The sequence below is a fragment of the Pseudophryne corroboree genome, chromosome 5, assembly GCF_028390025.1.
Source record: "Pseudophryne corroboree isolate aPseCor3 chromosome 5, aPseCor3.hap2, whole genome shotgun sequence".
Taxonomy (NCBI): Eukaryota; Metazoa; Chordata; class Amphibia; order Anura; family Myobatrachidae; genus Pseudophryne; species Pseudophryne corroboree.
The window spans coordinates 616,409,189-616,553,367 of NC_086448.1; the positions used below are offsets into that span (position 1 = coordinate 616,409,189).

At 43.3% G+C, this 144,179-nt stretch overlaps 1 long non-coding RNA gene across 1 annotated transcript; it reads left to right on the forward strand.

Annotated features, from left to right (window-relative positions):
- Positions 1-6,688: 6,688 nt before the first annotated feature.
- LOC134929263 (uncharacterized) lies at positions 6,689-115,459 on the forward strand. Its single transcript, XR_010178428.1, has 4 exons — positions 6,689-6,813; positions 12,892-13,081; positions 111,682-111,758; positions 115,390-115,459. It is a non-coding gene; the product is annotated as an uncharacterized LOC134929263 (long non-coding RNA).
- The last annotated feature ends 28,720 nt before the right edge of the window (positions 115,460-144,179 follow it).

Sequence of the window (144,179 nt, forward strand, 5' to 3'; positions counted from 1 at the left end):
CACCTCGTGCTGAAGCTGCTGCCACTAGTCATGGCCGAGACGATGAAATGCCATCAACGTCGTCTGCCAAGGCCGATGCCCAATGTCATAGTAGAGAGCATGTAAAATCCAAAAAACAAAAGTTCAGTAAAATGACCCAAAAATCAAAATTAAAATCGTCTGAGAAGAAGCGTAAACTTGCCAATAAGCCATTTACGACACGGAGTGGCAAGGAACGGCTGAGGCCCTGGCCTATGTTCATGGCTAGTGGTTCAGCTTCACATGAGGATGGAAGCACTCATCCTCTCGCTAGAAAAATGAAAAGACTTAAGCTGGCAAAAGCACAGCAAAGAACTGTGCGTTCTACTAAATCACAAATACCCAAGGAGAGTCCAATTGTGTCGGTTGCGATGCCTGACCTTCCCAACACTGGACGGGAAGAGCTTGCGCCTTCCACCATTTGCACGCCGCCTGCAAGTGCTGGAAGGAGCACCCACAGTCCAGTTCCTGATAGTCAAATTGAAGATGTCACTGTTGAAGTACACCAGGATGAGGATATGGGTGTTGCTGGCGCTGGGGAGGAAATTGACAAGGAGGATTCTGATGGTGAGGTGGTTTGTTTAAGTCAGGCACCCGGGGAGACACCTGTTGTCCGTGGGACGAATATGGCCATTGACATGCATGGTCAAAATACAAAAAAAAATCACCTCTTCGGTGTGGAATTATTTCAACACAAATGCGGACAACAGGTGTCAAGCCGTGTGTTGCCTTTGTCAAGCTGTAATAAGTAGGGGTAAGAACGTTAACCACCTCGGAACATCCTCCCTTATACGTCACCTGCAGCGCATTCATCATAAGTCAGTGACAAGTTCAAAAACTTTGGGTGACAGCGGAAGCAGTCCACTGACCACTAAATCCCTTCCTCTTGTAACCAAGCTCCTGCAAACCACACCACTAACTCCCTCAGTGTCAATTTCCTCCTTACCCAGGAAAGCCAATAGTCCTGCAGGCCATGTCACTGTCAAGTCTAACGAGTCCTCTCCTGCCTGGGATTCCTCCGATGCATCCTTGAGTGTAACGCCTACTGCTGCTGGCGCTGCTGTTGTTGCTGCTGGGAGTCGATCGTCATCCCAGAGGGGAAGACGGAAGACCACTTGTACTACTTCCAGTAAGCAATTGACTGTCCAACAGTCCTTTGCGAGGAAGATGAAATATCACAGCAGTGATCCTGCTGCAAAGCAGATAACTCAGGCCTTGGCAGCCTGGGCGGTGAGAAACGTGGTTCCGGTATCCATCGTTAATTCAGAGGCAACTATAGACTTGATTGAGGTACTGTGTCCCCGGTACCAAATACCATCTAGGTTCCATTTCTCTAGGCAGGCGATACCGAAAATGTACACAGACCTCAGAAAAAGACTCACCAGTGTCCTAAAAAATTCAGTTGTACCCAATGTCCACTTAACCACGGACATGTGGACAAGTGGAGCAGGGCAGACTCAGGACTATATGACTGTGACAGCCCACTAGGTAGATGTATTGCCTCCCGCAGCAAGAACAGCAGCGGCGGCACCAGTAGCAGCATCTCGCAAACGCCAACTCGTTCCTAGGCAGGCTACGCTTTGTATCACCGCTTTGTATCACCGCTTTCCATAAGAGGCACACAGCTGACAACCTCTTACGGGAACTGAGGAAGATCATCGCAGAATGGCTTACCCCAATTGGACTCTCCTGGGCATTTGTGACATCGGACAATGCCAGCAATATTGTGCGTGCATTACATCTGGGCAAATTCCAGCACGTCCCATGTTTTGCACATACATTGAATTTGGTGGTGCAGAATTATTTAAAAAACGACAGGGGTGTGCAAGAGATGCTGTCGGTGGCCCGAAGAATTGCGGGCCACTTTCGGCATTCAGGCACCGCGTACAGAAGACTGGAGCACCACCAAACATTCCTGAACCTGCCCTGCCATCATCTGAAGCAAGAGGTGGTAACGAGGTGGAATTCAACCCTCTATATGCTTCAGAGGATGGAGGAGCAGCAAAAGGCCATTCAAGCCTATACATCTGCCCACGATATAGGCAAAGGAGGGGGAATGCACCTGACTCAAGCGCAGTGGAGAATGATTTCAACGTTGTGCAAGGTTCTGCAACCCTTTGAACTTGCCACACGTGAAGTCAGTTCAGACACTGCCAGCCTGAGTCAGGTCATTCCCCTCATAAGGCTTTTGCAGAAGAAGCTGGAGACATTGAAGGAGGAGCTAAAACAGAGCGATTCCACTAGGCATGTGGGACTTGTGGATGGAGCCCTTAATTCGCTTAACCAGGATTCACGGTTGGTCAATCTGTTGAAATCAGAGCACTACATTTTGGCCACCGTGCTCGATCCTAGATTTAAAACCTACGTTGTATCTCTCTTTCCGGCAGACACAAGTCTGCAGAGGTTCAAAGACATGCTGGTGAGAAAATTGTCAAGTCAAGCGGAACGTGACCCGTCAACAGCTCCTCCTTCACATTCTCCCACAACTGGGGGTGCGAGGAAAAGGCTAAGAATTCCGAGCCCACCCGCTGGCGGTGATGCAGGGCAGTCTGGAGCGAGTGCTGACATCTGGTCCGGATTGAAGGACCTGCCAACGATTGCTGACATGTCGTCTACTGTCACTGCATATGATTCTCTCACCATTGAAAGAATGGTGAAGGATTATATGAGTGACCGCATCCAAGTAGGCACGTATACTGGCAGGAAAAAGAGGCAATTTGGAGGCCCTTGCACAAACTGGCTTTATTCTACCTAAGTTGCCCTCCCTCCAGTGTGTACTCCGAAAGAGTGTTTAGTGCAGCCGCTCACCTTGTCAGCAATCGGCGTACGAGGTTACTTCCAGAAAATGTGGAGAAGATGATGTTCATCAAAATGAATTATAATCAATTCCTCCGTGGAGACATTCATCAGCAGCAATTGCCTCCAGAAAGTACACGGGGACCTGAGATGGTGGATTCCAGTGGGGACGAATTAATAATCTGTGAGGAGGGGGATGTACACAGTGAAAGGGGTGAGGAATCGGAGGATGATGATGAGGTGGACATCTTGCCTCTGTAGAGCCAGTTTGTGCAAGGAGAGATTGATTGCTTCTTTTTTGGTGGGGGCCCAAACCAACCAGTCATTTCAGTCACAGTCGTGTGGCAGACCCTGTCGCTAAAATGATGGGTTCATTAAAGTGTGCATGTCCTGTTTATACAACATAAGGGTGGGTGGGAGGGCCCAAGGACAATTCCATCTTGCACCTCTTTTTTCTTTCATTTTTCTTTGCATCATGTGCTGTTTGGGGACAATTTTTTTGAAGTGCCATCCTGCCTGACACTGCAGTGCCACTCCTAGATGGGCCAGGTGTTTGTGTCGGCCACTTGTGTCGCTTAGCTTAGTCACACAGCAACCTTGGTGCGCCTCTTTTTTTCTTTGCATCATGTGCTGTTTGGGGACAATTTTTTTGAAGTGCCATCCTGCCTGACACTGCAGTGCCACTCCTAGATGGGCCAGGTGTTTGCGTCGGCCACTTGTGTCGCTTAGCTTAGCCATCCAGCGACCTTGGTGTGCCTCTTTTTTTCTTTGCATCGTGTGCTGTTTGGGGACAATTTTTTTGAAGTGCCATCCTGCCTGACACTGCAGTGCCACTCCTAGATGGGCCAGGTGTTTGTGTCAGCAACTTGTGTCGCTTAGCTTAGTCACACAGCGACCTTGGTGCGCCTCTTTTTTTCTTTGCATCATGTGCTGTTTGGGGACAATTTTTTTGAAGTGCCATCCTGCCTGACACTGCAGTGCCACTCCTAGATGGGCCAGGTGTTTGTGTCGGCCACTTGTGTCGCTTAGCTTAGTCACACAGCGACCTTGGTGCGCCTCTTTTTTTCTTTGCATCATGTGCTGTTTGGGGACAATTTTTTTGAAGTGCCATCCTGCCTGACACTGCAGTGCCACTCCTAGATGGGCCAGGTGTTTGTGTCGGCCACTTGTGTCGCTTAGCTTAGCCATCCAGCGACCTCGGTGCAAATTGTAGGACTAAAAATAATATTGTGAGGTGTGAGGTGTTCAGAATAGACTGGAAATGAGTGGAAATTATGGTAATTGAGGTTAATAATACTATGGGATCAAAATGACCCCCAAATTCTATGATTTAAGCGGTTTTTTAGGGTTTTTTGAAAAAAAACACCCGAATCCAAAACACACCCGAATCCGACAAAAAATGTTCGGTGAGGTTTTGCCAAAACGCGTCCGAATCCAAAACACTGCCGCGGAACCGAATCCAAAACCAAAACACAAAACCCGAAAAAATGTCCGGTGCACATCACTAGTTTTAGGTTGGTTTTGCTAAAACCACCCTTTCGTGTTTTGGTTTTGGTTTTGGATCTGGATGATATTTGAAAAAAACATAAAAACACCTAAAATCACAATTTTTGGGGGGTAATTTTGATCCTACGGTATTATTGACCTCAATAACATTCATTTCCACTCATTTCCAGTCTATTCTGAACACCTCACACCTCACAATATTGTTTTTAGGTTAAAAGGTTGCACCGAGGTGGCTGTATGACTAAGCTAAGCGACACAAGTTTGCGGCACAAACACCTGGCCGACCTAGGAGTGGCACTGCAGTGGCAGACAGGATGGCAGATATAAAAAAAAGGCCCCAAACAGTACATCATGCAAAGATGTAAAAGAGGTGCAATGAGGTAGCTGTATGACTAAGCTAAGTGACACAAACAATTGGCCCATCTAGGAGTGGCACTGCAGTGTCAGACAGGATGGCACTTTAAAAAACTAGTCCCCAAACAGCACATGATGCAAAGAAGAAAAAGAAGTGCACCGAGGTTGCTGTATGACTATGCTAAGCGACACAACCACCTGGCCCATCTAGTAGTGGCATGCAGTGGCTGAATGTCAAAAGTGGCCTGAAATTTTTCAATCCACTGACAGCATCTCCTGCACGCCCCTGTCATTTTTCAAAAATTCTGCAATTGGTGGACTTATACGGCAGTACCCCTGCACTAATACAGCAGTACCCCTGGACTTATATGGCAGTGTCAGACAGGATGGCACTTAAAAAAAAAGGCCCCTACAGCACATGATGCAAAGATGAAAAAGAGGTGCACCAAGGTTGCTGTATGACTATGTATATATATATATATATATATATATATATATACGGCAGTATCACTGGACATATACGGCAGGATCACTGGACTGGACTTATACACCAATACCACTGGAATTATATGGCAGTACCGCTAAAATTATACGGCAGGATCACTGGAATTATGCGGCAGGATCACTGGATTTATACGGCAGTACTGCTGGACATATATGGCAGTATCAATGGACATATGCGGCAGTATCACTGGACTGGAGTTATACGCAAGTACCACTGGAATTATATGGCAGGATCACTGGAATTATATGGCAGGATCACTGGATTTATACTTCAGTACTGCTGGACATATACAGCAGTACCGCTGGACATATACGGCAGTATCAGTGGACATATACGGCAGTATCACTGGACTGGACTTATACGCCAGTACCACTGGAATTATAGGCAGGATCACTGGAATTATACGGCAGGATTACTGGATTTATACGTCAGTATCACTGGACATATACAGCAGCACAGGGACACCACCACTGGACTGATGCAGGACAACACAGCACCACTGCAATGGACTGGATTTATACAGCAGCACTGGACATATGGCAGCAGAGGACACCACCACTGTGACTGGACTGATGCAGCACAACACACCACCACTGGACTGATGCAGCACAACACAGCATCACTGGACTGGACTTATACAGCAGCACTGGACATATGGCAGCAGATGACACCACCACTGTGACTGGACTGATGCAGCACAAGACACCATCACTGGACTGATGCAGCACAACACAGCACCACTGGACTGGACTTATACAGCAGCACTGGACATATGGGAGCAAAGGACACAACCACTGTGACTGGACAGATGCAGCACAAGACACTACCATTCTAACGCGTTTCGCTGTCTGTTTGGCAGCTTTATCAAACGCGTTAGCCTGCCAGTCTTTGACCAGGATAACTTCAGGCCTACCACCGGGACCGTCTGCAGCGGTCCGCAGAACAAGCCATCTGTCCAATATCCATTCTTGTGGACATCAGTGTTTGGGATCACACACAGAGCTTTGACCAATCCAGTATCCATCATTGTGGACGTTTAATAAAAGGGAGAACCACTATTGAACTGGCATAGGACAGAATCACTACTCACCTCACTAGGTGGAATATCCGGCAGTGTACCACTTGGAGTCTGGTAATTATCAACTGGTTTCCCATTTCACTGTTTGGAAAACATTGGAACGTTTATGCACAAGCGACCATCTCTTTTGGCTGGCATTTGATATCAACAGAAAATCTGGTGGTCAAGAGACTGGCATTGAGGCTATTTTCCGATTTTACATTTGTGTATGTGATGTTTATAAAATTATATTAAATATATGTACTCATAGTTTATCACCTGGTTAGCGCTGTTTCTTTCACCATTTTCTGTTTTGCCATACAGGGTGACTGACTATCACCCTTTTAAACAGCTGCTTAGACAACCAGCCCTGTCAAAGCGCCTGATAATATATTCATTTATTAATATATTTTTCACTTCATTTTTGGTCCCCATCTCTTGCCTAGTGACATCAGAGTTCAGGAGAGGTGTGACCAGGAATCATCAGGAAGGCCAAGACAGCTGCCAGTGTCCAGGGGAAACAAGTACGAACCACACACTGACATTTCGCCAGTGGTGTACTACAACAGGATAAAAGGTATTTATTTTACAATACCACATGAAAAAGTCATGCCAGGATAACCAGACAAAATCTGCACAAAAACATTTATTTTTTTATTTAAACACTAACAAAACAAATTAAAAAATCATATAGAGAGGCTCTACATAACCCCACCCAGGGAGAGAGCCATGGGAAGATGGAGTATATATCCTGATAAACGAATGTCCGGATGTTCCTTTTGTATCAGGGTCCCAATGGTCCAAACTCTCTAAAGTGGAGAATATGTTCACAAAAAAAGAAGTAGGCTCCCCTCTGCACACAACGCGTTCGATCTGATTAGATTGTTTATTATTATATATCCTATTTTCCTTTAATTGTAATAAAGCTCCAGTAATATGAGGTTGATATTGAAAAACAGATTAATGTTAATATAAAACAGTGATAATGATTTAGCACTTCATACATCACACTTTAGGACAAGGTTTTTTTTTATTATTTTTACATTAGTTTGACTTTAAATTATGCTTAAATGCATCTTTATGTCACCTTGAGGAAATTAGAGAACATTTGTTTTTGCTTTCAATGTGAATGTGGACAGCAAAATGAATGTTCTCATTACAGTCACATTAAGTGGTCTGTTTTTTTGTGCAATGAATATGTAGAACAGAAGAAAAAGTCATAGCCAAACTTATAACTTTTGGTATAAAACATGGACATTTTTCACACCAAAGTCTGACATACATTGAAGAATATATAGTAAAGTTCTACATGGACCATTTGCTAATATATTGTAAAGTGCAGCGGTTCACAAACTGGGTGCAGTAGAACACTTGCAGGGGTGACACAGGTTAGTGGTTCAGCACCAAATCAAATTATTTATGATTTATGTGGTAGGCAAAACCAGAGGCAGAGGATATCAATCATATAATATGTGAACAAATAAAATCCCAACTAGGGAGGCCAATCCCGGGCCATTTTTTCAATCCCGTGATTTGCTTTTCCCTGTGTGGCCACCCCCTCACCCCTCCCCGCACACATAACTCACCATATCTCACGTGCAGGCGGGCGGGTGGGAAACATCATCTTCTCTCCCCCAGCGGCGGGTGACGGCACAGCATGACCTCTCACTGCACGTCACGCTGCGCTGGGCAGCCGGTTGGAGGGCAGCATCTGAGCATCCTGAGGACGCTCAACGCTGATCTCTCAATCCCAAGGATTGGAGTTTACAATCCCGGGATTGAATCCTGGCCATTTTTGGGCCTAAATCCCGGGATCTCATCGATCCCGATCCCGGGATTGGCCTCCCTAATCCCAACAAAAGGGGAAATTCAAATGTTTGAAAAGTCGGTTGGGTGTCTGTTTTTTCCTATCTATTAGATAGAAAAAAACAGACACCCAACTGACTTTTCAATAATTTGAATTCCCCCCAAAGAATTTTATGGCAGATAAGAACCACTCAGCCCATCTAGCCTACCCCTTTTTTAACCATATTGTTACCTCAAACCTTATTTGATACATCATTATTTGTAGGATATACTTATGTCTGTACCAAGCATGTTTAAATTGCTGTAATGTCATAGTCTCTACCACCTCTGATGGGAGACTATTTCACTTGTCCACTACCCTTTATGTGAAGTAATTTTTCCTCATATTTCCCCTGAACTTACCTCCCTCCAGTTTCAGTTCATGTCTTCATGTTCTAATACTTCTCTTCCTTTGAAGAAAATTTCCCTCCTGTATCTTGTTAAAACCCTTGATACAGATGTAGTCATGCTAATCGTGGCTACATCTGCGCTGATCGAGCACTCTCGTGGGTGAGGTGCGTGCATGTCTAAGACACGAGTGCACCTCAGACATGCACAAGGTCGCTCCTAACAAAATAAGGCGCGATCATGGCAATATGTAGCCACGATGAGTGTGGCTACATCTGTATATTTAAAAGTTTCTATCATGTCCCCCTTTTTCCTTCTCTGCTCCAAACTATACATATTAAGATCTTTTAAACTCTGTTTCATTTTTTTGTGCCAAACAATTGGTTATGGATCAATGGGTTGACCCGCATAAGGTCAACAGCCAATTGGTTAACCACTATCGGTCGACATGGAAAAGGTCGACATGGGAAAAAGGTCGACGTAGTAAAAAATGTTGACATGGGAAAGGTCGATACATGAAAAGGTCAACGATTTTAATGTTTTTAGTGTCATTTTCGCTGTAACATAATCAGGAACCCCAATTAGTGCACCACTTCTCTCGCCATGCTGTGGGCAAGGAGCCTCACAACGCTACCGCTGTGCTCGGCACAGGTTACTATTCCTGATCATAGTCCACATGGATGGTAAACTATGAAAAAGTTGAAAATTATTTTTTTTTAAACTCATGTTGACATTTTCCCATGTCGACCATTTCCACGTTGACCATTTAACAATGTCGACAATGTGTCCATGTCGACCTAACATCTGGATGCCCAAACAATCTTGATGTGTTCTCAGCACGCACAAGTCTTGTCTTGTCTGATCTGGTAGAAGGTCTTTCAGTTCCTTGCCAGAGCCAGTTTAGATGTTGCTTCATGCCCAGCAAATGTCCAACCAGCAGATGGATGCTTGGAATCACATTCCACATTGCTTTCCAGAGATATACTGTATCTCAATTAAGATCACTTGCTCTCAATCTTACACCTAGGACAGGACCAAAGTGCCAGCTGCTTAAGAATTAGTGATGTGCACCGGACATTTTTCGGGATTTGTGTTTTGGTTTTGGATTCGGTTCCGCGGCCGTGTTTTGGATTCGGACGCGTTTTGGCAAAACCTCCCTGAAATTTTTTTGTCGGATTCGGGTGTGTTTTGGATTCGTTATTTTTTTTTTACAAAAAACTCTCAAAAAAAGCATAAATCATAGAATTTGGGGGTAATTTTGATCCCATAGTATTATTAACCTCAATAACCATAATTTACACTCATTTTCAGTCTATTCTGAACACCTCACACCTCACAATATTATTTTTAGTCCTAAAATTTGCATCAAGGTCGCTGGATGGCTAAGCTAAGTGACACAAGTGGCCGACACAAACACCTGGCCCATCTAGGAGTGGCACTGCAGTGTGAGACAGGATGGCACTTCAAAAAATTGGCCCCAAACAGCACATGATGCAAAGAAAAGAGAAAAAGAGGTGCCCTGTGGTCACTGGATGGCTAAACTAAGCGACACAAACACCTCAATATCACAGGAATTATTCGTTCTAATCAATGGTATTATTGGTCCAAATCACTGGAAGAAAATGAAAAAATCACAGGAATTATTTGTTCTAATCAATGGTATCATTGGTCCAAATCACTGGAAGAAAATGACAAAATCACTGGCATTAAATGGCAGCAATGCCGGGAATTATATCAAATGGTAGTACCACTGGACATATACGGAAGTGTCAGGCAGGATGGCACTTAAAAAAATAGTCCCCAAACAGCACATGGTGCAAAGAAAAGAGAAAACGAGGTACACTGTGGTCGCTGGATGGCTAAACTAAGCGACACAAACACCTCAATATCACAGGAATTATTTAGTTCTAATCAGTGGTATTATTGGTCCAAATCACTGGAAGAAAATGACAAAATCACTGGAATTATTTGGCAAGATCACTGTAATTAATCATTATAAATCACTGATATTAATTGGTTAAATCTCGCTATCGCCTGCCTAGTGAAGTGGAATCTAGATGGGATTTTGTACCGGGGACACAATAACTTCATCAATTGTCTAAATCCCAATGCACTAATGGCGGAAAATGGGTGCACGTCTAACAGCGCACTGATTATACTGAGAACTGATTATACTGATCACTGATGAAACTACAGAGAACTGACACTGAGCAGCAAGAATAGCACTGGACTATTGTACTGTAGTGTAGTCTGGTGACCACAGTGCAGCATTGACACTGAGCACAGATATTAAGCACTGATCAGGATATTAGAAGTGACATGGTGCAGCAAGATACAGCAATGGCCTACTGTACTGTACTACTATATACTGGTGGTCACCACAATGCAGCACTGTACTACTATATACTGGTCACAACAATGCAGCAGATATTGAGCAGTGATCTGGATACTAGAACTGAGTCTGGCACGGAGCTGCAAGATACAGCAATGGACTACTGTACTGTACTACTATATACTGGTGGTCACCACAATGCAGCACTGTACTACTATATACTGGTCACAACAATGCAGCAGATATTGAGCACTGATCTGGATACTAGAACTGAGTCTGACATGGAGCTGCAAGATACAGCAATGGACTACTGTACTGTACGACTATATACTGGAGGTCACCACAAAGCAGCACTGTACTACTATATACTGGTTACAACAATGCAGCAGATATTGAGCACTGATCTTGATACTAGAACTGAGTCTGACACGGAGCTGCAAGATACAGCAGTGGCCTACTGTACTGTACTACTATATACTGGTGGTCACCACAATGCAGCACTGTACTACTATATACTGGTCACAACAATGCAGCAGATATTGAGCACTGATCTGGATACTAGAACTGAGTCTGACACGGAGCTGCAAGATACTGCAATGGCCTACTGTACTGTACTACTATATACTGGTGGTCACCACAATGCAGCACTGTACTACTATATACTGGTCACAACAATGCAGCAGATATTGAGCACTGATCTGGATACTAGAACTGAGTCTGATACGGAGCTGCAAGATACAGCAATGGCCTACTGTACTGTACTACTATATACTGGTGGTCACCACAATGCAGCACTGTACTACTATATACTGGTCACAACAAAGCAGCAGATATTGAGCACTGATCTGGATACTAGAACTGAGTCTGACACGGAGCTGCAAGATACTGCAATGGCCTACTGTACTGAACTACTATATACTGGTGGTCACCACAATGCAGCACTGTACTACTATATACTGGTCACAACAATGCAGCAGATATTGAGCACTGATCTGGATACTAGAACTGAGTCTGATACGGAGCTGCAAGATACAGCAATGGCCTACTGTACTACTATATACTGGTGGTCACCACAATGCAGCACTGTACTACTATATACTGGTCACAACAATGCAGCAGATATTGAGCACTGATCTGGAAACTAGAACTGAGTCTGACATGGAGCTGCAAGATACAGCAATGGACTACTGTACTATACTACTATATACTGGTGGTCACCACAATGCAGCACTGTACTACTATATACTGGTCACAACAATGCAGCAGATATTGAGCACTGATCTGGAAACTAGAACTGAGTCTGACATGGAGCTGCAAGATACAGCAATGGACTACTGTACTGTACTATTATATACTGGTGGTCACCACAATGCAGCACTCTACTACTATATACTGGTCACAACAATGCAGCAGATATTGAGCACTGATCTGGATACTAGAACTGAGTCTGACACGGAGCTGCAAGATACAGCAATGGCCTACTGTGTTGTACTGTACTACTATATACTGGTGGTCACCACAATGCAGCACACTGAGCACAGATATTGAGCTTTTCAGGCAGAGAACGTAGCCACGTCCTCTCCCCTCAATCGACAATGTACGAGTGAAAATGGTGGCGACGTGCAGCTCTTTACATGGAATCCGAATCTCGCGAGAATCCAACAGCGGGATGATGACGTTATCCCCCGTTCGGGTTTTACGTGTTAGGCGGGAAGAACCAGGCTGCCTCGGACCCGTATAAACCACGTGAAGTTTCGGGGGGGTTCGGATCTCAACGAACCGAACCTGCTCATCTCTAATGCACAGTAACACGGGTGGATAAAACCCAGCAAGGTAAAATAATGCCAGTACTAATTGGTGGCAGAATAAGCAGTGTTACGGCTTGCAGGGACATCTGCTTTTTGGGGCAGCTGTCCCTGCACTGGAGCAATATTGTATTTATTTTAATATCTGCCACCACAATTCACAGTGAGGCAGATTAATAATTAATGGCAGGCTACAGGGGTATAATGATGGATATGCCCCCTTTACTCAGAAACACTAAGGATTAGGTTTCCCTTATATAATGTAACCAGTCCAAGCCTGTTCAGTATGTGTCTGAATTAATATTTTCATCCTTCTATGTTTCAGACCTACAGAAAAGCAAAGAGAATACTGTCTCCAGTGTTGTAAAGCATTGAATTTTAATGATGATTACATCTGAAATCCTTTCTATGCGTCACCAACAATGCTGCAGGACTTTGGAATACAGTCTGTACTATGAATCATATACAGTAGAAAGAAGAAAGCATTCTGTGCACTGGGAGATGATACATTTCAGGTATGTACTAAAGGTAGTGCTCTACTTGTTTTTCTGTTGTCTAATGGAATTAAGCAAGGCAATAGATAGCTATTACATGAGAGAAAGGTGGGTGTATTTAAAATGATCTGAAACATGGAAAGAATAATAAATACAGTGTCCAGTGTTTACAGGGATTCACACACTGGAGTCAGATGAAGATGATAATACTACAAATACAGTACATAATAATACAGTACCTTACTTAGTTGCTAGTGAATAGATATTACTGTATATTTATGATTAATCGCACAAAATGTCTACACTACCTGTAGTGTAGACATTTTGAAAAAGCATTTCAGAGAGATTGTGAAAGTAACATTTATAACTGTGAATCTATACTGCTACATCCGGGAGGCGTGTCATAAAAATTACTTAAGGGGGGTACACACGGAGAGATCCATGTTTAAAATCTAAGCAATCTGACTAGATTGCTTAGATTTTAAGCACGGATCTGCCGTGTGCATGTCCCCCAGCGATAGCGATGCGCGGCCCCGTGCTTCGCTATTGCCGGTGCTAGATTGAGCCTGCATTCAGGCTCAATCTAGCGAGTCGCAAACTTCACCGCTGTGTGAAGTGAGCGCTCCCCCGTCCGTCCCGCCCCTCACTCAGCACATCGCGCTGTGTGCTGAGTGGTGGCAGAGATGTGTGCTGAGCGGTCTGTGATAAGATCGCTGTGCACACATCTCCCCCATCAGTACCCCCCTTTACATTCAAATATAAATGAGCCCCAAGACAGTTAGTGAGATCTGCAGTACTTGCTGGTGAAAAGGCAATGATACTTTTCAGGACCTGCTCATCTATTGTGTTTCACAATTGGTTCCATATAAGAAACCAGGAGAAACCTTATTTAAAAATGCCTGTAGGTATAGGGATCATTGTACCTTATATAAGCAATGCTGAGTAATGCCACCAGGCTTGGACTGGCTCACAGGGGTACAGGGTAAACCCCTGGTGGGCCCCACTGCCAGGGGTACATATACATTATACATATGTTACCTTATACTGCTCAGGAATATTTTCTACAGTGCATTGCTGCTATTAATCTGGTACCTTATCATGCATGCACTTGCAGTATTTACTATATATATATTTATCAAGGGGCCTAGACCATACACCCTCCAGTGATTAGCCAAGCCCCTGTGGTGACTGGCCACACCCTTCTAGAGACCGGCCACACCCATAAGCATGGGCCTCTACCACTGCATTCCCCTGGTGGGCCCATCATGCCCCAGTCCGACACTGAATGGCACTGATGATCCCATTTAAATGTATATAGCTCTGATTTCCTTTTTCCCCAAGAATATAACAGCGACATAAGGGTAAGGTGCAATATGTTAACTGTACACATTCATAACACCCTTACAGGAAAAGATACTACAGTCTATGCCATAAATGTCACCTGTCAGCGTTGGGTGTCTGCTGTGCCTAGGCAGTGCACAGAGCTGCTGCAGCCGGGAAAATTGTCACAGGCTGGAGAGCTAAGAATAGCTGCACACTGGGGGACCAGGTACCCTGCTTCCTGGACAAAGTCTACTGGCTGCAGCAGTATGCAGTTAACTTCTGGGCTGTATTAGCAAAGTCCAGCACTGAGTGCTGACACGGTATACAGAAACAAAGATATAGGGGTAAATTTACTAAGAATCGTATTTTTCCGTTTGAGGTCAAAGTTCAATCACGAATGACATCGAAAGTGTAAATATGCAACTTTTTGAATTGATTACGACTAATTTACTAAGCTGCCGTATTCTGCATTTTCGGTTTTTCCAATGTCGATGTCATTCGTTTTTTTAGGCAGTGTTTTACGTGAGTGACTTGTAAAACACTGCCGACTTTAATACAATGAATCTCGGCCGGATCTGAGAGATCCGTGCAGGGCTTCATTGTGCACCTTGTAATAAAAATAAAATATGTTTAAACTTAAAAAAAAAATTGCGTGGGGTCCCCCCTCCTAAGCCAAACCAGCTTCGGGCTCTTTGAGCCGGCCCTGGTTGCAAAAATATGGGGAAAAAATTGACAGGGGTTCCCCCATATTTAAGCAACCAGCACTGGGCTCTACGCCTGGTCCTGGTTCCAAAAATACGGGGGACAAAAAGCGTAGGGGTCCCCCGTATTTTTGAAACCAGCACCGGGCTCCACTAGCTGGACAGATAATGCCACAGCCGGGGGTCACTTTTATACAGTGCCTTGCGGCCGTGGCATCAAATATCCAACTTGTCACCCCTGGCCGGGGTACCCTGGGGGAGTGGGGACCCCTTCAATCAAGGGGTCCCCAGCCACCCAAGGGCCAGGGGTGAAGCCCGAGGCTGCCCCCCCCCCCCCCCCATCCAATGGGCTGCGGATGGGGGGCTGATAGCCTTTGTTGAAAGTAATGAATATTGTTTTTAGTAGCAGTACTACAAGTCCCAGCAAGCCTCACCCGCAAGCTGGTACTTGGAGGACCACAAGTACCAGCATGCGGCGGAAAACCGGGCCCGCTGGTACCTGTAGTACTACTACTAAAAAAATACCCCAATAAAGACATTACACACACACCTTGAAAGTATAACTTTAATGCATACATACACACCACCATATACACATACTTACCTTATGTTCACACGAGGGTCGGTCCTCTTCTCCAGTAGAATCCATGGTGTACCTGTTGAAAAAATCCTACTTACCAAATCCAGTGTAGAGGGCTCCTCGGATAATCCATTTGTAATCTACGTACTTGTAAAAATAAAAAAACGGGACACCCGACCACGAACTGAAAGGGGACCCATGTTTTCACATGGGACCCCTTTCCCCGAATGCCAGAAACCCCCTCTGACTGATGTCTAAGTGGGTTTCTTCAGCCAATCAGGGAGCGCCACGTTGTGGCACCCTCCTGATCGGCTGTGTGCTCCTGTACTGTCTGACAGGCGGCACACGGCAGTGTTACAATGTAGCGCCTATGCGCTCCATTGTAACCAATGGTGGGAACTTTGTGGTCAGCGGTGAGGTTACTTTCGGTCACCCGCTGACCACAAAGTTCCCACCATTGGTTATAATGGAGCGCATAGGCGCTACATTGTAACACTGCCGTGTGCCGCCTGTCAGACAGTACAGGAGCACACAGCCGATCAGGAGGATGCCACAACGTGGCGTTCCCTGATTGGCTGAAGAAACCCTCTTAGACATAAGTCAGAGGGAGTTTCTGGCATTCGGGGAAAGGGGTCCCATGTGAAAACATGGGGCCCCTTTCAGTGCGAGGTCGGGTGTCCGTTTTTTTATTTTGACAAGTACCTGGATTACAAATGGATTAAAAGAAGAAGAGGCTTCTACACTGGAGTATGTGAGTATAATTTTTTCCACAGGTACACCATGGATTCTACATGGAGAAGTGGACCGACCCTCGTGTGAACATAAGGTAAGTATGTGTATATGGAGGTGTGTATGTATGTATTAAAGTTATACTTTCAAGGTGTGTGTCTTATGTTTTTATTGGGGTATTTTTTTAGTAGTAGTATTACAGGTACCAGCGGGCCCGGTTTTCCTCCGCATGCTGGTACTTGTGGTTCTCCAAGTACCAGCTTGTGGGGGAGGCTTGCTGGGACTTGTAGTACTGCTACTAAAAACAATATTCATTTTTTTACACAATGGCTATCAGCCTCCCATCCGCAGCCCATGGATGCGGGGGACAGCCTCGGGCTTCATCCCTGGCCCTTGGGTGGCTGGAGGGTGGGGACCCCTTGATTGAAGGGGTCCCCACTCCTCCAGGGTACCCCGGCCAGGGGTGACTAGTTGGTTATGTAATGCCAGGGCCGCCGGGAGCTATATAAAAGTGTCCCCCGGCTGTGGCATTATGTATCTGGCTAGTGGAGCCCGGTGCTGGTTTCAGAAATACGGGGGACCCCTACGCTTTTTGTCCCCCGTATTTTTGGAACCAGGACCAGGCGCAGAGCCCGGTGCTGGTTGTTGAAATATGGGGGAACCTCTATCATTTTTTCCCCCATATTTTTGCAACCAGGGCCGGCTCAAAGAGCCCGAGGCTGGTTTTGCTTAGGAGGGGGGACCCCATGCATTTTTTTTTTTTAATTTAACACTGATTTTTTTTAAAAAAAAAGTGCACAATGGAGCCCAGCACGGATCTCTCAGATCCGGCCGAGATTCATTGTATTAAAGTCGGCAGTGTTTTACAAGTCACTCACGTAAAACACTGCCAAAAAAAACGAATGACATCGACATCGGTAAAACGGAAAATGCAGAATACGACAGCTTAGTAAATTAGCCATAATAAATTCAAAAAGTTGCAAATTTACACTTGCGATGTCATTCGTGATTGAACTTTGACCTCAAACGGGAAAATACGAATCTTAGTAAATTTACCCCTGTATGTCTAAAGAAAAATGTACAAATGTGTTTTTAATTGTATGTGCAGCATTGTTCCGGGAAAGCAGATCTCAATATGTGTAAAGCCCGGAGCTGAGCATCAGGTGCAGAGTGTTGCATATTCTAAATGTACAGTATATGTTTAATGTAAAATGTGTATTTAAAAGGTAACATTGTACTTACTTCTTACCTGGTGGTCTAGGGGGATCTAGAGGTCTCTGTGGACTGTAAGTTCCCCCAGTCCCTTCAAAGGATCGGAAATGTCCTCCCTCACAGCCACGAGTGGGATCAGGAGATGCAGAGAGAGATGGCAGCTAATAGTTTTCCTTTAGCTTGAAAGAGCTCCCACTCATTGGCTAGGAGACTGCTGTCTAGGGATCTTGACTCCCAGGCAAAGCCGGCCCTAACCAATATGATGCCCTAGGCAAGATTTTGGCTGGTGCCCCCTAGCACCACCGCTGGTTCCGCCTCTGACCTTGCACCTCTTTCCCAGCACCATCACCCCTCACCCATAGCAATCCTTATTTTGGTGTTTGTACCCCCTATATTTTAAATAGGAACAGTTCACACATTTGGCGCACAGCCTAAAAAGGGGTGTGTTTTTGCTGGCAAGGGGCATGGCCACACAATAGTAACCCCAAATCCAATTACGCAACACAGTACTGCAACTTTATTCACATTTGATCATGTGATAGTGTACATAATTCATATTTCATCCCACAGGAGTATCACTTTACCTTATAAACGTTACTCCTAACAGTAGAGCCTCTTATTCACATTACATCACACTGAATTGCTCCTTATTCACATTACACCACACCCTATTGCTCTTTATTCACATTAGACCACGCAGTAGTGCCCTTTCTATACGCAACGCCACATAGTAGAGCACCTTATACACATAATGCCACACATTAGTAATGCATTTATACACCTAATTCCACACAGTAATGCCCCTTACAGATATGAGACACCTTATTAATGTCCTTATAAACATAATGCGCCTTACACATTATGACGACCTTTATTAATGCCCTTTTACACATAATGTCTCTTACACATATGCTGCACATTATTAATGCCCTTATACACATAATGACACACATCGTGCACCCTACACATTTGCTGCACATTATTAGTTCCCCTATATACATAATGAAACACATACAGTAGTACCCTGTTACACATATGCCGCACATTATTAATGCCCTTATACACATAATGACACACATAGTGCCCCTTACACATATGTTGCACATATTAATGCATTTTTACATGACACACATAATGGGGGTCATTCCGAGTTGTTCGCTCGTTGACGATTTTCGCAAAGGAGCGTTTAAGGCAAAAATGCGCATGCGCATGGTTCGCAGTGCACATGCGGTTAGTATTTTACCACAAAACTTAGTAGATTTACTCACGTCCGAACGAAGATTTTTCATCGTTGAAGTGATCGTAGTGTGATTGACAGGAAGTGGGTGTTTCTGGGTGGAAACTGGCCATTTTCTGGGAGTGTGCGGAAAAACGCAGGCGTGCCAGTAAAAAAACGCGGGAGTGTCTGGAGAAACGGGGGAGTGGCTGGCCGGACGCTGGGCGTGTGTGTGACGTCAAACCAGGAACGAAACGGCCTGAACTGATCGCTGTTTCTGAGTAGGTCTGGAGCTACTCAGAAACTGCTAAGAAATTTATTTTCGCTATTCTGCGAATATTTCGTTCGCTATTCTGCTATGCTAAGATACACTCCCAGAGGGCGGCGGCTTAGCGTGTGCAATGCTGCTAAAAGCAGCTAGCGAGCGAACAACTCGGAATCACCCCCAATGCTCCTTACACATATTCCGAACACTACTGCACAACCAACCCACTCACATGCACACAGCACTCACACTGCCACTAACACTGTGACCTCTGCCTCTGCTTGGATACAGATGTGTCCTCATAAATCTTGCCTCAATGCTAACGTCGTGCATACTTTTTTTATGAAAATTAAAAATCTTATTTGCATTGCTATGTGGCTAGGATGCACAAGCAGCTTCTGCTGATTAAAATGATATGCAGCATGCCTATATACTGTGTGAGACTGTGGCTGTATCTGCATATGAAATGCTACACACAGAATATAGGCATGCCGCATATCATTTTAATCAGCAGAAGCTGCTGATGCCCCTAGGCATATCAAATGCCCTAGGCATTTGCCTAGTTTGCCTATGCCTATGGCCGGCTCTGCTCCCAGGTACTGGAGCCCAAACTCAGCCAGAGAAGGTTATAAGGTCTACCAGCAGAATCCTGGAAGTCTTGTAGGTAAACATTCCCCACTCCAGACTTGGGGTATGGTTACCTGTCCAGGTGATTTTAAACATAGCAGAGTGACCACTGTCCACTAGGAACAAAGTTACATTTATGCATGCATAGCACATGCACTTAGCTTGATTAATTAAGGGACCCAGAATGGGTTGCCCTCTATGGTATTGTGTGCAAGAATTGGATATAAAGGGGGCCTTGACTGTGTATATATCCTGAACATCCAGAGAGTATTGTACATCTCTGGCATCTTGTATGCAGTGATTGGTGCCAAGAACCTTCAGCAAGGGATTAAGGGCCTGGTTTAGACAGAGCTGGATTAAGGCATTGGAGGGTCTGGGGTACTTAAGACAGGGGGGCCCTGAGGTTTAAAATTAAAAAGTATTATATATATATATATATATATATATATAATATATAATATACAGCAAAGGTTGAAATAAATAGAAATGTTGAAAGAAGACAGGTGTGTCGACCTGAGCTTATTCTTTCAAGACCGCGTGGCCAGTATTTACTAAAAAATCCGAGTCTGGACGATTTGTGTTTTTTTTTCTAAGTCCCAATCCGGGAATTCACTAAGCACCAATCTCGGCAGTGTCTGGTCTATTCGTAATGGTTTCAATGACAACGTTCCGAAATACGAATGAATAGACCATCGGTCAAACGCGGCTGTTATTTCATAGAATACGGGAATTCACTATTCATTCGCATTTGGGTGTTAGTCTCTGAGTGCTCCAATGCGGTCGTATTTTTTTGCGATTGTTTAAAAAAGCGGCCAAAAAATAGACCTGCTTTTTTCAGTCGTGTTTACATGTGTTGCAAATAAAAAATCACTCACACCTGAATTAGGATGCCTATAAAAGGATGTTAGGCCCATTTCAATACACCTACACTCAAGAAATGGCAGCAGGCCTGTGGGCCAGTAATCTTTTGTGTGCTGTGGGATTCCTCAGACTCAGACATCAGCCTGTAAGTAACCAGGGCCAAGAAACTGAACATGGTCAGCAGGTTGTACAGGTTCCGCGGAGGCTGCGCAGGCCTCGTTTTTTTAGGGGGCGTTTAAACTTGAACGCATTGTCCGATGATAAGGTCATACAGATGTTCCGTCTAAATCGTAACAACGTTTTCCGTCTGTTTGACCTTGTCAAACTGGGCCTAGACCCTGAGACAGCATGCTCTCGCCCTGTCTCAGGCTTGCACAAACTCCTGGCTGTGTTGCACTTTCTGGCTACTGGCAGCTTTCAGGCTGTGTCTGGGGATGTCATAGGAATCTCACAGCCCTCATTTTCCAGAATCTTAACCCAGGTGATGTATACCTAACGACCTCTTCTGTTTTGTGTTTGTTTTAATTTCTCGGTGGCCAGTTCTGTCCTAAAATCTCATGTTTATTGTTCTTTAAAATGTACACACAGGTGTTGGCTGTTTTGCAGCCCCACATTGAGGCCTCAATCTGCTTCCCTACCCAGGAGTCTCAGTGGCATGCCGTCAGGGTAGATTTCTATGAGCTGGCTGGCATGCCCAATGTGCTTGGAGCCATAGATTGCACACACATTCAGCTGAGACCACCTAGGGGCAGGCAGCACATATATACAAACCACCATTTCGAACACTCCACAAATGTGCAGGTGGTTTGTGATGCAAATCTCAGAATAATGAGTGTTGTTGCTGGTTACCCTGGGGGCTGCCATGACTCCTTCATCCTCAGTCAGTCATCCCTCTTTGACAAGTTTGAGGATGGACAAATGCCAGATGGATGGCTGCTGGGTATGTAATTTGATATGTGTAGGCCTGCGTATACTTTGTCCAAATACAGGTGCAGATGTATTAACCTGTAGAAGGCATAAGGAAGTGTGAAACCAGTGATCTGTGCAAGGTGATAAAGGCACCAGCCAATCACCTCCAATATGTAAATGAACATTTAGGAACAGATTGTCTGCTGCCTTTATTACCTTGCACATATCACTTGTTTTTCACTTCCTTATGCCTTCTTCAGGTTAATACATCTGCCCCACAGTGTGTTACTTATGTGTTGCTGTATCTTAACATGAATCACGTTACTATATCTGTCTTTTAGGTGATGGAGGATATGGCTGTTTCTCTTGGCTTCTAACTCCATTGTCCCGACCTGATACCCCTGCTGAACACAATTACAATCATGCACATAAGTCCACGCGGAATGTGATAGAAAGATGTTTTGGTGTACTGAAATCTAGGTTTCGGTGTCTGGATAAGTCTGGTGGCCTTTTGTTGTATAGTCCCTCCAAGGTGACTCAAATTGTGTTCTGCTGCTGCTTTCTTCATAACATGTGTTTGCAACAACATCTGCCACATGTTGAGGAGGAGGAGGAGGAGGAGGAAGAAAGCAGCCAGCAAGCAGAGGAATTAGAGACATCTGGTGATACTTGGAGTACTGATGTAGGGAGGCAGGTTAGGCAACAGATCATCAATCGCTATTTCTAAGGTAAGCTTGGTTTGCTTATTTCATTTTTTGTGTAATCATAAATAGATGTTTTGTTTTTTCTCTCCAAAACCATTACTCAGAATGTGTCTGTCTCCTTGACACATACAAACATACCCTCGCTATATGAAAAACAAATGTCGCATGTGTATTGTGTGTATTTTAAATCTCAAAACAACAGATTATGAGTGGCATGCATTAAGTCTGGATAAGTGATCGTAAACTTGCAGTGCTAATTTCTTACAAGCCCACATCATCCAATTAGTATTTCACTTTATCATTGTGTGTAACGTCCTAATGCACAGGTTCACAAACTTGGCCCTCAGGACCACACACAGTGCATGTTTTTCACGAAACCCAGTAGAAGCACAGGTGTATGAATTACTCACAGACATATGTTAAAAGGTTCACAGGTGGAGCTAATTATGTCACTTGTGATTCTGTGAGGAGACCTGCAAAACATGCACTGTGTGGGTTCCTGAGGGCCGAGTTTGCGAACCTGTGTTCCCAAAAAACACTCCTCAACATATAATATGTTAGCCTTGAGGAATACATGTGTCCATATGTGTGATGCACCATCATATTTAAGACTCACAAACTTACTGTAATCAGGAATCTTTTATTTCCTAATATTTGATGCTGTAAACTTGATGATGTGTAAGTAAATACACAGTTTGCCACACATATACATTATTATACACAGTTTGTGCTTTTTGTTGTAAAATTACATATTTGTTTGTTTCTGCATCACATGTCAAAACATTCTTAATAATTATAAACACACACAAACATGTCCCAACAATACTGACATTCATTTGGACAATGTTTTTCAAACAAAACAAAGGCAACATATTACAAGCTTTTTACGCAACTCAATTGTGTTCTTCTTGTAATGTTGTATAGATAAGATAGCTAAGATATGTATCACTAACATTGTATTTTGGATTGTCAGCAGGCAAAGAGAATGATTGGAATCTAGAAAGAGTAATGATTAGAAAAAAATCAAGTGGTCAGTTTACTTCCTGCTAAAGATATTCTGCCTGGCTAGCAATTATTGTATCTGCAGGCAAAGTGAATGATTGGAATCTAGAAAGAGTAAAGATTAGAAAAAAATCAAGTGGTCAGTTTACTTCCTGCTAACATGTATGTGTGGCTCCATCAACAATTCCAGCCTCCAATACCAAATAAAAATGGTAATGAATAAATGTGCGTCCTAAATTTTTTAAAATTTTGGGGCCACTTATAATTAATGATGTTGAAAAAAGGGTCAAGGACCTAAGTGTTATATTATTTTAGCAACAAAAACACTTGCTAACTTTTTTGAGTTACTTATCACAAATGTCTAACTTGTTTTTTTTCACTTTTTTTTTGGTGGCTGCTTGTCCTGCCCTTTGCCTTTAGCACTGTCATGTTGTCGTGCTCTGGTGGAGCATCTTGGTGGTGATGTGACTGGCGTGACATTTGGAGTAGTCGTACCAGAACTGCTGCTTGTTTGCATGCATCTGAGTGTTTCATTCAGGTTAGTGAGGGTGGCATTGAGTTCACGTGTAGCAGCATTTTGATTGTCTACTATTCGGAATATACTTTCATTAATCTTTTGATTGTTTTGAAAAATGCTCATATAACTTTGCTGCTGTCTGTGCTGTTCTTCCATTATGCGCTGTAAGTTGCCCATGACCTGTGTAATGTCTGTACGCATGAGTTCCATGGTATTGCTTATTCTGGTTGTTTGCTCATTTTGTCTACTCAGATTTCTTGATATTCTTCTGAGGTGAGATGGTAGGCTTGCAAACATTTGTGTCTGCTTACGTAGGCAATCTTCATTAGTGGCCTGCAGTCTAGCCCAAATGGTCCAAAACACCTGATCAGGGCCTTGTGTTCCTGGTGTTGTTGGGCTGTGTTGTGGTGGTGGTGGTGTGCTTTGCTGTGGTGGTGTACTCACAGGTGCTGGGGGGCTCATTCCTTGCATTAATGGCTGCATTTCTAAGATGTTTGTCTCCTCCATGTCACTGTGTTGCTGTTGTTGCGGAGGGAAGCTGTTCCCAGGACTAGAAGCTGAAATGTTAATTAAATCTCCGTTAGCTATCCATATGTTTGAGAAATGTAAACAAATCACTACACATGGGGGGCAATTTACTAAGATGGGAGTTCTATTTAAGATGGGATGTTGCCCAAAGCAACCAATCAGCTTCTACTTCTCATTTATCTAGCACCTTCTAGAAGATAATACCTGGAATCTGATTGGTTGCTATGGGCAACATCTCATCTTCAATAGAATGGCCATCTTAGTAAATTTACCACATGGAACACATGTGATTCACTGTTGCTTTCAACTATTCTGGCTAGCAACATCATCACTCATAGCTTAAATACATACATATGCCTGTTTGTGGCAAATGTGTCTGGTTACTTAATTGTGAAAGCAAACACTTTCATTTTTTTGTTGCTCACGCATACTACACCATAAAAACACATTGGAATACATAATGTCTTACCTTATAGCTTTGTTCAAACAAACATAGTAATGTTTTTATATGTATTTTGCAATGTTACCTCAAACACACATGTGAAATGTTGGAAAAAAACCTTACTTTTTTCAAAAAAACAAACATGCTTTTTTGTTGCAGCATCTTACACACAATGTCATACTGTATGGCTCAAGTGGACATACATATCTATACTGGATGTGGACAAGGACATTTAGATTGGATTACATTTCTGCTTTTACTTACTGCGGTAAGTATTTACTTTTTTGATGTGTTTTGACTTAATGCGGTTATGAAATATTTAGATTACGTACTGAATTTTAACACATTTTTTTCAGTTTGATACTCACAATCAAGATGAGGGGAGTGTGGATGACACCTTGGAGGTGTGTCCAAAATTTGGAGTGGGGGGACAGAACATACGGACGATAATCTTCGTGGCGGGGTAGCCTACTGTGTTTGGGCCGGGACATACGACCTTGCTTTCTTTTCGGCCACAGGTTTTTTTGTGGTGATGTCTTTCAGAAGTGCCACTTCTGCTGCTCCATACTTCTTTTGATGGACCTTTTAATGAAAGTGCAATTTGGTTATGGCCATTCCTTTACAAGCATACCCTATACTACAATGGAAACTTTACCTGCTTCCGCAGCGTCATCATCATCAGATGTGATAGGAGTTACTGGCCGACGAGGAGTGCTGCTTTTTTCAGACACTGTATAAAATGATTTATAATAAAAAAGCATGCTATTGTGTATACATCCACCCATTATGCTTATAAACATTTATTCTTTTAGTACACAGAGGGCGAATGGCGCTCGTGTATCCGGATATTTTTAGTTGTTTGGGCTGCAACCTATGGTTGAAGTACCTCCAAAAATACTTCACTCAGGTAAGTTTAACAAAAGGTTTTCATAGGTGCGCCTGATGTGTGAAATGTATAACAATTGGTTAAATGCTTTATATAATAAGCAGTCAGAAAACTAGAACTAATAAATAAATAGCAATATAGAGAAATGGGATGAAAAAAGAAGAATATATCTTTATTTATAAAGAAATTTATGAAAAAAATATTAATAATAATAATAGAATATTCATGTAGAAAAAATGGGAGGAAAAAATCCCGGGGGAGGGGTCGGGGGATGAAACAAATGTAGTACTGATTAACTGGTGGTCAAGATATATGTTGTTTCACAGAATGCTGGTCACTCCAGAATGGTGGCGTCCCACCTCTGGGTGAATCATGAAGGTGTGCAAAAAATGAAAGTCCAGAGCTTTAAGTCAATTAATATAGAGTCAATTCTAATACTGAAAATTGTATTAAGATCCTAAAAAGGTGAAAAAAGCGAAAAAAATGAGAAAAATATTTTTGGGGTACCCCTGGATTGCCGCTGGCGATAGGGGTCGGGGTGTGGTGAGTGCTAGGTAATTAGGACTCCTGGACAGGCTGTGCCCCTCTAAGCCCGGTCCACCCCGCTGTCGCTCTAAGAGCGCAGCACGGTGCCCTGGTGAGAGGAGAACAGTCGTGAGTCTTGGAGAGGGAGGTAGGGGCTGCTTCTAGCACAGTTAGTGCTGTCCGCCGCGCCTTCTCTCCTCCTACAGGGTCCCTTACCTTAACGCTCCTGCTCCGTCTCCTCGTTCCCCCGCCAGCGGTCTCTTCCGTCTCGGCCGCGGCCCGGCGATCTCCTGCACTTCCGGGTTGGGTCACGTGACCGGTCTCGGATGCCTGTGGGTCCCGTCTATTTCTCGTCGTTCTTTCGTTCTCTCTTTCCTCCGTCCTTGGATTCACGCTCTGTCAGTTGAAATGATTGAATCAAGTAGTGTAAAAAAGCAGTGTGCGCTCCAACGCGTATCGGCCGGTATTGGCCTTCGTCAGGGAGTCTGTCTTCGCCATCTTTAGTGTGGCTTTTATTTTTATTTTTATTTTTATTTTTATTTTATATTTAGTTTTATATTTATTTTTATTCTATTTTTATTTTATTTTATATTTATTATTATTATTATTTTATATTTATTTTTATATTTATTTTTATTTTTATTTTTATTTTATTATTTTTATGTTTATTTACATTTATTTATTATTATCACTATTATTTTTATTTTTATTTTATTTTATTTTAATTTTGTATTTACTGTATTCATTATTATATATATATATTCTTTCCATTCACTTGTTCCCCGCTTATGGAATTCCTTCTTGACTCATCAGTAATATCCTGCAAGTTTCTTTCTATTCAATCAACTGGCCCCTCCCCCCTTTCCATGTGTACCTATTCAGGAACAATTAATCAAAACCACTCCCGCTGGATGTGGGCATAAAAAGCCCACACTAAAGATGGCGAAGACAGACTCCCTGACGAAGGCCAATACCGGCCGATACGCGTTGGAGCGCACACTGCTTTTTTACACTACTTGATTCAATCATTTCAACTGACAGAGCGTGAATCCAAGGACGGAGGAAAGAGAGAACGAAAGAACGACGAGAAATAGACGGGACCCACAGGCATCCGAGACCGGTCACGTGACCCAACCCGGAAGTGCAGGAGATCGCCGGGCCGCGGCCGAGACGGAAGAGACCGCTGGCGGGGGAACGAGGAGACGGAGCAGGAGCGTTAAGGTAAGGGACCCTGTAGGAGGAGAGAAGGCGCGGCGGACAGCACTAACTGTGCTAGAAGCAGCCCCTACCTCCCTCTCCAAGACTCACGACTGTTCTCCTCTCACCAGGGCACCGTGCTGCGCTCTTAGAGCGACAGCGGGGTGGACCGGGCTTAGAGGGGCACAGCCTGTCCAGGAGTCCTAATTACCTAGCACTCACCACACCCCGACCCCTATCGCCAGCGGCAATCCAGGGGTACCCCAAAAATATTTTTCTCATTTTTTTCGCTTTTTTCACCTTTTTAGGATCTTAATACAATTTTCAGTATTAGAATTGACTCTATATTAATTGACTTAAAGCTCTGGACTTTCATTTTTTGCACACCTTCATGATTCACCCAGAGGTGGGACGCCACCATTCTGGAGTGACCAGCATTCTGTGAAACAACATATATCTTGACCACCAGTTAATCAGTACTACATTTGTTTCATCCCCCGACCCCTCCCCCGGGATTTTTTCCTCCCATTTTTTCTACATGAATATTCTATTATTATTATTAATATTTTTTTCATAAATTTCTTTATAAATAAAGATATATTCTTCTTTTTTCATCCCATTTCTCTATATTGCTATTTATTTATTAGTTCTAGTTTTCTGACTGCTTATTATATAAAGCATTTAACCAATTGTTATACATTTCACACATCAGGCGCACCTATGAAAACCTTTTGTTAAATTTATTCTTTTAGAAATGCTTGGTTTTTATTTTATAAAACAATAAGGACCAGAAAAAAAAAAAACAATGACCAAAACACATATGCACTATGGCAACATCAACACAGGAAAACATGTACAGGACACTGACTTAGGCCACAAGTTCAAGGAAGGGTTTTTAAAAATTTTTAAAAAAACACAACTTCATTTTGTATTGGTAGGAAAAATATTACAGATGCAATATCTAATTTGCTCTGTGATGTGGCACTCCAAAGACACATTACCACTATGTGAGCAAAAACAAAATGCAGCAATTTGTTTAAAAAAAACACTGCAGTGTGGTGTCACGGTACAAATACAAGCAAAAAACAAAATTTAAAAAAAAAAATTATAAAAAAAAAACAAAACATTATCTAAAGATGACATTACACATGTAAGTGGTTCCCAAACCACTTTCCAGTACTCCAGCCTCTAACATCACAAACACTTTTTTTAAACAAAACCACATGGATCACTTAAATATAAAACATAGTCACAATTTTAAATACAAAAAAAAACAACAGGAAAACATTATTGCAGGACAATTCAGAGACACACCAAGTCCAAACTACACATGCAAAAAAACTGTCTGAAAAACACATGACATACAATAAAGTAAGATGTTACATTGACTTTTATATAAAACATTAACCAAAACAATGTATTTGCTGACACACACTTGAAGATGGGAGTAATATGCAACGTCACATGACACACATTCCAAAAAAAAACAAATAATAAAAAAAAAACAAATACACATGCTCACCATTCTTCCTGGGCCTATCTGAATCCCGGAAATGGGTTGCAGAGACAACTTCTGGAGGGATTACACTCCGCATGGGCTCCTCGTACTCCAGATAACTTGCAATATAGGGCTGCCCACCACCGGTTTTCCGAGCCGACTTGGCCTCCTTGGCCATTTTGGACTTGACACGTCGCTTTATGTCATAGTACCATTTGCGGCACGTGTCCTCAGTCCGCTTGACCACCCCCTCACTATTGACAGCAGCAACTACTTTCGCCCACAACACCATCTTCCTCCGTGTTGGCACCTTGGCGGACTCCGGGCCAAATAGCTGCCTCTGATACTTCATCAGCTCACGCACCAATGCCACATTTTCAGCAAAACTAAACTTAACATTCCGCCCAGTCTTAGTAGTGGTGCGTGGCTGCGGAGCACTCTGACTGTCACTATCACTTGAGGCTGCTGCAGCAACCTCACCTACCTCCTCCACTTCACTAACCTCACTAACACTCACCACCTCCACCTGACCAACCGCCTCCCCCTCACTCACACCCTCCACCTCTGAATCACACATAATTGTGTGTGTAAACAGTTAACACAGGGGAAAAAAAAGACAAACAACACACTCCTCCACTACCACTACACAACTCACACACACACACACACACACACACACACACACACACACACACTGACAAGGGACTATAAAGAAAAATAACTTGGACTAAAAATGAGACAAAACCACAAAATACAAGACAACAAGAATGACAAGACGACTTTCAAACACAATACCACACTCAGAAATCGCTACCACCACTCCTCTTCAAACCACAAATTCACCTACCTCCACAGCACAACCTCCCTCCTCCTCACCACTAACTAAACCCACGAGGTGCGGACGGTTTGGGGCGTATTTATATGGTTGCGCACAGACACTCCTACCATCTGAAACACAACCAATCACGAACGGGGATGAAAATCGAAACTGAAAGTGAAAATGCGGCCGCGAGAAAAAAAAAACCCTGCCGTGTTTAACTTAGGAAAAAACCACCAAATACATCAAAAACATGTACGCAAACGACAATGATGGCCGTAAATGTACCAAAAAAACCCGACTGGCATCGACATCGGAAAACACGAAAACAATAAAGTTGACTGCTTCGTAACTTTGCGTATATGGATTCAAAAAGTTGCATGAAAATGCACCCGATACAAAACGAGTTTAAACACTACACAAACCGACTCAAACACGAATATTAGTAAATACTGGCCCGTGAGTGCTGTCAATATTCTATGCTATATTTCGTATTATATATATATATATATATATATATACTGTATGTACACATATATGTGTGTGTGTGTGTATGTATGTATGTATGTATGTATATATATATATATATATATATATATCTGTGTATCAGACTAGCACTCCCCCACAATAATCAATTATGATCCGGTGCCCTCTGTCAGAAATTAGCATAAAGTACTTGAAGAAAGCGGCACTCAGAGACTGAAGAAATCAAAGTGTATTTCACACTAGGTAAACCAACGTTTCGAGGTCTTTACACCCCTTTGTCAAGGTGAACAAGTTTAACTATTCCATATATTGTCCAGCACCCCGTCTCTGACTCTTAGTGCTATCAGCACTAAGAGTCAGAGACGGGGGGCTGGACAATATATGGAATAGTTAAAATATAAAGAACATGGGTGTAATTTCTGGTTAATTTCTGTATATAATATGATATTGTGTAGTATGACAAAATAGATTGATTACAACACATGACCTGACCTCTGTAATATGTAATGAATTGATGAACAAAAGCAATTAATAAGATACTTTAATACAGATTGTCACAGGGATATATTCTGAATTGAGTATAATTTAAATGTGACAACCTTTCTCTTTTTTTCTTCTATCTATAGCAACACAATTTAAAAAGTGAGATAGTTGAATATATTTAGTTCATCAATTTACGCGAATTTAACCAGCAATAGAAAGTAACACTTTGAGGACAGAAGGGATTATATATAATACCACAGCGGTGGGCTATTTAGCCTTTACATAGGGAATTCCCTAGATATTAATCGTAAGTCTCTGTTTTTAAATAATAAAAGATTTGTTTTAAACACTGTTTCTTTTCTATTATCACACTATGTTTTTTTAATATTTCATATTGGCTGATCAATAATTTTTGCATGAGTATATGCTAATAAAAGTTAAATTTTTAATTTAATTGTGAGGTTCTCAGTGCACCCAGAATAGAGCTTTGTGCTTTTTGTGTGTGTTTGTGTCATATTATCTAAGCTTTGGGTAGCACTCCCTAATCGGCTATACTGTTGCCTATTTAAGGCCATAGAATAAGGAATAAGGGAAAGAGAACAATCTGCACAGAAAATAATTACTGGTGCGGGATTACTTTTTGTTGTGTGTAAACAGGGTGAGGGCTTGCTCCTCTGCACCCTGCCAGCACAAATCTCCACGCAGGCAGGGAGGGAACTTCCTTCTTCCAGCCTGCGTGCTCAGCCAGTCACCGAGCCGCAGGCTGCTGTTTGACATCCTGTTGGGTGGCTGAGCTGTCGCTCAGCAAACTGGCCAGCCAGCTCCACACCCTGCAGCGCCGGCGGCTGTGACGAGCGTCACAGCTGCGCTCTCAGTGGGGAGGGGAGCACATCATTCTCAGTGGGGAGGGGAGCACATCGTAGTGCCATGGATCAGATTAGAGATCCGATCTCCGGCGGCTGGCGGGGGGCCCTTTCAGTGAGGGGAGGCCCGGGGTACTTATCCACAGAGCCCCCCCCCCCCTTAATCCGGCTCTGGGTTCAGAGATGGATACTCGTGCAGTCTCTATTGTGATTGCATTAGATTTGTGAAAATATGCTAATACTGCAGTTGCTGTCTTGTGCACAGACACACCCACTGCCAGCAGGACCGGTTCTAGACCTTGTGGCGTCCAGGGCAAAAGTTTCCTGCGGCGCCCCCCCCCAGGCAAAATAGGGGCGTGGCTTCTTCATGGGGAAGGGGCATGGCCACAGTTATCTCCTTGTACTTGTGCCCCCCTGTAGCTGTACCCCCAGTAGATTTGCCCCCCAGTAGTTGTGCCCCCAGCAGCTGTGCCCCCTGTAGCAGAGCCCCCAATAGTTGTAAGCCCAGTAGCTGTGCCCCCAGTAGTTGTGACCCCTGTAGCTGTACCCCCAGTAGCTTTGCCCCCTGTAGCAGTTCCCCCCAGTAGCAGTGCCCCAGTAGTTGTGACCCCTGTAGTTCTGCCCCCAGTAGCTGTGCCCCCAGAATATGTGCCCCCTGTAGCTGTGCCCCTTGTAGCTTTGCCCCAGTAGTTGTGCCCCAGTAGCTTTGTCCCTAGTAGCTGTGTCCCCTAGCTGTGCCCCTTGTAGCTGTGCTCCCAGTAGTTGTGCCCCCTGTAGTTGTGCCCACAGCAGTTGTGACCTCTGTAGTTGTGACCCCTGTAGCTGTGCCAGTGCCCCCAGTAGCTGTGCCCCCTGTAGCTGTGCCCCCTAGCTGTGCCCCTTGTAGCTGTGCCAGTGCCCCCAGTAGTTGTGCCCCCTGTAGCTGTGCCAGTGCCCCCAGTAGTTGTGCCCCAGTAGCACCGCACACACACACACCTTAAAAAAACCCCACACACAATACTTACTGCTGCGCTGCCCTCCGTCTCCGGCCGCCGGCTCCTCTCTATTATGAGAGAGATGTCATGACGTGGCGCTACTCCCATAGTAGCACCGCACAGACACTAGGGGTCACTTATGACTGTAATACCCCAGTATGTATTGTAATACCCCAGTATGAAAACCCCAGTATTAAATTGCCCAAATGCCCAATAGGTAGGGGTGACTAAGTGCCCTTCTAGGATACATTGGTGACAGTGTGAACTAAGCTGACACGTGAGACAATCAAAGACACTAGCTCACGCGCCCGATCTGGCGGATTGTCTCGTGTCTGCAGAGAGAAAAGGACTCGTGGCCAAGGCGGGAAAGATCCGGGTTACAGAGCGGAGAGGATAAGAAGGGGGACGGAGTCGGCGGTTGGGGAGAGCGAGCTGAGGCGACGGTGTGAAGTGACGGACGGCTGCCGGAGCTGCGCACCAGATCTGTGGAAAGAGTGCGTAGACAGAAACTAGACGGGAGTGACCGGAGGAGAGCGGAGGAGTGAAAGAAGCGGCACCGCTGACCCTGAAGAGAGAGGCATCCCGGACACGAAGAGTTAACGGGGCACGTCTGAAGTGACGGTGGGAGTTTGAAAAAATATCCGGTCGTAAAGCTGAGCTGCTGACGGAGAACTCGCTACAGACCCCGTACAGATCGCGGTTAGTGGAGGCTGTAAAGTCTACACCGGGAGGAGCCGGAAAAACGTCCAGAGAGGTATTGTAACTGCCCTCATCACATAACACTGACAAGACCTATTGTCCCGCATCTTAGTTAGCGGGCGCAGAGGACAGAGAGACTGAGAAAGTGAGTCAGGAGAGGTACCATTTTAACATCTAAAGAGTGAAGCCTCTGCCAAGATAGCTCCACAGACACCCGTCAGTGAATAGGTCGTGATGTATGGTTAGATCTAATTGGGCAGAGACAGGAGACAATACTGAGCATCCATAGCTTGTTCGCGCTCACATTGTCTTGCCTTACATAGACTAATACAACCGGACATAAGGGCTGGATTATTCAGTTTTTCACCGCTAGTCAAGTTAGAGAGAAACTCAGAACAGAGACAGCATCACAGTATCTAGATATTGGGTAAAACCGAAGCAAGGCACCACATCCCCATAAGGGATTGCGTCTTAACATATCTTCAGTCCAAGGCACAGGAAGGTAGTCCGCAGCTACACCTTCACTTGGTCATAACTCAGGATAACCTCTCAGCGACATGAGAGTCTGTGTAAAGATCGCAGGATAGCAAATACCGTACTTCAGAGTCTACGTAGCCACTATTTGTGTTCAATAACCCTAAAAGACACCAACAGAGTAAGGTACCCAACGTGCACCACCGTCAAAGTAATCAGCTGAACTGTAGGGAGAGACTATTTAGAAAGAAGATTAGATTATTGGGGCAGAATAGGCAACTGAGTATTCCGAGGAAATGTTTAGCATAATATTATAATATGTAATAACAATGTATTCCTTTGAAGCCCTTAAAAGTTATATTTAAGTTTAGAAAATATATCCACTGTTAAGTTGTGACACATATCAATTATAGAATTAACAATAAAATTGAATAGTATCAATTTAAGGTTATCATAAGGTGGTAATTGAGAAGTTGAGGCTGTACAGGTAAACCGAATACATTAACCTAAGAAGGAGACATTCCAACGTTGTTCCAGTACAATAAAATATTTTTTATTATCTTTGACAACATTCTTAAATTTTGTTAGTGTATTGAGGATATACTAGTGGCGACAGAAAGCATCATCCTTGGTCCCGTTGATTGACTTTCAAACACTGTCCTGTCTTTGGAAAAGTGAAGAGACCTGTGAAACAGAGGTAAATTCCTATTACCCATACCCGTGTATTACATGACCTCTAGTGTCAGTCAGCGACGCCGGCTGCAGGGGGCGCCCACACAGCCCACGGTGCCTGCTGCAGCCGGGGGGGGGGGATTAGTATGCGGCCCTTGCCACGGCGGCGGTGGTGCCCTCGGGGCAGTGACGCCCCGGGCAAAAAGCCTGCTTGCCCGTGGCAAGACCCGCTACTGACTGCCAGTATCCAAGATCCACCACTATCATATAAAAGCTGCAACATTGGAGACATTGCTCGCAACATTGAGGAGTGGTAATGTAAGCCCAATCAGGTTACTCAGGGATGTATAACCACTCTCTATTTCCGGGGTTTCCTGACCAAGATCCTCAAGGCACACTAACAGTCCAGGTTTTAAAGACAGCCATAAATGATCACAGGTACAGATGTAGCCACACTCATCATGGCTACATCCACTCCCGGCATAGCTAGGCGTGCCTGCACCTAGCTGCACCAGGCTGCATCTTTTATGCCCCATATACTTTCAGTGGGGCGCAGGTGTGACTTTTTTGCACGCACAAGGCCGCGTGCACGAGTGTTGAGGCAAACGAGCCCCATATGCGCCTAGATGAAGCCACGATGAGTGCGGCTACATCTGTAACTTAATTAGTACCTCAGTTATTGAATTAACTATATGTGCTCAAGCATGAATATCACTAAAACCCGGACTGGTAACATTCATTGAGAACCGAGGTTGGGAAACACTGCTCTATTTTATCAGTATCAAAAATATCTGTGATCGTCTGGTGGAACAAGGTCATCTGGTCACATCAAACTAATCATTTTATCAATTTAACCTTTAATTCTGAACTCTACTTCCACCAGGTAAATTGAAAAGAGCCCGAGTGCTAATCTGTACAGTGCTGGGGTGGTAGGGAAACAATTTTTTGCCGGCCAGATTCCCCTAGGCAATTCAACTTGGTGCTTAGTAGGTTGGCACTGGCTCACATTATAAAAAGTGCATCCCCCACAGTAAATATCTACTTATTATAGTGTAACCAGCCCAGCCTGGTAGTTTTAATGTAGGATAGTTGTTTTGTAGGGAGAACTCGAATTGATTATGTAGATTATGTAGATGTGGAGTCTCTGCAGAATGACTTATCTAAACTTGAAATCTGGGCGTCTAAATGGAGAATGAAGTTCAATAAAGAAAAATGCAAGGTTATGCATTTCGGGACTAAAAACAAACTTGCATCCTACATATTAAACAGGGAAAGTCTAGGGGTAACAGTTTTGGAAAAGGATTTGGGGGTACTCATTGATAATAAACTTAATAACCGTATACAATGTGAAATCGCAGTAAAGAAGACAAGTAAGGTGTTAGCGTGCATAAAACGGGGAATTGACACACGGGCCGAGGATGTAATTCTGCCGCTGTACAAATCATTGGTACGTCCGCACCTGGAATATTGTGTTCAGTTTTGGTCACCGCGGTATAAAAAAGATATCAGTGAACTCGAAAGCTACTAAATTGATTAAAGGGCTAGAGGGACTGGATTACAAGGAAAGGCTTACTAGGTTGAACACGTATACACTGAAAAAGAGGTGTCTAAGAGGAGACATTATTAATGTCTTCAAATATGTAAAGGGGCACTACAAAGAGTTATCAGATGAATTATTTATTAAAAGAACACTGTTTAGGACACGTGGGCACTCACTGAGGCAGGAGGAGAGAAAATTCTGCACGCAACAGAGGAAAGGGTTCTTCACTGATAGGGCAATAATGATTTGGAATTCCATGCCAGGGAAGGTGGTAATGGTAGACACTGTAAATGCATTTAAAAGGGGATTGGATGAATTTCTGATTGAAAAGGATATCCAAGGTTACAACATTTAAAATATTGAAGTTGTTAATCTGGGTGTAACATGATTTGCAGCTGTTAACTAGTCATAAAACATTCTTCAGCAGGTACATGAAAATCAGCTCAACTTAATACAAAATACGGGTTGAATGTGATGGGCATTTTGCCTCTTTTCAACCTCGAATACTGTGTTACTATGTATTATTCTCCTGCATTAGCAGTAACTAGCACAGGTTCAAGTTATTCATGTATGGGGAGGCACGCTTAGTTTCATTTATTTATTTTCAACAGAGGAGCTGGCTTTTATGAATGAATGACTTTCCCACAATTATTGTGACTGTTCATAGAATATCAGTGCAAAGGCAATTGCTATGCCATCTGGTGGCAAAAAATGGTATAGCATAGAAAACAATTTATTAAGGAAATGACACATTTGCAATACAGTGTAATGTATTTCAATGAAGAGCCAGAGTGAATTACAATAACAATATGACACACTGGCTATTATTCTGACACTTGCTACATCTGTATGCAAAGCCATAAGTTGACAGGCTAACATTGCCAAGAAGGTTAGAGATTGCAAATACATGAAAAAACTAAAAACAGTTGGAAAGAAAAATGAAGGCAAAACTACACTCCCTTAAGAAGGCCTAAAAATGAGGGGTGTCACTGACTTATCTGAAGTACAGGTTAAAGTAGGTTCTGCAGTTACAGAGAGCGGAGGATGGCTTAAATGGCTACACCATACCTAAAACGTATAACTATACATGATTATCCAGAGACCCCAGACTTATTTAATAGGAGACAAGTTCCCTTTTAATAATTAGTTCACATCTCCAGGAGTCATGCTACAGTTGTGTGTACAATACATGCCTTTGCTGCACTGAACTTATTCTATTCTTGCTTGCTATGTTTCACTTCTATGGGTGCAAGGGATCTGGTATATAACATACACTGTGACTGGAATATAAAGAAGTGTGCATTTTGAATGTGAATTTTGTCTCAAATAATCCACAATCAAGGTCAATCTCAATAATGGTTTTTGGACATGTATAAAAACTATAGTTATAGTGTGTGTGTGTGTCGTGTGTGTGTGTGTGTGTGTGTGTGTGTGTGTGTGTGTGTGTGTGTGTGTGTGTGTGTGTGTGTCATTATTTTCCTTTGTATTTCTCTAGAACCCAGACTGATAGTAATTGCTCACTTCACACTAATGAATGTAACTAACAGACTCTAGCCCTGCCCCCACCCCCTCTTATTGTCATCATATTCATTTTATGTACAGAAAAATAGTCTATGTCAAAGACACTCTCCACACTACATTTAATGTGTTCCTAGCATTTAAGGGTATCACTAACTAGTCCCTCCATCGTAGTAGACAGCTGTCCTAGCTCATACCGCTGGTTGTATGGGTGGCTCATCATCACAATCAATCTTTATTATCATCTGTCACTGGTTAAACTGGATTTAGACCTCATGGGGCCCTAGATAAAATACCGGTTTTGGGCCCCCTCCTTCAAACAATCCATAGCACTATTTTTAGTTCCTGATTGTGGGCAGCATCGCACGAGTGCCTTGGCATATGCGCAGTGCAATCTACCGATAATTGCTCAGTTGTTTGAACATCAGCATTGCTTACAAATGCCCTGAGGTGCCGGATTTGTGGGGAGGCTGAGGGGCCCCTGGCTGGTGGCAGAGTTCTGGGTATATGTTTGCTGGCGAAAGAGCATCCTCCTTGTCATCTCCTGCATGACTGATGTCTGCTTATTTGGGGAGGCATCCTCCTCACTATGGTGTGATACCCGAGTGTAACCGCATCTGAGACGCTCTGATCCATCAGCCTGTGTCAGTATGAAGTGTGAATAAGCAGGGCTGGCAGGGGAGACACACAGAGGAGTTTCATGAGGGTTCCCCTAACAGCGAGCAGATTGAGCAGAGCAGCACTATGCACCAACAGCAGCAGCAGCAGCACCAGGGAGCAGAGCTTCTCATTACACCCTACACTGCTGAGCATAGAGGAAGGGCAGATTCAGGAGGAGAACGGCTTCTAACCAAGCAGCGGGGTGCATGGCAATGGCAGCCCCCACGGGATGGCTCTGCATCAACAGAACTTGGAAGTAATCCTTCTACACCTGGATGAGAGAGTTTGCTAGCATTCCCCTACCCCTGTATCTCCATTGCCTCTGCCCATATTCCTGGAATGCGGTTAGCATATCGCTGACCGGCATAACGGAAGTCAAAATACCAGCACCAGAATCTCAACTTATGCCCATAATAACAGTGCCAGAATCTCAACATTAATGGAAATGCTGCCGCCGGAATCCCGGCTGCAACGGCGAAGGGTTAGGTTTAGGCACTAAAGGGGTGGATTCAGTTTAGGCTGCTGGTGGAGGAGAGTTCGGGTTAGGCTGCATGAGAGGAGGGTTAGGGTTATGGGGGTACAGGAGGAGGGAACTATACTTCCTGAGCCACTGTCAGGATTTGGATCATTGGGATGCCGCTTAAGGTCTTCTGACCGCTGCCATCCTTCTGTATTCCATATTACCCTATTAATAAACAAGGAGGCACAAGCAGCATGTGAGATCTGCGCCCTGCAGTGCTCCTGAGGCTGGGGTGCACGTACTGCACAAAATCTCATGCACCTCTTCCTCCTCCTCATCAAACCTGCAGAGCCCCCATGGGCGGGCTATGATTGGCTGGGTCTGAGTGGTGACAGAGGACTTGGGCCAGGCTGGGCAGTGCCTGTGTGTCCTCCCCACTTTGATACTCACTGTGAGGAAGGAGCTGGCTGGGAGTTACCGGTGGGTCCTTCATGCTTAAATACTCACTGTGGGGCTTTTGGTGGGCTGGGGCTAGTTAGGCGGTGCCGGTGGACCCACCCCACTCTGATGCTCAGGGCAGACAGCAGGCAAGTCCTCCGGGTGACGTCATGGTGCAGTGATATGTCCACGGCACGTGCAGCACAGTGCTCATCTGACAACAGAGCCCAGTGGGGTCCAGGGATGAATTTTGTGGGGCCTGTCCATGGGTACCTTGGGATCCACTGGGTGCCTAGGTTGCCTTGGGGGAAGTCTCTACCTACTTCCACTTCTCACTCAGGAGTGCATTTACAGCATACTGACTAATACCAGACATTTATTTAGTAAACATTTATAAACAATAACAAAAGAGAAATATAAATATTTTTTCTGTAAGCTGTTAAACAAAAACAAAAATGTTCAAATGAAAAGTAAATGTAATATTCAAACTAATTAACCTCTTTTAATGCATATATTTATCAGTCATGCACTTCAGATGAGGCATACAGATTAAGAGCCCTTCAGACTGTAAACTGGTTAACTTAAAAAATATCAATTATGCAAGTCTGCTGCAATTATACTCATTCGGTGTCAAAATTAGCAATTTAATTTCCTCAGTGCCCAGTATAATTGCCCTTAAGAGAGTCTTGCTGAGAAAGGAATTACTAAGCATTTTTTTCTCAGCTGCTCATACTGTAGCTCTACAAAGATCACCTGAAAGAGGCTAAGGAAGGGATTGTGCACATTCTCCCAGGACATAAATCTGTGAAAAGATTTGAAAATGTACCGGTATATACATTTTTTTACAAGTACACTAAGGATTCTCCTGGAAAAGTGGACGTGAATGGCGGCGTGGAATGTAGGTAAGTATGTGTTTGTATGTATGTGAGTTAGAGATGAGCGGGTTCAGTTCCTCGGGATCCGAACCCCCCCAAACTTCACCTATTTTACATGGTTCCGAGGCAGCCTCAGATCCTCCCGCCTTGCTCGGTTAACCAGAACGCACCCGAACGTCATCATCCTGCTGTCGGATTCTCGCGAGATTCGTATTCTATATAAGGAGCCGCACGTCACCGCCATTTTCACTCGTGCTTTGGAGATTGAATGGAGAGGACGTGGCTGCATTCTCTCCCTGAAAAGCTCCGTAATCTGTGCTCAGTGTGCTGAAAATATCTGTGCTCAGTGTGCTGCAAATAATCTGTGCTCAGTGTGCTGAAAATATCTACGTTCTCTGCCTGAAAACGCTCCATATCTGTGCTCAGTGTGCTGCAAATATCTGTGCTCAGTGTGCTGCATTGTGGGGACTGGGGACCACCAGTATATAATAATATATACTTTTCTATAGCTTCTATACTGCTTGTCAGGACACGTGTCACAGATACACCGCTCTGTACTGATTTATACAATAATATATATACTTTTCTATAGCTTCTATACTGCTTGTCAGGACACATGTGTCACAGTTACACCGCTCTGTACTGATATATACAATAATATATATACTTTTCTATAGCTTCTATACTGCTTGTCAGGACACGTGTCACAGTTACACTGCTCTGTACTGATATATACAGTAATATATATACTTTTCTACAGCTTCTATACTGCTTGTCAGGACACGTGTCACAGTTACACCGCTCTGTACTGATATATACAGTAATATATATATTTTTCTATAGCTTCTATACTGCTTGTCAGGACACATGGGTCACAGTTACACCGCTCTGTACTGATATATACAATAATATATATACCTTTCTATAGCTTCTATACTGCTTGTCAGGACACATGTGTCACAGTTACACCGCTCTGTACTGATATATACAATAATATATATACTTTTCTATAGCTTCTATACTGCTTGTCAGGACACACATGGGTCACAGTTACACCGCTCTGTACTGATATATACAATAATATATATACTTTTCTATAGCTTCTATACTGCTTGTCAGGACACGTGTCATAGTTACACTGCTCTGTACTGATATATACAGTAATATATATACTTTTCTACAGCTTCTATACTGCTTGTCAGGACACATGGGTCACAGTTACACCACTCTGTACTGATATATACAATAATATATATACTTTTCTATAGCTTCTATACTGCTTGTCAGGACACATGGTCACAGATACACCGCTCTGTACTGATATATACAATAATATACTTACTTTTCTATAGCCTCTATACTGCTTGTCAGGACACATGGTCACAGTTACACTGCTCTGTACTGATATATACAATAATATATATACTTTTCTATAGCTTCTATACTGCTTGTCAGGACACGTGTCACAGTTACACTGCTCTGTACTGATATATACAGTAATATATATACTTTTCTATAGCTTCTATACTGCTTGTCAGGACACATGTGTCACAGTTACACCGCTCTGTACTGAAATATACAGTAATATATACACTTTTCTATAGCTTCTATACTGCTTGTCAGGACACATGGGTCACAGTTACACCACTCTGTACTGATATATACAATAATATATATACTTTTCTATAGCTTCTATACTGCTTGTCAGGACACATGTGTCACAGTTACACCGCTCTGTATTGATATATACAGTAATATATATACTTTTCTATAGCTTCTATACTGCTTTTCAGGACACATGGTCACAGATACACCGCTCTGTACTGATATATACAATAATATAAATACTTTTCTATAGCTTCTATACTGCTTGTCAGGTCACACATTGGTCACAGTTACACCGCTCTGTACTGATATATACAATAATTTATATACTTTTCTATAGCTTCTATACTGCTTGTCAGGTCACACATTGGTCACAGTTACACCGCTCTGTACTGATATATACAATAATTTATATACTTTTCTATAGCTTCTATACTGCTTGTCAGATTACATGGTCACAGTTACACTGCTCTGTACTGATAATATATATACAATAATATAAATACTTTTCTATAGCTTCTATACTGCTTGTCAGGACACATGGTCACAGTTACACCGCTCTGTACTGATATATACAATAATATATATATACTTTTCTATAGCTTCTATACTGCTTGTCAGGACACATGTGTCACAATTACACTGCTCTGTACTGATATATACAATAATATATATACTTTTCTTATTTTATATAGCTTCTATACTGCTTGTCAGGACACATGGGTCATAGTTACACTGCTCTGTACTAATATATACAATAATATATATACTTTTCTATAGCTTCTATACTGCTTGTCAGGACACGTGGGTCACAGTTACACTGCTCTGTACTGATATATACAATAATATATATACTTATCTATAGCTTCTAGTGCTACAGTGCAGCATTTTGGTGACCAACAGTATACATATATAGTACAGTACAGTAGGCCATTGCTATTGATATATTACTGACACATAATTCCACACATTACAAAATGGAGAACAAAAATGTGGAGGGTATAATAGGGAAAGATCAAGATCCACTTCCACCTCGTGCTGAAGCCGCTGCCAATAGTCATGGCCGAGATGATGAAATGCCATCAACGTCGTCTGCCAAGGCCGATGCCCAATGTCATAGTAGAGAGCATGTAAAATCCAAAAAACAAAAGTTCAGTAAAATGACCCAAAAATCTAAATTAAAAGCGTCTGATGAGAAGCGTAAACTTGCCAATATGCCATTTACGACACCGAGTGGCAAGGAACGGCTGAGGCCCTGGCCTATGTTCATGGCTAGTGGTCCAGCTTCACATGAGGATGGAAGCACTCATCCTCCCGCTAGAAAAATGAAAAGACTTAAGCTGGCAAAAGCAAGGCAAAGAACTGTACGTTCATCTAAATCACAAATCCCCAAGGAGACTCCTATTGTGTCGGTTGCGATGCCTGACCTTCCCAACACTGGACGGGAAGAGGTGGCGCCTTCCACCATTTGCACCCCCCCTGCAAGTCAGGACACATGGTCACAGTTACACTGCTCTGTACTGATATATACAATAATATATATACTTTTCTTATTTTATATAGCTTCTATACTGCTTGTCAGGCCACATGTGTCACAGTTACACTGCTCTGTACTGATATATACAATAATATATATACTTTTCTATAGCTTCTATACTGCTTGTCAGGACACATGGGTCACAGTTACACCGCTCTGTACTGATATATAAAATAATATATATACTTATCTATAGCTTCTAGTGTTACAGTGCAGCATTTTGGTGACCAACAGTATACATATATAGTACAGTACAGTAGGCCATTGCTATTGATATATTACTGACATATAATTCCACACATTACAAAATGGAGAACAAAAATGTGGAGGGTATAATAGGGAAAGATCAAGATCCACTTCCACCTAGTGCTGAAGCCGCTGCCAATAGTCATGGCCGAGACGATGAAATGCCATCAACGTCGTCTGCCAAGGCCGATGCCCAATGTCATAGTAGAGAGCATGTAAAATCCAAAAAACAAAAGTTCAGTAAAATGACCCAAAAATCTAAATTAAAAGCGTCTGATGAGAAGCGTAAACTTGCCAATATGCCATTTACGACACGGAATGGCAAGGAACGGCTGAGGCCCTGGCCTATGTTCATGGCTAGTGGTCCAGCTTCACATGAGGATGGAAGCACTCATCCTCCCGCTAGAAAAATGAAAAGACTTAAGCTGGCAAAAGCAAGGCAAAGAACTGTACGTTCTTCTAAATTACAAATCCCCAAGGAGAGTCCAATTGTGTCGGTTGCGATGCCTGACCTTCCCAACACTGGCCGGGAAGAGGTGGCGCCTTCCACCATTTGCACCCCCCCTGCAAGTCAGGACACATGTTCACAGTTACACTGCTCTGTACGGATATATACAATAATATATATACTTTTCTTATTTTCTATAGCTTCTATACTGCTTGTCAGGCCACATGTGTCACAGTTACACTGCTCTGTACTGATATATACAATAATATATATACTTTTCTATAGCTTCTATACTGCTTGTCAGGACACATGGGTCATAGTTACACTGCTCTGTACTAATATATACAATAATATATATACTTTTCTATAGCTTCTAGTATTACAGTGCAGCATTTTGTTGACCAACAGTATACATATATAGTACAGTACAGTAGGCCATTGCTATTGATATATTACTGGCATATAATTCCACACATTAAAAAATGGAGAACAAAAATGGGGAGGGTAAAAAAAGGGAAATATTAAGATCCACTTTCACCTCGTGCTGAAGCTGCTGCCACTAGTCATGGCTGAGACGATGCAATGCCATCGCCGTCGTCTGCCAAGGCCGATGCCCAATGTCATAGTAGAGAGCATGTAAAATCCAAAAAACAAAAGTTCAGTAAAATGACCCAAAAATCAAAATTAAAAGCGTCTGATGAGAAGCGTAAACTTGCCAATATGCCATTTACGACACGGAGTGGCAAGGAACGGCTGAGGCCCTGGCCTATGTTCATGGCTAGTGGTTCAGCTTCACATGAGGATGGAAGCACTCATCCTCCCGCTAGAAAAATGAAAAGATTTAAGCTGGCAAAAGCACAGCAAAGAACTGTACGTTCTTCTAAATCACAAACCCCCGCAGTCCAGTTCATGATAGTCAAATTGAAATTGAAGATGTCACTGTTGAAGTACACCAGGATGAGGATATGTGTGTTGCTGGCGCTGAGAAGGAAATTAACAAGGAGGATTCTGATGGTGAGGTGGTTTGTTTAAGTCAGGCACCCGGGGAGACACCTGTTGTCCGTGGGACGAATATGGCCATTGACATGCCTGGTCAAATTACTAAAAAAAAATCACCTCTTCGGTGTGGAATTATTTTAACAGAAATGCGGACAACAGGTGTCAAGCCATGTGTTGCCTTTGTCAAGCTGTAATAAGTAGGGGTAAGGACGTTAACCACCTAGGAACATCCTCCCTTATACGTCACCTGGAGCGCATTCATCAGAAGTCATTGACAAGTTCAAAAACTTTGGGTGACAGCAGAAGCAGTCCACTGACAACTAAATCCCTTCTTCCTCTTGTAACCAAGCTCCTGCAAACCACACCACCAACTCCCTCAGTGTCAATTTCCTCCTTAGACAGGAAAGCCAATAGTCCTGCAGGCCATGTCACTGGCAAGTCTGACGAGTCCTCTCCTGCCTGGGATTCCTCCGATGCATCCTTGAGTGTAACGCCTACTGCTGCTGGCGCTGCTGTTGTTGCTGCTGGGAGTCGATGGTCATCCCTACTTCCAGTAAGCAATTGACTGTCCAACAGTCCTTTGCGAGGAAGATGAAATATCACAGCAGTCATCCTGCTGCAAAGCGGATAACTCAGGTCTTGGCAGCTGCGGTGGTGTTAAACGTGTGTCTGGTATCCACTGTTAATTCACAGAGAATTAGAGAATTGCTTAAGGTACTGTGTCCCTGGTACCAAATACCATCTAGGTTCTATTTCTTTAGGCAGGCGATACCGAGAAATTACACAGACGTCAGAAAAAGAGTCACCAGTGTCCTAAAAAATGCAGTTGTACCCAATGTCCACTTAACCATGGACATGTGGACAAGTGGAGCAGGGCAGACTCAGGACTATATGACTGTGACAGCCCACTGGGTGGATGTATTGCCTCCCGCAGCAAGAACAGCAGCGGCGGCACCAGTAGCAGCATCTCGCAAACGCCAACTCATTCCTAGGCAGGCTACGCTTTGTATCACCACTTTCCATAAGAGGCACACAGCTGACAACCTCTTATGGAAACTGAGGAACATCATTGCAGAATGGCTTACCCCAATTGGACTCTCCTGGGGATTTGTGACATCGGACAACGCCACCAATATTGTGCGTGCATTACATGTAGGCAAATTCCAGCACGTCCCATGTTTTGCACATACATTGAATTTGGTGGTGCAGAATTTTTTAAAAAATGACAGGGGCGTGCAAGAGATGCTGTCGGTGGCCCGAAGAATTGCGGGCCACTTTCGGCATTCAGCCACCACGTGCCGAAGACTGGAGCACCATCAAACACTCCTGAACCTGCCCTGCCATCAGCTAAAGCAAGAGGTGGTAACGAGGTGGAATTCAACCCCCTATATGCTTCAGAGGATGGAGGAGCAGCAAAAGGCCATTCAAGCCTATACATCTACCTACGATATAGGCAAAGGAGGAGGAATGCACCTGACTCAAGCGCAGTGGAGAATGATTTCAACGTTGTGCAAGGTTCTGCAACCCTTTGAACTTGCCACACGTGAAGTCAGTTCAGACACTGCCAGCCTGAGTCAGGTCATTCCCCTCATCAGGCTTTTGCAGAAGTGATTGAAGGAGGAGCTAAAATGGAGCGATTCCGCTAGGCATGTGGGACTTGTGGATGGAGCCCTTAATTCGCTTAACCAGGATTCACGGGTGGTCAATCTGTTGAAATCAGAGCATACATTTTGGCCACCGTGCTCGATCCTAGGTTTAAAGCCTACGTTGTATCTCTCTTTCTGGCAGACACAAGTCTGCAGATGTTCAAAGACCTGCTGGTGAGACACTAGTCAAGTCAAGCGGAACGTGACCCGCCAACAGCTCCTCCTTCACATTCTCCCGCAACTGGGGCTGCGAGGAAAAGGCTAAGAATTCCGAGCCCACCCACTGACGGTAATGCAGGGCTGTCTGGAGCGAGTGCTGACATCTGGTCCGGACTGAAGGACCTGCCAACGATTACTGACATGTCGTCTACTGTCACTGCATATGATTCTGTCACCATTGAAAGAATGGTGGGGGATTATATGAGTGACCGCATCCAAGTAGGCACGTCAGACAGTCCGTACGTATACTGGTAGGAAAAGAGGCAATTTGGAGACCCTTGCACAAACTGGCTTTATTTTACCTAAGTTGCCCCCCCTCCAGTGTGTACTCCGAAAGAGTGTTTAGTGCAGCCGGTCACCTTGCCTGCAATCGGCGTACGAGGTTACTTCCAGAAAATGTGGAGAAGATGATGTTCATCAAAATGAATTATAATCAATACCTCCGTGGAGACATTCACCAGCAATTGCCTCCAGAAAGTACACAGGGACCTGAGATGGTGGATTCTAGTGGGGACGAATTAATAATCTGTGAGGAGGGGGATGTACACAGTAAAAGGTGTGAGGAATCGGACGATGAGGAGGAGGTGGACATCTTGCCTCTGTAGAGCCAGTTTGTGCAAGGAGAGATTGATTGCTTCTTTTTTGGTGGGGGCCCAAACCAACCAGTCATTTCAGCCACAGTCGTGTGGCAGACCCTGTCACTGAAATGATGGGTTTGTTAAAGTGTGCATGTCCTGTTTATACAACATAAGGGTGGGTGGGAGGACCCAAGGTCAATTCCATCTTGCACCTCTTTTTTTTTATTTATCTCTGCATCATGTGATGTTTGTGGCTAATTTTTTTAAGTTCCATCCTGTCTAACACTGCAGTGCCACTCCTAGATGGGCTAGGTGTTTGTGTCGGCCACTTGGGTCGCTTAGCTTAGTCATCCAATGACCTCGGTGCAAATTTTAGGACTAAAAATAATATTGTGAGGTGTGAGGTGTTCAGAATAGACTGGAAATTAGTGGAAATTACAGTTATTGAGGTTAATAATACTATGGGATCAAAATGACCCCCAAATTCTATGATTTAAGCTGTTTTTGAGGGGTTTTTGAAAAAAAACACCCGAATCCAAAACACACCGCGGCACCAAATCCAAAACCAAAACACAAAACCCGAAAAATGTCCGGTGCACATCTCTAATGTGAGTATGAGTGTGCAAGTGTGATATATTAAAGTTTTACTTTCACAGTGTGTGTGTGTGTGTGTGTGTGTGTGTGTGTGTGTGTGTGTGTGTGTGTGTGTGTGTGTGTGTGTGTGTGTGTGTGTGTATGTGTGTGTATTTTCTTTATTTGAATCTTTCTTTTGTTGTAGGACTACAAGTAGCAATGGGCCCTTTAATGCTCTGCATGCTGGTACTTGTAGATCTCCAAGTACCAGCATGTGGGGGAGGCTTGCTGGGACTTGTAGTTCAACAGCAAAAGACAATATTTCATTTTTTTTCCACAAATGCTATGAAGTCACCACCCAAAGCCCAGGTGTGGCGTCCACATCCCTGGCCCTTGGGTGCCTGGAGGGGGGGACCCCTTTATTGGGGGAGCCACACTCCTCCAGGGAACCCCAACCAGGGGTGACTAGTTTTTAATGCCACGGCCGTAGGGACCAGTATAAACATGTCCCCCACCTGTAGCATTATCTCGTTGACTAGTGGAGCCCGTGATGGTTTAAAAAATACGGGGGACCCCTACATCTTTTCCCTCCCATATTTTTAGAACCAGGACCGGTCAAAGAGCCTGGTGCTGGTTTTTAAAATACTGGTAACCTTTACGCATTTCCCCCCGATATTTTAACAACTAGGACCAACTCGGGGCTGGTTATGCTTAGGAGGGGGGACAATTTTTTAACTACTTAAATACTGTACAGAATGAAGCCCTTCATGGATCCCACTGATCCGGCTGGGCTTCATTGTGTCATGTCCGGCAGTGTTTTACTAAATTACCTGGTAAAATATTACCCGACAATACAAATGACATCGACATCAGAGAACTCGAATTGAAAAAACTTGGTAGTTTAGTAAATTACTGTGTTTTTTTTTTTTTAAAGTTGCAATCTCAAACGGCCGATGTCAGCCGAGATTGAACTCGGCTGAATTTGGCTGTAACAAGAATCTTAGTATATTTTTACCCCAACATATACTAGGGGTATACTTACAAAGCAAAAGCATTTACAAACCACCACTTCTCAGTTTGAGCTCAAAATTGAAAGCACTACTAGTATAAAGTGCAAAGTCTTCTGTGTTTTGCACTTAATATTAGTGCAGCTTTAAATGTTAAGCTGGGTGCACACTGAGCATTGTGTCCCCAGCCTATATGTCGGTCCGACGGTCAGATATATCCGAACCTGGGTACACATCAGTATGATCACTGTTCCATCCTTCATTTGCATACACCATGTGGCCAGCATTATCACCCCGGTTGGTCATGCTGCAGGGTTGACCTGGCAACGTGCATACTACTGCGGGCACCCCCATATAGGGCATACAAACTAAACTATATGCCCTATATGAATCTGATTCGACCAGAAATGACACATCAGGCTGATATCATCTCAGTGTTTACCCAGCTTTAAGCTCAATACTGCCAAGAGCTGCTTGCAAAAGCTGCATCTTCAGAAATATAACTCTAAGGGGTCTATTTACTAAGTCTTGGAAGGAGATAAAGAAGATGGAGATAAAGGCCCTCATTCTGCGTTGTTCGCTCGCTAACTGCTTTTAGCAGCATTGCAGCGATGAGAAAACGCCGCTCGATCTTGTGTAAATCTACTAAGTTTTGTGTGAAAGTACTTAGCGCATGCGCATTTATGCCGTTTTTTCACTTGATCGCTGCACTGCGAAAATCGGCAGCGAGCGAAACAACTCGGAATGACCACCAAAGTCCCAGCCAATCATCCCCTAACTGCCATTTTATAGGCTGTGTTTGAAAAATTACAGTTAGGAGCTGGTTGGCTGGTACTTTATCTCCATCCACTTTATCTCCATCAAAGGTTTAGTAAATAAATCCCTCAGGGGTGTATTTACTAAGCCTTGGATGGAGATAAAGTCGGTGGAGATAAAGTACCAGCCAATCAGCTCCTAACTGCCATGCCACAGGCTGTGTTTGAAAAATGACAGTTAGGAGCCGACTGGCTGGTACTTTATCTCCAGCAACTTTATCTCCATCCAAGGCTTAGTAAATAGTAGTGATGAGCGGGTTCGGTTTCTCGGAAACCGAACCCCCCCGAACTTCAGCCTTTTTACACGGGTCCGAGCCGTGCTCAGATTCTTCCGTGTGGCTCGGGTAAACCGAGCGCGCCCGAACGTCATCATCCCGCTGTCGGATTCTCGCGAGATTCGGATTCTATATAAGCAGCCGCGCGTCGCCGCCATTTTCACACGTGCATTGAGATTGATAGGGAGAGGACGTGGCTGGCGTCCTCTCCGTTATAGTCATAATAGAAAAGACTAAGAGTGACATTGTTATAATTGTGGGGAGGATTGGGGACGGGGAGCAGCTGTTAGGAGTACAGTGCAGGGTTTTGCTGATAGTAGTGAGTGTGACCACCAGTTTAATCCGTTCTCTGCCTGAAAAAAACGCTCCATACCATATCTGTGCTCAGTGTGCTGCATGATATATCTGTGCTGAGTACACTGCTCACACTGCCTAATTGTGGGGACTGGGGAGCAGTTATAGCAGGAGTACAGTGCACAGTTTTGCTGACAGTGACCACCAGTCCAGTATACATTTGTCTGCCTGAAAAACACTCCTGTGGTGGCTTTTTTTCTTTATACTAGTAGTTTAGCAGTCTGCTGACAGTGTCCACCAGGTCCATTTATTATACAGTATATTATATATATAGCAGTATGGTAGGCCACGGCTGTACCTACCTCTGTGTCGTCACTCGTCGTCCATAAGTAATAATAGTATACTATCCATCCATCTACATTGTATACCTGTGGTGGCTTTTTTTTCTTCATACTAGTTTAGCAGTCTGCTGACAGTGTCCACCAGGTCCGTTATTATTATTCTGTATATATTATATATATAGCAGTACGGTAGGCCACGGCTGTACCTACCTCCTGTGTCGTCACTCATCGTCCATAAGTAATAATACTATACTATCCATCCATCTACATTGTATACCTGTGGTGGCTTTTTTTTCTTCATACTAGTTTAGCAGTCTGCTGACAGTGTCCACCAGGTCCGTTATTATTATTCTGTATATATTATATATATAGCAGTACGGTAGGCCACGGCTGTACCTACCTCTGTGTCGTCACTCGTCGTCCATAAGTAATAATACTATACTATCCATCCATCTACATTGTATACCTGTGGTGGCTTTTTTTTCTTCATACTAGTTTAGGAGTCTGCTGACAGTGTCCACCAGGTCCGTTATTATTATTCTGTATATATTATATATATAGCAGTACGGTAGGCCACGGCTGTACCTACCTCTGTGTTGTCACTCGTCGTCCATAAGTAATAATACTATACTATCCATCCATCTACATTGTATACCTGTGGTGGCTTTTTTTTCTTCATACTAGTTTAGCAGTCTGCTGACAGTGTCCACCAGGTCCGTTATTATTATTCTGTATATATTATATATATAGCAGTACGGTAGGCCACGGCTGTACCTACCTCTGTGTCGTCACTCGTCGTCCATAAGTAATAATAGTATACTATCCATCCATCTACATTGTATACCTGTGGTGGCTTATAGTTGTGCGCAAAATATGGAGAACAAAAATGTGGAGGTTAAAAAAATAGGGAAAGATCAAGATCCACTTCCACCTCGTGCTGAAGCTGCTGCCTCTAGTCATGGCCGAGACGATGAAATGCCATCAACGTCGTCTGCCAAGGCCGATGCCCAATGTCATAGTACAGAGCATGTAAAATCCAAAACACAAAAGATCAGTAAAATGACCCAAAAATCAAAATTAAAAGCGTCTGAGGAGAAGTGTAAACTTGCCAATATGCCATTTACGACACGGAGTGGCAAGGAACGGCTGAGGCCCTGGCCTATGTTCATGGTTAGTGGTTCAGCTTCACATGAGGATGGAAGCACTCAGCCTCTCGCTAGAAAAATGAAAAGACTTAAGCTGGCAAAAGCACAGCAAAGAACTGTGCGTTCTTTGAAATCACAAATCCCCAAGGAGAGTCCAATTGTGTCAGTTGTGATGCCTGACCTTCCCAACACTGGACGGGAAGAGCTTGCGCCTTCCACCATTTGCACGCCCCCTGCAAGTGCTGGAAGGAGCACCCGCAGTCCAGTTCCTGATAGTCAAATTGAAGATGTCAGTGTTGAAGTACACCAGGATGAGGATATGGGTGTTGCTGGCGCTGGGGAGGAAATTGACCAGGAGGATTCTGATGGTGAGGTGGTTTGTTTAAGTCAGGCACCCGGGGAGACACCTGTTGTCCGTGGGAGGAATATGGCCATTGACATGCCTGGTCAAAATACAAAAAAAATCAGCTCTTCGGTGTGGAATTATTTCAACACAAATGCGGACAACAGGTGTCAAGCCGTGTGTTGCCTTTGTCAAGCTGTAATAAGTAGGGGTAAGGACGGTAACCACCTCGGAACATCCTCCCTTATACGTCACCTGCAGCGCATTCATCATAAGTCAGTGACAAGTTCAAAAACTTTGGGCGACAGCGGAAGCAGTCCACTGACCAGTAAATCCCTTCCTCTTGTAACCAATCTCCCGCAAACCACACCACCAACTCCCTCAGTGTCAATTTCCTCCTTACCCAGGAAAGCCAATAGTTCTGCAGGCCATGTCACTGGCAAGTCTGACGAGTCCTCTCCTGCCTGGGATTCCTCCGATGCATCCTTGAGTGTAACGCCTACTGCTGCTGGCGCTGCTGTTGTTGCTGCTGGGAGTCGATGGTCATCCCAGAGGGGAAGTCGGAAGACCACTTGTACTACTTCCAGTAAGCAACTGACTGTCCAACAGTCCTTTGCGAGGAAGATGAAATATCACAGCAGTCATCCTGCTGCAAAGCGGATAACTGAGGCCTTGGCAGCCTGGGCGGTGAGAAACGTGGTTCCGGTATCCATCGTTACTTCAGAGCCAACTATAGACTTGATTGAGGTACTGTGTCCCCGGTACCAAATACCATCTAGGTTCCATTTCTCTAGGCAGGCGATACCGAGAATGTACACAGATGTCAGAAAAAGAGTCACCAGTGTCCTAAAAAATGCAGTTGTACCCAATGTCCACTTAACCACGGACATGTGGACAAGTGGAGCAGGGCAGACTCAGGACTACATGACTGTGACAGCCCACTGGGTAGATGTATTGCCTCCCGCTGCAAGAACAGCAGCGGCGGCACCAGTAGCAGCATCTCGCAAATGCCAACTCGTTCCTAGGCAGGCTACGCTTTGTATCACCGCTTTCCAGAATACGCACACAGCTGAAAATCTCTTACGGCAATTGAGGAAGATCATCGCAGAATGGCTTACCCCAATTGGACTCTCCTGGGGATTTGTGGCATCGGACAACGCCAGCAATATTGTGCGTGCATTACATCTGGGCAAATTCCAGCACGTCCCATGTTTTGCACATACCTTGAATTTGGTGGTGCAGAATTATTTAAAAAATGACAGGGGCGTGCAAGAGATGCTGTCGGTGGCCAGAAGAATTGCGGGCCACTTTCGGCGTACAGGCACCGCGTACAGAAGACTGGAGCACCACCAAAAACACCTGAACCTGCCCTGCCATCATCTGAAGCAAGAGGTGGTAACGAGGTGGAATTCAACCCTCTATATGCTTCAGAGGATGGAGGAGCAGCAAAAGGCCATTCAAGCCTATACATCTGCCCACGATATAGGCAAAGGAGGTGGAATGCACCTGTCTCAAGCGCAGTGGAGAATGATTTCAACGTTGTGCAAGGTTCTGCAACCTTTTGAACTTGCCACACGTGAAGTCAGTTCAGACACTGCCAGCCTGAGTCAGGTCATTCCCTCATCAGGCTTTTGCAGAAGAAGCTGGAGGCATTGAAGGAGGAGCTAAAACAGAGCGATTCCGCTAGGCATGTGGGACTTGTGGATGGAGCCCTTCATTCGCTTAACCAGGATTCACGGGTGGTCAATCTGTTGAAATCAGAGCACTACATTTTGGCCACCGTGCTCGATCCTAGATTTAAAACCTACGTTGTATCTCTCTTTCCGGCAGACACAAGTCTGCAGAGGTTCAAAGACCTGCTGGTGAGAAAATTGTCAAGTCAAGCGGAACGCGACCCGTCAACAGCTCCTCCTTCACATTCTCCTGCAACTGGGGGTGCGAGGAAAAGGCTAAGAATTCCGAGCCCACCCGCTGGCGGTGATGCAGGGCAGTCTGGAGCGAGTGCTGACATCTGGTCCGGACTGAAGGACCTGCCAACGATTACTGACATGTCGTCTACTGTCACTGCATATGATTCTGTCACCATTGAAAGAATGGTGGAGGATTATATGAGTGACCGCATCCAAGTAGGCACGTCAGACAGTCCGTACGTATACTGGCAGGAAAAAGAGGCAATTTGGAGGCCCTTGCAGAAACTGGCTTTATTCTACCTAAGTTGCCCTCCCTCCAGTGTGTACTCCGAAAGAGTGTTTAGTGCCGCCGCTCACCTTGTCAGCAATCGGCATACGAGGTTACTTCCAGAAAATGTGGAGAAGATGATGTTCATTAAAATGAATTATAATCAATTCCTCCGTGGAGACATTCACCAGCAGCAATTGCCTCCAGAAAGTACACGGGGACCTGAGATGGTGGATTCCAGTGGGGACGAATTAATAATCTGTGAGGAGGGGGATGTACACAGTGAAAGGGGTGATGAATCGGACGATGATGATGAGGTGGACATCTTGCCTCCGTAGAGCCAGTTTGTGCAAGGAGAGATTGATTGCTTCTTTTTTGGTGGGGGCCCAAACCAACCAGTCATTTCAGTCACAGTCGTGTGGCAGACCCTGTCGCTGAAATGATGGGTTCGTTAAAGTGTGCATGTCCTGTTTATACAACATAAGGGTGGGTGGGAGGGCCCAAGGACAATTCCATCTTGCACCTCTTTTTTCTTTCATTTTTCTTTGCGTCATGTGCTGTTTGGGGAGTATTTTTTTGAAGGGCCATCCTGCGTGACACTGCAGTGCCACTCCTAGATGGGCCAGGTGTTTGTGTCGGCCACTAGGGTCGCTTAGCTTAGTCACACAGCTACCTCATTGCGCCTCTTTTTTTCTTTGCGTCATGTGCTGTTTGGGGAGTATTTTTTTGAAGGGCCATCCTGCGTGACACTGCAGTGCCACTCCTAGATGGGCCAGGTGTTTGTGTCGGCCACTAGGGTCGCTTAGCTTAGTCACACAGCTACCTCATTGCGCCTCTTTTTTTCTTTGCGTCATGTGCTGTTTGGGGAGTATTTTTTTGAAGGGCCATCCTGCGTGACACTGCAGTGCCACTCCTAGATGGGCCAGGTGTTTGTGTCGGCCACTAGGGTCGCTTAGCTTAGTCACACAGCTACCTCATTGCGCCTCTTTTTTTCTTTGCGTCATGTGATGTTTGGGGAGTATTTTTTTGAAGGGCCATCCTGCGTGACACTGCAGTGCCACTCCTAGATGGGCCAGGTGTTTGTGTCGGCCACTAGGATCGCTTAGCTTAGTCACACAGCTACCTCATTGCGCCTCTTTTTTTCTTTGCGTCATGTGCTGTTTGGGGAGTATTTTTTTGAAGGGCCATCCTGCGTGACACTGCAGTGCCACTCCTAGATGGGCCAGGTGTTTGTGTCGGCCACTAGGGTCGCTTAGCTTAGTCACACAGCTACCTCATTGCGCCTCTTTTTTTCTTTGCGTCATGTGATGTTTGGGGAGTATTTTTTTGAAGGGCCATCCTGCGTGACACTGCAGTGCCACTCCTAGATGGGCCAGGTGTTTGTGTCGGCCACTAGGGTCGCTTAGCTTAGTCACACAGCTACCTCATTGCGCCTCTTTTTTTTCTTTGCGTCATGTGCTGTTTGGGGAGTATTTTTTTGAAGGGCCATCCTGCGTGACACTGCAGTGCCACTCCTAGATGGGCCAGGTGTTTGTGTCGGCCACTAGGGTCGCTTAGCTTAGTCACACAGCTACCTCATTGCGCCTCTTTTTTTCTTTGCGTCATGTGATGTTTGGGGAGTATTTTTTTGAAGGGCCATCCTGCGTGACACTGCAGTGCCACTCCTAGATGGGCCAGGTGTTTGTGTCGGCCACTAGGGTCGCTTAGCTTAGTCACACAGCTACCTCATTGCGCCTTTTTTTTCTTTGCGTCATGTGCTGTTTGGGGAGTATTTTTTTGAAGGGCCATCCTGCGTGACACTGCAATGCCACTCCTAGATGGGCCAGGTGTTTGTGTCGCCACTTGGGTCGCTTAGCTTAGTCATCCAGCGACCTCGGTGCAAATTTTAGGACTAAAAATAATATTGTGAGGTGTGAGGTGTTCAGAATAGACTGAAAATGAGTGTAAATTATGGTTATTGAGGTTAATAATACTATGGGATCAAAATGAACCCCAAATTCTATGATTTAAGCTGTTTATTAGGGTTTTTTGAAAAAAAACACCCGAATCCAAAACACACCCGAATCCGACAAAAAAATTTCGGTGAGGTTTTGCCAAAATGCGTTCGAACCCAAAACACGGCCGCGGAACCGAACCCAAAACCAAAACACAAAACCCGAAAAATTGCCGGTGCACATCACTAATAAATAGACCCCTCAGTCTCTTCAAATATTTTGGTCTAGTCAGGGGCGTCTCTAGAGAGGAGGGGACCCGTGTGCAGACTCCGTGTGTTGGCCCCCTCCTCTCTCGTAGTTGTCACCGCTGCTGCTAGTGCCCTGAGCGATGTAGACTCTGTCATAGTCTACAGCACATGTGCAGGACTCCGAAAAATGGCCACCATACCATATTTTCGGAGTCCTGCGCATGCGCTGTAGACTCTGGCACTGTGCCAGAGTCTCTAGTGCTCAGTGCGCTAGCAGCGGCGGTGACGGTTACAGGAGAGGAGGGGACCCACACACAGTCAGCGATGGACTCCAGAAAGGTAAGTATAGGAGAAATGGGTGCAGTGTGTGCGGTGTGGCCCCCCCCCCCCCCCCTGGACTCAGGGGCCCGTGTGCACCGCACACACTGCACCCATTATAGATACGCCACTGGGTCTAGTATTCAAGACAGAGATTTTTTTTTTTAAGTTCACTTTACATAGAAAGTAATATAAATGTAAAATATTGATCTTTAGATGAAAAGAAAATATTCTTGTTCTAAAGTGCACAGTAAAAGAAAATGGAAACATTTCACATGCCTTCAAGGAAATTAATGCCAGGGGAATGGAAATATGGCATGTACACTTTGTATAATATTCTATCTTAATGATGTATTTTAAGCCGTCTACAGGAAATAGACTAAAATTTAGCATAATACAATTTATGTTTTTAAAGCTAATTGCTCAGTAATCTGTTCTGTCTATGTGGACAGCTTATTACAGCTAAAATGAGAGGGCAGATGTTAATGGGTTATAATTGAACACATACTGTATGTATATATATATATATATATATATATATATATATATAATATAGGGCTGCAATACAGTATGTCCTGCCTATTCATTCTAAAATGCTTTTCTTAAATTTAATAAGTTTTAAAGTGATATTAGTCTCTAGAAACTCCATGAATTATATTATTTCAAATTCACTTTTGGCTCACATAAAAGTTAACCACTTTCTCTATTCTACATATACAGCATGCATACAGTAAGCATACTTCTTTGCCTTCATCAATTTTGCTGCAGGAGTCTTTTCTATCCAATACATACATCTTGATAAAGTTGATAAAATCAATTCTGCTGTGAATTATTGGACTTTTTACAGAACCAACCTAACACCCTTTCATAACCACTGGAGCTTTACTTAAGAAAAATTGGAAATCCTTCCCTGCGCGCTTCTACTAACACAGTGCGGGAGAGGTGAGCGAGGCTTTGTCAGACCTGTACAGGAGACTGTTTTGACATCGGGCTGCATTACTTCCAACTAGCAGCTGCTGGATAAATCAGTGATCCACAGCCGTGGCTCCCAGCACATCAGCAAGTGCATCAAAAAGAGGCTGACGGAGAGGCGATACACCGCCGCAACTCCGGGTCCACAACTAAGAGGGTCATTCCGACCGAAAGCTCGCTGCAGTTTATCGCAGCGATCGGGTCGGAATTGCGCATGCCGGACGGCCGAAGGCCGTCGTTCAGTTGCGATCGCCTCTGCCTAATTGACAGGCAGAGGCAGTCGCAGGGTGGGATGGGGCTGGACGGCGGTGTTAAGCTGCCATTTAGGGTCAGGCGCAGGCGTGGCCAGACTGCCGGGGGGGGCGGGCAGCGGTGGCTGCGTGACATCTCACGCATCCGCTGCGGCCAGTGGCAGCGACAAACAACTCCCGGCCAGCCGCAGGAGCTGCGCTGGCCGGGAATTACTCCACAAATACAAAAGCATCGCCGCTGTGCGATGCTTTTGTATTTATGCGGGGGGGGAAGGGCTGGACTGACATGCAGAGCGGACTAGCCCTGTGCTGGGTGTCCCCCCGCATGTCAGGGAAGATGATCGTAGCTGTGCTAAATTTAGCACAGCTACGATCAACTCGGAATGACCCCCTAAGTGCACCAAACAGCAGCAGATGGAGAGAGAGCTCGCTGCTCCAACCACCGGCTCCAAGTCACTCCGATTAAGGGGCGATCAGCCGCAGTGTTGCTGTCAGATACCCATGTGAAGGAGACCAAGCTGCATTTACAGTGCATCCGGAAAGTAATCACAGCGCTCCCAATTACATGTATCTTCTTTCAGTGCCGTAACTAGGCATTTTAGCGCTGTGTGCAAGAAATGGCATTGGCGTCCCCCCCCCCCCCCCCCATGCAAGACAGGGGCATTGCGCGCCGTCGGTGCGTGAAAAATATATAGGGGCGTGGCTTCATGGGGAAGGGACATGGCCACAAAATAATACTAATTCATGCTACGGTGCACAGTAGTCTCCATTATTCAAATTACGCTGCACAGTAGCGCCACTACACCAGGTAGAGCCCCTTTTACACATTACAGCAGACAGACCCCCTTTTTACACATTATGGCGGACAGCATCCCCTTTTTACACATTACGGCAGACAGCGTCCGCTTTTTACACATTTCAGCAGACAGCGTCCCCTTTTTTACACATTAAGGCAGACAGCATCCCCTTTTTCTCTGACGTCCTAGTGGATGCTGGGAACTCCGTAAGGACCATGGGGGATAGCGGCTCCGCAGGAGTCTGGGCACAACTAAAAGAAAGCTTTTAGACTACCTGGTGTGCACTGGCTCCTCCCACTATGACCCTCCTCCAAGCCTCAGTTAGATTTTTGTGCCCGGCCGAGCTGGATGCACACTAGGGGCTCTCCTGAGCTCTTAGAAAGAAAGTATAATTTAGGTTTTTTATTTTACAGTGAGACCTGCTGGCAACAGGCTCACTGCAACGAGGGACTAAGGGGAGAAGAAGCGAACCTACCTGCTTGCAGCTAGCTTGGGTTTCTTAGGCTACTGGACACCGTTAGCTCCAGAGGGATCGACCGCATGGAACTGGCCTTGGTGTTCGGTCCCGGAGCCGCGCCGCCGCCCCCCTTACAGAGCCAGAAGCATGAAGAAGTCCGGAAAATCGGCGGCATGAAGACTTCTGTCTTCACCAAGGTAGCGCACAGCACTGCAGCTGTGCGCCATTGCTCCTCATACACACTTCACACTCCGGTCACTGAGGGTGCAGGGCGCTGGGGGGGGCGCACTGAGCAGCAATAAAAACACCTTGGCTGGCAAAACAATCACAATATATAGCCCCAGAGGCTATATATGTGATAATTACCCCTGCCAGAATCCTTAAAAAAGCGGGAGAAAAGTCCGCCACAAAGGGGCGGAGCTATCTCTCTCAGCACACTGGCGCCATTTCTCCCTCACAGTTCCGCTGGAAGGAAGCTCCCTGGCTCTCCCCTGCAGTCTACACTACAGAAAAGGGTAAAAAAGAGAGGGGGGGCACTAAATTTAGGCGCAGTAAATATTATAGCAGCTATAGGGGACATAATTCAGTTAGTCCCTGCATTTTATAGCGCTCTGGTGTGTGCTGGCATACTCTCTCTCTGTCTCCCCAAAGGGCTTCTGTGGGGTCCTGTCCTCTATTAGAGCATTCCCGGTGTGTGTGCGGTGTGTCGGTACGGCTGTGTCGACATGTTTGATGAGGAAAATTATGTGGAGGCGGAGCAGATGCCCATAGAAGTGATGTCACCCCCTGCGGGGCAGACACCTGAGTTGGATGGTTTTATGGAAGGAATTACGTGCAAGTGTCGACTCCTTACACAAAAAATTTAACGACATGCCAAATGCGGGACAGCCGGCTTCTCAGCTCGTGCCTGCCCAGGTGTCTCAAAGGCCATCAGGGGCTCTAAAACGCCCGCTACCTCAGATGGCAGATGCAGATGTCGACACGGATACTGATACCAGTGTCGACGACGATGAGTCAAATCTAATGTCCACTAGGGCCATTTGTTGCATGATTGAGGCAATGAAGGAGGTATTACACATTTCGGATATAAACCCAGGTACCACTAAAAAGGGTATTATGTTTGGGGAGAAAAAACTACCCGTAGTTTTTCCCCCATCTGAAGAATTAAATGAAGTGTGTGAAGAAGCGTGGGCTTTCCCCGATAAAAGATTGGTAATCCCTAAAAAATTACTAATGGCGTTCCCTTTCCCGCCAGAGGATAGGGCACGTTGGGAAACACCTCCTAGGGTGGATAAAGCGCTCACACGTTTGTCTAAAAAGGTGGCACTTCCGTCTCCGGATACGGCCGCCCTAAAGGAGCCTGCGGATAGAAAGCAGGGGGCGATCCTGAAGTCTGTATATACACACTCAGGCATTATACTTAGACCAGCTATTGCGTCAGCATGGATGTGCAGTGCTGCCGCTGCATAGTCAGATTCCCTGTCAGAAAATATTGACACCCTAGACAGGGACACTGTTCTCCTAACCATAGAGCATATAAAAGACTGAGTCTTATACATGAGAGATGCACAGAGGGAGATCTGCCGGCTGGCATCTAAAATAAGTGCATTGTCCATTTCTGCTAGGAGAGGCTTATGGACTCGGCAGTGGACAGGGGATGCAGATTCCAAAAGGCACATGGAAGTTTTGCCTTATAAGGGTGAGGAGTTATTCGGGGATGGTCTCTCAGACCTAGTTTCCACAGCGACAGCTGGGAAATCAGCATTTTTACCCCAGATTCCCTCACAGCCTAAAAAAGCGCCGTTTTATCAAGTACAGTCCTTTCGGACCCAGAGAAACAGGCGAGGAAAAGGCGGGTCCTTTCTGTCCAGAGGCAGAGGTAGGGGAAAAAGGCTGCAACAAACAGCAGGTTCCCAGGAGCAAAAGTCCTCCCCCGCTTCTTCCAAGTCCACCGCATGACGGTGGGGCTCCACAGGCGGAGCCAGGTACGGTGGGGGGCCGCCTCAAAAATTTCAGCCATCAGTGGGCTCGCTCACAGGTGGATCCCTGGATCTTGCAAGTAGTATCTCAGGGGTACAAACTGGAATTCGAGGCGTCTCCCCCCCGCCGTTTCCTCAAATCTGCCTTGCCAAGGACTCCCTCAGGCAGGGAGGCTGTGCTAGAGGCAATTCACAAGCTGTATTCCCAGCAGGTGATAGTCAAGGTGCCCCTACTTCAACAAGGACGGGGTTACTATTCCACACTGTTTGTGGTACCGAAACCGGACGGTTCGGTGAGACCCATTTTAAATTTGAAATCCTTGAACACATACATAAAAAAGTTCAAGTTCAAGATGGAATCGCTCAGGGCGGTTATTGCAAGCCTGGACGAGGGGGATTACATGGTATCCCTGGACATCAAGGATGCTTACCTGCATGTCCCCATTTATCATCCTCACCAGGAGTACCTCAGATTTGCGGTACAAAATTGCCATTACCAATTCCAGACGCTGCCGTTTGGACTGTCCACGGCACCGAGGGTGTTTACCAAGGTAATGGCGGAAATGATGATACTCCTTCGAAAAAAGGGAGTTTTAATTATCCCGTACTTGGACGATCTCCTAATAAAGGCGAGATCCAGGGAGCAGTTGTTGGTAGGAGTAGCACTATCTCAGGAGGTGCTACACCAGCACGGTTGGATTCTGAATATTCCAAAGTCACAGCTGGTTCCGACGACACGTCTACTGTTCCTGGGAATGATTTTGGACACAGTCCAGAAAAAAGTGTTTCTCCCAGAGGAGAAAGCCAAGGAGCTGTCATCTCTAGTCAGAGACCTCCTGAAACCAAAACAGGTGTCGGTGCATCGCTGCACGCGAGTCCTGGGAAAGATGGTGGCTTCTTACGAAGCAATTCCTTTCGGCAGGTTCCATGCCAGAATCTTTCAGTGGGACCTGTTGGACCAATGGTCCGGATCGCATCTTCAGATGCATCGGCTAATAACCCTGTCTCCAAGAACCAGGGTGTCTCTGCTGTGGTGGCTGCAGAGTGCTCATCTCCTAGAGGGCCGCAGATTCGGCATACAGAACTGGGTCCTGGTGACCACGGATGCCAGCCTTCGAGGCTGGGGGGCAGTCACTCAGGGAAGAAACTTACAAGGACTATGGTCGAGTCAGGAGACTTCCTTGCACATAAATATTCTAGAACTAAGGGCCATTTACAATGCCCTAAGTCAGGCAAAACCCCTGCTTCAAAACCAGCCGGTACTGATCCAGTCAGACAACATCACGACGGTCGCCCATGTAAACCGACAGGGCGGCACAAGAAGCAGGACGGCAATGGCAGAAGCCACAAGGATTCTCCGATGGGCGGAAAATCACGTGCTAGCACTGTCAGCAGTGTTCATTCTGGGAGTGGACAACTGGGAAGCAGACTTCCTCAGCAGGCACGACCTCCACCCGGGAGAGTGGGGACTTCATCCAGAAGTCTTCACACGATTGTAAATCGTTGGGAATGGCCACAGGTGGACATGATGGCGTCCCGCCTAAACAAAAAACTGGAGAGATATTGCGCCAGGTCAAGGGACCCTCAGGCGATAGCGGTGGACGCTCTAGTGACACCGTGGGTGTACCAGTCAGTTTATGTGTTCCCTCCTCTGCCTCTCATACCAAAGGTACTGAGAATAATAAGAAAACGAGGAGTAAGGACAATACTCGTGGTTCCGGATTGGCCAAGAAGAGCTTGGTACCCGGAACTTCAAGAGATGATCTCAAAGGACCCATGGCCTCTGCCGCTCAGACAGGACCTGCTGCAGCAGGGGCCCTGTCTGTTCCAAGACTTACCGCGGCTGCGTTTGACGGCATGGCGGTTGAAAGCCGGATCCTAAAGGAAAAGGGCATTCCGGAGGATGTCATTCCTACGCTGATTAAAGCCAGGAAAGATGTAACGGTTAAACATTATCACCGCATATGGCGAAAATATGTTGCTTGGTGTGAGGCCAATAAGGCCCCAACAGAGGAATTTCAGCTGGGTCGATTTCTGCACTTCCTACAGGCAGGAGTGACTATGGGCCTAAAATTAGGCTCCATTAAGGTACAGATATCGGCTCTGTCGATTTTTTTCCAAAAAGAACTAGCTTCACTACCTGAAGTTCAGACATTTGTAAAAGGAGTGCTGCATATTCAGCCCCCCTTTGTGCCTCCAGTGGCACCCTGGGATCTCAACGTGGTGTTGAATTTCCTAAAATCACATTGGTTTGAGCCACTAAAGACCGTGGATCTAAAATATCTCACGTGGAAAGTGGTCATGTTATTGGCCTTGGCTTCGGTCAGGCGTGTATCAGAATTGGAGGCTTTGTCATTTAAAAGTCCTTATCTGATTTTCCATATGGATAGGGCAGAATTGAGGACTCGTCCCCTGTTTCTCCCTAAGGTGGTATCTGCTTTTCACTTGAACCAACCTATTGTAGTGCCTGCGGCTACTAGCGACTTGGAGGATTCCAAGTTACTGGACGTAGTCAGGGCCTTGAAAATTTATGTTTCCAGGACGGCTGGAGTCAGGAAAACTGACTCGCTATTTATCCTGCATGCACCCAACAAACTGGGTGCTTCTGCTTCTAAGCAGACTATTGCTCGCTGGATTTGTAGCACAATTCAGCTGGCGCATTCTGCGGCTGGACTGCCGCATCCTAAATCAGTAAAAGCCCATTCTACAAGGAAGGTGGGCTCATCTTGGGCGGCTGCCCGAGGGGTCTCGGCTTTACAACTTTGCCGAGCTGCTACTTGGTCAGGGGCAAACACGTTTGCAAAATTCTACAAATTTGATACCCTGGCTGAGGAGGACCTTGAGTTCTCTCATTCGGTGCTGCAGAGTCATCCGCACTCTCCCGCTCGTTTGGGAGCTTTGGTATAATCCCCATGGTCCTTACGGAGTTCCCAGCATCCACTAGGACGTCAGAGAAAATAAGAATTTACTCACCGGTAATTCTATTTCTCGTAGTCCGTAGTGGATGCTGGGCGCCCGTCCCAAGTGCGGATTGTCTGCAATACTTGTACATAGTTGTTGTTCACAAAAGGGTTATTGTTATGAGCCATCTGTTGAGAGGCTCAGTTAAATTTCATACTGTTAACTGGTTATGGTATCACGAGTTATACGGTATGATTGGTGTGGCTGGTATGAGTCTTACCCGGGATTCAAAATCCTTCCTTATTGTGTCAGCTCTTCCGGGCACAGTATCCTAACTGAGGCTTGGAGGAGGGTCATAGTGGGAGGAGCCAGTGCACACCAGGTAGTCTAAAAGCTTTCTTTTAGTTGTGCCCAGACTCCTGCGGAGCCGCTATCCCCCATGGTCCTTACGGAGTTCCCAGCATCCACTACGGACTACGAGAAATAGAATTACCGGTGAGTAAATTCTTATTTTTACACATTGCGGCAGGCAGTGTCCTCTTTTTACACATTGCGGCATTCAGCGTCCCCCTTTTTACACATTACGGCAGACAGCGTCCCCTTTTTTACACATTATGGCAGACAGCGTCCCCTTTTTACAGATTACGGCAGACAGCGTCCCCCTTTTTACACATTATGGCAGACAACGTCCTCCTTTTTACACATTACGGCAGGCAGCATCCCCTTTTTTACACATTACAGCAGCCAGTCCTCCTTTTTACACATTGCGGCAGACAACGTCCCCTTTTTACACATTACAGCAGCCAGCGTCCCCCTTTTTACACATTGCGGCAGACAGGATAGAGAAATAAAGAGAGAGATACAGAGAAAGAGAGATATACTTACCATCTCTCCCTGCTGGCAGTCAGGCTCCTTGTGCTGGCAGGTCCGGATGCAGGGGGGAAGGAGAAGGAGGGAGGGGGACTGGAGCCGCAGCAGCGCTATGTAATTGGTAGTAGCGCCGCTGCAGCAGTCCCCTCTCCTTCTGTATTTGCTGCTCGGCGCTACTGTGAATGCTGGGATGGAGGAACCGCATCCCAGCATTCATAGCAGCGCTGGGCAGCCTATACAGAAGGAGAGAGGACTGCTGCAGCGGCACTACTACCAATTACATAGTTTTCCTGCGGCTCCAGTCCCCTTCCCTCCTCCTCCTTCTCCGCTGTCTCCGGCGGCTGCTCTCTCCTCATCAGCACGGCCGCGGCGCACACAGCAGAGGCGGCATGTAATGAGTCAATTTGACTCATTACATGCTGCTGGCCGTTGCGCCCTCAGGGCAACTGCGCTGTGTGCCAGGCACACCTGGCACACACGTAGTTACGGCCCTTTCTTCTTTCGCACCAGTGGCAGATTTTACCTATCCCCCTCCCCCATGTAAATTCTGCCACCCACAGGGACTGACTAGCAGTGGCAGTGAATTTCCTTAGGAAGCACTCTCTGCTAATCACAGCCAGTCAGTCCTAGGTGGTGTTTTTTTCTCCCTGGGACTGCCACTCTGGACTGTGATAGCAGCAGGAGCGTTTACTATGGGAAATCACTCCCCTGAAAATGGACATGATACGCCTGTGTTTCCCAATCCCCCCCCCCTTCCCCCCCAATGCCGCATCGCCACCCCTGGATGTCCGTTGCCTGTCAAACACCAAGCGATTGCATCCTTCCCAGATGTGATTGCATGCGCACTGTGGCCACAGTGTGTGCGCAGACCCCCTGAATGCAGCCTCTGCATGTGAATACAACAGCTGCATTTAACTCTGGATTAGGACCTCTAGTTTCAGTAGAACACAGCATCCATTCACTGATGCTGTACTATGCAGAACAGCAGTGATCTGAAATACCTTCTCAACAGAGCCCCCAAATCAGCCCATGGAGAAAACACAAACTTCACACAAATGAGCCCTGGTTTAAATTGAATTTAAGATTCCAGCACTGCGAGTCAGCAATGCTATCCACTGTGGGGCTAAAAATAGTGCTATCAAGAGAAAATGTATTATTTTAAACACCCTCCACATTTTAACAATAAATAATGAGTGTCATAAACTGGACCAGATTAAAATTGGGTGGTTGGGTCTACAACTCCAGGACCTGCACATAAAATAGGTCCATGGTCATAATGGCCAGCTGCCTAACTTGCCACACCGTTGGTCATAAATCATAATATTACATTTGATTTCTTTTTTCTTAACAAATGATGCAATATTTCTTTTACATTTTTAGGGAGACACTGTGACTGACAATGTACGGGGTGTGCACATGAGTGGGGTATAAGCAGAGCTTCACCTATGATACTCCAGCACACACCCAAGTATTAACTACAAAAATGTTTAGAATAATACAAAGAAGATATTTATAACTTACATCATCTTTGTATTATTCTAATCATTTTTATAGTCAAAACTTACCACATCATGTGTGTGTAAATCTGGCTCTGATACTAGCCGATGCCTTCCCAGCCATTGTCCTCACCACACGTCACTGTCCCACATAGCTCTGGTCAAACCCACACAGCACTGGTTACAGTCCTCTTCTCACTCCTTGATCATCCAGCTAGCCATCCACCTATCTTTTAGGTTAAAGTAAGCTTACATTACATGGTCATACAGATGTGTCTTCATACCCCTGGCCTCACATACAACACGAGCGGCCTGCTCAGAGAAGTGTAGCTTACTGACTTTTTCTCAAAATTTGACATCTTATATGCATCAAATATGCAGCGAAACACCACTTAGAGTGTACTACAGACACTGAGCTGCAACTTTAGTCACACAGAAACTACTATTAAACTAGAGATGTGCGGCAGGCACTTTTAGTGTTTTGGAGTGGCACTACAGTGGCAGACAGGATGGCAGTTTTAAAAACTAGGCCCCAAAGAGCACATAATGTAAAGTAAAAAAAGAAGTACACCGAGGTAACTGGATGAATAAGACAAGCGACACAAGTGGGAGGCACAAACACCTGGCCCATTTATGGCAGAAAGTGGCTTAAAGGATGGCAGTTTTAAAAACTAGGCTCCAAAGAGCACACAAAGGGAAAAAAAGAGGTGCAATTTGGAATTGTTTTTGGGCTCTCCCACCCACCCTTATGTTGCATAAACAGGACATGCACACTTTAACAAACCAATTATTTTAGCAACAGGGTCTGCCACATGACTGTGGCTGAAATGATTGGTTTCTTTGGAGCCCCACAAAAAAAAAGAAGCAATTAATCCCCCACCAAAAAAAGAAGCAATTAATCTCTCCTTGCACAAATTGGCTCTACAGAGGCAAGATGTTGTCCCCATCCTCATCCTCTGATTCCTCAACCCTTTCAGTTTGTTGAGCCTCCTCCTCACAGAGTATTAATTCATCCCCACTGGAATCCACCATCACAGGTCCCTTTGTACTTTCTGGAAGCAATTGCTGGTAAAGGTCTTCCTGGAGGAATTTATAATTCATTTTATTGAACATCATCTTCTCCACATTTTGTGGGAGTAACCTCCTATGGCGATCGCTGACAAGATTACTGGCTACACTAAACACTCTTTCAGAGTACACACTGGAGGGGGGGCAACTTAGGTAAAATAAAGCCAGGTTGTGCAAGGGCATCAAAATTGCCTCTTTATCCTGCCAGTATACATACGGACTGTCTGACATGCCTACTTGGATGTTGTTACCGATATAATCCTCCACCATTCTTTCAATGGTGACAGCATCATATGCAGTGACAGTAGACATGTCAGTAATCGTTGACAGGTCCTTCAGTCCGGACCAGATGTCAGCACTTGCTCCTGACTGCCCTGCATCACCGCCAGCGGGTGGGCTAGGAAATGTTATCCTTGTCCTCGCAGCCCCAGTTGCGGGAGAAAATGAAGGAGGAGCTGTTGATGGGTCACGTTCCGCTTGACTTGACAATTTTCTCCCCAGCAGGTCTTTGCACCTCTGCAGACTTGTGTCTGCCAGAAAGATAGATGCAACGTAGGCTTTAAACCTAGGATCGAGCACGGTGGCCAAAATGTAGTGCTCTGATTTCAACAGATTGACCACTCTTGAATCCTGGCAAAGCGAATGAAGGGCTCCATTCACTAGTCCCACATACTTAGCGGAATTGCTCCGTCTAAGCTCTACCTTCAATTTCTCCAGCTGCTTCTGCAAAAGCCTGATGAGGGGAATGATCTGACTCAAGCTGGCAGTGTCTGAACTGACTTCACGTGTGGCAAGTTCAAAGGGTTGGAGAACCTTGCACAACACGGAAATCATTCTCCACTGCACTTGAGTCAGGTGCATTCCCCCTCCTTTGCCTATATCATAGGTGGATGTATAGGCTTGAATGGGCTTTAGCTTCTCCTCCATCCTCTGAAGCATATAGAGGGTTGAATTCTGTCTCGTTACCACCTCTTGCTTCAGGTGCTGGCATGGCAGGTTCAGGAGTGTTTGCTGGTGCTCCAGTCTTCGGCACGTGGTGGCTGAATGCCAAAAGTGGCCCGCAATTTTTTGGGCCACCGACAGCATCTCCTGCATGCCCCTGTCGTTTTTAAAAAAATTCTGCACCACCAAATTAATTGTATGTTCAAAACATGGGACATGCTGGAATTTGCCCACATGTAATGCACGCACAATATTGGTGGCGTTGTCCGATATCACAAATCCCCAGGAGAGTCCAATTGGGGTAAGCCATTCTGCGATGATGTTCCTCAGTTTCCGTAAGAGGTTGTCAGCTGTGTGCCTCTTATGGAAAGCGGTGATACAAAGCGTAGCCTGCCTAGGAACGAGTTGGCATTTGCGAGATGCTGCTACTGGTGCCGCCGCTGTTGTTGCTGCGGGAGGCAATACATCTACCCAGTGGGCTGTCACAGTCATATAGTCTTTAGTCTGCCCTGCTCCACTTGTCCACATGTCCGTGGTTAAGTGGACATTGGGTACAACTGCATTTTTTAGAACACTGAGGACAGTTTTTCTGACGTCTGTGTACATTCTCGGTGTCGCCTGCCTAGAGAAGTGGAACCTAGGTTGGATTTGGATCCCGGGGACACACTACCTCAAGCAATTCTCTAAGTCCTTGTGAACTAATGGTGGATACCAGACACACTTCTAACACCAACATAGTTGTCAATGCCTGAGTTACCCGCTTTGCAACAGGATGACTGCTGTGATATTTCATCTTCCTCGCAAAGGACTGTTGGACAGTCAATTGCTTAATGGAAGTAGTACAAGAGGTCTTCCGACTTCCCCTCTGGGATGACGATCGACTCCCAGCAGCAACAACAGCAGTGCCAGCAGCAACAGCATCAGTAGGCATTCCACTCAAGGATCCACCTGAGAAATCCCAGTTAGGAGAGGACTCGTCAGTCTTGACAGTGACATGGCCTGCAGGACTATTGGCATTCCTGCCTAAGGAGGAAATTGACATTGAGGGAGTTGGTGGTGTGGTTTGCAGGAGCTTGGGTACAAGAGGAAAAAGGTATTTAGTTGTCAGTGGACTGCTTCCGCTGTTACCCAAAGTTTTTGAACTTGTCAATGACTTCTGATGAATGCACTCCAGGTGATGTATAAGGGAGGATGTTCCTAGGTGGTTAATGTCCTTACCCCTACTTATTATGGCTTGACAAAGGCAACACACGGCTTGACACCTGTTGTCCTCATTTTCTGTTGAAATAATTCCACACCGAAGAGGTGATTTTTTTGGTATTTTGACCAGGCATGTCAATGGCCTTATTCATCCCACGGACAACAACTGGGTGCCTGATTTAAACATCCTCTGAAGCACATAGAGTGTTGAGTTCCACCTCGTTACCACCTCTTGCTTCAGGTGATGGCAGGGCAGGTTCAGGAGTGTTTGCTGGCGCTCCAGTCTTTGGCATGCAGTGGCTGAATGTTGAAAATGGTGTGCAATTTTTCGGGCCACCGACAGCATCTTCTGCATGCCCCTGTCACTTTTCAAAAAATTCTGCCCCACCAAAATTAATTGTATATGCAAAACATGAGACGTGCTGGAATTTGCCCAGGTGTAATGCACGCACAATATTGGTGGCGTTTTCCAATATCACAAATCCCCCGGAGAGTCTAAGTGGGGTAAGTCATTGTTCGATGATGTCCCTCAGTTTCCATAAGAGGTTGTCAGCAGTGTGCTTCTTACAGAAACCGGTTATACACAGCATAGCCTGCCTAGGAATGAGTTGGTATTTGGGAGATGCTGCTACTGGTGCCGCTGCTGTTGTTGCTGTGGGAGGCAATAAATCTACCCAGTGGGTTGTCACAGTCATGTTTTCCTTAGTTTGCCCTGCTCCACTTGTCCACATGTCCATGGTTAAGTGGACATTGGGTACAACCGCATTTTTTACGACACTGAGGACATTTATTAATGTCCCTGTACAGTCCGGGAATCGCTTTCCTAGTGAAGTGGAATCTAGACGGGATTTGGTACCAGGAATACAGTACGTCCATCAACTGTCTAAATCCCACTGCACTAGTGGCGGATACCGGACACATGTCTAACACCAGCATAGTTGTTATGGCCTCAGTAATCCACTTTGCAACAGGATGACTGCTGTCATATTTCATCTTCCTCGCAAAGGACTGTTGGACAGTCAATTGCTTAGTTGAAGTAGTACAAGTGGTCTTCTGACTTCACCTCTGGGATGACGATCAACTCCCAGCAGCAACAACAGCAGCGGCAGCAGCAGCAGTAGGTGTACCACTCAAGGATCTTCTGGAGGAATCCCTGTTAGAAGAGGACTCGTCAGTCATGCCAGTGACATGGCCTGCAGGACTACTTCAATTCCTGACTGAGGAGGAAATTAACGTTGAGGGAGTTGGTGGTGTGGCTTGCAGGAGTTTGAGTACAAGAGGAAGAAGGGATTTAGGTGTCAGTGGACTGCTTACACTCTTACCCAAAGTTTCTGAACATGACAATGACTTCTGATGAATGCACTGCAGGTGACATATAAGGGAGGATGTTCCTAGGTGGTTAACGTCCTTACCCCTACTTATTACGGATTGACAAAGGCAACACACGGCTTAACACCTGTTGTCTGGATTTGTGGAGAAATAATTCCACACCGAAGAGGTGGATTTTTTGGTATTTTGGCCAGAAATGACAATGGGCTTTCTCATCCCACGGACAACTACTGTCTCCACTGGTGCCTTATACAAACAAACCACACCACCATCAGACTCCTCATCGTCAATTTCCCCCTCAGCGCCAGCTACACCTATATCCTCCTCATCCTGGTGCACGTCTACAGTGACATCCTCAATCTCAATACAGGTTGAGTATCCCATATCCAAATATTCCGAAATACGTAATATTCCGAAATACGGACTTTTTTGAGTGAGAGTGAGATAGTGAAACCTTTGTTTTCTGATGGCTCAATGTACACAAACTTTGTTTAATACACAAAGTTATTAAAAATATTGTATTAAATGACCTTCAGGCTGTGTGTATAAGGTGTATATGAAACATAAATGAATTGTGTGAATGTACACACACTTTGTTTAATGCACAAAGTTATAAAAAATATTGGCTAAAATGACCTTCAGGCTGCCTGTATAAGGTGTATATGTAACATAAACGCATTCTGTGCTTAGATTTAGGTCCCATCACCATGATATCTCATTATGGTATGCAATTATTCCAAAATACGGAAAAATCCCATATCCAAAATACCTCTGGTCCCAAGCATTTTGGATAAGGGAGACTCAACCTGTATCAGCTACTGGACTGTGGGTGCTCTTCCCAGCATTTGCAGGGGACGTACAAATGGAGGTAGGAGCCTCCTCTTTCATTACAGTCTTGGGAAGGTCAGGCCTAGACATTGCAACTGCAAACACACTTGGACTCTCCTTGGGGATCTGTGATAGCTCTGAACACAGGTGTTTTTTTCCTGTGCTTTAAAAAGCTTAATTTTTTCAATATTTTGAGAGGGAGGAGGGCTTCCATCCTAATGAGAAGATGAGTCACCAGTCATGAACATAAGCCAAGGCCTTAGCCTTTCCTTGCCACTTCGTGTCGTGAATGGCATATTGGCAATTTTACGTTTCTCATCAGATATTTTCTTTTTTGTTCTGATTATTAATTTTTGCTTCTTAGATTTTACATGGCCTCTATGACATTGGACATCGGCCTTAGCAGACGACGTTAATGGAATTGCATTGTCAATGTCATGACTGGTGGCAGCAGCAGCTTCAGCACTAATACTAGGAACTGGAAGTGGTTCCTGATTTTCCACTATTTTTTCCTCCAAATTGTTGTTCTCCATTTCACAGGACAGCACACAGAACAGTGCCCTTTTATTTTCACAGCACCCCTGTATTCTTACAGCATACAGGACTAGTGTTATATTATTGGAACAGCAGCACCTCTATATTTGACAGCATACAGGAGCAGTGTGCTTGTAATTTTTAACAACTGCACCCCTGTATTTTTACAACATAAAGGGCCAGTGTAATGTTATTTGAACAGCAGCACCCCTATATTTTGCAGCATACAGGAGCAGTGTGCTTGTAATTTTTAACAACTGCACCCCTACATTTTTACAACATACAGGGACGATGTAATGTTATTTGAACAGCAGCATCCCAATATTTTACAGCATACAGGAGCAGTGTGCTTTTAATTTTTAACAACTGCACCCCTGAATTTTTACAACATACAGGGCCAGCAGCACCCCTATAGTTTACAGCATACAGGAGCAGTGTGCTTTTAATTTTTAACAACTTCACCCCTGAATTTTTACAACATACAGGGCCAGCAGCACCCCTATATTTCACAGCATACAGGAGCAGTGTGCTTTTAATTTTTAACAACTGCACCATGGAATTTTTATAGCATACAGTGCCAGCAGCACCCCTATATTTTACAGCATACAGGAGGACAGTGCCCCTGCACCCTGTACAACACAGTGACAGCCAGGACAGCAACACCCATGTACAGCTGCAGCAACAGACCGTAACAGCACATGAAACACCAGTGACAGCCAGGACAGCACCCCTAACACAGCACAGGTACACCACAGTGACTGCAGCAGCCCATCTATGGAGCACACACTAACCCCACCCGACGCCTCCACCCACAGAGAGAGACAGAGGGCTATAGTTAAAAAAGAGTTGTCAATATTAATATAGTAATATGGCAAATAAAAATTCAAGTAGAAAATGGACATATTGTTACAGTACAGTAGAATATCATACACTCAATTCATATATTCAAAACAAGCTACATACAAATTATCCCACCTTCAGTCCTTAATAAGGAATCTGCTTGTATATTGATTAACAGAAAGTTAGATACAATTTATGCTGATAAAGTTGAAAATTTTAAATTAATGATTGTAAATAAGGTTCTTAATAATACTAAGTGCAATTATTCAATGGGGCAGATTTAACTATGAGTGCTATTCTTGGTATCACTCGTTACGAATGATAAATGGTGCTCAAGCCAATCAGCTCCTGTCATGTATTAGGAGTTAGGAGCTGATTGGCCAGAGCACCATTTATCAATTGGAATGAGTGAAAACAAGAATATCACTCGTAGTTAAATCTGCCCCAATATTCTTAAAGCCACCATTGAATCTGGCTTAAGAGTTAAAACTTGTTCACGGATTCATAGCAGTGTGTGCAGATTCACCAGAGGCAAGATATGTAATAGAAATAATCGTTATGGTAAAACCTACCGTTGATAACGCTATTTCTTCTAAGTCCACAGGATCCACAGGATAACATTGGGATGTGATGATGCAACAATGGATTTGCACCAAACGGTCAAAGCTTTTGGCCTCCCAGCATGCAACGGGCCTGTCCATATATCGCTGCCTCCTGGCTCAGGCAAATCAGTTGTTTTTCCAAAGCTCAAGGCAGGAGCATCATATAGAGCCCTAATCAGGCGAGAAGAACAAACATGCACACCCTTCCATACAAGAAGGAAGAGGTTAGTGAGTGAAAAGGATCCTCAAATCAGGTGCATCAAGGTGGGATCCCTATGGATCCTGTGGACTTAGGAGAAACAGCGTTATCAATGGTACGTTTTACCATAATGATTATTTCTCCAGTGGGGTCCACAGGTTATCCACAAGATAACATTGGGATGTCCCAAAGCAATTTAGTGGTGGGGATGCTCCTGTTTGGACAGGAGAATCCTTTGCCCAAATTCAGCGTCCTGAGAGTCAAAGGTATCAAAGGCATAATACAACAAAGAAAGATAGGATCAGTTCGCTCCTTTGGTGCATAGGGAAAGGGGGGGGGGGAATAGTTCATGGAAACTTCCCTATATCTAAATTACTTTCCTATGTGTACTCAGAAATAGTGGAAGGATTATCTTCGTATCCCCACTCACACTAGTGGGAAGTAGGTGGTGCACATAAAGGTATCTTTTCCCTTATTCAATTGGAAAACAGTATCACATCACTCAGGATCATATACTTCAGATAAATCAGGAAAGCCTGGGTGTCATACCCCAACTCACACAAAGCTGGAGACTGCTGTGTGAGTAGCCTTTAATCTTTTCAACAGAGACTATGGACTTTTTTTCGCATTGCATGTTTAAAAAAAAAAAAAAAAAATATTGTATTTTATCAACTTTGGATGAATTTTTTGTGGAGTCTTTGGATTGTGTCCTATTGCACTTTGCACATGTTTTTTATTGACTGATGTAACCTTTTGAGGAATAAACTAATCAGATAACTTTTGGAGTTCAAGAGTGTTTGAGAATTCGACCTGTGCGTGACCGATAAAGCATGAACTCAGTAAAGAAACCATGATGGGAGTTTCTCTACACACTAAGCTGTGAGTTGGGGTACGCCAATTAAACGTGACTGGCCACTTAAAGATATCATGATAGGAGTCACCCTATTGATCACTGTGTGAGTCAGGGATCACCATATAATGTGGAGATACATCGAGAGCTTAACTGAATAAACGCCTAAAGATACCTTGATAGGAGTCATCATCTCCAGCTTTGTGTGAGTTGGGGTACGACACCCAGGCTTTCCTGATTTATCTGAAGTATATGATCCTGAGTGATGTGATACTGTTTCCAATTGAATAGGGGAAAAGATACCTTTATGTGCACCACCTACTCCCCAATAGTGTGAGTGGGGGTACGCAGATAATCCTTCCACTATTTCTGAGTACACATTGGAAAGTAATTTAGATATAGGGAAGTTTCCATTAACCATTTCCTCCCCTTTCCCTATGCGCCAAAGGAGCGAACTGATCCTATCTTTCTTTGTTGTATATAGTTTATTTTTTGGATAAAAGGTGAAATCCATTTGGATCAGTCTGTTCCATAGGCAGCATTCCTTTTGTGCCATTGTATGTGTTCTACAAATACCTTCTATTTGCATCAAAGGCATAGGGGTATATGCAATTGCGGTCGAATTGCCTCGAAAGTCGAAAAATGGGGCATTTTCCACAAAAAAAACATGTCAAATTGGATTTGACAATGCAATACAGTACTTTTCGTCAAAATACCTGCCGTTTCAGATTCGACTTTTTGTAAATCGACATTTTCAAAATTCGACATGTCTGCAATGGTCAAAATGCGGCTTTTCGACAAGTATATTCAATTGAAGATTGTCGATTCGACAACAGTGCTTTTCGACAGTAATTTCGTCAATTTCATTCCGCCTCACTTTGTGGCGGAATCTAATAAAAAAAATTAAAAACATTTTTTTTGTGTTTTTTTTTATTGCTAATAGCATATCTATTTTTATTAGAAGGGATTATGTACTTGGATTGTCTATCTTTGACTCACAAGTATTTTTTAATAGATTTTTAAAAAGAATATTTTTTTCTTCACTCTGAAGAATGTACCCATGCTTCAACAGTTTTACCCAGGATACACTTCTGCAAAACCACTCCAGTATTGGACCAGTTTACCCCACTCCACCATGGATGTCCTACTTGTGATGTGGACCTGAACCACCGCCATGTTAGAGTCACTCTTTCAGGTGAGATGTATTGGCCAAAACTCCATCTTGTCTGAGTAACCATTGTGTATATGCGCAGTGTTGCTGGGACCTTTTGTTCTTTCCCAGGGTGGAGGAAACACTCTCAAATTACCTCCGTATTCTCTTCCGCAGGTCTTGTGGAGTATCCTTCCCGATTTGCAGGAACCAGCGTGGATGAAGGGACCGGACAGTTCCCCTTCTGTACCATGGGTGACCTACTTGGGATGTGGACCTGAACCTCCGCCATGTTGCAGACACCCCCCCCCCCCTCAGGTGAGATGTATTGCCCAAAACTCCCTCTTGTCTAAAAGTAACCCAGGCATGTCCCAACTGCGGCCCTCTGGCATTTGCAAAACTGCATATCCAATCATGCTCTGACACAGCAATGCTTACGCTGTGTCAGGGCATGCTTGGATGTGTAGTTTCTCAAGTGCCGGAGGGTTGCATTTGGGACAAAGGCCAATGTAACCTGCTTGTGTTCAAGTGTTGCTTGTACCTTGTCTTTGGATGACACCATACTATTCTCTTCCACAGGTCTTGCGGAGTATCCTTCAAGGTGCAGAAACCAGCGTGGATGAAGGAACCGGACAGTTCCCCTGCCGTACCATGGGTGACCTACTTGGGATGTGGACCTGAACCTCCGCCATGTTGCAGACACCCCCCCCCCCCCCCCTCAGGTGAGATGTATTGCCCAAAACACCCTCTTGTCTAAAAGTGACCCAGGCATGTCCCAACAGCGGCCCTCCGGCATTTGCAAAACTGCATATCCAATCATGCTCTGACACAGCAATGCTTACGCTGTGTCAGGGCATGCTTGGATGTGTAGTTTCTCAAGTGCCGGAGGGTTGCATTTGGGACAAAGGCTAATGTAACCTGCTTGTGTTCAAGTGTTGCTTGTACCTTGTCTTTGGATGACACCATACTATTCTCTTCCACAGGTCTTGCCGGTTATCCTTCCCAAGGTTCAGGAACCAGCGTGGATGTCAAGGGACAAGACAATTCCCCTGCTGTACCATGGGCAACCTACCACAATACCACTGCATCTCTGAAATGCCCTATTTTAAATTTTATTAACTAATAATTTAAAGAAAAACCACACAAAACTTCTCATTTTAAAAATTTATTGAAGAATTAAAATTATTATTTTTAATAAAAAAAAATAAAATGTAATAAAAACAAAAAAAGTAGTGTGTGTTCTTCTTTACATTCTTTTCTTGTGTAGAGATCTGTGAAATAAAAAAAAAATCCATATTAAGTAAATACACTATTGATGTCATGTTCATTTCTTTCCCAAGAACATTTGTGGAACCACACAGCCCAGAATGACCCATTGCTGGACTGTGTTGTTCCCCAAGTGCAGGCGGTCCAAAGTGGCAGAAGAGTGGTGTCAGTGGTCAGCACTTTGACACGCCTGCACTTGGGGAACCACACAGCCCAGCATGACCCATTGCTGGACTGTGTTGTTCCCAAGTGCAGGCGGTCCAAAGTGGCAGAAGAGTGGTGTCAGTGGTCAGCACTTTGACACGCCTGCACTTGGGGAACCACACAGCCCAGCATGACCCATTGCTGGACTGTGTTGTTCCCCGAGTGCAGGCGGTCCAAAGTGGCAGAAGCAGAGCCGGCCATAGGCATAGGCAAACTAGGCAATTGCCTAGGTCATTTGATATGCCTAGGGGCATCATCAGCTTCTGCTGATTAAAATGATATGCGACATGCCTATATTCTGTATGTAGCATTTCATATGCAGATACAGCCACAGTCTCACACAGTATATTGGCATGCTGCATATCAATTTAATCAGCAGAAGCTGCTTGTGCATCCTAGTCACATAGCAATGCAAATAAGATGCATTTTCATAAAAAAAGGTGCCCGATGTTAGTATTGATGCAAGATTTGTGAGGACACATCTGTATCCAAGCAGAGGCAGAGGTCACAGTGTTAGTGGAAGTGTGAGTGCTGTGTGCATGTGAGTGGGTTGGTTGTGCAGTAGTGTTCAGAATATGTGTAAGGAGCATTATGTGTGTCATGTAAAAATGCATTAATAATGTGCAACATATGTGTAAAGGGCCACTATGTGTGTCATTATGTGTTTAAGGGCATTAATAATGTGCGGCATATGTGTAACAGAGTACTACTGTTTGTGTGTCATTATGTGTATAGGGGCACTAATAATGTGCAGCAAATGTGTAGGGGGCACTATGTGTGTCATTATGTGTATAAGGGCATTGATAATGTACGGCATATGTGTAAGGGAAATTATGTGTAAAAGGGCATTAATAAAGGTTGTCATAATGTGTAAGGTGCATTATGTTTATAAGGACATTAATGTGTCTCATATGTGTAAGGGGCATTACTGTGTGGAATTGTGTATAAATGCATTACTAATGTGTGGCATTATGTGTATAAGGTGCTCTACTATGTGGCGTTGCAAATAGGAAGGGCACTACTGTGTCGTCTAATGTGAATAAAGAGCAATAAGGTGTGGTGTAATGTGAATAAGGAGCAATTCAGTGTGATGTAATGTGAATAAGGGGCTCTACTGTGAGGAGTAACGTTTATAAGGTAAAGTGATACTACTGTGGGATGTAATATGAATTATGGACACTATCGCAAGATAAAATGTGGATAAAGTTGCAGTACTGTGTGGTGTAATTGGATTTGGGGTTACTATTGTGTGGCCATGTCCCCTCCCAGCAAGAAGATGCCCCTTTTTGGGCTGTGCGTCAAATATGCGAACTGTTCCTATTTAAAATATAGGGGGTACAAGGACTGCTATGGGTGAGGGGTGATGGTGCTGGGAAAGAGGTGCAAGGTCAGAGGCAGAACCAGCGGTGGTGCTAGGGGGCACCAGCCAAAATCTTGCCTAGGGCATCATATTGGTTAGGGCCGGCTCTGGGCAGAAAAGTGGTGCCAGTGGTCAGCACTTTGACACGCCTGCACTTGCGGAACCACACAGCCCAGCATGACCCATTGCTGGACTGTGTTGTTCCCCAAGTGCAGGCGGTCCAAAGTGGCAGAGTGGTGTCAGTGGTCAGCACTTTGACACGCCTGCACTTGGGGAACCACACAGCCCAGCATGACCCATTGCTGGACTGTGTTGTTCCCCAAGTGCAGGCGGTCCAAAGTGGCAGAAGAGTGGTGTCAGTGGTCAGCACTTTGACACGCCTGCACTTGGGGAACCACACAGCCCAGCATGACCCATTGCTGGACTGTATTGTTCCCCAAGTGCAGGCGGTCCAAAGTTTCTTGAATATATACATTGAAACATGGCTTTACTCACCTTGGTACGCACAACACGAACTACGCCGTCCACTTCAATTTTCCACCCAATCCTAGGAAGAAGCCAAAAATAAACACTAGTGAATAGTAAATTCACACAACAGTGAAAGCCTGTTTTACACCAATACAAAAAGGAGTTTAAAAAAAAAAAAAAGTGGTATCAGAATTTGGCCCATCATACATGTAACCACAAGGAGCTTTCATCAGTTACCACACGCGCCTGCATACATGCCCACGCATGTATACCTAGACATAAAGCTCCTTGGTAGTATCCGGTCGGGGGTGGGGGAGCCCAACACACATATAAGACAATATTAAGAAAATAAAAAAAGTAATGGGAGGGGGAGAAAGGAAAACATGAAAAACATGAGTAAATAATAAAACAATACGACCGGACTTATGGTGGTTGTTGGCCATCCGGATCCTCTTCTTCCTCTTGATGTGGCGTCGATGCCCTGGGCAACTGTGGGGTGTGTTGAATTGGCCTCGGTGGCCGTGCTGGTGTAGACGTGGCGGCCGGTGGTGGAGGCATCTAGTAGGGGTGGTACATCCCTGTATATCCTTTGTACAGCTGTGACCGTCCATACCAGGATCGTAGTGGAGCAAGGGCAGGAGGCGTCAGTGTGGCTTGTGGTGGCGGATGTGGTGGTTCACCAGCATGTTGTTGAGCTGGCTCTGGGAGCTTATCATAGATCATCTGTAGCGTTGTTGCGATGATCTGTTGGCTGGATGCGGAATGTCGATGGCTCTCCGACATGTTGTCAACGCTGTGTGCCAGGCATGATGTGTTATCCACCAGCCGGTTGATGGATGTGGCCAGAACGTGAAGGATGTCCATAGTCTCCCTGTGATCTTCTCGTCTGGTCTTTTGCGTTTCTGCCGTGCTGTCGACAAGAGCGTTTTGCATGTCAACCAAACCGTTTGCCATCTTATCCATAGTCTTCTCAATGGCGTCCAGTCTGGTTCCAACGACAACCCAAAAACTATCCTGGCTGACATTCATCTCTGCTGCCAGGCTGTTTACCCCCTGAATATTTGAGGGATCCTGCCCTTGCTGGACGTCTGCCACCAATTGCATTTGTGAAGCTGAAAAGAAAATTAGAAATTAGTATACACATTCATACATTTGTTTGAAGGTTCACAATTTGATAAATACTCACACAGGGATGTAGAAACAGCGGACTGCTGCACTTCCACCTCGTCGTCCGACGAATCCTGTAGGAGATCCGGCCTGAAGAAGGGACCAATCCCCGACGCAACTCCGCTGCTGGTCCGTGGCACCTCTGTTTGCAAAAGAAAAGAAAAAATAAAGTTAATAAACTATACAAAAGTGGCGACCAACCCCCCCCCCCCCAAAAAAAAAAAAAACCTTCTCCATCCGGTGGTGCAGCTTCTCCAGGAGCTTCACTAGTCCTCAATTCTGGAGACTTTTCAAGGGTATAGCTGGATACGTCTGCACGGCTGTCTTCAAACCCAAGAAAAGTCTTGTCCGTTAACCCTGTAGACTCAAACAGTTCGGGTGATGGGTCCACAAGGGTAGTGTCTTGTTGAGGCTCTTCAGTCACAGTCTCAGAGCTCCTGGAGAGATGACGAGCTGGTGATGGCCTGCGCGCAGGAGATTTAGTTTGGCGCCCAGCTGGTGGTGTGGTCGCCGACGGTGTCTGGCGCGCAGGTGACGTTCTGCGCGCTGATGTCTGGCGCGCAGGTGATGGTCTGCGCGCTGACAATGTGTGGTGCGCAGGTGATGATCTGTGCGCTGCTGATGCCTGCTGCGCAGGTGATGGTCCACGCGCTGGCGATGTAATGCGCGCAGGTGATGTCCTCTGGGCAGGCGTGTCTGGGGAAAAAGAACAAACACATTAGCAAATAAAAAAAAATAAAAAAAAAGATTAGTGCAGCTCATCTGAATGTATTCTAACCATCAGGCCTCCTTTTGGACTGCTTGTCTCCCGCCGTCTTCCGTCTTCTGGGCGGTTCTTCCTCCTCAGGAAAGCCAGCAGGATGGCCAGAAACACACCTCCGCGAACTCCTTGGACCATGAAACGGTTCATGCGCCTTTTAATAACGTTCTCCCAGGGTAGCCACTTCAGATTGAGAGCCGGACCACCTCCCATAGCTGTCTCATGTTGGCGCTGAATCCCCATCTTCTTCTTGGTCTGTCTGCGGCAATCACTGTACCGCTTCATGCAGTTTCTGGTGCTCCGGCAGTTTCCAGATACTGCAGTGACTTGTCTCGTGATGGCATCCCAGATGTTTCGCTTGGTCTTAGCTGCTGTGGTCTGTGCCCTTGGTCCATACAGAACGTCGTAGGACCTGTCGACGCCATCGACTAGGGCACAGTTTTCCGCCTCAGTGTATCTGGGTCCACGCGGCTTCTTCTGTCCTGCGTCTTCACCAGAGGCTTCCTCCTCCGACTGATCCTCTGGCTGGCTTCTTGCCTTTAGGGATAAAAAAACATGCATTTAATAAGATCGGTATGTACCTGTGAGTGTGTCAGTATCCCTGGCAGTGCGCAAAGATACCTGTAGGTGTGCATGGCAGTGCGCAAACTAGGTTGTGTCAAGTTGGATGCTATTGTGTCTGCAGGTGTTGTCAGTATTTACCTGTCTAGGCTTTTTCTTTTGCTTCTGTCTTTGGTCCCTTGATGACCGCGGCTGGTCACTGCATGCCTGGTCGGTCGTATCCTCCTCCTGGGTCGGCTTCCACTCCTCATTGCTATGCAGGGAAAGTTCTTCTGAGGGGTGGGGGGAAGGGGGGTCGAGGCCGCTTGTCCCTGGAGATCTCTGTTGTGAAAAGAAAAAAAATATATTTTTACAAATTTCATACACATTACATAATTACATGCAACCACACATCATGCTGCTGGGACACCAGTGCTCAAGCAGGACCAAACACAACCAAAAAAAAATGGAAAATTGAAAAAAACCTAAGCCAAACAAGCCAAAACCCCCGTACAAGCATCCCTGCATATGCTGGAGGTCAACCAGTGCTAAAAAAGGAGCAAAAAAACATGTTTTGGAAACAAACTACAGCACGTCGGCCACATGGCAGATACCAACACAGTCAAAGTAAACCCAAACAAGGCCAAAATTACCTCCAGCATATGCAGGGATGCACCAGTGCTAAAATAGGATCAAAAAAACATGTTTTGGGAACAAACAACGACACATGTCGGCCACATGGCAGAAACCGACACACTCTAAAATCACCCCAAAACAAGCCAAAAAGCATCCCTGCACATGCTGGAGGTCAACCAGTGCTAAAATAGGAGCAAAAAAACATGTTTTGGAAACAAACTACATCACATGTCGACCACATGGCTCATACAAACACGATGAAAATCACCCCAAGCAAGCCAAAAAGTACCTCCAGCATGTTCAGGGATGCACCAGTGCTAAAATAGGATCCAAAAAACATGTTTTGGAAACAAACGACATCACCTGTCGACCACATGGTGGATACCGACACGGTCTAAAATCACCCCAAACAAGCCAAAAATCATTCCTGCACATGCTGGAGGTACACCAATGCAAAAGCATGACCCAAAAAACATTTTATGGAAAAAACTACCCCCAAACACAAAACTCCAAAAAAACAAAAACATGCAGCAATACAAGCAGGAGCTATATACACATACCTGCACACATATACATACCCCAAACACCCCAAAGCAACGCCACATGTACACCTCATGGCACCCCCCACTACACAAACACATACATGCAACGCCAGACCACATGTGGTACTTACCTACAAATGTAGAAATCGCTCCAAAAACGACTCTCCTCCGGGGTAACAGGTCTCCTGTCCGTCCTGGATTAAAGCCTGCTGGGTGTCCAAACGATACCACAGCAAACAACCAATTTGCTAGCTCTGCAGCACCTCCACCTCACTTTGCAGGTTCACAAAATGGCTGCTGAGCACGCAGCAAACAAGCCCATATAAAGGGCTGAAAACGGCGGGAAGTCGAATCCAGGACACCCACTACTCGACGATTGGTCCGTTATTCGACAAGGGGAGTGTCAAATGCGTTTTGTATTGAATATGTCGAATTCATGGTCCCGGGTGGAGGGTTTCGGCTGTCGAGTACAGTCGAATCCTAAAACGGACGACAAAAAGACGCAATTCGGCCAGAATTGCATATACCCCATAATGTCTAATGAATGTGTTAATGGAAGACCATGTGGCTGCCTTACATATCTGTTCTGCTGAAGCACCATGTTGTGCTGCCCATAACGGACCTACCTTACAAGTAGAATGAGCAGAGACATTAGCCGGAACAGGGAGATCAGCTTGAGAGTATGGTTCTGAAATTGTCATCCGAAGCCATCTTGCCAGTGTCTGCTTATCAGCAGGCCATCCTCTCTTGTGAAAATCATAGAGAAAGAAGAGAGTGTCTGTCTTTCCGATGGCACTGGTATGATCCCTGTAGATCCTTAAGGAATGGACTACGTCCAACAATGCATCTCCCGCAGAAAGGTCTGGCCCCTGGAAGGCCGGGACTACAATTTCTTCGTTAAGGTGGAATTTATACACCACCTTAGGAAGATACCCAGATTTGGTACTGAGAACTGCTCTGTCTGGATAAAAAATCAGAAATGGAGGGCGACATAACAATGCCCCTAAATCTGAAACTCTTCTAACTGAAGCAATAGCCAGTAGAAAGAGAATTTCAGCTGTCAACCATTTGAGATCCACTCATTTAAGTGGTTCAAATGGTTTAACTTGAAGGGCCTTTAGGACTAAACTTAAGTCCCAAGGCACTGTAGGAGGAACAAAAGGAGGTTGAATGTGCAGCATTCCCTGGAAAAAAGTGAACACATCCTGTCGGTTAGCAATTTTCTTTTGGAACCATACAGTCAATGCTGACACTTGCACTCTCAAGGAAGCCACCCGTATACCTTTGTCCATTCCTGCCTGAAGGAATGCCAAGACTCTGGAAACTCTGAATGCCCAACGGTCAAATTTCCAATCACTGCACCACTGAATATAGGCTTGCCATATTCGGTGATAAATGCGAGCTGAGGTAGGTTTTCTTGCTCTGAGCAATGTTTTAATTACCTGTTGTGAGGATTCTCTTGCTTTCAGGATGGAAGTCTCAAGTGCCACACCGTCAAAGAATGTCGATCCAGGGGCTTGTGATAGCAAGGACCCTGAGACAGTAGATCTGGACATTGAGGGAGTATGTCTGCAGATCTGTGTACCAATGTCTTCTTGGCCAATCTGGAGCTTTTATTATCATGGCACCCTTTCCTTGTTTTATGTTTCACATTACCCTGGGTAACAGGGTGATTGGTGGAAACACATAGGCCAGACAAAAGTCCTATTTCACTGACAGAGCATCCACAAAGATTGCTCTTGGATCCTTTGTTCTTGACCCGTATGCAGGAACTTTGCTATTCTTGCATGATGCCATGAGATCTCTTTCTGGTAACCCCCATTTGTCTACCAGAATTTGGAATACCTTTGGGTGTAAAGCCCATTCACTTGCATGAATGGCGTGTCGACTGAGAAAATCCGCTTCCCAGTTTAGGACTCCCAGAATGAACACTGCGGACAAGGCTGGAATATGAAGTTCTGCCCACTTTAATGTGAGACTTACTTCATTCATTGCATTCTGGCTGTGAGTTCCTCCCTGATGGTTGAGGTACGATTGAGCCGTTGCACTGTCCGAGCGGATTTGGACTGGTTTCCCCTGAAGGATGTCCTTTGCCTGAATAAGTGCATATATATGGCCCGAAGTTCCAATATAATTATTGGCAGGCAACTTTCTTCCTTGGTCCACTGCCCCTGGAAGCAACTCCTTCCTGACACTGCTCCCCAGCCCTGAAGACTGGCATCCGTTGTCAGAATTTCCAGTTTAATATCCAAAAGGGTCTCCCTTTGTCCAGATGGGATGACTGTAGCCACCAGGCTAATGACCTCCTTACTCCCAGAGGAAGGACTATAGTCTCAGTTTTTATTGTCTGATGAAAACCATTCCATTTGGAAAGGATCAGATGTTGCAGAGGCCTCGAATGGAACTGAGCATACTCCACATGTCGAATGTCAACACCATCAACCCCATCACACGCATTGCGGCATGAATGGATACCCTTTGACTGTGTAGCAGCTCCTGAATCCTTGACTGAATTTTGGATAGTTTGTTCAGAGGTAGTAAAACTCTCTGAAGACCTGAATCCAGCACAGCCCCCAAATGAGTCATCCGTTAGGACGAAACCAGGGATAACTTTGCCCACTTTATGAGCAAACCATGTTTCTGTAAATAAGCTATTGTCTGTTGCAGATGGCACTGAAGCAATTCCTGAGACTGTGCTAGGATTAATAAGTCATCAAGGTATGGAAAAGTCCTTATCCCCTGCTGATGGAGATAAGATGCCATCACCACCATAATTTTGGTGAATACTCTGGGAGCTGAGGCCAGTATGGTAAGGCCTGAAACTATAAATGATGCTGGAGGATAGCAAACCTGAGATAGTGCTGATGGGACAGTGTTATAGGAACATGTAGGTAAGCATCCTAGATATCCAGGGATACCATAAAATCCTCTGGCTCCAAGGCCAAAAAAATGGAACGTAAAGTCTCCATATGAAACCGAGGCACCCAAATGTACTTGTTCAGCTCTTTGAGATTGAGTATGGGCTGGAACGACCCTTTTGGCTCCTGGACTAGAAACAGATTGGAATAAAAACCTTGTCCTCATTGTGCAGGAAGAACTGGAATTATCACTCCTGACTGAAGCAACTTCTGAACTGCCTCTTGCAAAGCCCTGGCTTTCGTTTCTACTGAAGATGGGCTGGTACAAAAAATGTTTTGAGTAGGGTATTTCTTGAAAGCAAATGCATAACCGTAAGATACTGCTTCTTGCACACAGGCATCGGTGGTAGATTGCCAGATTTGTGCAACTGTAGAAGTCGGCCTCCCACCCTGGGGTCACCCAGGTGGAGGCCCGCACCATCAGGCTCATGGCTTATCTTCTGATTTAGAAGCCAGTCCTCTGGTAGCCCAATTCTTTTTAGTCTTACTAGACTTGTCAGATTGAGACTGTTTGCCATAACCCTTTCCTTTTGCTTTACCTTGAGTCTGAAAGGGCTGAAAAGCTGGAAATCTAGGTCTGGATTTGTGTATGGATGGAAACTTTACTTTCTTGGAATCTGCTTCTGACTCCAAAATACTGTCTATTTATTTTCCAAAAATAATATCTCCAGTAAAAGGCAAAGACTCCATAACCTTCTTGGTTTCTGAGTCAGCTTCCCATGTATGTAGCCAGACCACTCTGTGATCTGCTACTGCTGAGGCTGGTGCCTGAGAGGTAATTGTACCCATATCCAAAGCTGCTTCTTCCATAAAAATAGCCACCTGTTTGATATGTGCAATATGGGATTTTTGCTCTCTAGATGCCATTGAAAGATCATCCTCCAATGCATCAGCCCAGGCTGCCATTGCTTTTGCCATCCAGGCTGAAGCCATGGCTGGTCTTATGATAACCTCAGGCAAAGAGAAAATGTTTTTTAGAAAACCATCTATCTTCCTATCCGTGACATCATTTAATGATGTTGAAGGCAGAGGTAACGTAGATTTTCGCACCAATCGAATGACATGTGTATCTACTTTGGTAGCTACCTCTCTTTTTAAACAGTCCCCATCTGGAAGAGGATAATCGGAAATTCCAATTCTTTGGAATCCTAAAATTCTTACTTGGCATAACCCAGGTCTCTTGCATAATTTCCGTCAGCTGATCTGACCCAGGTAACTCAGTTCTAACTGTTTTGGGACATTTAAACACAGGTGCCTTAGATTTTAACAAAGGCTCTGCTGACTCTTCTAAGGATAGAATGGCTTCCATAGCACTAATTAGCTCAGGTATACTGGATAATGTCTGTACAAAAGTTTCAACTGTGCCTGCCTCAGATTATTTAAGAGGCTTCTGTGAAACCTAAAACAATTTGCACATAATCCATTGCAGAACCAGATCCTGAGAGGTTAACCCAGTTTTGCAAAACAAACATGAAATGAGTGTTGGTATTGCTGTGGAAGTGCATTTTCCTCTCCCTTGCCATTCTTAGACATGATCAATAAATCACACACCTGTACAGTATTAACTACACATTTTGTGACTGTAATAACTTTAAAATTGTTAAAGTGACATACAATCCGACCATACCCTGCTTTGCACCAGCATTAAGGATCGGAATACACAGAAAACTGACTGAATTATAGTAAAGTCAGCAATCACACTAGCAATCAGTCACAGATTATACATTGGTATAATAAGCAATATGAGCACATAATCAACTACAAATACATTTCAAGTATGTAGGAGAACATTTTACTACATTACCTTATATAGGAGTTTTAAACATATTCAGTTGCAAAAGAAAGAAAACAGCAACAATAGTTTTCAGACTCATATGCATCAGAGATATATACAAAAATAATGAAGCGCTGTCCAAATCAATATATATTTAAAACATGTAACATTTAATTAACAATTACAAGACAAACATGAATCACACGGCCGGTGTTTGTTCTGATATCACTTAAAACATATATAATATATATGGTAAATACTGTAGCCACTCCGGAATAATTATGCTTAATTGGTGGGCTGAATGTTAGTAGCCATTAGCATGCCATAATGGAAAGCGAAGAAAGTTTAAAAGCATGAAACTTTCAGCTGATAATTTGATTATGGTTCAAAGCTTGAAATTTGTTAGTAGCAAGCGTATTAGTGCAGGAATCTCCTTGCTTAATTGTAACAATTGCAGACAGTTTTTAGTATATTATTGTACTTATCGGTCCAGCGTGGCCACGCTAAACAAACAGCAGCTCGGCTCGGCGTGTCTTCAGACCGTAGTGTGGTTTAGCCGGGGTGACGTCTCACTCCTTGTACTCCAGCCAGGTCCTCACGCTTGCGGTGCTGGTTGTAAGCAACAATTGATCCCAGCCGAGGATAGCACTCCTCTAACGCGTTTCCCCGCCTTTGTGCAACTCGGCGGCTTCTTCAGAGAGAATAGATGAATGAATGGTGCTGTCTTACACCGCTCTGTATTAAACGGAGTCCAGGAACCTCCCTCTCTTTCCTGTTTCCGTAGATCGCGCATGCGCACTCCGTGCGTTCCAATCATGCGTTCCATCAAACGTTTTCATGGTTGTTATGGTATCATTTCCTGTTTATATCAATCTCGTGTTTTGCCCATTGATATATATTACTTATGTGGCATTATTTAAAAAACAAGCATCAGTTTACTGTACACACATCAATCATTAATTATTAGGCTATATATCAATCATCATCGCAATTTTCCACACCACTGATATATTCAATCTATCTCAGTTCAAATTAAAAAAATTTTAAATATATATATATAAATAATAATACTCATAATAATTATAATGATTATAATAACCACCATAGTTATCACATGATTTTCAAACAATCAAAAAAATAATGATATTTTATTAATTCATTATATCACATCAAATGATATATCTGGAGACTATGATAACAATTAAGATAGTATTACATATACATAGACATATATATGTGCATATACATCTAAATATACACGCACATATATATATATAGAAGGAAAGCCAATCATAAGAAACAATTGTTAAAAGGAGGAAGATGTATAAGCATATGATGTAGTATAATATCATATCTCGCAATTGTAAGGGAAGAGTTTTCTACATATACCACTCATATAGATGATCAGATTTAGTGGTATTCTAGCCAATTAATAATCAATTAGCTAATTTTTATATACTCATATATTGTTTAATTCTACAGTATCATTTAATCCTTGCGGTTTTAGTGTGCATAATCTAAAAATCCAGAATGCTTCGCGTCTGCATAGCCTATTGAAGCGATCACCCCCTCTCTGTGTCGCTCCAATTTGCTCAATACCAATTATATTAATATTATCAAGTGAACCCTCTACACAATTTGATACATGACTTGACAGGCAATGAGTTTTCAAATTTTTAATGATGTTTCGTTTATGCTCCATAAATCTCGTGTGTAAGGTCCTTGTGGTACGTCCCACGTATTGTTTACCACAACCACAAGTTAATACATATATCACGTAGTTGGAGCTACAATTAATAAAATCCTTAATATTATAACATTCATTTGTAACAAATGATCTTATAGTAGTGGACTTTTTTTCAGTAAACTTACAGGTCTCGCATCTATCTTTCCCACATCTGTGGAAACCCATAGGTAATTTTACAGATAGCCAATTTTCCCCTTTATTCTCATTGTTTTTATTTATCTTTTTGTAGTGACTTGGGGCTAATATACTTTTAATATTCCCTGCTTTTCGAAACGTTACTCCTTTCTCTGGTACGATGAGATCCCCAATATAATTATCTAACACCAAGAGTTGACTATTCTTTTTTATGATATTTTTAATTTCTACAGCGTGTGAGTTGTATTGAGTTACAAAATTCAGTGACCTATCAGTTTCCCCATCTCCTACTTGTCCTTTGTTTTTATTTTTATTTTTATTTATATTTTTTGATCTCATAAGTATGGACTCTCTTTTCATACCCTGTACTTCCTTATAAGCTTTATCTATCACCTCTCTAGGATAGCCCTGTTCTATAAAGGAAATGTGTAGTCTATGTGCTTGTCTCTCAAAGGCCAGTTCTGATGAACAATTCCGTTTCATACGGATAAATTGTCCTTTTGGGATATTATCCCGCCATTTTTTCAAATGATTACTCTGATAATTTAAAAACCCATGTTGATCTACCTCCTTAACATGGGTTTCTGTAATTATTGTATTATTTTCAATGGAGAGAGCTATATCCAAGTAAGTGATATTCGTAAAATTATAATTACTAGTGAAAGTGAGACCAAAGTGATTATTATTAAGACTATTTAGAAAAGGTGTAAGGGGTGCTTTATTGTGATCCCAAATAAAAAATAAATCATCTATAAAGCGACAATAGAGAACCAGGCCCGTCCCGAGCCCGCTCCCCCACACATGTTGGTCTTCAAAACCACCCATGTATAGGTTCGCGAAGCTCGGGGCGAACCTGGTTCCCATCGCCGTACCACGTGTCTGTAAATAATACCGTGAGTCAAATATAAAATAATTGTGATACAAAATAAATTTGATTGATTTCAATATAAAGTCACGAAGTTCATTGGTCATAGAATCATCCTTTGATAGATATTGATCAATGACCTGTATACCTTGGTCTTGTGGAATGTTGGAATAAAGTGACTCTACGTCACAAGTCACCATACAATATCCGTCCTTCCATCTTAGACCATTAATCAGATTTAAAAATTGTGTGGTATCCACACAAGATACCACACAATTTTTAAATCTGATTAATGGTCTAAGATGGAAGGACGGATATTGTATGGTGACTTGTGACGTAGAGTCACTTTATTCCAACATTCCACAAGACCAAGGTATACAGGTCATTGATCAATATCTATCAAAGGATGATTCTATGACCAATGAACTTCGTGACTTTATATTGAAATCAATCAAATTTATTTTGTATCACAATTATTTTATATTTGACTCACGGTATTATTTACAGACACGTGGTACGGCGATGGGAACCTGGTTCGCCCCGAGCTTCGCGAACCTATACATGGGTGGTTTTGAAGACCAACATGTGTGGGGGAGCGGGCTCGGGACCGGCCTGGTTCTCTATTGTCGCTTTATAGATGATTTATTTTTTATTTGGGATCACAATAAAGCACCCCTTACACCTTTTCTAAATAGTCTTAATAATAATCACTTTGGTCTCACTTTCACTAGTAATTATAATTTTACGAATATCACTTACTTGGATATAGCTCTCTCCATTGAAAATAATACAATAATTACAGAAACCCATGTTAAGGAGGTAGATCAACATGGGTTTTTAAATTATCAGAGTAATCATTTGAAAAAATGGCGGGATAATATCCCAAAAGGACAATTTAGCCGTATGAAACGGAATTGTTCATCAGAACTGGCCTTTGAGAGACAAGCACATAGACTACACATTTCCTTTATAGAACAGGGCTATCCTAGAGAGGTGATAGATAAAGCTTATAAGGAAGTACAGGGTATGAAAAGAGAGTCCATACTTATGAGATCAAAAAATATAAATAAAAATAAAAATAAAAATAAAAACAAAGGACAAGTAGGAGATGGGGAAACTGATAGGTCACTGAATTTTGTAACTCAATACAACTCACACGCTGTAGAAATTAAAAATATCATAAAAAAGAATAGTCAACTCTTGGTGTTAGATAATTATATTGGGGATCTCATCGTACCAGAGAAAGGAGTAACGTTTCGAAAAGCAGGGAATATTAAAAGTATATTAGCCCCAAGTCACTACAAAAAGATAAATAAAAACAATGAGAATAAAGGGGAAAATTGGCTATCTATAAAATTACCTATGGGTTTCCACAGATGTGGGAAAGATAGATGCGAGACCTGTAAGTTTACTGAAAAAAAGTCCACTACTATAAGATCATTTGTTACAAATGAATGTTATAATATTAAGGATTTTATTAATTGTAGCTCCAACTACGTGATATATGTATTAACTTGTGGTTGTGGTAAACAATACGTGGGACGTACCACAAGGACCTTACACACGAGATTTATGGAGCATAAACAAAACATCATTAAAAATTTGAAAACTCATTGCCTGTCAAGTCATGTATCAAATTGTGTAGAGGGTTCACTTGATAATATTAATATAATTGGTATTGAGCAAATTGGAGCGACACAGAGAGGGGGTGATCGCTTCAATAGGCTATGCAGACGCGAAGCATTCTGGATTTTTAGATTATGCACACTAAAACCGCAAGGATTAAATGATACTGTAGAATTAAACAATATATGAGTATATAAAAATTAGCTAATTGATTATTAATTGGCTAGAATACCACTAAATCTGATCATCTATATGAGTGGTATATGTAGAAAACTCTTCCCTTACAATTGCGAGATATGATATTATACTACATCATATGCTTATACATCTTCCTCCTTTTAACAATTGTTTCTTATGATTGGCTTTCCTTCTATATATATATGTGCGTGTATATTTAGATGTATATGCACATATATATGTCTATGTATATGTAATACTATCTTAATTGTTATCATAGTCTCCAGATATATCATTTGATGTGATATAATGAATTAATAAAATATCATTATTTTTTTGATTGTTTGAAAATCATGTGATAACTATGGTGGTTATTATAATCATTATAATTATTATGAGTATTATTATTTATATATATATATTTAAAAAATTTTTAATTTGAACTGAGATAGATTGAATATATCAGTGGTGTGGAAAATTGCGATGATGATTGATATATAGCCTAATAATTAATGATTGATGTGTGTACAGTAAACTGATGCTTGTTTTTTAAATAATGCCACATAAGTAATATATATCAATGGGCAAAACACGAGATTGATATAAACAGGAAATGATACCATAACAACCATGAAAACGTTTGATGGAACGCATGATTGGAACGCACGGAGTGCGCATGCGCGATCTACGGAAACAGGAAAGAGAGGGAGGTTCCTGGACTCCGTTAAATACAGAGCGGTGTAAGACAGCACCATTCATTCATCTATTCTCTCTGAAGAAGCCGCCGAGTTGCACAAAGGCGGGGAAACGCGTTAGAGGAGTGCTATCCTCGGCTGGGATCAATTGTTGCTTACAACCAGCACCGCAAGCGTGAGGACCTGGCTGGAGTACAAGGAGTGAGACGTCACCCCGGCTAAACCACACTACGGTCTGAAGACACGCCGAGCCGAGCTGCTGTTTGTTTAGCGTGGCCACGCTGGACCGATAAGTACAATAATATACTAAAAACTGTCTGCAATTGTTACAATTAAGCAAGGAGATTCCTGCACTAATACGCTTGCTACTAACAAATTTCAAGCTTTGAACCATAATCAAATTATCAGCTGAAAGAGTTTCATGCTTTTAAACTTTCTTCGCTTTCCATTATGGCATGCTAATGGCTACTAACATTCAGCCCACCAATTAAGCATAATTATTCCGGAGTGGCTACAGTATTTACCATATATATTATATATGTTTTAAGTGATATCAGAACAAACACCGGCCGTGTGATTCATGTTTGTCTTGTAATTGTTAATTAAATGTTACATGTTTTAAATATATATTGATTTGGACAGCGCTTCATTATTTTTGTATATATCTTTGTGTATTTGTTTGTGAGGTTGGCAGTGACCTCTGGGTGAAGCAGCAGTCCTAAATCATTGATATTCAACATCATTGTAATTATTATCAGCGCCCAGTATTTGCTATACTGTTTTTTCATATGCATCAGGCACTTATCCAACTATTCGTGCTCAAAGGTAGACTTAGTGCTGTATCACCTGGCTCAGGAGAGTGGGATACAGGGAGACTTCACCCCACTTCCAGGATCGATCAATACATTAGCGAACGCTGAGTGGATCCAGACACTAAAAGTTTACACACTTGCTTCATGAACCTACAGTGAACACAGATGCCCAAGTGTACACTGATACACCAGTCACAAAGCCGCCTATGCTGCAACTGGGTCTCTTTAGATACACAGCATCTCAGACGGAAGCGGGAACTCCGTTCATGGCGTGATACTCGAAGGAAACTGGTCATGAACTGGGTGGAGAGACGACCAAGGGAGCGTCTTACTCCCCACTGCTGACATCAACCCTAGGGATCGCTGCCTCATTCTACCCCCTGGAGCCTATAATCACTGAGGCCTAGCGCTGGTGTACCCGAGGTGGCAGCCGCATCAGCGACTGTTCGTAGTCTCCATCCTGAAACAGTGCGGCTGTGTCCGCGTTCCCCTACTAAGCGGAACTGATGCCTTACTTTCTCCCCATGCTCCGGCCACAGCCTGGTAACATCTGCTAGACTTGCCAGTACATCGTACACAGATGCCCGCTGAAACAGCACTGTACACGTGAATAAGAGTTGTCACAACCTGGCGGGGAGTTGTTGGAGCAACTCTTTCTAAAGTATGTATAAGACGCTTTTCAGAAAGATCACTCAAAAAAATTAGCAAGACTATAAAAATAAGATAAAAAAAGCTTATGGCTGCTAAAAAGCAGCAGCAGCCCATTGACCATGGTCCGGCTCCTGCCACACCAATCAAAAAACTGATTTGCCTGAGCCAGGAGGCGGGGATATATAGACGGGCCCTTTGCATGCTGGGAGGCTGAAAGCTTTGATCATTTGGTGCAAATCCGCTGTCGCGTCATCATATCCCAGTGTTATCCTGTGGATAACCTATGGAGCAGAAGAAAAAGAAAAAAGGACTGTATTTGTCGATGCACAAGGAGAAGGGTGACCTGATTGTCACAACTTTCTGAAAAATTGCTAAGATTTAACTTTTATTTGTGTCAAATTAAAATAGTGTGACAATAACTAACACACAAACTACGAGTATAGACGAAACATAGAGGTTAAAATCAAGACATATACAACATATACCACAAGTGCAATGAAATAATAAATATGATTAAAGATTAAAATATGTATCCGCGTGTCTGTTATTCTATCCAGTTATGTGATATTGCTCACAATTTTTACTCAGTCTGATGATCGTTGTCAGCAATTGGTCTTCATATATTCATATGACTATTTATCAGTATTTATAATGTCTGGAGTGTCCCACTCCTATGTTTATAATTGTAGCTGACACTATGATTCCAATGGTGTCTATAATATTCACACTGTGTACATCTTATATTCTAGGCTTGATGGTCTATCTTATTCCCCACTTCCAATAAAGTGCTTTTAATCACACTTAAGTGGGTCACACTCAGTCTGTATACTTTTATATACTGATATGCAGCTTTGTGAGGATGGACTATCATTTATCATTTATGTATATATCATTTATTCAATATTAAATGCATCTTTCCTGAGCCTTCTCAAGGGCATTCATTAAGAATACAGGTTGACTTCTTCTGCTTAAGAGTTGACACATTCAATATATTAGTTGGTACTTGTGTGTAAATTATTATTATAGGCAGTACAAATAGGTTACAATGTACCAATATCTCTATGTTACGTGCACCCTTAATTTAAGTAAGACTCTCTGCAGTCATGTAGGATAATTATATCAGGAGACATGCCATTCCTATAGTGAGAGTGAATATTTACCTCACACTTCAATATCGATATTATGAATGTGCAGCAGTATACCGTGCTACAATACCCCTCTTAAAGGTGACACCTCCTATATTAACAGACTAAATATATCTGATTTGGATAGGGCTAGTTGTGTCCCCTGTCAGTTATAGAGGGCCAGCTGGTTATTGATAGTAAGTTATATAATGGTGGTTTATATTCCCACCACACAAGATGTATCAATGTTGAATTAGATAGGTTAATTGTTAAATAAACAGTGCGGGCTCTGAGGTATTTGTTATAGTATCAATATACCTACTACATAAATTGATATTGCTGCACTTTATTCATTGGCATTGATTAAATTGTATCGTATGTGTTTCCACATGCCTTTTAAATTATAGATGACCAAACAGTTATAATTGGAACCTTGCTGGCTTAATTATTCCTTCTAAAGACAAAAATATGCTGTATTGTATGTGCTGATAATTTTCAAACAGCACAGATTTGGGGGATGTTTCTTATAATGTTTCTGTATCTGCTGCACAGATTGAAACTGTAGTGTTTATTCTATTGGCATTGGTTAGATTGTATCATACATATCTCCTCCTGACTAACAGTTTCTATATCTGCTGCACAGATTGAAACTGTAACGTTTGTACTATTGGCATTGGTTAAATTGTATCATGCATGTCTCCTCCTGACTCACAGGTGGCTTAAAGAGTCAGCTGTGAAACACTGTAGCCTATTTGTATAAGCCACAACACTGTCAATTACTGCTTTCTCACTGACATCGATAGACTGACTGTGTCTGCTAGCTTAGCACCATTTATCCATCTGCCTGCTATTCAATGCTGTGGATACCATTGGAATCTAACTAATCACATAATCAGAACTGGTTATACATTGAATTGATTTATGAGCAAGGACATAAACTGACACGCGGACACACGCTGCCCACACGCGTGTTCCGCCGTTACTCTGACAGCTTCGTCAGGGCTGAACCAGAATGCCTCTCCTGGCATGATATTTGAGCTATTGCCGTCTGCCAATCAGTGTGATCTGACTGGTCACGTGTGGTAACTGGCCAATCACTGTGCCCCGTTTGCGGTCACATGCTCCATGTAGCCAATCACAGTATACTTTGGTCTCCATGGTGACGGCTGATAGCTGCATCGCGTTCCCGAACACTACTGATTACTCCTGCCCCTTCCTCTGTATAATGATAATTCGGCTGGGGTGTACATATGCTGTATTTTAGTAGAACTGTCCATCTTTTGGTATCATTAATTCTATTTATTAAGTCTAGTTTGGGACACTCAGAATAGATTCGTTTCACATGATGTATATATGCTTTTGCTTAAGGTACTATTACTGCTATCCATGTCCGGCGTCAGTATTACCCTGTACTCTGTATAATAAACGCATTCTCTGGATTCTTACTGCATACTGTATATACTGAATATGGATCATTCCCTATATCAGGTAAGTGAATGTGGGGGAAGTCTATCACATAATTTCATACTGGTCATTTGCTGAATACAGTATATCAAATCAGTATATTGAATAAAGAGTCATCAAGTTAATTGGATATCCTGTTATATGTATTCATCACATATGTCCCATTCATTTTAAAGAATAGAGGCTATTACCTTCTACTTTATATTTTTGGTTATATACATAGGAACCACGTTAATATTATTTATGATGAGTAGATATATAGTTTTAGAGTGCTTCTAAGTGAGATTTTTATAATATGCATTTATTATTAATTATGAATATTCAGTCCAAGAGAATCAGATCAGTGTCTCAATTGTAGTGTCATATAATCTGCAAATATTATAATTAGATTCTGCAAACCTTATAAGTAAAGGTGAAATTATTATGGTGTCAAAAAAAAGGCTTGGAGTGAAAAGAATAAAGGTGATGGGGATACGGAGGGGTGTGAAGTGAATTAGGACCCCTAATGGTAGATTATGAAAGAAAGAGGAGGGGGAGAAAGCAAACAACAAATAGTGTAAGTGTGAGTGAACGTAACTATAACAAAAGGTGTAAGTGCATACGTGTTAGGGACTAATAAGGAAGAGAGGTGGCGGAAAAAGCATTTTTAATAATTCAATCTACACTTTAGGTATCCACTGGGGGTGAATTCTCAGGGTGAGGATGTATTTATTATTTATTATGTTGTGATAAATATTTCTTTGTCTGGCTTTGGACCTACTAAAAGTAGTCATACATGGAGCCAGACATTATAGTGTTGAGATACGTCAAAAGATGAAATAACCTTAAAATTTGGTGTATTGTTTATCCAAGATGTGGGGATCATGTTGCTATTTCACTCTTTCAAGTGATCATGATATCCTATTAGAGCTTAACAAGGTAACGTGGATGATCAGAATCAAATATTAGGATAAAAATGAGGGAAATAGAAGCATACTCACTCATAAATGCCTATCACTGGTGTGGTATATACCGGAAATTGAGAATCATATGCAGTAAATATTTCCAGGGGCAGAGGGTGATACTAATAACAGATAATGAATTGGCTTTAGCATCAATATATGTGTCCTGGTTGGATGCTGTAGACTCGTTATAGAGATAGATCTACTGTAAGGCAGATTAACTACTGTCAGAGAAGTTCTTCAAGCTAAAAAGGGTATATAGCTGTTGGATTCATTGAGTCCATTAGGATATAGACTATCCAGCAGGAAAATCATTTTGGTCTCAAAGCGGAGTAATTCTTGATCCAAGTCTCCACCGCGTATCCCCAGCTGTATATGTCTCAGACCAAAGGCTTTGAGACCATTTGGGTCACTATTGTGGTAACTGAGGAAGTGTCTCGCTACGGGTTGTAGGGTTCTAAAGTTGGAGGTATCTCTTTTGGCGTTACGTATACTTCCAATGTGCTCTAAAATCCTGACCTTTAGAGGTCTAATGGTCTTCCCTATGTACTTTTTGTGACATGGGCATTCTAACCGATAGACGGTTCCTACAGTTGTGCACGTGATCTTTGGGGAGATTGGCCATTTTTTGCCAAATTTGTCGAAAAAGTGATCTGTGAGAACCATATGCACACAGGCTTTGCAGTTACCGCAGGGCATCGAACCCATTGATTTAGATTTTTTATCTGTGACTTTGGTCAGATGACTATGGACAAGTCGGTCTTTTATATTCCTGGACCTTCTCCAACTCGCTTGAGGTTTTATAGGTAAAGCTAGAGATAAATCTCTGTCTGTCTGGAGTATGGGCCAGTGCTTTTGCAAGCTATTCATGATCCCTTTCCACTGAGCGTTAAAGGTGCCCACAAATCTTATGGGTTCTTCTCGGTGGATTTTTTGTTTGGGTTTAAGTAGGGTGTCTCGTTCATACGTACTCACTTCTCTGATCGTTCAATTTAGGAGTCTCTTACTATAACCTCTTGTTTGGAGACGTTCACTGAGTTCATTCTGTCTGACATGGAAAGCTTCATCACTGGAGCAGTTCCTTTTTGTCCTCAGTAGTTCTCCCTTGGGTATTGCTCGAATAGTAGCTGGAAGGTGGGAGCTCTCTGAGTGTAGGACACTGTTTGTCGCTGTCGGTTTCCTATACAGGTCAGTTGAGATATTTCCCTCATCATTGATATGTATAGAAATATCAAGGAAATTAATGGAAGTCTGACTAGCCTCTAGGGTTAGTTTGAGGTTGAGATCATTGACATTCAAGATTTCAATGAATTCTTTCAATGTTCTCAGTGGTCCTTCCCACAGTATCAATATATCGTCGATATATCTAAGGTATATCAGTATATTGTCTGTATATTTTTCAAAAACTTCCTGGAATACTACCTCCCTTTCCCACCACCCCAGGTAGAGGTTGGCATACGTAGGGGCACAGGCTGTCCCCATAGCGGTGCCCCTCACCTGGAGGTAGTGGTATTCGTTACAGATGAAGTAGTTCTTGAGGAGAATAAACTCCAATAATTCAATGATGAAATCACTTAATTCATTGTGGGTCTCCATACTCAAAAAATATCTGGTAGCTGCGATCCCCTTATCATGAATAATGCTGGTGTAGAGACTTTCTACATCGCATGTGGCAAGCCACACTCCCGGATTGACACTAAGATTGTTTAATCGATTTAGAACGTCCATTGTGTCACGGATATAAGAAGGTAGTGCGATAACATGTTTGCGGAGATGATAATCTGCGAAGGTACTCGCTTTTTCGGTTAGGCTAACCGAAAAAGCGAGTACCTTCGCAGATTATCATCTCCGCAAACATGTTATCGCACTACCTTCTTATATCCGTGACACAATGGACGTTCTAAATCGATTAAACAATCTTAGTGTCAATCCGGGAGTGTGGCTTGCCACATGCGATGTAGAAAGTCTCTACACCAGCATTATTCATGATAAGGGGATCGCAGCTACCAGATATTTTTTGAGTATGGAGACCCACAATGAATTAAGTGATTTCATCATTGAATTATTGGAGTTTATTCTCCTCAAGAACTACTTCATCTGTAACGAGTACCACTACCTCCAGGTGAGGGGCACCGCTATGGGGACAGCCTGTGCCCCTACGTATGCCAACTTCTACCTGGGGTGGTGGGAAAGGGAGGTAGTATTCCAGGAAGTTTTTGAAAAATATACAGACAATATACTGATATACCTTAGATATATCGACGATATATTGATACTGTGGGAAGGACCACTGAGAACATTGAAAGAATTCATTGAAATCTTGAATGTCAATGATCTCAACCTCAAACTAACCCTAGAGGCTAGTCAGACTTCCATTAATTTCCTTGATATTTCTATACATATCAATGATGAGGGAAATATCTCAACTGACCTGTATAGGAAACCGACAGCGACAAACAGTGTCCTACACTCAGAGAGCTCCCACCTTCCAGCTACTATTCGAGCAATACCCAAGGGAGAACTACTGAGGACAAAAAGGAACTGCTCCAGTGATGAAGCTTTCAATGTCAGACAGAATGAACTCAGTGAATGTCTCCAAACAAGAGGTTATAGTAAGAGACTCCTAAATCGAACGATCAGAGAAGTGAGTACGTATGAACGAGACACCCTACTTAAACCCAAACAAAAAATCCACCGAGAAGAACCCATAAGATTTGTGGGCACCTTTAACGCTCAGTGGAAAGGGATCATGAATAGCTTGCAAAAGCACTGGCCCATACTCCAGACAGACAGAGATTTATCTCTAGCTTTACCTATAAAACCTCAAGCGAGTTGGAGAAGGTCCAGGAATATAAAAGACCGACTTGTCCATAGTCATCTGACCAAAGTCACAGATAAAAAATCTAAATCAATGGGTTCGATGCCCTGCGGTAACTGCAAAGCCTGTGTGCATATGGTTCCCACAGATCACTTTTTCGACAAATTTGGCAAAAAATGGCCAATCTCCCCAAAGATCACGTGCACAACTGTAGGAACCGTCTATCAGTTAGAATGCCCATGTCACAAAAAGTACATAGGGAAGACCATTAGACCTCTAAAGGTCAGGATTTTAGAGCACATTGGAAGTATACGTAACGCCAAAAGAGATACCTCCAACTTTAGAACCCTACAACCCGTAGCGAGACACTTCCTCAGTTACCACAATAGTGACCCAAATGGTCTCAAAGCCTTTGGTCTGAGACATATACAGCTGGGGATACGCGGTGGAGACTTGGATCAAGAATTACTCCGCTTTGAGACCAAAATGATTTTCCTGCTGGATAGTCTATATCCTAATGGACTCAATGAATCCAACAGCTATATACCCTTTTTAGCTTGAAGAACTTCTCCGACAGTAGTTAATCTGCCTTACAGTAGATCTATCTCTATAACGAGTCTACAGCATCCAACCAGGACACATATATTGATGCTAAAGCCAATTCATTATCTGTTATTAGTATCACCCTCTGCCCCTGGAAATATTTACTGCATATGATTCTCAATTTCCGGTATATACCACACCAGTGATAGGCATTTATGAGTGAGTATGCTTCTATTTCCCTCATTTTTATCCTAATATTTGATTCTGATCATCCACGTTACCTTGTTAAGCTCTAATAGGATATCATGATCACTTGAAAGAGTGAAATAGCAACATGATCCCCACATCTTGGATACACAATACACCAAATTTTAAGGTTATTTCATCTTTTGATGTATCTCAACACTATAATGTCTGGCTCCATGTATGACTACTTTTAGTAGGTCCAAAGCCAGACAAAGAAATATTTATCACAACATAGTAAATAATAAATACATCCTCACCCTGAGAATTCACCCCCAGTGGATACCTAAAGTGTAGATTGAATTATTAAAAATGCTTTTTCCGCCACCTCTCTTCCTTATTAGTCCCTAACACGTATGCACTTACACCTTTTGTTATAGTTACGTTCACTCACACTTACACTATTTGTTGTTTGCTTTCTCCCCCTCCTCTTTCTTTCATAATCTACCATTAGGGGGTCCTAATTCACTTCACACCCCTCCGTATCCCCATCACCTTTATTCTTTTCACTCCAAGCCTTTTTTTTTACACCATAATAATTTCACCTTTACTTATAAGGTTTGCAGAATCTAATTATAATATTTGCAGATTATATGACACTACAATTGAGACACTGATCTGATTCTCTTGGACTGAATATTCATAATTAATAATAAATGCATATTATAAAAATCTCACTTAGAAGCACTCTAAAACTATATATCTACTCATCATAAATAATATTAACGTGGTTCCTATGTATATAACCAAAAATATAAAGTAGAAGGTAATAGCCTCTATTCTTTAAAATGAATGGGACATATGTGATGAATACATATAACAGGATATCCAATGAACTTGATGACTCTTTATTCAATATACTGATTTGATATACTGTATTCAGCAAATGACCAGTATGAAATTATGTGATAGACTTCCCCCACATTCACTTACCTGATATAGGGAATGATCCATATTCAGTATATACAGTATGCAGTAAGAATCCAGAGAATGCGTTTATTATACAGAGTACAGGGTAATACTGACGCCGGACATGGATAGCAGTAATAGTACCTTAAGCAAAAGCATATATACATCATGTGAAACGAATCTATTCTGAGTGTCCCAAACTAGACTTAATAAATAGAATTAATGATACCAAAAGATGGACAGTTCTACTAAAATACAGCATATGTACACCCCAGCCGAATTATCATTATACAGAGGAAGGGGCAGGAGTAATCAGTAGTGTTCGGGAACGCGATGCAGCTATCAGCCGTCACCATGGAGACCAAAGTATACTGTGATTGGCTACATGGAGCATGTGACCGCAAATGGGGCACAGTGATTGGCCAGTTACCACACGTGACCAGTCAGATCACACTGATTGGCAGATGGCAATAGCTCAAATATCATGCCAGGAGAGGCATTCTGGTTCAGCCCTGACGAAGCTGTCAGAGTAACGGCGGAACACGCGTGTGGGCAGCGTGTGTCCGCGTGTCAGTTTATGTCCTTGCTCATAAATCAATTCAATGTATAACCAGTTCTGATTATGTGATTAGTTAGATTCCAATGGTATCCACAGCATTGAATAGCAGGCAGATGGATAAATGGTGCTAAGCTAGCAGACACAGTCAGTCTATCGATGTCAGTGAGAAAGCAGTAATTGACAGTGTTGTGGCTTATACAAATAGAAAGGCTACAGTGTTTCACAGCTGACTCTTTAAGCCACCTGTGAGTCAGGAGGAGACATGCATGATACAATTTAACCAATGCCAATAGTACAAACTACAGTTTCAATCTGTGCAGCAGATATAGAAACTGTTAGTCAGGAGGAGATATGTATGATACAATCTAACCAATGCCAATAGAATAAACACTACAGTTTCAATCTGTGCAGCAGATACAGAAACATTATAAGAAACATCCCCCAAATCTGTGCTGTTTGAAAATTATCAGCACATACAATACAGCATATTTTTGTCTTTAGAAGGAATAATTAAGCCAGCAAGGTTCCAATTATAACTGTTTGGTCATCTATAATTTAAAAGGCATGTGGAAACACATACGATACAATTTAATCAATGCCAATGAATAAAGTGCAGCAATATCAATTTATGTAGTAGGTATATTGATACTATAACAAATACCTCAGAGCCCGCACTGTTTATTTAACAATTAACCTATCTAATTCAACATTGATACATCTTGTGTGGTGGGAATATAAACCACCATTATATAACTTACTATCAATAACCAGCTGGCCCTCTATAACTGACAGGGGACACAACTAGCCCTATCCAAATCAGATATATTTAGTCTGTTAATATAGGAGGTGTCACCTTTAAGAGGGGTATTGTAGCACGGTATACTGCTGCACATTCATAATATCGATATTGAAGTGTGAGGTAAATATTCACTCTCACTATAGGAATGGCATGTCTCCTGATATAATTATCCTACATGACTGCAGAGAGTCTTACTTAAATTAAGGGTGCACGTAACATAACTACATAGAGATATTGGTACATTGTAACCTATTTGTACTGCCTATAATAATAATTTACACACAAGTACCAACTAATATATTGAATGTGTCAACTCTTAAGCAGAAGAAGTCAACCTGTATTCTTAATGAATGCCCTTGAGAAGGCTCAGGAAAGATGCATTTAATATTGAATAAATGATATATACATAAATGATAAATGATAGTCCATCCTCACAAAGCTGCATATCAGTATATAAAAGTATACAGACTGAGTGTGATCCACTTAAGTGTGATTAAAAGCACTTTATTGGAAGTGGGGAATAAGATAGACCATCAAGCCTAGAATATAAGATGTACACAGTGTGAATATTATAGACACCATTGGAATCATAGTGTCAGCTACAATTATAAAAATAGGAGTGGGACACTCCAGACATTATAAATACTGATAAATAGTCATATGAATATATGAAGACCAATTGCTGACAACGATCATCAGACTGAGTAAAAATTGTGAGCAATATCACATAACTGGATAGAATAACAGACACGCGGATACATATTTTAATCTTTAATCACATTTATTATGTCATTGCACTTGTGGTATATGTTGTATATGTCTTGATTTTAACCTCTATGTTTCGTCAATACTCGTAGTTTGTGTGTTAGTTATTGTCACACTATTTTAATTTGACACAAATAAAAGTTAAATCTTAGCAATTTTTCAGAAAGTTGTGACAATCAGGTCACCATTCTCCTTGAGCATCGACAAATACAGTCCTTTTTTCTTTTTCTTCTGCTGACTAACCTTAGCTGTAGTCGATAGCACCCCCACAAACAATAGTGATTACTTGAATATAATAGGGGTTATTTTGGAGCTGTATACAGTTCCAAATTTGATATAATACAATTGTGTGTGTGCAGATACAATCCCACTTTGGATAACCTATGGACCGCGCTGGAGAAATGAGCTATGAAGTAAGGCTAAACTGGTGATTGAACCACCTTTTCAGCAGGACTATGCACTTGGAAGTAATCAATTCCAACGGTCAGTGGCACTATTCGAGTGACATGGAGTATGCCAAATGGAATATGCTGGCTGCCTCCCTCCTGTTTGCACCGATTGTCTGCGCATGGCATGTGGTGGGCTGTAGCAGCTTTAAATATATTCACTCCCACAGTCAGAGCTACAAGAAACTAACAAACATATGACCTGCACACATCCCACCCATAGCCTTGAAGTTTAACTGTCTTCAGTTTTATTCAAACTTCAGTTCCTCTTCTATCAAAGCTGAGTGACTTCACAAAGGTTGTTTATGATGTGCGCCAGTCCCATGATCAGCATATTGTGGTTAAAAAAATTACCATTGCTATCTATTTATAATCTATCATTTAGGTTAAAATATGCTTACATTACATGGTCAGGAGGCATGCAGATGTGTCCTCATACACCTAGCCTCAATACTCCATACAGTGCAAGATGCCCAGTGACTGAACCACTCCAAGACAAGTAGTGTACTATATTTTTCTTTAAACTTTGTGTTTTACTTGAATCTCAGACTCAGCAGAACATCAGTCAATGTGTACTTTCAGATGCTTAGCTGCGACTTTAACTGCATAGTAATTAGTTTTAAACACATATAAAGTCTCAGATGCAGCACAACGAAACATGGCATGAAAAAAAAATATGCTGTATCATAGTGTTTTGTATGCAGATTCAACACACAGATGTACAGTACTGTACCTAGACATTTTGGTGCCCTGTGCCAGAAAAATAATTAGTGCCCCCTCTCCCACCATATTTAAAATAGGGACAGTGAATGTTAAAGGCGTGCACACAAAATATAGGGTGTGGCTTTATGTGGAAGGGGTGTGGCCACAGAAATGCACCAATTCGCACTACATGACATAGTAGTGTCTGTTATTCACATTACACCACACAATATTACCCCTTACAGACATTACACCACAGTAGAGGCCTTATACACCTTACACCACAGTAGATCTCTGATACACATTATGCCAGGTAGAGCTCCTGATACACATTTTGTAAGGTAGAGGCCCTGATACACATTATGCTAGGTAGAGCTCCTGATACACATTTTGTAAGGTAGAGGCCCTGATACACATTATGCTAGGTAGAGATCACATTATGCCAGGTAGAGCACCTGATACACATTATGTAAGGTAGAGGCCATTCACATTATGTCAGGTAGAGCCACTGATACACATGCCAGGTAGAGACCACATTATGCCAGGTAGAGCTCCTGATACACATTATGTCAGGTAGAGGCCCTGATACACATTATGCCAGGTAGAGATCACATTATACCAGGTAGAGCACCTGATACACATTATGCCAGATAGAGCCCAAATTATGCCAGGTAGAGGCCTGTGTGGTGAATCCTCCCCAGAGCAGACAACTTTACCGTATGGCAGATGCTGCAACCACAGAGTGGGAAGTGGGATGTGCACAGTGGGGGTAATTCCAAGTTGATCGCAGCAGGAAATTTTTTAGCAGTTGGGCAAAACCATGTGCACTGCAGGGGAGGCAGATATAACATGTGCAGAGAGAGTTAGATTTGGGTGGGGTGTGTTCAATCTGCAATCTAAATTGCAGTGAAAAAATAAAGCAGCCAGTATTTACCCTGCACAGAAACAAAATAACCCACTCAAATCTAACTCTCTCTGCAAATGTTATATCTGCCCCCCCCTGCAGTGCACATGGTTTTGCCCAACTGCTAAAAAAAATTCCTATAGCGATCAACTTGGAATTACCCCCAGTGTGTGGATGACAAGCTGCAGCGTTACCCAGCTACCCTTTTATGTAACACTACCCTTTTATGTAACACTGTAACAAGTAGCCAGGTGATGCAGCTACTTACCGCAGACACACATTGTGGCTTGGACCTGAGGGTGTTGCCGGCAGTTCTTTGCCCACAGTGCACATACATTGTGTGCCAGGCACTGCTGTCACACATCTAGCTACGGCCCTGTAGATGTACAAATGTCACACATCAAATTTATCTGTGCAATTTAGCAAAGTGGTTTTGTTTCTTCCAGTAGTTTTTTAGTGCAAATAAAATGCCCTTTTTGATCGAAAAAGATACACAGTGGATCCTGGTACGCCGAGGGGGGCTGTTTGGAGCGACTGAAGCCACAGTGTAGGAAGAAACATCTGTATTAACAGATACAGTTGAGAACTGTTCTATAGCAAGTCATCTGATCAGTTTATTGAGGTTATAAATCACATCCTACCTGCAGTTCACGATTGCTATCTATCTCTATAGATATAACATTATTTAAATTTAGGTTAAAATAAATATACCTTACATTATGAGTTTATATTTGACAATTTTCTACAAAGCAGTGGCTTTTTTTTAACCAAATCTTAGTGACATCAAAAAGGCTGTTATGATGTGACCAAGTCACATGATCAGTATGAGGTCCAAAAATCACATTCTGCCTATTTTTTCCATTGCTTTCTATTTATAATTTTTATCTATCTGATCAAATCTAACAAAGCTGCGTAGTCGTTTCTTTAATGGGTGCAGTGTGTGCGGTGCATATGTGCCCCTAGGTCCGTGGGGGTCCACACCGCACCCATATAGTATACTTACCCCTCCGAAGTCCAGCAGCGGTGGCCCTGCAGTGCGGGCACAAATCACTTGGATAATGGCCGGCGCACCCATTTTTGAGTGATTTACGCATACGAGAATAAGGTACGGGCGCCATTTTCCAAGAGACCTTAGCATGCACAATAGACTCTGGCATTATGTCAGAGTCTACTAGCTGCCGAAGAGTTGGGGGCCCGTAATGGAGGCTGCACAATGAGTTCCCTCCTATCTTAAAACGCTCCTGCAAAGCGGTTCACCCAAGTCATGACAGCTATATGGCACTTAATCTGCATCCAATATCTGCAATAAACACAACAGATTTGACCTGACTAGTAGAGGCCATGCTGCAAAATTCCATCTCTATTCTTTTTCTCTTGAAAAGCAGTCCCATAGCTTGGCAGAGAGGTCAAAATAAAAGTCATTACTTGCCTTGAAAAGAACATTGTATAATGTTAAGTGTCATTGGTCAAACAAAAGACTACATGACTGACAGCCCACTGTATAGGTGTATTGAGCTCAGCAGCAGCACCAGTAGTAGAATCAACATCATCATCATTTTGTCAGCACAGCAGTGGTAGCACACAACGTCAACTCGTTCACAGGCAAGTTACTTTATGTATTACTAGCGTCACAAAGACACATACCAATGTAAACATGTTGGATAAAGTTCATAATGCTATAATCGAATGACTCACCACTGAAACTCTCCAATGGATTTCTCATATCTGATAATGGAACCAACATTGGGGGTAATTCCAAGTTGATCGCAGCATGATTACTTTTAGCAGTTGGGCAAAACCATGTGCACTGCAGGGGAGGCAGATATAACATGTGCAGAGAGAGTTAGATTTGGGTGTGGTGTGTTAAATCTGCAATCTAAATTGCAGTGTAAAAATAAAGCAGACAGTATTTACCCTGCACAGAAACAAAATAACCCACCCAAATCTAACTCTCTCTGCACATGTTATATCTGCCCCCCTGCAGTGCACATGGTTTTGCCCAACTGCTAAAAAAAAATCCTGATGCAATCAACTTGGAATTACCCCCATTGTGCATGCAATTAAAATGGGAAATTTGAAAACACATTCCATGCTTTCACCACACAGCAAACTTGGTGGACACGAATTTTATCAAAAAATGACAGGTATGTGCTGGAGAAGCTCTCCATGGCCTGTAAAAATTTTGGGACATGTTCAGAATTCTGCAACAGTCTGTAGGAAATTGCACCGTCTGCACCAAAATATGACCTGCCACATCATCAGCGAAATCAAGAGGTATTAACAAGGTGGAATTCCATGCTTTATAGTCTTAAGTGACTGATGGAAGAGCAGAAAGCCATCAGGAACTACCAGGGCCAGCTCCAGGCACATTCGACCGGAGAGGCCGTGCAGGGCGCTGGGTTTTTAAGGCCGGACATTTCTAATGTGGTGCTGGCCATCAGCCAATCAGAGCTCACTAACCGTCAGTGGCGGCTCCTGATTGGCTGCTGGACTGCGAGCTTTGATTGGATCATGGACCGGGGCCATATTTCAAATGCTCGGTGCTGGAGACGGGAGAACCACGAACCCGACACATTGCGGTGAGTGAGCTGGGGGTGATGAGGGCAGGTTCCCTAACACAGGCTCACCGCTACACTGGGAGCTGGCTATTCCGGTTCCCCAGCGCCAGCTCTACTCTCATGTGTAGCACTGCAGCTCGGAGAACTTGTCCCTGCTGCCATGACTCTCTGCCTTCTGTTAGCACTGAGGTGCTGGGAGCAAAGCTCCGAGACCTCATCATTCCGCACACTGCGCACCCGTCATCCCCACAGCACTGGGATCTGGTTAGCCTGGTCCCCCAGTTTGCAGCACAGTTAGGGCTGCACCTTCTCCGTCCTCCTTCCAGACAGGAAGCCGGCTTGCCCGGTCCCCCTGTGTGTGGCATAGACTGTGTAGCAGCATTTTCCTCCTCCCCAGGTGCACTGGGGTTAACCAGAGCTCTGGGACCCCAGCGATCGTCACTGTGCACTGCAGCCTGGGATGGTTCTCCTGGCTGCAGAGGCTCCTCACATCCCCTCTCCCCCAGCGCAGTTAACACTCATCGCCGTGGCCACCAGAGAGGTCTGCGGCCACAGCATATCAAAGTCAGCAGCACCACTGGGGGCATATGTGTATCTGGCACAGTGGGGGCATATGTGTATCTTGCACCATGGGGGCATATGTGTATCTGGCAATGTGGGAGCATATGTTTATCTGGCACTACTGGGGGCATATGTGTATCTGGCACTACTAAAGCCATATGTGTATCTGGCACTACTGGGGGCATATGTGTATCTGGCACTCTACTGGGATCATTATGCGTATCTGGCACAATACTAGGGACATTATGTTAAAGGAGCGCTACTATGGACGTTATGTGTAAGGCAGCTACTTCTGTGTGTAGAGGTGGTGTTAAAATATATATTTATAGTTTAATATCATAATCTAAAGTTGCAAGACAATGTCCACTTTCCCAGGAGTGCACGTATTGAAAGGGGGGTAGGGGTAGGGTTCAAAATGTCTTGCTCAGGATGCTAGTAGGCCTGGAGCTGACCCTGGGAGCTACACATCTAAAGGTGCCCATACACTAGAGTGATATGGCCCTTTTGGTGCAATTTCAATGCATCAGACTGACATAGCACAAGTAATTTTGTCACATTGTGTGTATTCCACTCATCGGGGTCATAAGTAGGGTTTTCAGATCTTACGTGCTGCCGGTAAAATCTGGCCATGTTGCATGTGATGAGGTGCACATTGTGAGTGTTTTCTGTACATGCAATTCATCACATGATAGATCTTATGTGATTCACTTGACTGGCATTTCCCTGGACACTCCCACCCTCCGCCTAGTGCAGCATCATGACTGGAGAGAAGCAGCAGCACAAGAGCCATCACGCATCCAGGATTTGTTTATTTCGATATGTATTGCTGCCCACCAATGTTTGCACCCTATTGTGTACACTCTGACCACCAATGTTTGAAAACTATTCTGTACACACTGACCACCAATATTTGAAAACTATTCTGTACACCCTGCCCACTAATGTTTGCATCATATTCTGTACACACTGGCCACCAATGTCTGCATACTTCTTATGTACACACTGGCCACCAATGTTTGCACCCTATTATGTACATACTGGCCACCAATGTTTAAACTCTATTATGTACACACTGGCCACCAATGTTTACACCCTATTATGAACACACTGGCCACCAATGTTTACACCCTATTACTGTATGTACACACTGCCCACCAATGTTTGCACCCTATTATGTACACACTGCTCCCCAATAATTACACCCTATTATATACACACTGCCCACCAATGTTTGTACGCTATTATGTACACACTGGCCACCAATGTTTGCACCCTATTCTATACACACTGCCCACTAATGTTTGCACACTATTATGTACACACTGCCCACCAATGTTTGCACCCTATTATGTACATACTGGCCACCAATGTTTGCACCCTATTATGTACACACTGGGTACCAATGTTTGTATACTTTTGTAATGTATTTATTTATATCCTATTTATAATTATACCATGATATTTTGCCTCTGCACTCCAATTGTGTTTTGTTGACTGATGATGTGCAAATGTGTTTGTATGGCTAATGTACCCCAAAATGTGTATCATATGCTACTGATGGTCAAAATTTAGTATTTTCATTAACACAATGGTCATTTTTTTATTGTTTTTGTTATTTTTAAAAAATATTTACTTTTTAAAACTAAAAAAATGACCTTTGTGCAAATGAAATGTGTTTTTTTTTCACATTTTATTGTACCTAAACACCAAAATGAAATTATATACATAGAAAATAAATGATACATGACTAAACCAATCAATCTTTAACAGTATAGTATAAAAGTTTAACTTCAAATAACTGTAAATGACACTAAATATATAAATATATAAACTTTAAAACTATAACTTCAAATACCTTTAAATTAAACTGTAAATGTCTAAAAATATAAACTGTAGAAATATAATTTGAAATAACTGTGATTAAACTGTTGTCTTTGGAAAAGGAAAAATAGTTCATCCAGGGCTTTCTGTAGATCTACCAGCCACATGAGTGCATATGGCTAGACAGAAGCCCTGACTATGCCAACAAGTCCAAAAGGAATATGGCCTAGCAAGAGCTGGTGGAATATAGCAGGCTATGTTATTCGATAGCCTCCTTAGAATGGGTCTGCAAGAAGATCCAAAACCTCTGCACCGTGTTCCTCAAGGAGCACAAGAAGGTGAAAAACTCCAAGAGGTCCAGTGCAGGGGTAGTGGATTTCTTCATGCCCACCCTGTGGTACTACCCACTCCTCCTCTTCATTCTAGTGCAAGAGCCCCAGCGGAGAGGCCTTTCCACCATGGTGAGGGAGCAAGACATGGGTGAAACATCGCAACCATTATCTGTAAGTATATACTGTAAAAAAAATTGTTTTCAATTCAAAATATGTAAAAAATTTTTAACAGGTCCACAATTGTTCACTCCAGTCCACTTTAGCAAATGGAGTCTTTCAGCCAGGAGACTGCACCCACTCCATTAAAATAGGCCAGGTATTCCTCCATGATCTGTTTTACACGTGCAGTCCCCATGTAGTGTTGTGCATGTACTGCCACAGAAGACATCTGCACAACCTCTTCTGGCTGTTCTGGGCAGCAGTCCTATGCTGGGTGGTTTTGCAGCGCAGAAAGTTATGGAGGATATAGGACACAGTAACCACCCAGTCAATTTTTTCCACCCGCATGTTAATGGGAATATAGAATATACAGAAGCGGTTGTTAAAAATGCCAAAGGTGTTCTCTACAATTCAGCGTGCCCTGCAAAGCTGGTAGTTGTAGATCCACTTTTCCTTCATCAGACCCCTTTGTGCAAAATTTAGGCCATTCCTCGTTTCCTCCTGAGATTGCAGGTACAAGGTCTCATAGAATTACGTATTCTTGCGGGATCCGCCATCTGAAGCACGGCCATTCTTGCCAACATCAAGAAATATAAATTCATAGTTGCCATTCACCACCGCCATCAGAATGATTCTAAAGTACCCCTTATAGTTATAGTAAAACAATCCGCCGTTGGCAGGTAGTGTTATGCACACATGTTTCTCATCTGTGGCTCCCCTGCAGTTAGGGAAATTCCAATGGGTTTTAAACTCCTAAGCAATGGCTTGCCACTCTTCCACGATTGCAGGGAACAAAAAAAACATTGTTTTCAATTAAACGCTTTTTCAAAACAGATTCTTACACCAGACCTGGACATCCCCAGCACGCCTGACCTCAGCCTCCTCACCGAAAGCGAGGACTTTACTGTGTCAACCCCACTTGAGAAATGCAGTGCACCACAAGCAATCAACAAAACCACTGCGCCACCACCGAGCCAACCACAAGCCCCAAGTAAAACAATCAAATCGCGACACACCAGGGAAGAGGAAGATCTTTTCCTCAAACAAGCAAAGGAGGCACTAAGCAAGCCCCCAGACCAGTTTGACAATTATGTAAACTATGTTAGCTCCACTCTGCGGGAAAAGCCACCAGACCAACAGTTTCAATTTGAATGCCTGACCAGTGAAATGTTATTTTTGGGTCGGAAAAGCCTCCTAGCCAATGACTTGACCGTGGTTAGGAGTTCACAATTCACCACTTCTCCTCCACTCCATCCCATCCTACTCACCCAGCTAGTGTCACCTCAACTATATAGTCCGCCTTGCTATAGGCAGGGGAGATCGTCGGTTACAATACCAAAATCGTCATCCTGGCAGCAGAATGCATGGGTAGGGGGGGGATTGGGCTAGAGCAACAAAGCCCCTTGCATGCTCACTGCGCTCGCCATGCCATGCTATAGGCTTGGTGGTGAGCTGCACTCACCACAGGTTCTATTCCCCCATGAGTGTGAATAGTCCCTGTTGGTCACCATGCCGACCGTTGGGATAGTGATGGTTTAGGATGTATGTGCCGGTATTGTGACCGGTGGTCTCCTGACCACCAGTCACATAACTACATCTCGGCTGCCGGTGAGGACGGTTAGGGTAAGGATATGTTAAGGGATGGTTAAGCTTAGGCACTAGGGGGACAGATAGGGCACAATTTGGACTAAAATAAAAAATCAAAAACTGTTGATCATTATTGTGGTGACCATTTCCATGTCAACCTTTTGTACCTGTCAACCATTCTTCTGTGGACCTTATGTCACTGTTGACCATATGGTGTCCACCTATTGTCTACTTAGACATTGTTGATCTTTTAATTTAATCCACACCCATGTCAAACATATGATAAAGTTATTACTTAAAGCAAATAACAAGCATTACAGACTTTTTGAAACTATGAGACATTAAAAATGTAAAGCAAAATCTTTAACAAATGAGGGGACGTTTGTTTACAGAAATACAATATTCTGGAAACATGTTGGCAAACTAATCCATAGCAAACACTTAATGGCACAAAATAACACATAACAAAAGAAAAAATGCATTCTCAGTATGCTCATACAATATTTTTAATTGAAGCATAAATATGCTCATACAGTATTTTTAATTGAAGTATTCCCAGCAAATAGGGTATTTGCATATTTTTCCAGCCACCAGTATTAGTCCTTCATTCGATTACTATTTAGTACCCTAAAAAGACAGGGTATAATATCCCGCACAGGACTGGACATGAAAGAACAAGTTAGTAAAAACCAGCCATAAAGAGTGGGTTTCAAGAAAATTCTCTATTATTTTTTCTGTAGGTGCCCCCAGGAATCAAATACAGAGTATTTATCAAGGGTTATAATTGGCACAGGCCTGTATCAGTTATGACCCTTGATAAGTACACTATTTAGTACCCTCTAAATCTACACCTGCTGCTTTTATATTGAGCTGTCAGATCAACTGCTTAGAGGTTGGAAGATTCTTCTTTGCTGGGATTCTAAGCTACACACCATTGCATAAAGGACTTTCAGACATTAAAGTACTGCAAGTTTCTTCTACATGAACAATGTATATCCGTACAACCAAAACCCTTCCCTGATTTATCAACTTATTAGTGACATGCTACAAATAGTTTGCTAAAAAGAACATTTTCAGTTCCCAGGTGACAGCAACATAATATAAAGAGCAAATAAACACCAATATTTCCCTTGTGTTCATATGCAGGAACGTAATCTAGTCTTCAGTCCAAGGAATATCTGTTTAATTTAGTTGCTTTTTTATGATCCCAGTTTTACCAATTTTAGATTTCAGAGGTCTTGATTAAGAAGACTTGCCATCTGGCTGTGTGATACTTCAGGGAGCAACATACGCTGCTCAAATGTTTATCATAGCTGACAATCCACATTTCTCACTGACCTCAGTAATGCATCCCCTGATATTGTCTCATTACCGACCAATGAACTATTAAACTCTGAAAACAATTTCAGCATTACGCTCAATTTCATCTTGGGCTCTACATTCTTAAGCCATGCAGACATTTCTTTGGCAGCGATTTTTTCTCTGTCAGTTTTCCTTTTCAGGTTTATCATATACAGCTGTTGATGCTATTGGTTCTGCTGAGCGCAGATCAGGTTTTGTTTTTCCATATTAGTGTACAAGGCTTCAGGCTGCCCATCCATCTGTTTGATTCCTCTTTCTCTACTTACGGTTACTTCATCAGTAACATCTAAAATAATTGTGTCAACATTGTCTGCTAGGGAAGATACATTGCAGCAGTCTGCGGGAGCCTGCACACCTGTCATAGGTTCATTATTACCTTCCTTATTTTCTTTTATAGACCCCTTCATCCCTTGTGGCCAGACTGTAGATAGAAGTTTAGAGCTCTCACAAGAATATACTACTTATATAGATCACTGCAAATTTTCCTGAGCCCCTAAAATCGAATACAAAATTATTACAAACATAAGCATTATATGTTAATGTTAAACAACTATTATGATTTGTTGAATCAGTCAAATTCAGAGATAAAAAGGAAAGTCTTCTAGCAGACTCCGTTGTAATAAGCATCTCCGAATTTTAATTTAATTAAATGTAACTTTTTACATAATACTCTGTATTTGAATGCGTGTCACAGGAGGACTATCAGATAAGAACTTATGATGTGAAAGAAGCTGCTACAGACTGAATCAAGGAATATATATGGTAAGCAGATCACCAAAGGGAAGGATTCCAATTATTTATAATGTCTAGTGAAGGCCTAGCCAACCTGTGGCTCTCCAGCTGTCATGAAACTACAAGTCCAAGCATGCCCTGCCACAGTTTTGCTATTAGGGAATGTTTAAACTGTTGCATGGCATGCTGGGATGTGTAGTTTCAAAACAGCTGGAGAGCCACAGGTGGGCCAGGCCTATTCTAGAGAATCACGTGTTGCATCTTTCCTCACAGGTTGTCTTTTAGAGGATACTCTTCATTCTTATAGGCTTCTTCCTCTATTCCTTCAACTGCTTCTGCGGACCTACTACAATTTTATTGTTTTTATTGGCACACATGCGGTGATCCTGATAACATACACACTATACTTTATTCACATGATTGTGGAATTATATGAAGGCTATTTTGAAAATCCAGGAGATAAGAAAAACTGAGAAGTAAGGATCATTTCACCCTAATACTGGTGAATAGTTTTGTGGAAGTTTCCTTGTGTGCCTTCTACCTGTATTATGCTTTATTTACAGTTACAGTCAGTGTCGGACTGGAGCATGAAGGGCCCACCGGGGGAATGCAGTGGTAGGGGCCCATGTTTAGAAGCTTGGCCAACTTATAGTGTATGGTCTGGGCCCCTTGATAAATATATAGAATAAATACTAGTCCTGTGCAGTATACGGTAACCTATGTATAGTGTATAATTCAAGTGCTGAGTCTGGAACCTGATTCCTAGAGGAGGATGTGGGCCTCCAGGCAGTGGGGCCCACCAGTGGTTTCCCCTATACCCCTGTGCCGCCCCTGGTTACAGTTAGATTTTAAATAGGATTTAGTGGTCCAATGCCACCACTGGAGAGGAGACATGTCTGCAGAGTATCTGACCGCAGGTATGCTCCCACAGAATGCTATCAGTTTACAGCAGAATACATGTGGTGGGGGGTGGAACTAGACTGTACACCATAATTCTATAGGGAGAGACAACAAAGTCCAGAGGACATTGCACAAGTAGTCAAAAATTCATCAATAAATTGTAGAAAAACCAACCAGTGAGAGGAATAACTTGGCCTTTCTTTTATAAAAAGGCCCAAAATTATATCAGGTTGGAGGTGCGCCACTAAGCTGAGGTTGCAGTATATATTTCTAGGGGTAATTAGTGTAAACCACTAGTGGGTACTACACTAAAAAAGAAGCTTAGTGTGTGGTGCACTCTTTTGTAATATTTATTAGTTAATAAAATTTAACTTTTATTTCATAATTTAAAATAGATCTCTATGTCCAGGCACATGGATATATTTGATAGCCTGAGAGTAGAACCTTTATAAAACAGTAGCCCCAAATTTCAAATGTTCAGATACTGGTTAAATTACTGGAATAATAGGGGCAGAAAAGTATATTTTGTTATCAAACTTAGTGATGTATTATTGAGTATTAGCTATGCTATTGGCTATCAATATTGCCTATTCGCACGACTAATTTAGTCTCAGATCTCTGACGTGAGTCTGACATAAACTGTTATTTAGAGAGAACGTGTTACTATTTGCATAGGGAGCCTTTCTACGCCGTGAAACTATAATAGTTAGTACAGATCACATTGATAGATTTCATAATTACCTTAAGGAAACCCCTGCATGGTTTTTCAAGGTTACCCTCAATCTTGTGGATGCATGAAAAGGTTGTAAAAATATGAATTGTAACATGCGTACACACTGTCTGTCAGTCTATTGTCCAGACTGCAGTGGTCGTACAGATGTAATTTAATACATTTTGTATCCACAACGGTTGAGATACAATTGTGGCCAAAAGGAGCAGTTTATACAAGAGAAAAGATAAATTGATACACTGTCTCTGTGTTTTAAGGCATGCGTTCAACTGATCACCAAAAACATTCAAAGATTCTCTCTATGGTGATACATTTCTTAAATTCACATGGGAAGGTATACGTCACATTCAGAGAGCATATATTTCAATGGTGATTATATCAAACGGTTAGAATGCCTAGATAAGTGACAAAATTTCATCCCATTGGGCGCACATAATAGCAGTCACCATATATTATAGGTAACCCACGCTAGAGAGGGTAGCGGCACTTCAATATGCAGGTACTACCAATTTCAATCTCTATTAGATAGAATAAACTCAGTGACACTTAATCTCAGATTGTCTCTATATTGAGACCGTTCCATAATTATCATACCGGTATTCTTCTGAAACACATATCCTATCATATCATATATATGTGTATATCTCCTTTTTCTCCCCTTTTGCTAACCGGAAGCTTGGTAATTTTTCACAGATAAATAAAATGTGTGAAGAGATTTAGTATCAATTGTAACAGCTATTAATATGCTGCTACTGTAAAATCATGTGAACATATTACTACTTCATTAATAGGTATAATCGCTAAGAGATACAGAGTCCCAGGTGTATGGTGACAGTTTCCCTTTCTGCTGTTGTTCCATGTGCCGTGGTTAATACCTTGGCAGTGAATGGAGACAATGAGAGTGGGGAAAGGCCGTCCACCTGGAGACAGAAAGGACAGAGCAGTGCGAGCCGCTTCTACTGTCTACGCTTCACATCCCCCCTTCCCTGTTGTGTAAACACATTGCAGGGGGGCCCGTAGATGTCCAGCAGTGGATGAGAGGGCGGTGCTGATTACCTATTTGGATTCCAGATCTGTCGTGTCACTGAGCTGGGTCAGACCTTCGTAGATAGCGGGTGGCCGCTCGCGGGAGCCGGACGCCGGGTCGGGTGTATTACCCGCACCTCCGTGTGCTCCACACGCCCGCGTCCCGCTGATAATTTTTTTGCTGAGAGCTGCTGCAGGAACTGGTCGCCGGATCGGGTGTATTCCCCGTGTCTCCGTTTGATCTACGTATCCTCGTCCCGCTAATGATGATGATGACATACGTTTCACATGTAGCTTGATCACATGAGTGACGCTATGGGGGGCAGGCAGTATTTAAAGCAAATACTGTGCACTAATCAATTGAACAATTAGCATGGGATGATCATCATTTGATCACCATACAGAGTCACAGAGCTATATTGCTTTTATTGATTATAAATATAGTCATGCCAAGATTGCCAGAAGGTCTAACCAATAATCCAAATAGCCACATAATAAAAATATAACATAATAATAATTATTAAGGCCCTCTGTTGTGCCTATAATTAGGAATCATTAGAGAATGATACTAAGGTGATCATAGAGTTACTACTAAATCATCTCATTCCGCTGACACATGATTACCTAATGTTGGTGAATTAGATCACCAAATAGTAATTAATTAGCCGTCCTATATGAAATAGATATTGCCGCCAAAGAAACCCCCATCTCCCAACCATATTTAATCAGCAGTAATATGCTAATTAGTGCACAAATTGACCATCCTATATAGGGCATATATCGCTACCAAAAAGCCCCCCTCACTCCCTCCCAGCAATATTTTAGCCGCAATAATATGCTGATTATTGTGATAATAACAAATATGATATAAGGAAAAAGTTAATAGCCTGATATAGACTATAAAATTACATCGGTGGTGACAAGAATAGATTAACAAAAACAAAGGTGAAACCTATACATATATTTAAGAGAGAAGTGGATGTGTGTCTAATATAATGCTGTGATTGTGAAATAAAACCAGTGAAATAGGATTATCTCCGGTGTATCCAATATAACCAGTGATAACTAAATTAATACTACATTCACAGTAATAACAGAACGTATACCTGAAAGTTATCCAAAAGATTTATTTGTTGCGCAGTGTAAAGCATAGTATATTGTGTTACTATAAAAAGAAATTATAGAGATATATATACACATATATATGTTACATCTATACATACATATATGTACTCATAAAATAATATTAATAATTGGCTAGATAAAAATTATTAAAGATATGTGAAATGTACAAAATGAGGAGTGCATAAGAGATAAGTGAGACAGTGATAACAGTGAGTAATATAGACAGTAATAACCAATGTTAGATTAAATGAAATGAAGAGCAATAGAAATCAGAAGTTATATTATCCATAGATGCAAGTGACATTTGCTTGGCAAGATGACAGGATATTATAATAATCCATAAACATGTGCTTATACTGTACGAAATGAAGTTAGTGAAGGAGGTGAAGCGCTCAGTATGACGTTTTGTGTCACTAGTTTATTGTAGCTATAAGGAGAGAAGGCTATAGTAATCTAATGAGCATTGATATTAATATCTCAATGTATCCAGAAGGAGAGGAGGCTACACTGATGGTATGAGTATTGATCTCGATTAACCTCCCATGTAGAATGGGTAAGAAATGTTTTTAAATAAAACATTCTTTGTATAAAAGAAAGGAATGGGATGAGAGAGGAGGGGAGGAAAAAGGAAAAGGGAGGAAAGAAGGAGAAGAAGAAGGAGAGAGAGGTGTGTGTGTGGGGGGTGAGGGGTAAGATTCTTCTAGGAGGAGACATAAGTAATATCTAAGATCGTAATTACGTGGGAAGAAAGGCCCCATAATTAATATTTTCATTTAGGCCTTTGGGTGTCATTGTGTCCAACTTGAAGATCCATTTACTCTCCAATTTTTGTAATTCTCTAGAGGAATCACCTCCTCTGATGCCCATCCGCAATCTCTCAAGGCAGCAGAACTTTAGTTCGCATGGGGATCTCGAGTGTTTACGTTGAAAATGTCTCGCTACCGATGTGACTTGTCTGAATCTCATTAAGTCTGTTTCAACATTTCTAATATTGCCCATATGTTCCAAAATGCGGGTTTTGACCATTCTGGTGGTCATTCCCACATATAACATTTTGCAAGGGCATTGAATGCAGTAGATGACATTCGATGTTTGGCAATTTGAGAACTCATGCATTTTTAATTCCTTTCCGTCCCTGTCCGTGATGTTAGGTCTTGTTTCAACATGTGCGCACACTGCACATGATCCACATGGGTACGTACCTTAAATTCTGTTTTCTCGTCTTGGACACCGGCAGAAATGGCTCTTGACTAACTTATCCCTAATATTAGGCGATTTTTTCCAGCTCATTGATACTGTTGGGCCCAGATTGTTTGCCAAATCTGAGTCATTGAGTAATAGAGGCCAGTGTTTGTTAATTATCCCCCTTATCTCCTTCCACTCTTGGCAGAAGTCACCCACAAATCGTATCTCAGGTTTTTTCATTATTGCTTCCTTCAGCTGTGTTGATCTGTGTTGATCTCTTACTGTCCTGTAGGATAAGTGATAAGTGATTGCCTATCGATGTGGAGAAGGGCTCTACTGGCTTTTTTGATACATCTCATGCTGTATCCTCTCTCTCTCAGTCTTCCTGTGAGTTCTTTACTCTTTATTTTGTATACCTCATCGTCTGAGCAGTTCCGTCTGAGTCTCAGGAACTCGCCCCTGGGTATATTCTGAACTGTGGCTGGTAAATGTGAGCTAGTGCTGAGTAGCAGACTATTGGTAGCCGTGTCCTTTCTGTAGATTTCAGTTGCCAATATTCCATTCCTGTCCCTATAAATTCTGAGGTCCAGAAATGGGATGGATTCCTTACTGATCTCATAAGTAAGTTTGAGATTAAGATCATTGTTGTTTAATTGTTGAATGAATTCCTTCAATGGTTTCTCATCTCCCTCCCAGATGACAAAAATGTCATCAATGTAACGCATCCAGGTGATTATTCTGCTGGTAAATGGTTCATTGATTTCACTAAATACAATCTCCTTCTCCCACCATCCTAAATATAGGTTGGCATATAATTTCTTTTTATAGTACCACAATATACTATGCTTTACACTGCGCAACAAATAAATCTTTTGGATAACTTTCAGGTATACATTCTGTTATTACCGTGAATGTAGTATTAATTTAGTTATCACTGGTTATATTGGATACACCGGAGATAATCCTATTTCACTGGTTTTATTTCACAATCACAGCATTATATTAGACACACATCCACTTCTCTCTTAAATATATGTATAGGTTTCACCTTTGTTTTTGTTAATCTATTCTTGTCACCACCGATGTAATTTTATAGTCTATATCAGGCTATTAACTTTTTCTTTATATCATATTTGTTATTATCACAATAATCGGCATATTATTGCGGCTAAAATATTGCTGGGAGGGAGTGAGGGGGGCTTTTTGGTAGCGATATATGCCCTATATAGGATGGTCAATTTGTGCACTAATTAGCATATTACTGCTGATTAAATATGGTTGGGAGATGGGGGTTTCTTTGGCGGCAATATCTATTTCATATAGGACGGCTAATTAATTACTATTTGGTGATCTAATTCACCAACATTAGGTAATCATGTGTCAGCGGAATGAGATGATTTAGTAGTAACTCTATGATCACCTTAGTATCATTCTCTAATGATTCCTAATTATAGGCACAACAGAGGGCCTTAATAATTATTATTATGTTATATTTTTATTATGTGGCTATTTGGATTATTGGTTAGACCTTCTGGCAATCTTGGCGTGACTATATTTATAATCAATAAAAGCAATATAGCTCTGTGAATCTGTATGGTGATCAAATGATGATCATCCCATGCTAATTGTTCAATTGATTAGTGCACAGTATTTGCTTTAAATACTGCCTGCCCCCCCATAGCATCACTGATGTGATCAAGCTACATGTGAAACGTACATCGTCATCATCATCATTAGCGGGACGAGGATACGTAGATCAAACGGAGACACGGGGAATACACCTGATCCGGCGACCAGTTCCTGCAGCAGCTCTCAGCAAAAAAATTATCAGCGGGACGCGGGCGTGTGGAGCACACAGAGGTGCGGGTAATACACCCGACCCAGTGTCTGGCTCCCGCGAGCGGCCACCCGCTATCTACGAAGGTCTTACCCAGCTCAGTGACACGACCGATCTGGAATCAAAATAGGTAATCAGAGCCGCCCTCTCATCCACTGCTGGACATCTACGGGCCCCCCCAGCAATGTGTTTACACAACAGGGAAGGGGGGATGTGAAGCGTGTACAGTAGAAGCGGCTCGCACTGCTCTGTCCTTTCTGTCTCCAGGTGGACGGCCTTTCCCCGCTCTCATTGTCTCCATTCACTGCCAAGGTATTAACCACGGCACATGGAACAACAGCACAAAGGGAAACCGTCACCATACACCTGGGACTCTGTATCTCTTAGCGATTATACCTATTAATGAAGTAGTAATCTGTTCACATGATTTTACAGTAGCAGCATATTAATAGCTGTTACAATTGATACTAAATCTCTTCACACATTTTATTTATCTGTGAAAAATTACCAAGCTTCTGGTTAGCAAAAGGGGAGAAGAAAGGAGATATACACATATATATGATATGATAGGATATGTGTTTCAGAAGAATACCGGTATGATAATTATGGAACGGTCTCAATATAGAGACAATCTGAGATTAAGTGTCACTGAGTTTATTCTATCTAATAGAGATTGAAATTGGTAGTACCTGCATATTGGAGTGCCGCTACCCTCTCTAGCGTGGGTTACCTATAATATATGGTGACTGCTATTATGTGCGCCCAATGGGATGAAATTTTGTCACTTATCTAGGCATTCTAACCGTTTGATATAATCACCATTGAAATATATGCTCTCTGAATGTGACGTATACCTTCCCATGTGAATTTAAGAAATGTATCACCATAGAGAGAATCTTTGAATGTTTTTGGTGATCAGTTGAACGCATGCCTTAAAACACAGAGACAGTGTATCAATTTATCTTTTCTCTTGTATAAACTGCTCCTTTTGGCCACAATTGTATCTCAACCGTTGTGGATACAAAATGTATTAAATTACATCTGTACGACCACTGCAGTCTGGACAATAGACTGACAGACAGTGTGTACGCATGTTACAATTCATATTTTTACAACCTTTTCATGCATCCACAAGATTGAGGGTAACCTTGAAAAACCACGCAGGGGTTTCCTTAAGGTAATTATGAAATCTATCAATGTGATCTGTACTAACTATTATAGTTTCACGGCGTAGAAAGGCTCCCTATGCAAATAGTAACACGTTCTCTCTAAATAACAGTTTATGTCAGACTCACGTCAGAGATCTGAGACTAAATTAGTCGTGCGAATAGGCAATATTGATAGCCAATAGCATAGCTAATACTCAATAATACATCACTAAGTTTGATAACAAAATATACTTTTCTGCCCCTATTATTCCAGTAATTTAACCAGTATCTGAACATTTGAAATTTGGGGCTACTGTTTTATAAAGGTTCTACTCTCAGGCTATCAAATATATCCATGTGCCTGGACATAGAGATCTATTTTAAATTATGAAATAAAAGTTAAATTTTATTAACTAATAAATATTACAAAAGAGTGCACCACACACTAAGCTTCTTTTTTAGTGTAGTACCCACTAGTGGTTTACACTAATTACCCCTAGAAATATACACCATAATTCTAACCATAATAAAAAGGTGCTACCATGTTGAGACTTGTAGCGCCACACAGGAAAATGGGAAAATGCAGGTCCACACTCTAAGCACTAAGAACACTGGTAATCCAAACAATTATAATAAACTCGCTAATTTAACATGGAGTAAAATTGAGGTTCTAAGCATAGATTTTGGCCAAAAATATGGACCCATCTACCACAGACAAGTGACCTAATCAGGTAGGTTCCTAACATTCCCAAGGTTCAAGTCCAGAACACAGGACCACCTAACCCAGCACAACCCAACTGCTCCAAGGCATCACATTAGTAAGAAGTTGCAATTTAAGTGTTAAAAAGTAGCAGCAGCTTAGGTGCTAAAAACCTAATGCTGGCCCATAAATGTAACATTATGGTGCATCAATTTGATTTAAGTGTTGTGGCAATGCTGCTGTTTACCGACATGGTGTGCCAGATTATCTGCTGATCACCGACATGGTGTTCCAGATTATACTAATGCATGAAATTAATCTGGAGTGAAACTATGGTGTATGGGGAAATTTTCATGTGGCAGAACCCCTCCCCAGCTGTGCACCTGAGACTTCACCTTTTAAATAAGAAAACAAAAAATTAATTTTCCTTGCTTGATGTGTATCCAGCAAACCACTGGAAAGTAGTCATACTAACTATGATCTTTGTAATAATTGAATGTGATAGGCTGACCAAAAAGCATCACCAATTAAAATGTAAGTTTTGTTTAAATTTTAAATTAGGGGACAAACTGTTAATACTACAAGTAGAAAAGTGATTTAGTGATAGATGTCTTTTTCAATTAATTCATTGCATAGGATTTATATATAGAATAGATAATTGTATTAAGTTTTAATTGATACTTCATAAAAAGATTTTAGTAAGGGTAGTTGACATGTTTATCTATTTACTATTATATCACGTTTTTGAATCTACTCACTAATATTATTTATTATCAGTTATTTATATATCGCACACATATTCCGCAGCGCTTTACAGATAATATTTGTCCATTTATATCAGTCCTTGACCCCGTGGAGCTTACAATCTATATTCCTTACCACATGTACATGCACACACATTCACGTTAGGGTTAATTTTGTTGGGAGCCAATTAACCTACCTGTATATTTTTTTGGATTGTGGGAGGAAACCGGAGTACCTGGAGGAAACCCACGCAAGCACGGGGAGAATATACAAACTCCACACAGTTAGGGCCATGGTGGGAATCGAACCCATGACCTCAGTGCTGTGAGGCAGTAATGCTAACCATTACACATCTGTGCTGCCCAAGTAATAGAAAAGGAAACCAGTTTGCCACATGGGAAGGAGTGTGGTGTTGTTCTTCTTCTACTGTACATATTTAATCTTTGAGCAGTCTAGTGCAAGAACGGTCATAAGTCTAGTAAATAACTTGTGTGTATAAAGTTTGTACCTGAATTTTAAAATTGTTACTTACGAACACAAATGATTAATTAAAACCCATTTACTTCAACAACAGCAAAAAATGGTTGCCATAAATATTATATAATGCAGTACTACATATTAATAGCCAAACAATAAATAAAATATTGAATATCCTTAAAACAAACAAACATTTACATACACACACAACCAATTGCTACTGTATATATGCGACGGCGACTGATACTATGCTACTTTTTTATATAGAATATTGAAACAGTATGTGTTACCTAAATGTCACTGTCACTAAAGGGTTAAAAGTTCAGTCTGGGGGGGCGTGGCCTGGAGGCTGAAGGAGAAGGCAGCACTTTACATGAGCTCTCAGGGATCTGAGAGTTTAACTATATAAAAAGAGCCTTCCCATATGATATTTCAGATCCTGGACCCTCTGGCTACTACACTGGACTAGTATAAAAGCAGGGAAGTAGTGCTGCGGAGTCGGGGAGCCGGTATCCTGGCTCCTGCGGATTGCGGCCTACTCCTTGCTCAGAAGCCGGGGCCTCAATTTCAACATATACCCACGAGCCGTGCGGTTGCCCTCCCGGGACGTTCGAGAGGCCCGCCTGGACCCTGCTCCTGCTGGAGCCCCCACTGCAGCCTGCCCAGTGCCCCTTGCCGAACTACGGGGGTGCTCCGGGCCCGGATCGGGGACAAGCCGCGCGCTCCGTGACACGAGCGGCGGCCATCTTGGGAGCCGCACACGGAGAGTAAGCACAGCCGCAGCGAGGAGGAGACGTCGGCGGCCCCCGGGTGAGTGATACTTGCGGGCACGGCACGGACGAGCCAACAGCACTCCCCTCTCCCCTCCCCGTGGACCCTCACCGGGCGCCCGCAGCCGGACCTGCCTGCACCCTGCCCCTAGCTGAGACATCACCACTGACATCCCTGCATCGGTCCAGCAGTCCTTGCTGGCTGGCGGGGGAGATCCGGGACCGGATCGAAGCCGTGCAGCACACATCTGAGCGCGGGCGGCGGCCATCTTGTGGAGGACGAGCGGGCGGAGGCGAGGCGGCGGTGACCCGGAGGAGACGTCGGGCGGCCCTAGGGGGTAAGAGACTGAAGCATTGGCCTCAAAGAGGGGAATATATCTCTCCCCTCCCGTGTGCCTCTGTCTGACACCAGCGGCGCACTGCAGCGGAGGACCACGGGCCTGGCCGGGGCTCCCCCCCCACCCCCCCACCCCGCTGGCTAGAGAGGAAGAAAGAAGCAAAAATATCAGACGTCCCCCCATGCCCCTCTGAGGTCTGGAATTAGCTGGGCGGCTCCAGGAGATACAGACCCCCCTGATTCACCCTACCACACCAGCTTCTCTGCAGTTATCTGAGAGACCTGAACGCCCTGGCCCCTCTGCGAGTTCACGTACGGCTGTAGGTGGCTCATTGGATAGTACGGGTGGTCGCCGGGGGAGTCCTACGAACTGCGGGTGCCCCACGTTAGACCTGGAAGCAGTGGGAAAGAGGCCCAGACAGGCGCAGCGGTGGAGACGAACACGATTGACAGGGTCATCCAACTGCGCATTGAAACACCCAGTACCTTCTATCTCCAAGTTATCATTTTCCTCCGGAGTTCCCTGGGCTGGATCTAAACCCTTTACAACCGGTGGCCCGACCCCGATGGTACCTAGGGGGCCTGAGTTGCGGGATTGGAGTTCCCCCCAACGCTTCGTGAGCACACAGAAGAGGATGTCTAGTCACTTAGCCCTGCTGGCCCTGCTCATGCCAATGTAAAACAAGCAGTTTCTTCTACCCATGCCAATATCTACGTAACATCTCGATGATCTAGGAGACAGCGGAGCCTCCGAATTTTCCTATTTAAGTGATCGGAACCGTCGACCTATTTCTCTTAGGCATAAGTATGCCTGCCAGACGCAACAAGCCATCAAAGCCCGCACAGCAGCTTTCATTTTTCAAATCATCTACAAGGATGTCGGGCTCTAAAACCACCGGACCCTCCACGACAGATATGATCCCGCAAACTCCCCCCTCCCTGGAGGTGCCCTCTTCCACACCCAAAGCTGCCACAAGCCTGGACAATGTCAAAGATGGAGACGTTCTAACAGTGGGCACGATGAAACTACTTCTGTCTCGCTTCAAGGAAGACGTGGCAGCGGAATTTCGCACCACACTAACGGCGTGTCAACAATCCATAGATGACCTAGGTGGCCGCACGGACCATCTGGAAACTAAAATGGAGGAGGTCGTGGGATCCCATAACAACCTGCTAGACGCCCATGACGCTTTGGAAGCAGAGGTAAAGCTTTTGCGGGACAAAGTCACAGATCTGGAGGACAGATCGCGTCGAAGCAATCTTAAATTGCGAGGAGTCCCCGAGTCTGTGTCACATAGCAGTTTACACGACTATGCCGTGGCTCTATTTAAAGCTCTATTACCCCAGTCCCCTTCGGCAGATCTCCTCATCGACCGAATACATCGACTACCAAAGGCTAGAGCAGCACCAGGAGACGCGCCTAGAGATGTCCTAATGAAAATGCACTACTTCCATGTGAAGGAGGCCCTGCTAAAAGCATCAAGACCAACGTCAGACACATCTTCAGCCCTTAAAGGCCTTCAACTTTTCGGAGACCTGTCAGCAGCCACCCTCTATAAACGGCGGTCCTTTCACTCTATCACGACAGCTCTCAGGAAGGCGGATATCCCTTATCGCTGGGGTTTCCCCACCAAGCTGCTGATTCACCGAGATGGCTCCACTGTCTCTATTTCTACTGCAGATGAAGGAGCAAAGCTGCTCAAATCCTGGAACATTGTAGAACCCTCTGCAGACTCCTCACCCCGTCGACTCCAGCAGGACTGGTCTTCGGTGAAGTGAGGCGGCCTGCGCAGGATCGGAAAGCTCCCAAATATGCTACCTCTCTACTCCTCTCTGATGGCTCTCCGGTTATGATGATGATATTGCCAGCTGTACCTCTACCCTTATCCGGGGGAACGTTATGTGCCGGGAGAGGCATTGAATGTAGCGGGCGATCAGTCCGTGTTTCAGAAGTATTCTTAGATTTGTATACTGTACTTTACTGGCTGCCTAGTTTGTTCTTGTCTTTTTCTTTTAAGCAAGGTGCATGGAGTTTGCCTGGACATGGCGGACCCCTACTAAAATTAATCTGTTGATATAACCCAGGTACTCGATATGAAGGGTGAGCCACTGGAGAGTCCCTAATGATTCTATTGATTTCATTATTGGTTTCTATGCCCTGATTCCAGGTTGGACTGTTTTTGTTATCCATTATATGTTCTTTATGTTCTATTTACTAACATGGGTATTTACATGCCCTAATAGTATCGAGATGTTCATGCGTTATACATAGTTTACAGTATAAAAGTATGGCAATGGGTAGGTGCTATGCCACTAACCCCCCCTCTAGACTACACAGCCGCCTTATTATGGCGACTGGTTATGATCTCACAAGAGATCAATTCAGTTTTGTTTTTCTAATTTTTTTTCTGTCCTCCTTCCTGTTCCCAGATATGTTTCCCCCCCCCTTTCAGGTACATCAGTTTAAACACGGAAATTGCTCAAAGGAATTATCAGTCTTAGTGGCAATAGATTATGGTTAATATAATCTCTATCAATGCAAAAGGGCTCAATTCTCCCCATAAACGAAGAGTAGCCTTGAACTTTTTTCATAAACTCAAGGCACAGGTGGTAGCAGTACAAGAGACCCACTTTCAGAGTCAAAACCCCCCCTCCTTCACTAATTCACGCTATCCCCACTGTTATATGGCAAACGGACCCGCCAAGAAAGCTGGTGTGGCTCTTCTTATAGCACAACACTGCTCGTTTGTTCTATCCGATAAATATGAGGACCCAGACGGGAGATATTTAATCTTAGTGGGCAAACTGGATAATGTAGATACCACCTTGGTCTCGTGCTATGCACCTAATGCCAAACAAATTCCGTTTCTTAGAACCTTCTGTAGAACTCTTAAGGAACATACTAAGGGAGCCCTTTTGATTTTAGGTGACTTTAATATGGTACTGGACCCTACTGTTGACCGCTCCCGTCCGACCCGGACCCTTCGTAGCAGTCCACCCCTGGATCCCACAGGCAAATTTAGTCAACTGCTAGCTGAGTACGCACTGTATGATGTTTGGAGGGCTAAACATCCGACAGAAAGGGATTACACTTTCTATTCTCACGTACACAGTTCGTACTCACGAATAGACTTAGCACTAGCTGATAAATGGACGCTAGCGGCTGTTAGCAAGATAGACATATTACCCATGTCCTGGTCGGATCACTCACCGCTTATGGTTGTTTGGGATACCAGTAAAAGGGTAGTCCCTCATGCCCCCTGGCGAATGGGCCAATATTTGCTGACCCACCCTGAGGCTCTTCAGGCCATCCAGCAATCTCTGGATTTGTACCTGTCCACTAACTGCCCCGGGGACACATCTGTCTTCACCCATTGGTGTTCTCTGAAAGCCGTGATTAGAGGTTCTGCAATTCAAAGTGCGGCTAGACTTAAACGCGATTATAGGAAGAGACAAGCCTCGGCCGAAAGAGAGGCCGCCCGGTTAGAAGCTGCACATAAAATTAGCCCCGATAATAAAGCTCTTTATAAACAACTTCTCAGTGCGCGTGACAAAGTAAACTCCTTTGCCCTAACCGAAGTTCACCGCAACCTGCAGCGGCTAAATCAAAAATATTATAGGCTGGGTAATAGGGCGGGACGGTTACTGGCGCGTAAATTGAGAGGGCGTAGAGCCAAGGAACGCATACATGCGATTCATACATCTTCTGGAGTCAAAGTAACTGATCCGGTTGAGATAGCAAATGCGTTTGCTGAATATTACTCGCGGCTGTACAACCTAAGAGATGACTCTGGTACCCCTCAGCCCACCCTGGCAGACATTACCGGATTCTTGGACGGGTTGTCGCTCCCCAACATAGACTCCCAGACCCGCGAATCCCTTAATATTCCTTGGTCACTCGACGAAGTCGAAGCAGCCATTGACTCCTGTCCAGTAAATAAAGCCCCCGGCCCGGATGGGTACCCCTCCAGCTTCTATAAAACATTCAAATCTACCCTTTCCCCACTCTTAAAGTCAGTCTATAATGAAGCCACTGACTCCACATGTTTCCCGAAAGAGATGTTAGAGGCTCGAATAGTAACCATCCCTAAGCCAGGAAAATCTCCTACGGTGGTTCAGAATTACCGCCCAATAGCATTGCTGAACACCGACCTTAAATTGTTCGCCAAAATGGTCGCAAATAGGATTTCCCCTCTCCTGCCTAGTTTGATTAACCCGGATCAGGTGGGCTTTGTTCTGGGCAGGCAAGCGTCAGATAACACACGTAGGGTTATCAACCTGATTGACCGCTGCCAGGCCCGGAGCGAACCTCTCTTGCTTCTTTCCCTAGATGCAGAAAAAGCATTCGATAGGCTCCATTGGGATTATTTGAGGGTTACCCTAGGTCATTTTGGATTTGCGGGTAGGATACTAGACTCTATCTTTGCCTTGTACTCCTCCCCTTCGGCTTCGGTTTTCACCAATGGGTGCAGCTCCTCTAAATTTAATATTACTAATGGGACCCGGCAGGGATGCCCACTATCACCCCTTATCTTTGTACTGGCTGTGGAACTGCTGGCAGAACGAATCAGGGTGTCAGATTCAATTGTGGGTCCAGAGGTGGGAGGGACACCACATAAAATATGTCTTTTTGCAGATGATATTCTGGTATGTCTAAGAGAGCCCGAAACGTCCCTACCCCACTTACATTCCCTTTTAAACTCTTACGCAGCGGTCTCTTACTACAAACTGAACGCTACTAAGACTGAGGCCCTACCCTTAAATATTTCTGACAGCGCTCTCAGCCGTCTAAAGAATGACTATAAATATGCGTGGCAACTTAGATCGCTTAAATATCTGGGTGTTCATCTTTCTAGAGGGCGGGACTTAATGGGGTGCAACTATGACCCGCTTTTTCGCGCATTTGAATTGTTAATTAAAGATTGGATGATGCAGGAGGTCTCCTGGGTCGGACGGGTGGCGGCAGCAAAGATGGTCCTTTTGCCAAAATTGATGTACCTCTTTCGTACCATTCCTAGGGTTTTCCCTAAAGACGTTTGTAATAGATTCAATCGTCTATTGACTAAATATATATGGGGGGGCTTAAAGCCGAAAGTAGCGAAATCCACGTTGACTGCGTCAAAAGGTGCCGGGGGAGTAGCATATCCAGACTTGGAAAGATACCACATCGCCTGTCTGCTCACCCAAGTTAGAGATTGGTTCACCCAGGACAACGTTAAACCGTGGGTATCCCTGGAACAAGACGCAATATCCCCCTACACACTATCTGATCTGTTATGGCTGCCCTTCAAATCAATCCCAGCCAGAGTTGCCGAGTGCCCAGCAGTTCACGCAACTTTACTGGCATGGAAGGAAGTTTCAAAGTCTCTCCCTCCTGGTGCTTTGCCCTCCCCCAAGCTATCCCTCCACACTTTAGCCCTATTGATCCCAGATTTGCAATTACACCACTGGCGAACCTTGGGTCTCAATACTCTGAAGGATGTCCTCCGAGATGGTGCCTTAGTCCCCTTCTCCCTACTCCAAGATCAATTTCAGGTACCCAAACAAGACTTTCATAAATATCTACAATTAAGGCATTGGCTTCAGAGTTGCTCTCCAAGTCGGGCCCCACATACTGATCCCCCTAAAATACTGATGTCACTCCTAATACCCAGAGGCAACAGGGGAGGCATTTCCAGATGGTATCAGCATCTTGTAACCGAGTCTCATCATGGGGTCTTCCTTGCACAGACTAAATGGGAAAGAGACCTCCCAGCAGTCTTTACGGAGGATATCTGGAAATATATCTTTAAATCTTGTTTCAGAATTTCTCAATGTGTAAATCATTGTGAAATGTATTATAAACTGGTCCATAGGGTATATTTAACACCGGACCGTTTACACAAAATCTGGCCTGATGTCTCCGCTAGTTGTTGGAGAAACTGTGGGATGGTGGGCGATATTTTACAAATTTTTTGGTTATGCCCGATGATCCGGGCACTGTGGAGTGAAGTGTTCCTTTTCATCTCCCATATATTGGGAATGGTCCTTGTCCCTGACCCCCTCTTGGCACTCTTTCACTATTATGGGAAGGAGATGTCCAGCGGTGACAGATATATTCTAGGACATATCCTCATAGCTTCTAAAGCCGCCATTGCCTCCAAATGGAAGTCTGCGGTCATTCCTAATATTTCAATGATAGAAAATAGCGTCCATCAACATTATGTGTTTGAGACAGCGGAGGGCAACTGTGCTTCAGGAAGTTCCCCTATTAGTAAGAAATGGATTAAATGGTCCCTATATAAAGAGAGTTTAGGCCAGAAGGGTGCATACAGAGCTCCAGCAGACATTCCAGACCTCTCTGTGCTTTGTTCCCCAGTACACACCTGACACCGATTTACTAAGTGATGCAGACCTCCTACTTTTCACTATACTAACATTCCATTGATGTATTACGATATCCCTGATACGTACCTTCCTCCCCCATGTCTTTATTAGTTCTGTTTTGTATGTATCTCCCCTCCCTCCTCCTGTTTTTTATTTACCGATTTCATTGTATATGTACATGTAATCTGTTTAAAAACTCAATAAAAATTTAATAAAAAAAAAAGTTCAGTCTGGTCAAAATAAAGAAGGATGGAAGCCATGTTCACTGTAAAAGAATTTGAAATTATACTGCTATGTAACAAAAGCTTATTGAACAGGAAAAGAAAATCAAAATCCTGTGGTGTGTTTCACGTCAAACCAGATTCTTTCAGACACTGAGTGTGAAGCATCCAGGAAGGTTTTAAATAGCAAGAAAGTGTGAATGGATAAAAATAACACATACAAGTTATAAAAGAGCAGACATATACAATGTCCTCACTTCCTTATAATATCCGTTTACCTTTAACATATAACTTTTTAATTAGTGTTTAGACAGTATTCACTATAAATCATTCTTGATTTTATTTTTCTTATTCCATTATTTTTATGCCTTTACATATATAGCTAGAGATACTGTACTTTTCAAGCAAAATCAGAAATAAAATTGAATTTGAACAGTTGAATTGGGGTCAGTTTGTGGTTCAACCTATATTCTGGAAATTAATTTCAAATGGTAAAAAGAATTTGAATACTTAAAAAATCTTTTTCAATACGTCTAGATCAGTGACGTGCGGTGGGGTGAGGTAGGTGAGGCAGAGCCTTTCCTGTTATACTAACGTTTATCCAGAGTTTTTACTGTATAAAGTATATGAAAAATACAAAATATATGTTTGAAAAATCTTCTTTGCATTCTTCTAATCATTTTTATAGCCAAAACTGCTGAGTAAATAGTCTATGGCAGGTGAGGCAGTATCTCCTGTGCCTATCTTTTTCGCACATCTCTGATAAAAACTCACAACATTTCCAGGAGTTTATACTACTGCACCTGTGTGTAATGCCAAGATATACCCTTTGGATCATATATTGCGTGTAAAACTGGCTCTGGTGCTAGACAGGGCTTACGGTCATTAGGTTGACAGTCATTAGGTTGACCACTATTGGTCAACAGGCATTAGGTCGACATGGTCAAAAGGTCAACATGGTCATTAGGTCGACATGAACAAGGTCGACATATAAAAAGGTCGACATGCGCTTTTAATTTTTTTTAATTTTTTTAACTTTTTCATACTGTACGATCCATGTGGACTATGATTGGGAATGGGAGCGAGTTAAGCGAGCCATGCGAGGGGACACGGTGCACTATTTGGGGTTCTCCGTCACTTTACGAAGAAAATGACACAAAAAAGTACAAAAACTCATGTCGACCTTTTTCCATGTCGACCTTGTTCATGTCAATCTAATGACCATGTTGACCTTTGACCATGTTGACCTAATTCATGTTGACCAATAGTGGTCAACCTAATGACTGTTGACCTAAATCTTGTCGACCTAGTGACCCATGCCCGCTAGCCAGTGCCTCCTGAGCTAGTTAGCTCACCGCACATCCCTGGTCTAGATCTTCACACATCTTACAGCTATGAAGAAAGCTAAAATAATAAGTAGGCTCAACAAATGTTTTACAGGTTTGTGACTTTTTGAAGAGCATTGAACCTGCTCAAATAGACTCTAAACATGGTCAAACCATTCAAAACATTGACATTTATTAATTTCCTGCCCTATTTCTAACTTTTGTACAGATTTGATTTCTTGATTTTATGTTTGATAGTTCAACACTTAACTTTACATGTACTGGTTTCAATACCAACTATCTCTATAGAAAATAAGACATAATACTATATATATATATATATATATATATATAACATCTCATATCCACGTAGCAACATAGACAGGACCAGCACACTGTAATTTTGTCAAAAATGCCGTATTTACTCCATATAAGTGAATAAAGATACAAGGCTCGTCATATACTCATCGTCTGGCAAGCACAGGGAAACACAGTAGACCTCCCAAACAGCCGTTTTCGGACTTAATCCATCATCAGGGGAACAGTCATAAAAGTGCCATAGTGCGTTGTGCAAAGACTGCCTGTATAAAGTGCCGAAACCATGTTCACTTGTGTGCTCTATTTAAGCACACCTAATGACACTTACCTGTCACACCTGAAGTTGCCGTCATCACTCCCCGCCGCTCAGAACTATCACCCCGCCCGGCCGGGACCCACCGCCGCCGGAGCGCACGCCAATGTCCCACATGGCCGGAAGTCCGGGTGCGCGACACGCACGCGTCACCCAACCGGAAGTCCGGACCCGTGGAACGCATCATGCGCTCCACCGACGGCGCAGCCACCAACCCCGCAAGGCAACCACATTCCGAGCAATCAGGGTGCATGCCCGGGACCAGGTGCCACAGATTGCGTCTATTACAGTATATAATTAACATATCCACCACCATAAACGTGTTCACCACCTAACTAATTAAGTGAACACCCCTCAATACTGTCCCGTATCAGGTCCATTGGTTAATAAGATGTCACCATTCAATATCGGGAGAAAAATCACAAAATACCACGATGCAGGACAGTATTAACAGAGCTAACATCATGTACTATCTAAAACACGGAGAATGATAATGAAACAACCTATTAATAAAGCCCAGAATCAACACATTTGTTCATTATACATAGCCATATATCGCTAATGGGATCTTCAATCTATCACCAGCGCCAGTCCTACAAAAAAGAGGCAAATGAGCATTCCTCATTTAATCCATTAGGGACCATCGCATCCAGCATGTAAATCCACCGGCATTCCTGTTGTAGTAGCAGTCTATGCCTATCTCCTCCCCTTCTCAAAGGTGGTACATGGTCTATAGGCATAAATTTAAATTCGCTTAATTTGTGTCCCATGGCCACAAAGTGTCTAGCCACCGGTGGCGTGCTTCCATCCATTTTCTGATATGCCTTTTTTATGGAGGATCTATGCATGGCTATCCTCTCCTTCAACATCCGTATCGTTTTCCCTATATAGATTTTCCCACAGGGACAAAGGATCATATATGTCACAAATTTAGTGTCACATGACATCCGGAATCGTAACTGGTACACTGTTCCTTTGGTAGGATGACTGCATGTCTTTCCTGTCATCATAAAGCTGCAATTCACACAGCCATGGCACTTAAAGGCACCCTTTTGCAACTGCAGCCACCTGTTACCCCTACCCACTCTGGGGGTGATGTCGGAAAAGGTCACCTCCTCTTTCAAGTTATGGCTACGACGGTAGCCAAATAACGGTGTCTCTTCGCAGAAGTGTTTCATCACTGGATCGGTCTGCAATATATGCCAGTGTTTCAAGATATATTGATGAGCCTTACTTGAGGAAATCGAATATGTGCTAGCGTACACCATTCTGTTACTCTTTGGTCTCTGTTGGGGTTTCAGTAGTTCTTCCCGGGATAGTTGCAAACAACGGGTTATCGCCTCTTTCACTTCCCTTGCGTCATAACCCCTATCAACAAATTTATCACCCATAGATTGTAGGGCCTCAGGTAATGCAGCTCTGTCAGAGACAATTCTTGCGACCCGAATCAGTTGCGAGTATGGTAGTTCTTTCTTTAACGCTACCGGATGAAAGCTTGACGCAAGCAAGAGAGAGTTTTTGTCAGTGGGCTTCCTATACATGCCAGTCGTCAATGTCCCATGTTGTATATAGTGATGAGCGGATTCTGTTTTACTCGGTTTTACTCGGTTCTCAAAGCCGAATCTTATTGGCTACCAAAACACGTGACATCAGTGAGCCAATAAGATTCGGTTTTGAGAACCGAGTAAAACCGAGTAAAACCGAATCCGCTCATCACTAGTTGTATACGCACCAAAACATCCAAATAACTAATCTCAACATCACTACTGGCACTGGTGAATTTAATAGATCCCGGTAATTTGTTAAGTTTATCAACAAAATCATCTAATAGTTTCTGTCCACCTGTCCACAGCATGAATAAGTCGTCAATAAAACGTACATAGAACTTTATATGCCGTGAGAATATGGGGTCGCCCATGATATGCAATAACTCATACTGGTACATAAAAATATTGGCGTAGGATGGGGCCATATTAGACCCCATCGCCGTACCCTTGAGCTGCAAAAAAAATGAATTATTAAATAAGAAGTAGTTCTTATGAAGAACCACTTCAATCAGTAACATTAAAAATTCCAATGGTGGACCTTCATACTGTGGACTGTGGCCAACAACATTTCTGACAGCAGCAATGCCTTCCTCATGACCAATATTCGTGTATAAGCTGGTGACATCTAGTGTCACCAGTATACATCCAGGTACCAGTGGACCGGTGGCTCTTAATTTACACAAAAAGTCTGTAGTGTCCCTGATGTAATAAGGTGTATTCTGGACCACCGGTTGCAAATGGTGGTTAATGTACTGGGATATAGGTTGACCAAAAGATCCCCTCGAGGATATTATGGGCCTACCCGAAGGTTTAACTAGCGTTTTGTGCACTTTAGGTAGCACGTAAATTAACGGGATTATAGGAAATTCTTGTGTCAAAAAGTCAACCGTCATTTCATCAATCCAGTTATTAGACCTACCCAAGAGAATGATAGAATCAATCTCTCTCTTATAACGCTCAGTCGGATCACCGGGCAGAAGTTTATAGCATGTAGCGTCAGAGAGTTGGCGTGATATATCATCAATATAATCCTGTCTATCCATTAAGACAATCGCCCCGCCCTTGTCTGCGGGGTGTATGACTATTCCTGGATTGTCACGTAGGCTCTTAACAGCCTCCGTTTCTTGTCTAGACATATTAGAGAACCGTAGCCTAGTATTTTGTATGGAGGATAAAGTTTCACTCCGTACAAGCCTCATAAACGTTTCTATAGAGGCATTTGTTGCAGGTGGCTCAAAGGTACTCTTACCCCTAAACAGTGTGAGCTTTCCCTCTTGTTCCCCTTTCTTGAAAAAATGGTTTTTAAGCCTTAACTGTCTTTGAAATTTGTATAATTCAATTTCACAATTAAATTTATTTTGACGATATGTCTGTACATGAGTTAAACCCTTGGATAAGACAGATATCTCTAAATCAGTAAGGGAATAGGTCGATAAGTTCAACACTGCTACCTCCTGCCTCCCCTCTGACCTGTTCCTGTGGCTTTTGTGCCTCTGCCCTCCCCGTCTGCAAGGTTTTTTGGATTTCTGCTGCCCCTCACATAACTCCTGGTATTTTCTCTTTCGCCTAAAAAAGACGTCGAGCTCTTACCCTGGGCAGAAGTGTCTGAGTCACTATGCGAGGTCTGAGATTCTAAATCAGTAAAGTGCACATCATTCCTCCTCCTATATCCCTGTCCCGTTCTCCAAGGTCTACGATTCAATGGTGAAAAAACCCAGGGATATACCCTAAGCTCCTTGTAATCATCCTTAACCTTCTTATACTTGGTTTTCTTAAAGGCTAACAATTCATTTTTGAACGAGACCAAACTCTCGTCAAGTTGTGCCAACCAGTCCACTGTGCTGTCAGCTTTTAAAATGGCAAGACCCTGGGCTTCACACAAAGTTATTTCCCGTTTAACATTGTCTATGTCAGAATTTACTTGTTGTACTATTAGCACCATTAAATCAAAGCTGCACTGATTTAATATCTGGCACCACTGCCTGCAAAATTCTTTACTATTGCGCCCAATAGTCGGTTGGTTCCTAATCCTCAACCCTCTCGGGATGAGGTTCTCCTTATGATACTGGGAGAGCGTTAAACCATGCAATTCCAATTCAATCAACCGCTTGCGTAATTTAAGCAAATCACTATTTACTTCGGCTGGTGAATCTACATCATAAGGCAAGCTGATCAGTTGTGCTAAATAAAATACGACTGACATCTTTCTCAAGAAATCTCTTGGTTCCTGTGAGATTACCAATATCATTCTCCATCATATACCGAGTGAAAAACTAGTCATGTGCACTCCAAAAGAAACCAACACTAAACAAACAAATATAAATATATCATAAAAAGTTTAAAAATCCAATAGTGGTGCAGTTCCAATGTTCAATAAATAGTTATCACAGAAAAGGAATCCGGGAAGCCGCACTGACACTCTCAGAGGGAAGATCCAGGTGTCCGGTCAATAAAGTTAATATAACATCTCATATCCACGTAGCAACATAGACAGGACCAGCACACTGTAATTTTGTCAAAAATGCCGTATTTACTCCATATAAGTGAATAAAGGTACAAGGCTCGTCATATACTCATCGTCTGGCAAGCACAGGGAAACACAGTAGACCTCCCAAACAGCCGTTTTCGGACTTAATCCATCATCAGGGGAACAGTCATAAAAGTGCCATAGTGCGTTGTGCAAAGACTGCCTGTATAAAGTGCCGAAACCATGTTCACTTGTGTGCTCTATTTAAGCACACCTAATGACACTTACCTGTCACACCTGAAGTCGCCGTCCTCACTCCCCGCCGCTCAGAACTATCACCCCGCCCGGCCGGGACCCACGCCAATGTCCCACATGGCCGGAAGTCCGGGTGCGCGACACGCACGCGTCACCCAACCGGAAGTCCGGACCCGTGGAACGCATCATGCGCTCCACCGGCGGCGAAGCCACCAACCCCGCAAGGCAATATATATATTCCTACATGACTTGCTGGACCTTGACCAATCTTGGGGCCTAATTCAGACATGATCACAGCAGCAAAATCCTTCTCTAATGAGCAAAGCCATGTGCACTGCAGGTGGGGCAGATATAACACGTGCAGAGAGAGTTAGATTTGGGTGGGTTATCTTATTTCTGTGCAGAGTAAATATTGACTGCTTTATTTTTACACTGCAATTTAGATTTCAGTTGAATACACCCCACCCAAATGGAATTCTGTCTGCACATGTTATATCTGTCTCACCTGCAGTGCACATGGTTTTGCCCATTAGAGAAAAATGTTGATGCTGCGATCATGAATTAGGCCCTAGGTACACATACCCTTTATTGTCCAACCTAAAATACTGGTAGGGCTTAAACTAAAAAAAATCCACCCCTTTTGAGGTCAGGACCATATATCTGAACTATACTGTGTGCAGATGTAGCTCCAGGGTGTCCCCACCTTCCAGTAAAATTGTAAAAATCTAAAGTTAATTCTGGAAAGCTGAATTTATCAATTTTGTGTGAACACACATAGTAACATGTCTCATTAAAGGTGATTATGTTACTGACTTCGAAAGGGTTCGGTATGAAATACCAATGTTTGGGATACCAGCAGTCACATGACAGACAGTGACATCATGACACTGAAGATCCAGACCTTGGAGGGGGTATTTTAAACCTCCCCCATACCCTACCCTAACTCTCTAGGTGTGGTGACAAGGGCTAACCTTCTGGGGGGTGGCAGCTAGTGCTAACCACCCCCCTAGTGCCTATCCCCCCCTAGTGCCAACCTTAACCCTACCCCACCCACCCTGGGCCCTTAACTGAATCTCGATACTTACCTTTGACGACTGTTGGTGTTCTGGCACTGGTCTCCTGTGTGGTGTCGGGATTCCAGCATTGATCACATGACCACCACACCCCAACCACTGGAATGCATTACACATACCCTTTGAAAGTAGGCTGATTTATCAAGGATAACTTAGACAAGATAACACTTAAGCTTTTATATTGGGTTTATTGTAGGCTATTGGGTTATTTGATATGTTAACAAACAGAAAGGGGGCAATTTCCCCCCCTGGTATCCCCCCAGCACACTGACTGATGTGATATATATTGACTGATGAGATATTTGTTACATATATTTGCAAATACATGATAAGCAGCAAAGCCTCTCCATGGCTTCTCTGATTATTGGCAGTCCTACACTACATGATAGCAGTGCCCACATAGGGCCATGTGATTTTTCTATAGTAAGGACTCATGATAAAGGCCAATACAAAAATACGTCCAGATTGAGGGCTAGTTTACCTGAGAGCAACCTCAGGGATCTCCCATTAGTACCAAAAAAGTGTCCCCCTTTCTGTTTGCTGTGACCCCTCCCTTTTCAAGCACCTGATAAGTATCTCCAAGGTGACTGAGCAGTTACCACTGTGTTTGTTTATATGATATGTTCATATTAGTGTTGAAAGTTGTATAATGTATAGAGTTTAACTAGAGATGAGCGGGTTCGGTTTCTCTGAATCCGAACCCGCCAGAACTTCATGTTTTTTTTCACGGGTCCGAGCGACTCGGATCTTCCCGCCTTGCTCGGTTAACCCGAGCGCGCCCGAACGTCATCATGACGCTGTCGGATTCTCGCGAGGCTCGGATTCTATCGCGAGACTCGGATTCTATATAAGGAGCCGCGCGTCGCCGCCATTTTCACACGTGCATTGAGATTGATAGGGAGAGGACGTGGCTGGCGTCCTCTCCGTTTAGACACTTGATTTACTAATTTTGGGGAGCATTAGGAGTACTCAGTAGTGTACAGTGCAGAGTTTTGCTGATAGTGACCAGTGACCACCACTTTTATTTATAATCCGTTCTCTGCCTGAAAAAAGCGATACACAGCACACAGTGACTCAGTCACATACCATATCTGTGTGCACTGCTCAGGCTCAGGCCAGTGTGCTGCATCATCTATTATCTATATATAATATTATATATCTGTCTGACTGCTCAGCTCACACAGCTTATAATTGTGGGGGAGACTGGGGAGCACTACTGCAGTGCCAGTTATAGGTTATAGCAGGAGCCAGGAGTACATAATATATTATATAGTGAGTGACCACCAGACACACAGTGCAGTTTATTTAATATATCCGTTCTCTGCCTGAAAAAAGCGATACACACAGTGACTCAGTCAGTCACATACCATATCTGTGTGCACTGCTCAGGCTCAGGCCAGTGTGCTGCATCATCTATATATATTATATATCTGTCTGACTGCTCAGCTCACACAGCTTATAATTGTGGGGGAGACTGGGGAGCACTACTGCAGTGCCAGTTATAGGTTATAGCAGGAGCCAGGAGTACATAATATTATATTAAAATTAAACAGTGCACACTTTTGCTGCAGGAGTGCCACTGCCAGTGTGACTAGTGACCAGTGACCTGACCACCAGTATATAATATTAGTAGTATACTATCTCTTTATCAACCAGTCTATATTAGCAGCAGACACAGTACAGTGCGGTAGTTCACGGCTGTGGCTACCTCTGTGTCGGCACTCGGCAGCCCGTCCATAATTGTATATACCACCTAACCGTGGTTTTTTTTTCTTTCTTTATACATACATACTAGTTACGAGTATACTATCTCTTTATCAACCAGTCTATATATTAGCAGCAGACACAGTACAGTGCGGTAGTTCACGGCTGTGGCTACCTCTGTGTCGGCACTCGGCAGCCCGTCCATAATTGTATATACCACCTAACCGTGGTTTTTTTTTCTTTCTTTATACATACATACTAGTTACGAGTATACTATCTCTTTATCAACCAGTCTATATTAGCAGCAGACACAGTACAGTGCGGTAGTTCACGGCTGTGGCTTCCTCTGTGTCGGCACTCGGCAGCCCGTCCATAATTGTATATACCACCTAACCGTGGTTTTTTTTTCTTTCTTTATACATACATACTAGTTACGAGTATACTATCTCTTTATCAACCAGTCTATATATTAGCAGCAGACACAGTACAGTGCGGTAGTTCACGGCTGTGGCTACCTCTGTGTCGGCACTCGGCAGCCCGTCCATAATTGTATATACCACCTAACCGTGGTTTTTTTTTCTTTCTTTATACATACATACTAGTTACAAGTATAGTATCTCTTTATCAACCAGTCTATATATTAGCAGCAGACACAGTACAGTGCGGTAGTTCACGGCTGTGGCTACCTCTGTGTCGGCACTCGGCAGCCCGTCCATAATTGTATATACCACCTAACCGTGGTTTTTTTTTCTTTCTTTATACATACATACTAGTTACGAGTATACTATCTCTTTATCAACCAGTCTATATATTAGCAGCAGACACAGTACAGTGCGGTAGTTCACGGCTGTGGCTACCTCTGTGTCGGCACTCGGCAGCCCGTCCATAATTGTATACTAGTATCCAATCCATCCATCTCCATTGTTTACCTGAGGTGCCTTTTAGTTGTGCCTATTAAAATATGGAGAACAAAAATGTTGAGGTTCCAAAATTAGGGAAAGATCAAGATCCACTTCCACCTTGTGCTGAAGCTGCTGCCACTAGTCATGGCCGAGACGATGAAATGCCAGCAACGTCGTCTGCCAAGGCCGATGCCCAATGTCATAGTACAGAGCATGTCAAATCCAAAACACCAAATATCAGTAAAAAGCCTCTTTTTTTCTTTGCGTCATGTGCTGTTTGGGGAGGGTTTTTTGGAAGGGCCATCCTGTGTGACACTGCAGTGCCACTCCTAGATGGGCCCGGTGTTTGTGTCGGCCACTAGGGTCGCTAATCTTACTCACACAGCTACCTCATTGCGCCTCTTTTTTTCTTTGCGTCATGTGCTGTTTGGGGAGGGTTTTTTGGAAGGGCCATCCTGCGTGACACTGCAGTGCCACTCCTAGATGGGCCCGGTGTTTGTGTCGGCCACTAGGGTCGCTAATCTTACTCACACAGCTACCTCATTGCGCCTCTTTTTTTCTTTGCGTCATGTGCTGTTTGGGGAGGGTTTTTTGGAAGGGACATCCTGCGTGACACTGCAGTGCCACTCCTAGATGGGCCCGGTGTTTGTGTCGGCCACTAGGGTCGCTTATCTTACTCACACAGCGACCTCGGTGCAAATTTTAGGACTAAAAATAATATTGTGAGGTGTGAGGTATTCAGAATAGACTGAAAATGAGTGTAAATTATGGTTTTTGAGGTTAATAATACTTTGGGATCAAAATGACCCCCAAATTCTATGATTTAAGCTGTTTTTTAGTGTTTTTTGAAAAAAACACCCGAATCCAAAACACACCCGAATCCGACAAAAAAAATTCGGTGAGGTTTTGCCAAAACGCGTTCGAACCCAAAACACGGCCGCGGAACCGAACCCAAAACCAAAACACAAAACCCGAAAAATTTCAGGCGCTCATCTCTAAGTTTAACACTGTAAAAAGGTGATTGTTTTACTGGTGTAATTGCCCGAAAGTAATTGTCATCCATCATTGTTTATTCCATTTTTAATAGAAATCAGACTTTGTGTTTTTTTATTCACCAGAATATTTTTAATAAATAAAATGATAATGGCATGGACAAAAATGATGGGACCCTTAACCTAATATTTTGTTGCAGAACCTTTAGAAGCAATCACTGCAATTAAGCAATTTCTGTAGCTCTTAATGAGACTTCTGCATTTGTCAACAGGTATTTTTGCCCTCTCTT